Source organism: Dermacentor silvarum, chromosome 9 (genome assembly GCF_013339745.2).
Source record: "Dermacentor silvarum isolate Dsil-2018 chromosome 9, BIME_Dsil_1.4, whole genome shotgun sequence".
Taxonomy (NCBI): domain Eukaryota; kingdom Metazoa; phylum Arthropoda; class Arachnida; order Ixodida; family Ixodidae; genus Dermacentor; species Dermacentor silvarum.
Genome location: NC_051162.1, coordinates 75,830,724 through 75,955,946, shown reverse-complemented (window position 1 = coordinate 75,955,946; position 125,223 = coordinate 75,830,724). Strand labels below are relative to the sequence as shown.

General features: G+C 46.4%; 2 protein-coding genes and 1 long non-coding RNA gene across 3 annotated transcripts in view; 1 reads left to right on the top strand and 2 right to left on the bottom strand.

Annotated features, from left to right (window-relative positions):
• Positions 1–11,364: 11,364 nt before the first annotated feature.
• On the bottom strand, positions 11,365–100,933 carry LOC119464796 (luciferin 4-monooxygenase-like). Its single transcript, XM_037725723.2, has 11 exons — positions 100,797–100,933; positions 90,242–90,363; positions 63,038–63,166; positions 56,673–56,874; positions 48,292–48,383; positions 45,796–46,010; positions 36,861–37,029; positions 21,176–21,448; positions 19,107–19,251; positions 16,539–16,799; positions 11,365–11,589 (listed from the first exon to the last, which is right to left on the bottom strand). Exons 2-11 carry the CDS (start codon positions 90,335–90,337, stop codon positions 11,456–11,458), a joined length of 1,716 nt encoding a protein of 571 aa, XP_037581651.2. The 5' UTR covers positions 90,338–90,363; positions 100,797–100,933; the 3' UTR covers positions 11,365–11,455.
• On the top strand, positions 70,528–73,531 carry LOC125940163 (uncharacterized). The gene is made up of 3 exons (XR_007463401.1): positions 70,528–70,611; positions 72,902–72,943; positions 73,402–73,531. It is a non-coding gene; the product is annotated as an uncharacterized LOC125940163 (long non-coding RNA).
• Positions 100,934–118,706: 17,773 nt separating the features above from the next.
• LOC125939846 (endothelin-converting enzyme 2-like) overlaps positions 118,707–125,223 on the bottom strand; it is a 13,526-nt gene continuing 7,009 nt past the window's right edge. Inside the window, exons 3-4 of the mRNA XM_049655326.1 lie at positions 119,797–120,284; positions 118,707–118,988 (exon numbers count right to left, since the gene is read on the bottom strand). Coding sequence (XP_049511283.1) covers positions 118,707–118,988; positions 119,797–120,284 — 770 coding nt within the window. The remainder of the gene's footprint in view (positions 118,989–119,796; positions 120,285–125,223) is intronic.

Sequence of the window (125,223 nt, the reverse complement as noted above, 5' to 3'; positions counted from 1 at the left end):
ACAGAATGGATACCAAGAGAAGGGAAGCGCAGTCGAGGTCGGCAGAAAACCAGATGGGTTGATGAAGTTAGGAAATTTGCAGGCGCAAGTTGGAATAAGCTTAGCGCAAGACAGGGGTAATTGGAGATCCGAGGGAGAGGCCGTCGTCCTGCAGTGGGCATAAATATAGGCTGATGCTGATGATTGCCCCTGCTGGCACATGCGCCCGTGGTCTAAGGTAGAACATCGGGCTGCTTTGCCAGGAGATCGGCTAATGTGATATTCACCCCCTTCGTTCGTCCATTTTTATTGTCGAAGGCGCTGAATTTTTTTTGACACCCTACATGTGGCCTGGACAGTGAACGAATGAAACGTGGATCGGCTCACACGTCACCTGGACCTCGCTGCTTATTTTTTGGTTTCATGTACTATACCAACTGTAACATCTGACAAACGTTTAAGGAAAATTGTTCGTTGTATGTTTTTACATTGTTTTACCGGACGTAGGCTGCATAAGCCTATATTAAAATTAACTCAATCTTCTGCTAGATGTTCAAAAATGCCACAGTCGCAGCTGCCACTGTCGATGCATACGAACGGCAATGCTTAGTTGCGAAAGTTTCGAAGGGAATGCGTTTCTGAAATCGCGGCGGAAATTGGCATTACAGATACCACAGCCAGGACGATGAATGATGGTAAATATGTGCTGATACAGCCTTGCAAGTGCATATACGCAAAAATTTGCGGTGGCCTAACTCAGTTATGCCTGGGTGTGCGTAGCGAGATGTACGGTTATGCCAGTCTTTCGCAAACGTCACACGCAAATACAAAGGGATTGTTTGAAAGTCCGTTTGAAACATGCGCGTCGCACTTGAACTTTCAGCCAGCCGAATCACATGGTCCGTCACACGGCCAGCCTTCACGTCCTCCAACTGCGTTGTATCGGCGGCTAGGCTCGGCGCTCTCCGAGCTGGATCGCTCCGCCGTCTCTGTTCGACACGCCGAGCACGTTCTTCTTCTGTCCCCGCCGCTCGTTGACTACTCCTGGTTTCATTCCGTCGTTGATCCGTGGCCCTGGCACCAGATGCCAAACTAGACGACGAATCATCCTCATCTGAATGCGCTCGCCTGGCCGCTTCGTACTTACGACGCTTCTCGAGGCGTGCGGCTCGTTCTTCCTCCGTCTCCTCGGCTCGCTGCCTCCTCTTGGATTCATTCTGATGACGAAGCCTGGCTTCTTTCAGTCTCTCCGACTCACTTTCCATATCTGCCGACGAATCCCACCGAGTCGCCCCTTCTATATATACGATGCAACGCCAGCTCTCCCGGCGATGCAACGCCGATGGTTGCTAGGCAACGGCTCAGCTCACGGTGCGGCCCCCGACCACAGCGAAACGGCGAGAATACGGTTAATGTAGCTCTCGCTACAAAAATCACTCCTTTTATAGTGTGTTGCCCTTAACATAACTTAGATGTAGAGTATACATGTCATGTATTCCCCACACTGTCTGTAGGATAACGGTAGCGACTAGTTAAAGCGAATATAGAATGCATCGACCGCACAACTCTACACGAACTGAGCAGCGCAGTAGTCCTGTTTTAAAATTACGCGATTGATGATCATAATGAAAACAACTAAAGACTCTCGGGATAGCAGAGACAAAACGCGGTGAGCTGGTCTCCCAGGCTGTACCGTCTCCTGAATAGAAGCTTGGATTTCGCGGTGTGAACGCTATCGCTGTTAGTGTGTGTGTGTGTGTTTTCAATTGCCACTCAAAGCTGGGACATGGCGCCGACGACGCGAATGTGAATGTGGAGTCCGTGTAGCTGGTATTACTAAAAGAGTTAGGGCCGTACAGTTACTGAGGAAGTATGGTAACCGCAGAAGCTGGTGCTTACTAGCACTGCAGGAAAAATTAAATTTGTCAAGAAGAGCACTCATCTTGTGCAATCACGTGCATGGCAGCCAATGGGGTGCGTCAATCGGTAACCACCCTGCCTTGCATTGTTTGTGTGAGTGTCTTTTTCTCTGTTGAAGGCACTGGTCGTGGCGCTTCCTATGGCCAGTGTTGCCCAATTTGGGTCTTTGCTCTTACCGCCGTTGATGCAGCGCATTTTCAAGAAATGCACATGGCGGGCTTCCTAGAAGCAATGCTAATCCACGTGCCTCTTTCTGGCTCCGACATCAAATTAAAATCGTTCGGTTTCACTAGCCGCCGCGTGATTAGGGCTTATTATCGAGGGTGCTAGGAGTAAAAAGTATGTAAAATACCACGCTCAGATGGTGGTGCGTTTGTGAATGTGGAAAGACGAGTTGGTGTACATCTTTAAAGTGTAAAGTGACGAGAAATGAGTAAGCATCATTCTGATCTGATAAAGCTAAGTGCTTTCACGTGTGCTTGCATTTGAGCACCACAATGAGTGTTTTATTTGTTTCAATGCACTGGCTGCCGCGAACGATGAATTTCGCATGCTACCGAAAGTCACGGCAATCCAAGTCTATGTCATGGCGATCCGGCTATTGGTTGCCATAATCTAGGCCTTCGTGCACCGATATTGAGAACTAATCTCAAAAAGACTGCTGATATAACGATGATGTTCGAATGTAGAGTTAAGATAAAGATTATAAGATGTCCATAACTTCATTCTCTTCCCGTGAAGGGGCAAATGCTCAAAATAACTACCTCTTCTGACTGACGCTGTCATGTTCGACGCTACTTGTCGTGTGATGACGCAGTCTTTATTGCTATTTTACAAGTAACACCGGAGTAGACCTGCTTATAAAGCAATTTGTTTAGTAAAGAAATATTCCAGCTGAACCCATCTCACGGTGACCGTAGAAAATAATGAAATTGGCATTCAAGCACTGCTTCGATACGCCGTATCTAATTTTTTTTAAAAGCACGTCACATGGCCCAGCCACCTGCTCTCGTAGCACCAAGTGTATGAAACGCAGCGACGTAGTTGCAAGCCATATAGTAGACTCGTTTACAGAGGCTTGCGATCGGCTGGTGACACGCTTCCGAGCATTCTCTCGCTTATGCTAAAAAAAACGCGCAAATATACAAAAGACATATATGCTCTTAACAGTACGTTCGTTACACCCAAATAGCTTTTTGTCGCTGGAAGTGGGCACCCTGAGTTTGATAAATCGAAATTGTTCCGAGTCTGTTATGCTGGAGATATTTTACTTGCGTGTCGGTCAATTGGTGTGGCGTGCTCAATATGAGGATTGCTCACTTTGCTTAGGTTGTGTACGGACGTTCACGTATCCCAGCCACCTGCTTTCGCAGCAGCAAGTTGCATACCATATACTAAAATCTTGTTTACACAGGCTTCCGACAGGATGCTGACACGCTTCCGAGGATTCTGTCGCACATGCTGAAAAAAAGAAAGCGTGGCAAAAATACGACACCCACAGCTGTTGCCAGTACGTTCGTGACACGCAAGTGGCTTCCTGTGGCTGGAAGCGCGCATCCAGAGTTTGAGTTAACAAAAATATTTCCCAGTTTGTTCTGGTGGATATATTTTACTTGCTTGTCAGTTAATTGGTTTGGCGTGCTCAGTATGAGAATTGTTCATTATATAAATGCGTGAGTATGAGAAATGTTCACTAGGTTCGCTATATTTGGCGTACTCCCGTAACTGTACTTCCGGAAAGCACACTGAACTGCGCAGTTTTTCTAGCGTTTAGATCAGTACGTATGCAAAATTCTACTCGGCCTTTTTTCGCAACGTTGAAATCAGATTTAGCTAGGGCATTTTAGATTTACCGGTAAAGAACGAAGCTAGAATGGTATTGTGAGTTGCTGCATTTAGGCATCAGTTAGAATGCTGACACGTCACTTCGACCCTTCTAATCCAACAGAGGTCCGTACAGATGCTAGTGGCTATGGAATCGGTACTGTTTTAGCTCAATGTCAACGTGGGCATGACAGAGTTATTGCGTATACGCAATTCGCCTGCTTTCACACGCTGTACACACTTAATCCGTTACAGAGCGCGAGTGCTTCGAACTCCTATGGGCAGTGAGCAAATTCCGGCCGTACTTATACGCCGGTCTTTCACTGTTACCACGGGCCATCACGCTCTCTGTTGGCTCTCAACACTTAAAGATACAACGGGTCGTCTAGGTCGCTGGGCACTACGTCTTCAAGAATTCACCTACAAAGTGGTGTACAAGTCCGGTAAGCTACACCAGGATGCAGATCGCTTGTCTCGGCAACCCGTCGACGCTCCAGACTGCAATGATGCACCTGCTGCAATATTCACGCTCTCCGCCTTCCACCACATCGGCGAGAAGCAAAAACGTGATACATCCTTGCGTGACCTCCTCAGCCGCCTCCATTCTGGCAGATCACACCCCTCGCTTAGCATGTTGCTCATTTCGGATGGCATCTTATACCGCCGAAATATGCGCATAGACAAACACGAACTAATGACAGTCGTTCCCTCTCATCTCCGGGCCACTGTACTAGCGCAACTCCATGAGGTACCCACTGCGGGCCACCTGGGGGTTTCCAGGACGTACGACCGTGCCATGCGACAATTTTTCTGGCCTGCGAACCGTGCCGACGTCGTAAGAAGCCTGCTTTGATTCTGGATGGAACCCTCCAGCCAAATATATACCCACCTAACCATTTTATCATGTTGGCCTCGACCTGTTGGACCCTTTCCCTACTTGCAGAGCTGGAAATAAGTATATTGCCTTTGCAACGGATTATTCAACCGGCTACGCTGTCTCATGAACCATCCAGACCAGTTGCGCTACCAACGCCGTAGACGTCCTGCTCTAAGACATCATCTTTAACCCAGGCCCGAACCCAGGGCTTTGAACCCAGGCCTGAAAGTGCCAATTGACCACGAAGTGATGTTTCGCGGTGGCTCCATTGGCACAGATGCGCTTTGATATTACAGCGTGAGCAAGCGGATGACCCAGCACTCTGGTGGCAAAGCGCATGTGGACTCTGAGAAACTTTTGCTGCAGAAGCGCTGAAACCGATAGGTGCCTGCTTTCTGCAAGGGTTCCTACACGTGATGTGTTTCATTGCGCTAGCAATTATATGGACACTCCGGCGAGTTTCGGCCGTCGCCGTTGTCGTGAGGTTCCGTATAAAGTACAAGGGCGATAACACCGTCGCCGCACGCCCTATACTATATGTACGAGTGAAAGCCTGCGCGGGGAGCCGACCATCGCGTCTCAATCTCGCCAGTGCGAAAGGGAGGAATACGGGCAGGAAGTGGGCCGTCTGTCGCAGCGCGCGAGGCAACCTTCGTTGCGAGGCATCGGGGCATGAGGGGAGGGGGGGGGGGAATTTTATCAGGCTGCAGCGGCGTATGTTGCGGCTGCGCGCGATCGCGCGGCCGTACCTTGAGAGCGATCTGCATTGGGAGCACAGTCTAGGTGCGTCGGCAGCTCGTAGCTTTGTACGTGCTGTGTGTTCTCGGCGTTCCATAGCAGTGCATTTACGGAGCAGTCTCCAGTGTTGCTTGATACAATACGGAAGATGCTGGCGTATGACCCAATTTTTTTCTTTAATATTCGAACGTGGGGTGTCCACATCATCTGTCTGCCGATTATCACGCCCAGAAACTTCTGACTTGACACATACCGAATGGGAGAGTGCGCAACCTTTAACGTGTAGCGCGAGACATCACGCCTAGTGAAAGTAATGGCAATACACTTCTCGGGTGACATCGTTAGACCTCGTGCGAGTGGGTGCACAAAGGGCGGTGGGAAACCTGGTAATGACAACAGGTTGCACCAATATTGTAAAACATCGTACTTGACAGCAACCTCGGCGAAGTACAGGAGATCGTTTCTCAAGGTAACCAACTCTCTATTGTTTTCCACTCAAAAGTGTGCGTGGAAGATTAACATTACTTGTCCAACATTTCCGATGCAAAATATTATGATTGAGGAAAGGGCAGAACTTTGACGATGGGATGAAACAGCGGGAGATGTTGGTACATTTTGACCTTAAGGATAATCACGAAGAAACGAGAATCATGCATCGAAAACTAGGCCTAAACCACTTCGTATGGTGGGGTGATTTGCAGGTGAGAGCCAGGTGAAGAAATTTGCGACTGGTCGGCGTGTTATTACGTGAACCATTTGTAAAATCGCATGCATTCAGGCTTTAGCAACTGGATAAAGCACAGGAGTCCACGTTGGACGGCTCCGTAATTTTCTCCGCTCAAACTGAGCATGGCCGCTGGGTAGAAGAAAACCTCAAAGTGAGAATGCGCAAATTTCAAATAATCCAAAACATGTTAACGCCGAGAATTTCAGTGTCTCCAAAAGACCAGTGTGTCATAGGTAACAGTGATAGCAGACGGTTCGCTGAAGCAAACGTATACTGTGACCAGACATAGCCCGTACTTATCCCACGAAGCAACTTCCGGTGCCGTCATCTCTTCATGACTGCGATTAACCTACACAGGATGCTGAAGCGGAGTAAAAAATCAACGTTACGCACAGTTCACGAGTAGATATATTTCCACTGTCACCCTTCTTTTTTTTGGCTAGAAACGTCGACATGATAATTTACGCCGGCGGAGGTTGAAGCAACGCGTGAAACATATTTATTCCCGTCCACAACACATGCCACAAGAATTTCTGTCTTTGAACGGAAGTACAAACGACAAGCCGAAAAATTCCACTGTAGTCGTGAAAAACATAAGGGTTATGAACTGAAACTCCACATGCATGAATAACCGAAAAAAGAATGCTGCCCTTTTTCAGACAAGTATGATTTGCATACATTATTCAAAGCTGCTACGAAGCTTGAAACAGGACGCAGAAAAGCAGAATTTTGTATAAAACGTGCGCATAAATGTCTATTCTAACTGTACCTTCTTATTTTTAGGGAGTTTCTTTCCATCTGCGTAGCGTAGAAAAAATTTCTCGTCAGGGGCAGCCCCGTTTGCATGAACTTTGTACGAAGATTAGGTGTATCCCTCACCTGTGCGTGTTATTTTCTGCGTGTTATTCGCAGAAAGAGCACGAGGTACATCCGAACATTGACTATTCTGATTTCAGCTGGAGTTCCCACGTCTCCTACATAAAGAAAAAACTCATTTGTATTGAGAATATGATTCAATTCGTAGCTGCAAAGTCATGGGGACCATCCGTGCGCTCCATGTTGCAGCTAGACATGACACTTTGCCTCGGATTTTTTGCGATACAGTCTCTCTGTCTTGTTCATCACATGCAAGACTAATATCCGAGCACTACAGAGCGTACAAGCCCAAGATCTTTGGACATGTCTTGGCCTCCCGAGATGTTCCTCGACAGCTGCAGCGATAGGCACTACACATGAGCACCCGATCACCACTCATATCGTCAGTGAGACGATATGAGTGGTGATGAGCTTGAAGGTCACATTTACGGAACCAGGCGTTTTCTGTGTACCTGGAGTAGTAGAGCTATCGCTATAAAACGCACTGGTTTTGCATTGGAAGACGCTGGATTTTGCAATTGAGTTACCTTCCTTTTGGCCCCGACGAGTGGAAATGCTGCACAAAAGGGCAACGAGACGGCTAGCGGTATGTTGCCGGGGGTCCTTGCTGGACGAGCGACACATATTGGAATTATTGGTTGTCAGCGGCGGGTGCCTATCGCACTGTACGGTGCCGAGATGAGACAGGCGCCCGGCTCATGACACTGGACGATTCTACCCGCCACGAGGAGTAGTGATCGCAGCCAGTTATACACACAGCCCAGAGGCTCTTTCAGGTGGGGTTGAGTGGCACGCACGGGATTGCTGGCAACTAGATGCACCCGTAAGCCGACTGGTGCCGTGCCAACGCGGGGGGGGGGGGGGGGGCGTGGCAACTTGAACGGCCCCGGGACGAGTGACTCTGCCCATTACAGAACGAAGGTGGCCTGCACGCGCCACGTTTATCTTTCGTGCGGTCGTTTGGCCGCGAAAAGCAGAAAGGAAGTTTCATGACAGACACACATGTCACTTGTTTTCCGGGCTCACGAGGGTTTCGACGAGAATTCAGGGCGCAGGCTCCTTTCCCAAGCTTATCACCCCAGAAGAAAGCCGAACGCCAGGCCGTGGCACGCTTGTACCCATTTGAACCAGTGAGTGCCCGGCGGCGGTGGGAATCGGACCCACAACCCCCGCAGCCGAGGCGGGCGCTCTACCACTAGGCCACGGCTGCGAAAGGCAGATTCAGCTAAGAAGCTAAGTCAGCCTATGGCTCCATGACCGCGCGGTCAGTGCGTCTCATCAGCACACAACACATTTACGCCGTAGCAGCTGTTCACTGCGCGCGCCCTGCACGTGTCAGTTTTGACCATCCAAAGAAGCTATTTTACAGCGAAGCTGTGAATTTTAACAGCGGAGCTCTATAAGCCGACCGTAAGTTGTGCCGCGAGCCGCAAAACATCGCTGAGCGATGAGTCACCTAGGTTGCCTAGCAACCACCTCGCGGAGCGGCGTGTGCTGCGCCTCCTCTCCGTGCCGTGCACACGTTGCCTTGACATGGGACGTTAAGGAGAGGGAAGGAATAAATGAGAGCGAGAGAGATATATCCAAATATAAAAATAAAACTTGCACTCGGCCGCGCAACGCTTGAAACAGCGAAGCTGGGCGATCGTAGCCCAACGTTTTCTGTAAGTGCGCGCGAACTTTTCATCTTATTACTCAGAATGATGATAATTTCTTTTCGCGCGTCTCTCACTTTCGGCCGTCACTGCGCATTGCATAACACAGCTTGCAATACCGACACCGCGTTCCAATGCCAACACCGCGTTCCAGGAGACCCACTCCGTGAATGCGTCTCTCTCTCTCTCTCTCCCTCTCATAGCGCGCGAAACCTCTTCACCTCGCAGAGCGCGAGCGCACGAATGTGCCAGCTGTGGACAAAGAGGACGACACTCGAACGCAATCATATGGTTCGCATAAATGCATGTTCTGCAAGCGTGGTTGTATAGCCTAGTATGCAGAACAGGCATTTATGCGAACCATATGATTGCGTTCGAGCGTCGTCGTCTTCGTCCACAGCTGGCACATTGTACGAAAACGACGACGCTCGAACGCAATCATATGACATGTTCTGCAAGCGTGGCTGTATAGCCTAGTGTTCTTCTGGGACATTCTCCAGAGAACACTTAAAAAAAGATTTAGACATTACGCCATACACAATTCGTTTCTTACCTTTTAAAGATCCCTGTTACCCACCATATGACATGTTCATAGTACTTGGTCTACATAGTCTCTGACACCGTAGAATGGCACGCTGAACCACCGCGAAGCACTCGGTCGTTTTTTCGGGAATCTGCTACCTACGTTCGTAGTGCATGTGTACGCTGCTCAAGAAACAGCGCCGGACTCGATGTCTTTATTGGACGCGTGCACATGCTTGCCTCACTTTTGAATATGTACCTGTAGCGCCTTGTTTCTTGTGTTGCTGAAGATTCTGCTCCCATGTAATTAAAAAAAAGTGGCTGTATAGCCTAGTGGCTGCGACGCTTGCTTTGGGACTGGGGGTACGTGGGCTCGAATCCCGCCTCGGCAAGAAAGTTTAATTTATTTTATTTTTGGTAGTTTCTTGATAGGCACCACAAATTACAGCTGGTTTAAACAGCTTCGCTGTTAAATAAAATGTCACAGTTTCGCCCGAAATGCGAAGCATGAATTGCGATAGCAAATAAGTAGACAGCTATTCGGAGTAGGGATAGTAGTTTTATCGGCTGCATAAACTTGGACACATTCGCTTACTAACGGAATTAACAAGTGTGGTGTCAGCGCGCACAAACAAACATGAATAGATCACACTGAGTGACCGCAGACAACGACTGTCAAAATGCTGGCAGCAAGCGCAGCCGCTGCAGCGTGCGAAGGCTCGTGCGGTCTATCGCTTCAACGGAAACTGAGCAGGGAATGCACATCGCATACAAAGGTCAGAGCCGTGTGAAGGTAACAGACGGTGCGGGCGACCGCCACAGCGACGGGCAAAGTACGAGCTCAGTTGTTTTGGGAGTAGAAGCTGCACGCCCCCCCCCCCCTTCCTCCCACGCTGCCTTTCCGCTTTCTTGATTTCGCGTGGGAGATTGAGCGGCAAGTTCCCCTTACGCCGGGTTGCAAGATGGTGCCGGAACACACCGTCGCCCCGCTTCCCTCCCTCCCATACCCCCACGGCCTTTCGCGCGACGGGCGCGTTTGCATTACGCCGTGCGCTAGCTCTCCGTGATAGCACGCGTCCCCCGCGGGCTTTCGCTCGCGCATACGGCGCGCGGCGACGATTTTATCGCCCTTGGACTTTATACGGAACCTCACGCCGACGGCGACACTGACGGCAGAAATCCGGTTGAAGTGTCCATATAATTGCTAGCGCAATAAAACGTAGCGGCACCAACAAGGCAACGCGCAGAGCTACAGCCGACGCCGCCCGCGTCTCCCCGTGTCCCCGCGTGCGTGCCGAACGCGCGCGGTGTCCGTGACCGCATCAGGCGCCTGTGGCTACGGCTCGGCAGGTTTCAACCAGCCACGCCGCGGCAAGTGTGGAGGCGCAGCTTGGTCGTGACGTCACCAGGGAGACAACGCTCGTAGCCGCCACGACGGCGTGAGAACTCTCATTTACTCTGTGGCGAGTACATGAACCCTTGACATGGGACGACCATAGAAGATCCGGACACCCGAAGAAGAAGCCGGTCATCTCGAAGCGCGACGCGCTGCAAAGCGAAAATCTGCGCGCCGGCGTCGAGACGATTCGGAATACCGTGCCTAGCAGCACTTAGCATTTCCTAGCAAAACTTCGCCAATCATAGTAAAACCTGGAAGCAAAGCTAGCTCGATTACCAGCTTCGCTGTTTGCTCCAGCCTTGCACCACTAGTGGAAGCTGCCCACGTTTTTTTTTTTTTTTTTTTTTTTTTTGCGGTCCCTGCTCACCCCCCCCCCCCCCCAAAAAAAAAAAAAGGCAGCTAGAAAATGGATTCTTTGAGTTCACGCGTAACACATATTTTCTCAGAGATGAGAGTTACAATGCGGTGCTTTCATGTGTGCAGGTTGTGTGTATATTGTACTTTATGAATTTTGTGCCGCACTTTACTTTGAGAAATGACGCACTATTCAATAACGCACTTGCGCAAGGCGGAGACACTACAAGAATGGGGATGTATGCTTCACTTCCACACACGTGCGGGCGCGCTTAACGTACGTCATTTGTGTTGGCGGTGTTTCTGTAACGTGCACCACAGCCCCTCGCATTCATTTCCGAGTCTGCATGTGCAGGTCTCTGTCTAATTTTCGTGCTATTATATATATGCAAAATAGCAATCACTGATAAAAGCAATAAAATCTTGTAACAGAATACAAATCCACGTCAAGGTGAACATAGCGAGGAGATGTACAACTCATTTGGTACTCAGCATAATCGTTTAATCAGCAAAAACGAGGGATTCGTGGTTTTCAATGGCGGCCCTTTAAGACTTTCGATCGATACATTGTGTTCAGTTCTTCTTCAATTCTTCGCATCGTGTGTAGATGGTTTCAAGAGCCGCAACTTCTTTACGTTTGTTTTACAGTTCACTGTTCTGGGCAACTCGTCTAGAAACACGACTCCACCGTGTAGGTGTTTGTAGAACATTGTCTGGCCTGCAAGAAATTGCCAGAATAAATCAAATGCGTTCGGTTTGTCTGCTCATGAATAAAACACGCACTAACAACGCACTAACGTTACCACTACACAATAGCGCTATGTTATATTGCTACACAAGTACAGAATAATGACTGCTCGAGAAAGTACAAACGTCATAAGAAAGAGCAGAAAATATTGAGCATAAGAATATAGCATAGCGAATAGACAACAGTGAAACCAAAAACCTCCCCCCCCCCTCTCCTAAGAATAAACAGGACAAAAGCAAAAACATTTTCGTGCAGCTGCCGAAGAGCTTAAGGAATGCAGAGAAATTTGAACCAATATAGACTTGTAAGAAATGCCGGAATCGTTTTCCTGTACAACATGTATACACTTGCCCACAAAATATAGTGGGACACACAAGCCAGGGACCGCGCACTACAGCTGCCACTACGGCGCATCGAAGCAAACATGCGAATTTGCAGTAGCCGCGTTTACATGAATGCGACAGCAGCGCATCGCATTTCAAAGCGCACTTGGGAAGGGCGATGCGACGCCGTTTACATGAAGCTCAGTAGCCTTGTTTAAATGAATGCGGCAGAAACGTGTCGTATTATTTTTCGAGCGTACCGCACTTCATGTAAACGCTGCAATTCGCTAGGAACGTGTATCGCATGCAATGCGACAAACGAGGTGGTTTGAGATTAAAGATGCACATTTCAAAATAGCATGTAAACAGAATGGTATCCAATTTGAAATTATGGGCAGGTGGTTACTGCGGGACTGCCGTTGTGCGGCTGCGGTACTGCAGGACTGGAGAGTAGCCGAAACAAAAATGGCGTATGCAAGTGCCAGTTGCGCGGGAGTTGCTCGCGGAGAAAGGTCTTGTCGTGTTTCTTTCACCCGCGAGGGAACGACAGAATGTGAATATATGTCCACGCTGACAAATACAAAAGGACATGAAAGCGATAACGGACCCTCATCCTAAAGCTTGACAGACGCCGTGCACTTTATTTACCATTTACCCGCGCTTTGCCCCCGCCAACGGAAGTTGGCTTCTATTTTCCAAATTTGACACTGCATGGTGCTAGTGTCGCAGGCTGCTAGATGCGCATACATGTAAACCGCGGCACGTTCGCAAAATGCGATGTGCTAAGTTAATTCGATACGCTTCTCTCGCATTCATGTAAACAAGGCTCGAAACTCTGGCGTGAAAGTAGCGCCACACGCTTGAGTCGACTTGATAGCAATTTAGCGTGGAAGCTTGGACGTGTTGGTGGTTCAATGAAAAAAAAATAACACAGTACAAAACAGACAGAGACACGAAATGATCGAAATGATCGTCTCAAGGAGCACCGTAACAACGTGTACAACACGGTAAAAGGCCATCCGGGTATTTGTTTCCGTGATCAGGGGTGTAAGCCCTAATTTGAACAAAAAAAGCGAAGCGCTGGCTAACCATAGCTCACAGCTGATACGTGAAATCATTCAGGCAGAGTTAATCAGGTAGTTTGATGTCTTGTGCGTCAGGTCTTCTTCCATTGCACTTTCATCTCGGGAAATGGCATTTATTAACAAGTTCTGAATGACACACATTCCGTGTAGATTGTGAGCATGTGGTTATCGTTACCAGCATTGGAAATGAGGCTCCATGTTTGGCTGAATATTCACATTTTGCTCAAGGTACTGCCATATATATTTATTCCGTCATGTTTTCATGAATAAACTGTTGAAAGTCAGTGCTGTGTGCGTGTTGCTCGTACGTGTCCCTGTCTATTTTGGGCTGTATTCTTTTTTCCACTGTATCCATGCGATGCGCCCTCCTGTGGCACCTTAGCGCCGTTTACATGAAATGCGCTGCGCTGGAAACCCAATGCGATGCGCTGCCGTCGTATTCATGCAAACGCGGCTACGCATGGCTGTAGGTGTGGTTTCAAGTCGTTTGCTACAACGTTTGTGCGTGCCGACTGAAATAATCATTAGAGTTAATAACACTGTGTACTTTCCTGCAGGTTATGAAACCGCCGTCATTTCACGTGATATACACCAAAACCAGCGCATATGCCTTTGTTAAATATTAGAGGAAGAGGACGACGACGGCGACTAGCGTGCTCAGCGCGATCGGCTCGCTCGTGATCTAGCGCTTCTGAACTGATTCAAACGGCCACTGTGGACGCGTTGTTACCGTCCTTCGGGCAATAAACTTCCCATTCCCGCCCTTCTACTGCGAAGACGCCTGTGTTTTACACCCTTCTTATAGACTGCCCGCATCACGGCTCACCATAAGGATGACATGCATCATTTTTAATGGCTTGAAACCGTACAAACCAATCACGTGAATAAAAAGAAACACGGAAGAAAACATTGGCACCCCGGCCGATAATAGTCATGCAAAAGTGCGCTTTATGAGTATTAAATTTTTTTTCAGAACCGTGGCGTTACTGATAACTCGTAAAGCACAAAAACGTGTTCTTTCTTCTTTTTTTTTTGAAGGGATACCTACCTTATTTTAAGTGTCGGTCTGTATATGCAATATTATGGTGGTTAATATTGTCACTGGAGTGTTGCTTTCAAATGCCACTGTCCAGTGTGATATTATTCGTATTAATCTTTAAGAACGTCTTTGTAATGTCCTGACGTTATTATGCTGGTATTTTATAACTTTATGTTGTATATCCCCGCTAGGCAAAAGCCCTAAAATAGCCAGCGCCGTATTTTTACTCGTTATATCATTGCAATAAAAGAAAAAGAAAGCCTAGTCTGCTGCGACGGTTATAGGCTACGAAAGCATCGTTGGCTGTTCCGCAAGAACGCGTGGTCGTGACGGGCTCAAACAACGCAGCTGACGACAAGAAGTCGTGCCCATAGGCGTCACTCTGCCTGTTCATATTTGTTTAAATGCGCTTCTGCGCTAGCCGCACTAGCGCTCCCGAGAGCGTGGGAACGTATTATATTGTCACGTAGTAGTGACGGGGAAGAAAACAGTCGTAAAGCTGCGTACGACGAAACTGATTCTTTTTAGGGCGAAACTGTGCCCACAAAAGCAAGCTACACTCGAAGCACAACGATAGCCGCGAACACAGTCGGCGATCGTCGAAATCTGATCAGCGGCGAAACGCGTCGGCTTTTATACAAGAGTAATCGAAGGATACAGAGTAATCCCTGGTGCCCGCGTGTCTCCCAGAAAGTATTAGACAATTCCCGTCGCTCATACAATCAGATTACGTAACCGTCGCTGACAACAGACAACGGATAGAAGCATCGATAACGTTCGAGAAACTTGCGATACATGCAAGCGCATCCTGCGCCTACCGATAACGTTTAACATTTGTTAGCCGGTGAAAAGCGGTCACCGGTGAAAGATAAACAAGTAAACGTGTGGGGAGAGTTGAGACCCTATGTGACTCCCGCCATTGCACAAATTGTACGCGCGCACAATATATATTGGTGGTGAACCGTAGTTCTGGAGAAATGGAATAGCTTCTCCCTCGTATGCGAGAGGTGCTGGGTTCGACTCCCGGTGCCGCCGAACAGTCAACGTTTTGTTTATAATGACCAGATATATGAACTAAAGCCTGGAGCGCTCGGATGGTTCTATGGGTTCTCATCTCGTAAAGTGGCGCTTAAAGATAAAGGCTTGCGTTGGGGCTAGATGGAAAATCATACTTGTATTTATAAAGCAGCGCTGCAAAGTTAAACATGTACACATGGACGAAAATTCGTTCCTGTGTAATGTTTAACTTCGCAGCGCTGCCCCATAACGATTTCCCGAAGGTCTCTGAGTGACCCTTCTCCCACCACAGCTCTGGTGAAATAGTAGAACATCAGGTTCTGCTGTAGGAGGCGGAAGAGTAGTGCTGCCGGATATCTAACAGCAAAATATGCACACGATCGCCCCCGGCCCGGTACATGGCTACTGCATGATTTTCAGACGTTTCGAAAGACATCCACCTGATGGCACGTTGGCGACATGATGCCTTTGAGAGAGTTGTGTGTTTGGTTTGTCTTGATTATTGCACAGTTGTGTGTGCAAGCCTTTCCCGAGCAACACACCCCGCAAAATACGGTGGCTGCTAGTACCCGTCTTATAAACCGGTGGGTGCCCAGCGGTGGGGATCGAACCACGCAACTCCCACAGCTTAGCTGGGCATCCTGCCCACTGTGCCAGGACTGTGGCCACGACACTGAACCCGTACCTCCCACCCCCTGAATTGACGGTGTTAGTATGCAACTTGCCCTCCCTCCCTCAGCCCGCAGTCCACGGTCAAGTGCGTGCTCCTCCCGTAAAAAAATTCTGGATACGTTATTGCGTTCTGCTATGACATGATTGGTGCGTTACCTTATTGTTCCACGGTAATGCGAGATGTGCTACTGCTATTGACTTTCCTTTTCACCATAATTTTTGTTTCATCAGCGTGCAAGAACTATAGCGAAGTGTAATGATGAGCATTCACTAACTACCAGCCAATTCATCCTTGCAGCGACGTAAGGACAAACGCATATAATATATGTGGCACATGAGAAACAATTATTTTAGCCCTATGATAGAAATAATGGTTTCGCAGAAATATGTAATGTTGTAAGGTGATGGCAATAGACTTTGAATTGCGGGGCTACAAAACTCCAACTTCCCCTCTGTTTTGTGCCAGACAACAAAACAGCAGATTTTTCCGCAGTTTCCCTATCTGAATAATGGAACCTGATTTTTACCCCCGGAATTTCAAAAACAAATATACGACAAGAGAACGAAGGACACAATTTACAATGTTCTGCTGCCTGCCTTACACTTTAAGCGCTGTCAATTGCTGTAGTTTAGTATTGCGCAAAACTTGCTTGACTAATCAAGTCATCTTCTGTCTCACAGTATTGACAGTTCCTATGAAAGGGTTTTATTAAGTTCATCTCAGCACCTGTGTCGTTAATATGGCACAATCGTTTTATGTTCAAGAAATTACGTCAAACTTACTCGCCACAAGATCCACCAGTTCATCTTCCGTGACAAGTGGATCACCAAGCGCGCTTTTCCTGCTCACAACAAACGCTGTAGGTGCTTCGCAAACTTTTTCGTCCGGGATGCCTACGACGCACGCTTCAAGAACTGCTGGATGCCTGAGAATAATAGCTTCCAGTTCTCGTGGAGCCACCTTAAAGTCTTGGCATTTGATAATGTTCTTGAGCCGATCAATCACGAAAAATCGTCCGTCTTGGCTGTAGTATCCAACGTCACCTGAAGAGAATGAATCGCACAGGCCTAGTTACGAAACTGGCGTTTTGACAAGCTAGATTAAATATTTGTTAAGATTTGGCGAGTAAAAACTTGCAAAAGTTCATTGTAGTAGAGGCTGCGAATTTTTTTTTGTCAATGAGAGATGACAATTGAGATTGTGAGCCACCCGAGCTAAATTCGCCAGCGCCACAAATTCAAAACTTGATTGCTTTAGATTAAGGTGTGCGTCGAAAATCGAGACAGGTGCAATATCTACAAAAGTCTATGAGGAGAGCCATCGTTTTACCAGAATAAACCAAGCATTTAAACATTTTTTTTCGTATCAGGCAGGGAGGCGTTCACGACTACCTATGTATGGAATAGCATTTGAATCTCTGAAATAATAAGAACGGCTGACAAGCACCATAGCAGCCTGTAAGTTAGGCAGTCTCTCAGCTTTATTTATGTTCAGAGGGTTCGGCTGCACCTACCACTGATGGATGGTTGCTCCGCTTGAAGCCATTCGTACTCGTGTTGTGAATGAATGAACGACGACAAAAGGAACAAAAAATCGCTCTTTGTATTCAGCGTCGGAAAGAGCTCTGACTGGCTCTAAGTACAGTGATTAGACGTCTCTGGGCTCGTAGTGTGATCGAAGACTGCCCTTGCGCGCATGCATAATTAAATAACGCGTGCTAGGCACGTTACAGCATTATATACGGGGCAGTTAACGTGGCAAAATAAGAGCTCAAATTACCATAACGACGTCAGAATTATCTGTAAATGGCTACCATGACAGCTATTAAGACGTCTCGGAGCTGCTTCTGTGACCGGAGATGGCGTGTGCACGCGTGTATATTAAAGGAACGCATGCTGTGTCGGGTGACAGTAGCCACTTTGCACACTTGACAGATTTCCCCGCATAACATGGCTATACTGGAAGCAGAATTAACTGAACAGGCCATTATGCGTGTTATATAAGACCTTTCCTCATGCGCTCTGATCAATGCACGTCTCGATCTGAAATTAACTCAGAGCTACACTTCGTAGACGCAAAAGTATCGTAATCTGGAGGAAGCTTTAATTATGTCAGGGGTTCCATCTAAATATATGAGAAAGGATAAATAATTTTTTGTCTGCAACCCAGCTGCACGAAACTTGATGATGTTTATTGCATTTAAAACAAAATGTCAAATCTAGTCACATTCAAACGGAGTCAATTAACCTATTCAGTTTAATAATTATTATTTATTTTAAAGAAAGGTTGAAAATCGCAAATATTCAGAAAACAATACTATGAAGTTTACAGCAAATTGTTTCACAATTCTGTGAATACCGCTTAGTAGTTGGTAAATCTATAGTGGACAAAAGTAATGTAAGATACATGGCTCTCAAATACACCACTAATATGTGAGCAGAACCCTCGCAATATCCTTTTATACATTGTAGCAAATTGACGTAAGATATAACATAATATTCACTATTTCTTCAATGTGAATCTGCTATCCGATGCAGTTTACAGAACTGCAATATCTGTTCTTGGTGAAGAGTTACGAATTTGTATACATTGTGGTTATATATATTTTTAAACATGCCAATTTGTGGAACTTTTTGTCAAAAATATTCAGGCCCGAAATCAAAATTCTGCATCCAACTGTTCCTAGAATATACATTGCTCACTCAGATATACTAAATTCAAACACAATTGTCCCAAGGTTTATCACAGTATACCATTTCTGCATTTTACATGTATTTTAATCGGCAGCATTGGAGTCGGGTCCGAGTTGAAAATTCCTCATAATTGCGACTTAAGCTAGCTACCTTGCGCATAATTGCAATTACGAAATGGCTGTTATATTTGACGCCTTTTCTTTCGTTGCCAATTTCCCCCGATTTGCCCTGACAAATCGGGAGAATTAGTAGATATTCGGTAATATTCCTTCCAGCAAAAGACTCGTTATAAGAGCCTGTGTACCTAAAACGAATATAAACAGCATCGATGCATCACCGTCGTTGCCAGCTGAGTGCGATGCTCGCGCGGTATTGTTTATAATTATTGCAAAAGCATTGACTAGTTCGTTGTTAGTATTCAGGAACGAACAACGCTTAGGACAGTGACGAAGAAAAATGCTCATAAAAACGCGTCAACGCAACGTGTCGTCTTTTATGTGCTTTATATGTTCGCTTCAGCAGTTTATGAGTACTCTTGCTATACTGTAATGTTATCGCTCGCGCTACCAAGCAGTCTGCAAAGAGTTGGATAGAGAGATAGCGCTCTGATCGCCGGACTGTTTAGAGCAGTAAACAATCTCAACAATGTCCACTCACCGGTGTGTAGCCAACCATGCTGATCCACTACGCACTCAAGCTGGTCGTCTTGGTTCAAGTAACCAGGTGTGACACTGGGTGTTTTTACCCAAATCTCACCTTGTTCCCCAGGTCCCAGCGCTACACTTGTGCTAGGGTCAGCGACCTAGGCGTCGAACAAGAGCAATTCGTCACAGTTCTTAGGCCATGTTGTTCGAAAACTACGACCGAAAAGAGAGGCGTTTTTCCAAACTGCCCAATGTCGAAAAATTTCACTAAGAAACGTGGCACTGGAGAAGCTAAAATATGAATAACAATGATACAAATGTTTAAGATACTTCACATTTTCTCTAGAGACATTGTCCTAAACAAATAAAAAATATTATACAGAGTTACAAATATATAAACATCATGTGTAATGTAGGGGCGGAACATGCCCTCTGGCAAAAGCGTGGACCCTTAACTTTGCTCAAATGGGTTACATCACAGCAATCCGCACCAATTGTCATGGACCCAAGAAATGACATGATGGCGTTAAATTGAGAAAAACTCTCATCATACCTAAGCGCTCCTATTTTTAATGACAAGGAAGTGTCATCGTGACGGCCTACTCGAAGCAAGGACGCTAATAACTTTCGTGTTTTCTTTCGGCAGCAGTTTGCATGATACCTACTGTGAGCTTGAATGAGTTTTACATTATGCGATACGTTCAAACGAAGAGTTTACTATAATTCAAAGCGTTATATATCCATTACGTGAAGATCCGTCGACTTTACTGAAAGATGATACTAAAAATGGCCGAGGCAGGAAAGAGTAATTCAAATGTGAGAAAATGGTCGGATTGCCGTCAAGTTTTACAGGGGGGGGGGGGGGGGAGTTTCTGCAACCGAAGTAAATAATTATCTTGGAGAAACAAATTTGCATTTTTCCGTCTGGGTGGGATTCGAATCCGGTCCTCCAGGGTGCGAGATGACCACGCGTGCCTGACGCCACGGCGGAAACACGCTTATGGTGGACTAAAGGTGTGCCTGGTGCTTGCGTCACAGCACACGTGTCGTCGCTGCCATCTGGATTAATAAAAGTGTGGCCTATTTCACCAAACGGACTGTTACATTTTCGCATTGCCACACGCAAGTAGTTTTAAGTGTCCTTGCCGAATTTCTTTACCTCAGCCTGGATACTTGCCGACATGACAAAACGTACAGTCGCTCAAGGTGGTGCATTCAGTTCAGCAGCTGTAGCTCGTGCAGAAACCACCAAATAATTGCAAATATAGTTTCGGCGGTCGCAATGGGGAGCTGTCAAAATGACTGCCCCATTTATCCATCCTGCATTAATTCCGTTCCATTGCTTCCCGCAGCCTTCTAAACACGCAGGAAATTGGAAATCGGCACAGAAACCTAATGCCACCTGAACGCAACACCGCAAAGCTGGATCCGGTAGCTTCGGCTGTCAAGGAGAGCGCTCCAAGGTGCATCAGCCAATCGCTGACCTAGTACAGTCTGGGGTGACCCGCGGGAAGTTCTGCTGCTTAATGTTATGCGCAGTCTTATTTAGGATGTTGATGTTCATCGACAATTTTATCATGCTTTTAAAATTCGTTTTTATTGTTTGCGGCCGCGTTCAGTGTGTATTAGGATCTAAAACTACGTACTTCCTGCGAGAGGCTTACGCTTGGGCCAAATGCAACCTTTTAAGACGCACGGTAAATATGAACCTGAATATAAATTCGTGGGAATACGAAGAGTTTGCCAGATAATAAATACGACAATAACTTTGCTGAGGCGAACCTCGTTGATGTGACACGAGCTGCTCACATTGAAAGGCAAGCATAAATATTTGCCGTTGGCCATCAACATATAATTTTCAGCATTAGTACACCTACAAAAATACTTTATGCAGTGTATTACAATGTATCTCTCAGCAAAAGCGAGGAAAATAATTCGAAATCAAATGTATGTGTCGTGTGCCACGTCCGCCGCGATTCTTGCGTCTAATCTCATCTTTCGCGTTTGTTTGGCATGGCTGTTATGCTGTGGAAGTGCGTTAAAGCCGTAAGAGCCTGTGAAGCTGTCACGGTGATTACGTACCATTATCTGGACGTTGGGTGATGGAAAGCCCACGCTTTCGTATTTGGTTTCACCCGGTGGTGGAACGCAGTATGACGACAGTCCCTCCGAACAACCGAGGAAGTTCTTGAAGTCTGTTAGGTTTAGATGGCTGAGAAACCGCTCACCAACGTTTCGTGGGATGGGCGCTCCCGTGCAGAGCACCTTTCTCACCGACATCAGTCGACGCCCCATGGCGTCCAGGTCGCGGGATATCCGCGATAGCGCCGTCGGAAAACAGCAAATAACTTGGACCTGTTAGGAGACGATTCAGATTATCAAGTGCAATCGAGAATCTTTCTTGCTCATGAAGAACCTTTCTCAATCGCTCATCTATCTGTCAAAAAACCACAACCGCCATATACAATAAAACTTTACAAATGTATTGAGGCCTCTTCTAACAAATTAAGCCAGTTCCACGGTTGTGGGAGAGAAAGAGAGAGAGAGAAATAGAAGAGAGGGAAGGCAAGGAGGTTAACAAGACGCACGTCCGGTTTGCTACCCTGCACTGGGGAAAGGGGGTATAGGGGTGAAAAGAGAGAGAAAGGAAATAGAGAGAGCACAGTTTCGCGCACATTTGAAACTTCGCACGAAGTCTACAGACGGTCGCCAAGACCTCTCGACTTGAGGCAGTGCAACAAGGCTTTTATGGCTTTCTGTGCCATCTACGCATACGGCCATTGTCCAAGGATCTTCATTTCCAAAAATGGTCGAGAGCCCAGCTGGTTCAGTGCTGTCCGGAGAGCTTCACGCTCGACGTCGAACTGGGTACAGAGACATAAGACATGTTGAATTGTTTCTCTGGTTCCACAAGAGTCGCAAATGGGCGTATCCCTCATTCCAATGCGGAACGAGTAGGCCTTTGTAACTGCCACCACGAGCCAGAGGCGGCACAATACTGTCGCCTCAGAGCGGGAAATGTTTGATGGCAAGGATGGGTAATGTGGAGATGGCACTTCGGGTTAAGAGAAGACCAATATTTGTGTGTCATAGCTTTAGCCACGATATGAAGTTTTTCTGCAGCATCGGTCCTAGACAAGGGGATTGGGACTGGTTGGCCTTCCAGATGAGCAGACCGGGCGGCTTCGTCGGCGAGGTCATTACCAGCAATGCAGGTATGTCCCGGTAGCCACTGAAATATAATTTCATGTCCTTTAGCGATAGCTTGATGGTGATCTGCTCTTACCTCATATTGACACGTATACATGTTTATCTTTCATCGGTGGCCGCTTTCCACCGGCTAACAAATGTTAAACGTTCTCGCTCGGTGCAGGACGCGCCTGTATCGGAAGTTTCTAGAACGTTATCGATGCTTCTTTCCGTTGCCTGTTTTCACCGACGCTTATGCTATCTGATTGTATGACCGACGCGAATTGTCTAGAACTTTCTGGAAGACCCGCGGGCATCAGGGATTAATCTGGAACCTTCGATGACTCAGGTATAAAAGCCGACGCGTCTCGCCGCTGATCAGATTTTCGACGATCGCCGACTGTGTTCGCCGCTATCGTTGTGTTTTGAGTGTAGCTTGCTTTCTGGGCATATAGGTTCGCCCAATAAACAACCAGTTTCGTCATACACAGTTTTACGACTGTTTACTTCAGCGTCACTAGTACGTGCCATCATACCACCTGCTCATGAGCCCTGTGATAAATGGCAAAATTCAGATTCTGAAGTGCTGCCTTAGAATCACAAAATATGACCCATTTCTCAGGTGTCTCTTGCAGGAGGTTTGTACAGCAGCACGTAGGCAGCAAGCTCTGCTGCCGTTGTTGTTGTGTCGTGTGACAGTTTGAACTTCAGTGTGGTTTTCGTAGCCGGAATGACAACGGCACCTGAAGAACTGGTGGATGAGACGGAACAATCGGTAAAGATGTGTATTTGGTCCCAGTAGGTCTCATTCATTTATAGCAGCGTCATCTGTTGCAGAGCTATTCTTTGGTGATTGGCCTTCTTCTTTACGCCCGGAATACTTAGGCGCACCTGAGGCTGTTACAGGCACCACAAGGGGAATGAAGGCCTTGCTGCTGGGGTGTATCCTGATGGAAGGCAATCTCGATTGGTGACGATAACTTTAAAAAACGTGGAACGAGGTCTCTGCGAAGGCAAAAACGCCAAGTGATGATCGGGGACGCGGAAAATATGACGGATATGTGCCCTGAGACAATCCACTGCAACGTATGTTTGGATCGGGTTATCTTCTGCGAGGACGATTGTTGAAGGTGTTGACGCGCCGTGAGGAAGTCCTAAGCAAGTGCGCAGTGCTCGGCCCTGTAAGCTCTCCAATGAGCGAACATTTGAATTGCACGTATTGGACAACACTGGAAGGCTGTAACGTAGGTATCCTAGAAATAGAGCTGTGTACAACTGAAGCAGGGAGCGTACAGATGTGCGGCATGTTTTCCCGCACATGAATCCCAGTACCTGGGCAATCGACGACAGTTTTATCTTCAGGAACGTGCAATGAGGGCTCCAGGAAAGGTTGTGGTCGATTATTACACCTAAAAATCGATGAGTCTTTCCATAGGCAATAGTCTGTTCATTAATAGAAACTGGGTATGGCGTCATAAGATTTCGAGTGAATGCAACCAATGCACATTTCTCGGTTGATACAGTCAAGTGTTGTGCTTCAAGATATGCTGATGTCAAGGTTGCTGCCCGTTGCAAACACGCGCACCTGAAGCCGAATACCTGCAGAAGTCCTAAGGCAGATGTCATCTGCATATATCGAGAGGCAGATTGTCTTTGGTAAAACGTCAGCTAGTCCAATGAGTGTCACATTGAACAACGTTGGACTCAATACTCCTCCCTGAGTCACGCCGCAGTACGTGTAATGTTCAGCTGTGGGGCCGTATTCTGTTTGCACAAAAAACGACCGGCGAGTTATGTAGTCGGATAACCAACGAAGCATGCGGCCGCCGATTCCAATAGTCTCCAGGGAGGCGACGGTGGCATCATGTGCAACGGTGTCATACACGCCTTTCACGTCGAGAAAGAGCACAACTGATATGCGCTTACGGCTTTTCTCCTGCTGCACAAACGTCGTGAGGTCAATGACGATGTCCATTGAAGAACGACCCCTACGAAAGCCTGCCATGGAAGCGGGGTAGATATTGTAACGCTTGAGATACCATTCTAGACGTGCAAGGGCCATCCTTTCCATAACCTTGCCGATGCAGCTGGCAAGAGCAATATGGCAATATGCCGTCAAGTCCAACGGAGATTTTCCCGGCTTTAGTAATCGTACCAGCCGACTTAACTTCCATTGCCGAGGAACTGTACCTCTATGCAATGAGTTGTTAGAGGTGTTCAGAAGCGCTCTTGTTGCCTCTTGTCCAAGGTGTCCCAGGGCAGAATAGGTGACGCTGTCAGGGCCTGGAGAGGATGATCGTTTAGATACTGCCAGGGCAGCTTGTGAAATCTGATGAAACACCGGAGCTCTGCAAGCGTGGGTGTATACAGCAGTGAGTATGACGCTCGCCTCCGGACCGTTCTTCTTTATGGGGTTTTACGTGCCAAAGTTGGAATACGCTAGCGCAAGACAGGGGTAATTGGAGATCGCAGGGAGAGGCCTTCGTCTTGCAGTGGCCATAAATATAGGCTGATGATGACGATGATGATGATGACGCGCCGAAACCAGTACTCATTATGAGGCACGCTGTAGTGGAAGGCTCCGGAATAATTTTGACCACCTGGCTTTCTTCCACGTGCAATACAATGGCGTTCTTGCATTTCGCCTCCATCAAAATGCGGTCGCCCCGGCCGTGATTCGATCCCGCGATTTCGCCTTTGGACCGTGTTTTCCCAGGTTGAAATCCCGCCTCGTCAGAAAAGTTTATATTGTTTTTTTTTCTTTCTCCCTCTTTCTTTCTCTCTTTCTTTATTTTCTTCTTTTCTTTTCTCCCTTTCTCTCTCTTTCTCTCTTTCCGTTTTATTCTCTCTCTGCTTCTTTCTCTCTTTCATTTCTTTCTCTCGCCCATAGCAAGTTGCGTTGCAATCATCGGTACAATGCAACCATATTGTTCCCATAGATGCATGTTCTGCAAGCGTGGGTGTATAGCGCAGTGGTTATGACGCTCACCTTCGGACCGTGGGTACCCGGGCTCGAATGCCGACTCACTAAGGAAGTTCATTTTGTTTTATTTATTTTTCTTGCTCTCTGTCTTTCTCTCTCTGCACCTCCTCTCCTCTGATCAACTTTCTGCATGGTTCAACCTGAGCCTTAAGCAGCTCCGCTGTTAAAACCTGTTTGCTCCCATTGTTAAATAATATAGGAAGAGGACAACGCGACTAGCGCGTTTAGCGCAAGCGGCGCGCTGGTGTTCGTGCGCTTAGACTGATTCCAACTGCCAGTATGGACACATAGCTGCTGTTCTCCATGAAATAAGCTCGAACTTGTCATGCTTATTCGCCTAAATAAATACACTGAAGGCAATCAGTTATTCCCGCCAGAGATGATTGGGTTTCGACAGTCACTCTCATGCCAGGAGGCCATGCTAAGGCTCAAGCATGACATCCTTACCCCTACAGGTAGTAAAGACACCCAAGCCATCTTGGGACCCGACTTTCGCGGTGCACTTAACAATATAAATCATGAGCCCATCTTACGTGAATTGAATGTTATTAACTGTGGTAGAAAAATGCATGACTATATCCGCGAATTTCTTACCAGTAGTACCGCTGACTTTACTTGTCGGAGTCATGAGTCATGGAAGAGAGCGGTGTGGATCAGAGAACAACGGGGATAGCCGATGTTCTAGTTGACATTAAGCGGAAGAAATGGAGCTGGGCAGGCCATGTAATGAGTAGGATGGATAACCGGTGGACCATTAGGGTTACAGAATGGATACCAAGAGAAGGGAAGCGCAGTCGAGGTCGGCAGAAAACCAGATGGGATGATGAAGTTAGGAAATTTGCGGGCGCAAGTTGGAATATGCTAGCGCAAGACAGGGGTAATTGAGGATCGCAGGGAGAGGCCTTCGTCCTGCAGTGGACATAAAATATAGGCTGATGATGATGATGATGATGATGATGATGAGTACCGCTGACATTACTTTCAATGATAAAACTGCTCCCCCAAGCACCTTAGGTAGCTTTGGCACTCTTCAGGGATCTGTGCTCTCGCCGTTTCTATTTAACCTAGCTATGAGGTCTACTGCAGGGGCGCTGGCACAAATACCGGGTCTCCAATATTCTTTATATGCAGACGACATTACCCTATGGATTAAAGGTGGTTCGGATGGCTACATTCAAGATACCTTCCAAGCGGCTTCAGATACAGTGGCTACGAGAGCCGGGTTCATGAACCTCGAGTGCTCGCCCGCTAAATCTGGGCTGTTACTTCTATCCGCAAATAAGCGCGATACGCCCAACATTCAGATTATTATTAACAGGAAGCAAGTTCACGTCACCGACAAAATCCTTGTACTTGGCATGCACATTCAATCTGACAAACTCAATACTTATAGACTGCAAACGGTTACTGCCAGCGTAGACCACACCATACGGCTTATAGGAAGGGTGTCTAATAAGCCTGGAGGTCTCCGTGAAGCGGAACTGCTAAGACTGGTACAGGCGTTTTCCGTTAGTAAAATCCCAAGCTTCCTTCCTTATCTACACTTAACTAGTGCTGAGGAAGATAAAGTTAACGCACTGATACACAGACTCTACAAATTTGCCCTTGGAGTGCCGAGTACAGCCTCCACTGAGAGACTTTTGGCTACAGGTATTTTGAATACATTTAGTGAGCTCGAAGAAGCTCACCTGACAGCTCAATTTCAGGGCTTATCAAACACCCACAATGGTAGGCACATCCTAAACACCGTAAATATTACCCCGGCACCCATGACTAATGGGAAATTTATTATTCCCCACCCGATTCATGGGCACTTTCATATACCTTCTCTCCCTAAGAATATGTACCCTGTTCATCACGAACATAGAAGGCAACAACGAGCTAAAGCCTTACAGAAAAAGTTATCAAACTACAAAGACGTGGTCTATGTCGATGCCGCAGAGTATCGGAGTGGACACAAATTTGCCATATCAGCCGTTAACTCCTCTGGCAGTGTTGCGACGGCCGCATCTATTCTAGCCTCTTCTTCGGAGGAGGCGGCGGTGGCACTCGCCGCAACAATACCCAATTACTCTTTCATAGTAAGTGACTCAAAAACTGCCATATACAACATTGGAGTGGGTAGGGTTTGGAGGACCGCCCTAGCCATCCTATCCCATAATCCGCCATCCCAACTTCTGAGTTTATTCCGTACACCGGCTCACACAGTCCTAATCGACAATGAAACGGCCCACGCAAGTGCTAGAGCTTTCACGAACGGAGCGCAGGCTAGCATACGGGACGGTTCATACGCCAACAATCTCCCTCCAGCATTTACCTCCAAAGGCAGGTTACTTTCATACCACGACATTTACGGGCATAGGTCGCCGAACCCTCCCACCTTTAATGCGTCGGTTGTCACGCATACACGAGGTGCTATGGCGTAAACTAGACTCGGACTTTTCTATGCCTAGCCTTACGTCACGAAATTCACCCTGGAATATACCCTACTTCAGCCAGCAAGTTTTGTGCAGCTAGCAGAGCGGACTTAAACCACATTATGTGGCTCCTCACCCCTTAACCTTTGTACAGTTTTAAGTAGTCGGGAGCTGTGGGAGGATGTCATGCGCAGCTACAACCCCGAGCTTCAGGAAGCTATCGTGAGGTGGGCTGAGGTGGGCTCAAGTGGTAGAGGCGGCCTACCGCGAGTAGGACAACCTCTCTCGCCTTCTCGTAGCCTCTTTCCCTTTAGGATGTGATAAAGTTGTTTCTCTCTCTCTTCCCTTTTTCCGCCCGTCTAGTGCGCAGACTCCTTTGGTACACATTTTTCTGATGCCGAAACCAAGGACTCTCTCGTTCAAGCGACCGGAACATGAAACCCGGCGGGCTTCGAAGAATGGGGCGGATCAAGGGCAAGCGAGCGACCCAACCTGTCTCCGAAACGAGGCAAGTCAACTCATAGAAACGGCTGAATTTAGCGCTTCGGCACTCTGAGTGCTGCATGGCACAATGAAGAACAGCACCGATGGGCTACGGGTGCTCAAAGAAAAAATGGAGGGATGCGTCATGGACGAACAAGCATCTGAAGACTACATCTCGGTTGCGGAATATGAAGCCAACGTGGTAGCAACGTTGTTCATTCTCTGTAACCACATCGAACAGCTTCGGCCTCAAATGACCGCGGACTGAGACCTGCCGGCACCCAACAGAGCCTCAGCTTCAGGTACGACCTCCAAATATCATGTGCTCGGTGATACCTCAAGACCGGTTGTCGGTGCTTCTAGACTTCCGAAGGTCGACTTGGTTCACTTCAACGGAGTACTGCAAGAGAGGCAGCCTTTCAGGACGTGTTTAGGCATGCCGTCTGCAAGAATACCAGTTTCGCAAAAATTTACCATTTCCACTACTTTAAAACCCTTTTGACAGGACCAGCGGTCAAATCGATAGAACTCAAGTAACGGGCGCATCATATGAAGATGCCATCGAAATTCTAACAAACCACTTTGGCAACATGAGGGTCAACGAGCAGAAATACTTGAAGAGTCTTCGAACGCTGAGATCAGTGAGGATTTCTACTGGTGTGACCGCTATGAGGACTCTCCTGGATACAGCACACATTAACGTGAGTGGTGTCAAGGCTCGTGGATGATCGGAGCTTTCACACGTTGCGATACTCGCCGAGATTCTAACCAGGGTGATCCCCAATGACATCGTGGTGGAACACTACAAGCAACAAAACTTACTATAGAGGCCTGAGGAGACGAAGTCATTAGAGAGGGAGCTAGGGCAGATATTGGAATACATACAACTGGAGGTCGAAGCCCGTGTGAAAAGCGGGCAACAGGAGTCCTGTGTTTGCAACACGCAAGATATAAGGCGGGACTTGAGGCCCGATGCGACGCCTACCCCCTCCGTTTTGCACAATGAATCTAGGAAGACGAAAGATACTTTCTTGTTCTCCCTTTCGCCGACACATGCTATGGAAACATGCACGCCTGCACTAAGTCTTTATGAGAAGAAGAGCCATCTGGCGAAATCAGGTAAAAGTTTCAAGTTTACATTGTGAGTCCACCGCTCGAAAGATTGCCGACACAACATCCGTTGGGCTAACAGTAAAAACAAGCACGCAACACCTCTGTGTGACCCCAACTACGCTAGCACGAAGAAACCGGTTGTACGCTAAACCTGAGCTTGTATTGCCGCACAGGCACCTATTGGCAATTTGCTTGTAAATGACGTATAACTGCAGACGTTCCCAGTATAGGCTCTACGTAACTTCAGTTCTTCTTACATAAGAAGGGTCCTGCACAACGAGAGATAGAGGACGTTTATCAGATAATATATATTCAGAAAACTAAGCCTGCCAACGTGGAAGAAAGTAGATTGTGAAGTTAAAGCGTTTGGTGGTTCGAGCGGCACACCAAAAAGCAGCTCGCTCAGCCGGGTTAAGGTTACTTTAATTATCCAGTTTGACAGCTCCAAGCCCGAAATGAAGGATTTGGAGGTTCCCTTTATTTGCAACCACATGATTGAGCCTCCAGACGCACAGACATTTGTGCACAATCTGGCCACTGCAAAGAAGTTTATTGCTGACTTTGTATCGCTTGCTGGCCTACAGACAGAAGTTGGCATAAAATTGCCCATTGGATCCGACCATGCAGATGTGGAAGTCGTGCTAAACGACGTTTGGTCACACGACGAAGTGACAGGATTAGCTGCGATCAGCACTAAGCTTGGCTGGATGTTTGAAGGACATGTACCATGCGACATGCGCATTTTCAAAGAAGCCTGCACGCACGTTTGTGTACACCGCCTGAGTTTCACAGAGGCCGACATGTCTCAAGTCCTACAGAACTTCTGGGATCTATAGACAGCATAGGCATTTCTGGCCCTTCGTCTAACGAAGAGCATGGAATTGAAGTGGTCCGACAATTCACGGCGGCAATAACGTTCAAGAATGGGAGGTACGAATTAGCACTTCGGTGGAAGCCCGTCATCACAAATATAGCAGACAACCGAAGTGTTGCGGTTAGACGCCGTCAACCTTTATTGAGGCGATTGGACAGTTACGAGGAGCTCCTTCAGCAGTACGACAAAGCAGCGAGACATTGTGAACTGGATGAGCACGCAGAAAAAATTTACGGACAAGGCGTGGCAGAGAGATGGTATTGCCTACCACACCATGCCGTTATCACAGAATCGTCCTCGTCGACACGGCTGAGGGTGGTCGTCGATGCTTTGTCACACAGACTTCGTGGAACGTCTCGAAATAAACTATTAGAAAAAGGACCCAATATCAGTAACGACATGATTAAAACGCTTGTGAATTTCAGACTAGACAAGATTGGAATTATTGCCCATGTACGAAAGGCGTTTCTTCAAATCGGCATTCAAGAGCTTGATCGCGACGCCTTGCGGTTTTTATGGTTTGACGGTACACCAAATACAAGTGAGCCTGCGCCTAAAGTAGTAGAGTATATCAAGGCACGAGTGCCATTTGGAACTACAGCAAGTAAATTCCTCTTGACAGCGATGTTCCAGTATCATTTAAAGCACGTCGATTCTGAGCTGCGATCTACTGCAATGCAACTTGCTGTGAACTTATAGGTTCACAACCTCGTCAAAGGAGTTCCTTCTTCAGAAGAAGCTTTCCACTTTTTTAAAGAAGTGAAACTCATCACGAGCAAAGCGGGTATGAAGCTGCAAAAATGGTTCACCAATGATGATAAGCTAACAGGGCACATTGCTTATGAATTGGACTCCGTTCCAGCAGTGGCTCCTTTGAAGGTTCTAGGCTTGCTATGGGACACAGCTGCTGACAAGCTTATTCTAAACATGGTACCACTGTTGCAGCTGCTCGCAAAAAAGACGACAAAATAGATGTGTCCTTGAGACGACCGCATGGTCTTTCGATCCATTCCGTTGGCTATCAACGTTCGTATTTAGGATGAAAGCCCTCTTTCAAAGATTGTGGTAGCACGGCACAGCATGGAAAGAAGTTATGCCTGAGCCACTTAGACACAAATAGAAAAGTCGGTTCCATGAGCTGAAAAGCTCTGAGGTGTTTTCACTCTGCATGTGTGAGCTGAAATTATTGACAAACCTACAAGCTACTAGCCTTACGTATTTGCGGATTCCAGCTCTAGTGCCTACGGTGCAGTAGTTTATATGAGACTTGAAAGCCAGTGCGGTAACGTCGACGTTCAGCTTCCGTTTTGGAAGTGTAGAGTAGCTCGAATCAGACGGATCACGTTACCATATTTCGAATTCGTAGCAGCGGTTCTGGCTTCTAGAATCATAAAGCCTTTGCAGGAAGCTCTAGAGTTTAGGCACTGGAAAATAGAAGAGCTCCTGGGGACGGACTCAACTGTAACTCTTTGTTGGATACAAAGCTTGGTAATCAAGTGGAATCAATTCGTTTATAGCAGAGTTGACTAGATACGTCAAGTAGCAGGTTCATACTCGTTGCATCAATGTCAGGGAACCCGAAACCCGGCTGATCTGTTGACGCGTGGGCTTTCACTTACAGACCTTCGAAACAGCCAGCTGTCGTGGAAAGGATCAAACGGGCTTCTACCAACAGCAAATAGTTGGCCGATGAAATCTGACATTCAATACTCTGGACTGGCAGGCAAACAAGTGTTCCAGTACTGGTGAGCGTTATAATAGAACCACTTTTCAGTGCAGAAAGATTTAGTTCTTGGTTACGGAGCGCCAGAATGCTAACATGGGTAAAACGCTTCTTTGACAACTGTCGATCGCCACCGTCACATAGAAAAGGAGCACTTACCGCTACTAAACTTCAAGAAGTTTAGAACATCTAGTTCAAGCAAACACAGAGGGACACCTATGCCAAACCGAACTTTAAGTTGGGCAACGCCTCGAAAAGAGGTCATCAATAAGAGACGTGCATCCCTTCATCGTCGAAAATGGCCTCATGAGTATTAGAACTCGCATTCTGAACGCCGATGCCAGGTACAACTACCCGGTCAAGTACCTGGTCATTTTGCAAGCACGTAGAAGTGTGCTCCATGGTGGTGTCGGTGACACCTTAACTGAACTTCGCGCCCGGTGCTGGATGCACAGAATGTGACAAGCAATGAAGGCGGTGCTGCGAAAATTTGTGATCTGTGCTCGGTTCCGCCTCAAGGTTGCGAGTTCACCGACAGCGCCCTTTTGCCCATGAGTGTGTGTTGAATTCGGTCCCTTTTGAGGTTACGGGAGTTAACTTTGCAGGACAAGTTTTAAATGCGAAGCATTTCTTGCCGGCGGCTCTGTCCGTCTTTCCCACGTCCCACATCCCCAAAGCACATCCCCTCCCGCTCTCTCTCCTCTCCTACGCTCCCCCATTTCTCTTCTCTAGGAATAATGTACGGAGCGGCGCCCGCGTCCCACACCCCCACAGTGCATGCGCGTCCCCTCCCCTCTCTCCCCTCTCCTGCGATCCCCACTTTCTCTCCTGTAGGAATCCTCTACGGCGCGGCGCCCACGTGCCACACCCCCACAGCTCATGCGCGTCCCCTCCCTCTCTCTCTTCTCCTACGCTCCCCCTTTCTCTCCTCTAGGAATCCGGAGCGGCGCGCACGACAGGTAGTGCGACAGCTGTATACTCCGCTGGGGGCGCCACGGTAGTTCCGCGGTATGAAAATGACGGAGCGCGCGCACCTCATTCTCTCTCCTGTGCAGCGCCGCGATGAGCGCTCGGGCCGCTGCCGCGAAACCATCTCCTGCTCAAGCTGCATACTCCGCTGGGGGCGCCACGGTAGTTCCGCGGTATGAAAATGACGGAATGCGCGCGCCTCATTCTTCTGTGCAGCGCCGCGATGAGCGCTCGGGCCGCTGCCGCAAAACCATCTCCCGCTGCTTCGCATCCACACATGGACCCCTTTAGCGAGAGATGGAGTAATGTTATTGCGATAGCAATTATATGGACTCTTCAACCGGATTTCTGCCGTCGGCGTCGCCGTCGCCGTGAGGTTCCCTATAGATAATATCTTCGCCGCGCGCCGTATGCCCGAGCGGAAGCGTGCGGGGACGCGCGCTATCACGGAGAGCGACCGCACTCAATCTCCCACGCGCAAGCAAGCAAGCAGGAAGCCAGCGCCGGAGAGAGTGGGGGGGGGGGGGGGAGGCGCACTTCTACTCGGCCAACAACCGCGCTCGCCGCTCGTCGGCACCGTCTCTTATCTCCACACGGCTCTGACCTTTATGCGCCGTGCATTCGCCGCTCAGTTTCCGTTGTAGCGATATACCGCACGCACCTTCGCCCGCTGCGGCGTATGCTTGCTGCCAGCGTTTTGACAGTCGTTGTCTGCAGTCATTCAGTGGGATCTATTCGTGTTTGTTTGTGCGCGCTCACACCACGCTTGTTAATTCAGTTAGTAATAGTCGGGTCACATTTTCCAACGCACCCTACACATGCAATGCTGCCAGGATCGGCAGTGCAGCGCTACAGGTGTGTCCCTTCGCACGCGCTGCCCACGGGAAGCGCTTCTCATCAACACCACCGTTTCACACGCGCCTTCTTGTGGTCATCGAGTCTCTCTTCATGTCGATCTACTTACGCCGCAGCACACCTGCTTACTTAATCAGCTCATGTTTACTACAATTCATATTGCTACCAAAGCCGCTCACCTTACTTCGTATGACATTGCTGTGTTGCTATCGCATTCATTGCTTCGCCCTTAGGGCGAAACTGACATTTTTGTAGCGTTAGCTACACTGGCCTAGCCAAGCCCGTTTCGCGCGGCACATCAAGAGCCGTGCTGCGCATGCGCAAGGATCAGTGATGTCACACGGCTTGCGCACCGGAGCCACCGGAGCCGGCACCTCTCGCGCACTCCGCCGCCGCCGGTCTGCGCATTCCAGAGGAGTGACGTCGTAGCCGTGGTAGACGCACTGGCGCCGGCACGCGCTCGCTGGGCAGTTGCCGTCTGACACTGCGCTGGAGCCGCTGCGCTTCTGACTGGCGTTTGCCAGTGTGGTATAGCCATGGAGAAGGAGAGCGCAAATGCTGCTCAACAGCGCAGAAGAACGGAGAAGCTTGACTCATCGGATCCCGAAGTAGTTGCATGTCAATTAGCGGTTGAGCGTAGGAGGAATGAACAGAAGAAGGCTATATACATGTGCCACATAATACGTATACCGCGTGTGTGTCATTGGAGCAGCAGTAAGCATGACAATCAAGCTAGTCCTTGACAATCTAGACAACCAGGAAAGCTAAGAATAATCAGCTGAACTTTTGCTAACGCTACGTATATCCTGGCATAGCCGAGCTAAGCCACTGCAACATTTTTTTGATGAAACACTGCAGTCGCGTCAAGATACACGTAGTGCTCTTCAAGTGTGCAGTAGTTAGAGCAATTCATCTAGAACATGTTGTTAAACTTACTGCAAATGCTTTCCACGTGGCTTCAAAAGATTTTCTGAAAGAGGTAGAACACCGCGCATTCTACATTTAGGAAGCTGCACGTGAGTTAGCCTCCATGGACCAGTTGTTGAGGAAAGACGAAGTCAGGTAGTATTGCTCTATTCACGACATGATTTGGAAATTTACAGTAGAGATAGCTGCTTAGTGGGCTGGGTTTGGGGAACGGTTAGTTAGGATTGCTAAGATGTGCCTTCGCAAGTCATTGGAAAAGGGTTCGTTCACGTACAGCACCTGAGCACTTTGCCGGCCGAAACGGAAACTTGTTAATTCCGTACCCATAACTTTCATTTACTGTTCTCCTAAAGAGCCAGGCATTCTATCCCCGTCTCATTTTTTGTTAGGCAGCCGTCTTCTGTATAGTCACAAAACTTGAAATGAGTGGGGAGACACGGATACTGAGCTGTCTGTTTGTGAGTCCATAGGCAGCAAATAATGAAACAACTGTGGAAGAGATGGCTTCGTGAATATGCCCTGACACTGTAAATACGTTCACTCGAGAAAATCGTCACAAATGTATAACATAAATAATGGTGACGTTGTGATTATTCATGAGCACAACGCTACTGGAATGTTCTGGAAAACTGTTTGTAGTGAGCCACTGTACCCAAAGTTAAGATAGCATCTTTCGTGCACGTTAAGTTGAAATACCCAATGGCTCACAGCTGGCCCGACCTGTGCAGAAACTGTAGCCTTTAGAACTTGCCTATTCCCGCCCCGGAGTACGGTGAATATTAGAGGAAGAGGACGACAACGGGGACTAGCGCGTTCAGCGCAAGCTGCGCACTCGTGTGTCTGACTGTGCGTCCAGCCACATCAGACCTGCGCATCGGTATCATGGTGCCAGTGGTTGCTTCATCGAAAAGAAACAAGCGTCTTCAGAATGTGAAATTGTTCTTGTGAGAAGTGGCATTTGAATCAATACGATGTGCACTGTTTGAAATCTGAGGCACTTGAAGTTGGATTATTTCACCGCAAAACGTAGTCATCGCAAAAGCTCAATGCACGTTCAGTAAGTATGCTAGTGCTAGCTTCATTCAGGCGGGTAAAGACGGGAACCCAAGACCAGCAAGGTGAATGATGGCTCGGCTATTGGCTTGTGCGTATCTTCACATTAAAGCAACGCATCGCCCATACATGAGGCGTCTACAATATTGTGCACATTAGGATTCAGCACTTATTTTTGTGGAGTTTTTTCCTAGAATGAACTGGAGTCAAGGCGCTATAAACAGCCACGAGGGACCTCCGAACTGGTGTCATGGTGCCAGTGGCTGCATTATCCAAAAGGAACAAGTTTCTTCAGAATGTGAAATCCTTCGTGTAAGATAACACCAGAAACATGCCAGGTGATGCTCGAAAGGAAAGTTTGGCTTCCCAGCTGATTTAGTTAAGGTTTTAGGGCCACTATGAATGCAACACACGCCTGTATTATTAAAACGACTCATTTCACTTGATTCTAATATTTTGGTATCATTCACCATACTCGACCAGCCCATATAAACCTGAGGTATCTTAGACCACATACTGCTTGTACCACTCTCGTATGAAGCTTGACAAGAAAACAGTTGGAAAAGAATCACTACATTGTCTCCAGCAGAGTCTGACCTACTATTTTCGCGGATAGTCACAGTCGTAGCAGTTGTGCGAAGGCATGTGAGCGAGCGAGTACTTTTATACGCACAAAGGCAATGCCAATGAAGCAATCCAAAATAACTGCATTACTACATTGCTACATAGGCAACCATGGGTCATACATAATTTTTCTTGTGGTATATGATAATGTATTCCACCTAAATACGAAAATATTCTGCAGGATGTCTTCTCTATGAAAACTGCACAACCTGATAAGATACATTTTGAAGCAAGAATAAATCGTATAAACTTGTGAAGAACCAAACGTTTAATCAAAAGCCGCACTGTCTAAACGCGAAATGTTGCTTAGCACGCTTACAGTAACCTCTGCATGGGCTGCCTGGTGACATAGTGAAGTGCTCTAGATTACATTAGGCACACGGGCTTTCGTAACATGCACTGGCAGTGGATATAAGCACACCTTGGATATAAGCATAAATATTGACCCTTCCAAAATCAATACCATCGCGACAAGATTGTTTATTCCCGACATTACGCGCGTGGTAGATCAGACAGGAAAACAACGCCTGTCAACATGGGACGAACGAAAGTAGTACCTTGTGTTTGTCGACCAAGTCAGCCAAATCTTCAGATTCTGGGGTCATCGGTGTCACGACAATCGTCGCTCCAAGACACACAGCATACATGTTGAAGTAAAAGCCGAATGCATGTGCCATGGACTCCAAGATTACGTATCGGTCTCCAGACTGTAGCAGATGAGAAGACCTGCGGAATTGTGATAGATATCATTTTCAGTGCCATTATACCAGCTTCATCATCTCGAGAGGAAGACCACTACCAACGGGCTGCAGGTGCCCGTTAAGTCAGAAGCAGTCTTTCTCCTATGGCCCCAAAAATTCATGTTCCTGTCATACCAATTATTTCTGGCCATCGATGCCGTTTCCCTTCAATTTGCAGCCACTTCCTTCCTGTAATAATAATCCGGTTATCTGCTATAATGTTAGCGCGTGTTGTGCAAGTTCACCTCTTTTCATAAGTCTCAACTAGAATGTCAGGTACGCGTGCTTGCTCTTAAGTTCATAGAGCTGTATTCCTTACTAATAACGTCGTGCCTAGAATTTCAAACTCTAATATTTACCTGAACAATTAATCTGAAAAGAAAGGAAGCCGCCGCGTACAGTTCTGCTGCACCCACGCCTAGCAGCCTGTCCTAGTAGAAATACCGTAACCGCTCAATGGAGACCTTCCTACGTAACACTTACGGGCGGCTTTTAATTGTGAGATAAAATATGCGCTTGCCGGATGTAAAACACAACGCTAATTTTGAAATTTTGAAATATAACTGAGGAGGCGCAGAAAAAAGAGAGCGAACGCAGGGATGCTAATCAGATATGCGTTTGGTTGGGTACGCTATTCTGGCGGACGAAAAAGAGGGAACAGAAAGATGAGATAGCGAGAGGTGTGGGGGAAATATGAGGTGAGCTCGCGCTCAGTAATAACGGAAATCTTAAATTTCCAGCATACGCTTCAGGTCTTCAAAACGCCTCTAAACTAGAAAATTCCAATCTGCGCTTTACCAATGACCTGTCTTCAAATGTGACATCTGTTTGCAAAAAGCTCTGGGAGGCCTCCGGTTCATTTCGCGACAAAGGTTTTGTTTTAAAAATGCGCTATGATCATGTCTTTATTAATAAGATACGCTATCACTGGGAGTACGCGCCTAACTACAAAGGTTAAACGATTTTTTACACTAGAGTTGCATTATAGCACAGCAGCAACATGGCTTTCACAGAGGTAAATCTGTGGAAACAGCTCTTATTGAAATCAAAGAAAGACTAATAACAGGTATTGAGAATAGGTTCTTTTCTATTGGCATCTTTTTAGATTTCAGGAAAGTGTTCGATTCTATCAAGCATGGCGTTCTTCTTCATAAATTTAACAAGTACGGTATACGCGCCAATGCACTTAAATTGAGTAGAAGTTACTTGCATAATCGCTATCAGTTTGCAAGCGTTGATGATAATTATTCCAGTTTAGAATGAATACAATACGGTGTTCCTCAGGGCTAAATCCTAGGCCCCTTCTTGTTTCTTCTCTATATAAATGACATTGTACTCATACCTGATACACCTGACTTTGTGCTATACGCTGGCGACACTAATGTATTTTTTCACGGTGGTAACATAAACAGTATTTACAGTCAGGCTTGGTTTCAACAGCTGCCGTTCTGGTTACTGAACAATCAGTTGGCTCTTAACACTGAGAAAACCAACTATAATAATTTCAGAGCTAATAATAAAGCAATCATCAGTAATTTAAAGCTCACTTTTAATGGCAAAAAATTAAGTGACACACATGAGTTCCTAGGCGTCCACTTCCATGAACATCTAAGTCGGACACAACATGTCCCCTATCTTCACGCTGATGTGTCCAGAACAATAGGTATGCTACATAGGTTACGTTTCATGCTACCATCATGGTTTAAACGACAGCTTTACTACTCTATAGTATTCTCGCATTTGCACTATTGTATTTTGGTCTCGGGAACCACCACTCAGGGTAATAATAATCACCTTCAAGTATTACAGAAGAAGTGTATTCGATTCATTGAAAATTTATCATGGCAACAACACTCAGTACCTTTCTTAAAAAAAAACGGTATCTTGACTATTTCTAATATTTTTCGCCAGCGCCTTGCGCTCAAGATTTTCCTCAATTTAAAGGCACCATATAAGTGACCCGAATCTAATCATGCACTTTGGCAGAATATTTATGCAAAGAAAAAAATTAGAACATGTTACGGGACGCAGTTGTTAGGTTACCAGATACCAGGGTTATTAAATTTCTACCCGGAACTAGTTGCTATCGCGCAACAATCAAAGTCCATTTTTATCAATTAAAACAAGAGTGAATGTCCTATTTGTGCGATTAGTCCCATGTACCTAAATGTATGTAATGGAGAAAATGTATGAAAGTACCGAATTGTTTCCTGTTGCAATATTCTACCAAAGTGCCACATTGTCATTGCTTTGTTGCTCTGTAAGATACACAATGTCTTTTAATTATTATTACCTAGAGCATTTTGAACTTAAAATGCCTGTCTCCATATGCTGGGCTTCCAGACCAAATCCCCCCGCCCCCGTGCACTTTTTATTCGTGTCCTATAATGTATGCAGTATATACTTGCACATATTTTTCATGTACTACTACAAATTGGTATTTTTTTGCGACAGCGCTGATCGCTGTCTGCTGCACGTCGGAGAAACGAGGCCTTGGCAGGCACCAAATAGGCGCCTTTTGCCTCGTTGACTCTGGTAGGAAGGTTGTATTTTTGAATGTTTCCTGCCAAATTACGATTATTGTTATTATTATTATAATTATTGTTATTATTATTATTACTATTATTAAAGGAATGGTGAAATTTTCCAGTAAATCTTTTCGCTTCTCATCTGTGCCTTCAGTTACCAACCGTGCCGATGTCAGCAGCCATACTGTATCACCATCATCGCATCTTTGAGCAGCTTCCACATTGCTTGAATAACTTCGTTTACTCAATGTTAATGCACAAAATATCGCAAATAAATTTCCTGCCATCTTGTCTCTTATTCACTCGTACTGTCCTCACGTTGTTGCCATCACGGAAACGTGGCTACACAGTGGGATTTTTGATTCGGAATTCACTCCACCGGACTATATCGCAATTCGGACGGACAGACAAAACAGCCAAATTGACGGCATCGCCCTTTTGCTTCTGTCAGACCTTAAGTTCTCCGTTTTTCCAGATCATCTAGATACGCAATCGGGCTGGTGCAAGCTTTACTTGGAAAAAATGCATTTTGTAATCAGCGCTTTCGATACCGTACTTCACTCAAAACTACTGCCTTTGGCGAAGATAGGTCCTCCTATCGAAACGTTGGCCAGCCTTTCTGAGGCACCTTATCCCTGTTTATAATCCTTATTCCTCGTGTGCTACTCCATTAGTCAGCCATCTTTTTTTGATTTTGGATGTCCAAACTAAATGCCATTCTTACCAACCCCCAGTTAGTGAACTGGATAGAGAGTTTTTTTTTTTGTCTCACCGCTCTTAATTCGTAAGCTTTAACTCGATCAATTCCTTGGTGGTTGACGTGTCATCAGGCGTTTCTCAAAGATTGGTCCTCGGTGCTCTTCTTTTCTTAATATATAATAATAATTTACCATGTAAGATATCATCTAAAACCCGAATACATGCAGACGACTGCGTATTATATGACATCATTCCATCTCCATTTGATCATGTTCGCCTTAATGCCGTGGTGTGAAACATAGCAAACCATTATTAACTTCCGTAAGACTGTCGTTATGTCCTTCTCTAATAAAGCTAGCCCGTTCTTTTTCAGCTACGAATCTAATGGTAATTTAATTAAACGCGTTTCTGAATATAAATATCTTGGTCTCACATTCACCACTAACCGGTCCTTGTCAAAGCAAATTGATTCCATTACGGCTAAAGCTCTACAAAAACTCGGTTATTTACGTCGTACGCTGCCTAATCCTCCGCACGACACTGAATTACTGTTATATAAAACTTTTATTTGCCATATACTTGAGTATGGTAGTATCATCTGCAATCCATACAAGCAGTTCGAAATAGACAGAGTTGAGACCATCCAAAAGAAATCCATTAGAGTTACCTACCGACGTTATGACCACCAGTTCTCAACATCGTCAGTCATGCCTTCACTCAACCTAACATCTCTCGCCGAACAGCGACACGTTAATTTTTAAAAACTTTTTCTCGGCATTATTCACTCGTCTTGTCGCCTCTCCAGTAATGAATATCTTCGCAGCCTTTGCTAAATTGTCTTCTACTAGCAGACAGCACGTTGTTAACATTACACCCTTTTTTGTGTGCACCAATGCTTTTAAGTATAGCTTTTTTCCTGAAACAATTGAAAGTTGGAATTCGCTACCAGTAACGAACCGTTCTCTCCGATTAAGCGAATTCTTGTTTGTGCTCCCTCAACATTTCGCTTAACTTTCTTTCTTTGTTGCCTGTTGCATTTGTTGTTTGTATTATCCACTCCTGACATAGCCCCACTAGTCGCTGCCGTATGTGAAAGTAAAAAAAAATATAAAAAATAAGTAAATAGAAAGATAAGACAGAGAGAGGAGTGGGGAAAGACGAGGTGAGCTCGCACCCACATGACGAGGGCCTGAGCAAGTCAAAGGCGTTCACATAGGCCAGGCGCCCTCAAGAAAGACAAAAGGCCTTCACAGCTGTGAGTGCCGACGACGAGCGATGAGGATGGTCTTCGTGTAGCACCTATACGGACAACGACCGATTTTCCAGTCGTCGCATTGCGATAGATAATGTTTGTCTTTCCGAGTGAAACTGATGAAAGTGGCACAATAAATTTTTGATGTTGCCTTCGCCGCCGCAGACATAGCAAGCAGAACTACATACGGTATAGAAGCGATGTATCACGTCGGTAATTCCCGGGTGGAGGTCGCAGTTGGAGCGAAGGGTTCAGTTCGTTTAACCTGGTACGCCTTATTGTTGTAGCCAAGAGGAAAGAACGACACACCTAGACGAGAAGTCACATAACCACACGTTTATTAATCTCAGACGTGCTTTAAATAAAGAGAAGCACGCGCTGCCAGATCAGCGACAACTCGCCGTTATAAAGAACACTCTCGATCTACTTTCACTAGGTGGCAGCCTCTACAAAATCTCGCGAATAGAGCAAGCGAAGTTCGCAGCAGCAGGTGGATTCACGCACCTCCCACTAATAGTATGCATGTGGGAAGTGTCTTGGCAACACGAACGCCCGTCTGCAACGCCTTCACTGATACTGGCACTTTCTGCGATGATGTTAGCAGGGGGATATCGCACTAGCTGGGTCCTGTTGCTGCGTACAGCACCAGCATCGGCTGGGGCTTGCACAGTCGCTTCGCGCTTGAGTTCTGTCAACCAGACGCCGTCTCCATAGAAAAGCTCCGGTAGACCGTGGACTCCGTGACGACTGTCGAAGACTCCTTTGACGTTTCCGGTATTGTTTTTTTAATCTCGGAAGGGTCTCTTGAACTGGCAGTTGGGGTGTCAGCTTTGTGGAACTAAGAGCAAGCTTGGTTCTTAGCCGAAGACCCATGAGTAGTTCCGCAGGGCTACACCCTTTCTTCAAAGGAGTCCACCTGCAAGCTAGAAGCGTCAGGTAGAGGTCGTCCGTCTTTGTCATGAAAGTCTTGATAATTTTTACCGCAGTCTTAGCAAGTCCATTACTATGACAATAGTGAAGACTAGATGTATTGTGCTTGATGCCGTAGTCTTGAGCGAAGAGCGAAAGCTAAGTCGACGAAAACTGTCGGCCATTGTAGAAAACCACGTCCACAGGAATTCTGTGGCGTGCAAAAAACACTTGCAGTGTTTGACTGCAGCTGTGTACGTGAGCTTCTCCAGCCGAACCAGTTCAGGTGGCGCAAATAATAATTTGTAGCTATCAGCCACTACTGGCTCTTAAAGTGAAATAAGTCCATTCCAGTGCGTTGCCAGGGTCTTTTGCAAATTCCGAGCTTATCATTGGCATTTTCCTGTTAACTCTTGTTTCGACACATTGCTGACATTGCTTCACTATGTACGTGACGTCAGCTCCTATAGTAGGCCATCAGACATAACCTCTGGCTAGAGAAAGTATCTTTATGAGAAAGTATCCTTCGTGTAAGAGTCATAGAACTTCCTTTTGGCAAGAGGCAGGGACAACTCGAACAGCTTAGAGGTGCAATTTGTCTGTAATAAACAGGGTCTGTTTATTGAGATGCCTTTAACCACTAAAGGCAGTGCTCCTTTATGGGAATAGAGGTTTTCAAAGAGCACACAAAAGCTGCTACGTTTTTGTCGAGATCTTTCTCTTCCGTTTTTCGTAGAGGCTTTCATGTAAGAGTGTCTGCTCCCAGAAGGTCTCGGCCTGGAACGTATCTAATCTCGTACTGGTATCCAATCATTCTCATCTTTAGCATATGCAATCTGGGCGTCAGGTCGTCAAGGCTCTTCGAAGTGAAGATCGGAACCAACGGGTTATGATTCGTCTCCAACTTGAACAGGTTGCCGACTAGGTAATCACTGAACTTGTCACATGCCCCGAGTAAAGCAAGAGACTCTTTCCCGATTTGAACGTAACGCTTCTCGGCCTCTGAGAGTAAGCTTGAGGCATAAGCGATAACAGAAATTTACCATTCGTCTGCTTCTACCCGATTTTATGCCCTAAGTACAAAGGACGATGCATATCCAGTGACGATTGTATCCCTTCGTGGATCGGAAACTCCCAGTACAAAGCGAGACGAGAGCACCGACTTCCTTCTGTGAAAGACCCGCTCTTGTGGAGCATCCCAAGCAAACTCTGGCTTCTTTGAAAACAAAAGAGTATGGGGTTGCAGAGCCTCAGAGACATTGGCAACGAATCTGGAGATGTATGTTGCCATTCCGAGTTTCCCTCCGGTTTGGTGCTGTTCCTTGGGCTCCTATTTTCAAAATCGCTTCGACCTTCCTTTCGTCGGATCGTATGCCTTCTTCGTCTAGCCAGTGTCGAAGGAACGTGAGGAGTTGGATATTAAACAAGCATTTGCTTTCGTTCATTGTCACTCTAGCCATGACGAGTACCTGAATCAGATTTCTGAATGTCTCATTGTGCTCATGCTCGTTGGAACCCCAGATAAGAATATCACCCTTGTAACAGCCAACCCTGTTGATGGCTTGTAAAATGCATGACATCTGTTTCTGGAAGTGCTCAGGAGCGGACGCAATTCCAAACCGTAACCAGTTGAAGAAGAAGTGTCCAAAATATGCGATGAATGTGGCGAGCTTTTTAGAATCTTCACTAAGCGAGATTAGCGAAAATCCAGAGTTAGCGTCCTATTTATTTATTTATTTATTTATTTATTTGTTTATTTACTCATTTATTTATATTTGAGTTATTTATCCATTTATTTATTTTATTTAGGCCCTGGGGCATTACAGGAATGAGTGGTAAATAACAATTGCTCACAGAGAAAGAGAGAAAAATATACAGTTATAATAAGTAAAGAAAACATGTTAACAAAAGGCTCTATGAAAGTCAGTCTGGAAGCTGTTGGTGTGAGTGACGGCTGTGATGGAAGCGGAAAGGTGGTTCCATATTTTTCTAGTCTTCAGAATGAAAGATTAGCTTGATGTGTCCATCCTATCAGTCCAGCCTATTACCTATCAAGAAAGGGGTCAGGCAAGGAGACAATCTCTCCAATGCTATTCACTGCATGTTTAGAAGAATTATTCAAGCTCTTAGGCTGGGAATGCTTCGGAGTGAGTATCAGCGGAGAATATCTCAGCAACCTTCAGTTTGCAGATGATTGTCCTATTCAGCAACAATGGGGACGAATTACAGAAAATTATTGAGGACCTTAACCGAGAAAGCGTAAGAGTGGGGTTGAAGATGAATATGCAGAAGACAAATATAATGTTCAATAGCCTGGCAAGGAAACAAGAATTCAGGATCGCCAGTCAGCCTCTAGAGTCTGTCAAGGGACACGTTTATGTGGTCAATTATCACAGGGCACCCGGATCATGAGAAGGAAATTTACAAAACAATAAAATTGGGTTGGAGTGCATACGGCAGGCATTACAAATCCTGACTGGGAGATTACTGCTGTCGTTGCAAAGAAAATTGTCCAATCATTGCATTCCACCACTGTTGTGCTAACATATTGGGCAGACACCTGGAGGTTAACAAAGAACCTCGAGAACAAGTTAAGAACCGCACAAAGAGCAATGGAACAAAAAATGTGAGGTCTAGCATTAAGAGACAGGAAGAGAGCGGTGTGGATCAGAGAATAATCTGGGATAGCTGATATTGTAGTTGACATTAAGAGAAAAAAATGAAGTTGGGCAGGCCATGCAATGCTTAGGATGGTTAACCGGTGAACCATTAGAGTTACAGAATGGATACCAAGAGAAGAGAAGCGCAGTCGAGGACGGCAGAAAACTGGGTTGGGTAATGAAATTAGGAAATTTGCTAGTCCAAGGCAGGGGTAATTTGAGATCGCAGGGCGAGGCCTTCATCCTGCAGTGGACATAAATATAGACGGTTTATGATGACGATGATTATTAGTCCGGCAAGATGGTACACCAACTTTGTAGTTACGGTCTAAAAGGCGATGATACGTAGATGGGAGTGGAAAAAAAGAACGTCTATTATAATTGGATTATAATGACTATAATGGATGATAAATTTTGGAGAATACTTTAGCCCCATGAAGAAGTCCGAGTGTGCGCTCCACGGAAGGGATACGATGCTATTCTGTCAGAACGTGGTGGTTTAGTTCTGTGAAGTCCACGCAGATTCTCACGTCTCTGGAGGACCTTGGGACGACTACCATTGGCACACACCACTCAGTAAGCTCAAAAACAGCTGATATTACGCCAATTTTCAGCATTCTTTGTAGTTCGAACTTTTTCCTTTCGTACAAAGGAATTGGAATGCGACTCGGAGACCTCAAACTCGCCGCTTATTGAGTACTCACCTCAAAGTGGTAATACTGGATACAAACGTGTAGTGCGTAATCAGTATTTTCTTGGGAGTTGCCGTTGTGCCTGAAGTAAAAGAAATGGCAGCAGGCCACATTTCGGTTGCTCCCATGTAGTGAATGTCTTGCGAGGTGCTCTCTTTCATAGCTTGAAGCTTGGAGACTGACTGGAATCCCGGAATATCGCTGCCTATGAGAAAGCACCTCTTGAGCTGCGGCAGTATTATGAGGAGAGAAGGACACTTATTATTTCGCATACATGTTTAGGCACCGTCAAAAGTAGCTATGAGCCATAACTGGTGCTCGTGCAAATTAATGGCCACGTGCAAAGTCAGGCAATGCGTTTTGCAGTAGTAATAATGTCAATGAACCGTTTAAAAAATTGTATGTGAATGCTTAGCACAGGAACAGGAAACATCAACATCCGCTTTATTAGGAAGATCAACTAAATCTGGGTAATCTATTCTGGTCTGTGTAAGGAATCTCCTATTCAATAGTTAAAATGTTCTGAGCCCGTTTAAGAGCCATGCAACCACGAAGAACAATGTTTACCTCTTTACACACTCAGCCAACCGAATCACAATTTTTCGCCAGTTTAACATAAAAGTCGTAGAGAAAAATAGGTCAAAACTTGGTTCTTTTTTTCTCGTAATCATGCTTATACTAGAAATACGTGGCGAAAAGTCGAGCTTCCCACCTCACGAAATATAACTCTTAGTCACACTTGCAAACTGGCCTTGCAGAATCTTCGGTGCTTTCTGTATCTGCCTGTAAGATTATTATTTACGTTCAAAAAGTTATTTCGATCCGAACGAATATCCCAGCACGTTACCAACACTGCAAATTCCGTTAACTGCCTGTTCGGTGGAAGAGCTTACCACCGCCACATCTACGAGGTGCATTCAAGATGAAAAAGGTCGAGATCGTGACGGACTTATGCCCGTCGATACAAGAGAATTTCGAATAGAGGCACCGATTTACTGAATTGCAATCGACTCTCGCCGTCCAACTTTGTGATCGCCAGTAACCGTGCTTCTTTTTAATTAGAGTAATGAGATTATTTCCAAGAGTTTCTCCTATGCCCTGAACGCTTCGCCACACATAGCAAAGCGATTTAATCTCTCATCTTAAGCATTTGCCAACTTTCCAATATGTTGTGATAGAGACCAGGTTTCCCTGTCATCTGACATTCTTGTCGACATCACGAATTCTTACTGGTTCCAAAGCTGTCTTAGTGTGTGCCTGAACTCAGAAAACATAAATTAGCAAAAAATCTATGAAAACGCGAAAAAGGTTATTGCTCTACGGGTGAAGTAACGTCTCTGTCATAGCCATTTTGCCTACAGGGTGAACTTGAGCCAATGTTGGGGGCAGTTCGCGCTTATTTACCTTGCGTCTCTTAGCGTTCATGTTCTTTTGTCCTGAACGTATGCATTGGAAACACCACGACTGTCCTATCAAGGAACGTAAGCTTTCGACGGAACAGTCTGTAAGGGACCTCTGATACATGTAGGGAATTATGAGGCCACTGGTATTCGTACATAAAATCAAATACCGCATTTAAGCGGACGAATATATCGTGTTTAATGCGATATAAAGACACCCGAAAGAGGTTTTGCGCAATACCGCAACTCATGAGTGGAAAAATCTAATATCCGGCTTAATCGAGAAGTTCACCGTCCGGCGTTAGGACACCAAAGTTGATGGGAGTCTTTGGCGGGAGTCCAACCCTTGACCTTGCGTGAGACCAAAATTCAATGGCACCAAAATTGATGGTGCCACCATTGATGGTAGAACCCCCTACCATTGGCGGACGTCTAACCCACGACCTTTGATGTAAATTAAGCCGAAGTTTATAAAGGCACAGTTGATTAAGATAAATTAGCGCACTGGAACCTATGACCTTTGGTGGGATAAAACAAGTAATACCAAGTAAAATCGCATTCGCATTAGAATGTCACGTAAATAACTTAATGAATGTCCCGTGAGCGTGCAGGCTTTCGCTTTCACCCATTTTAGCGTATGATAAAGTGCTAAATCATGCTTAGGTCAGGGAGGTTAGTGCTCTACGGGTGAATTACCGTCTGTGTCATAGCGATTTCGCCTACAGGGTGTACTTGAGCTAATGTTTGGTGCAGTTTGCGCTTATATGTCTTGCGTCTCTTAGCATTCATGTGTCTTTTGTACTGAACGTACGCGTAGGGAACACAGCACACGTCTGTCCTGTGAACCAAGGTAAGGTTTCGAGGGAACAGTCTGTAAGGGAGCTCTGATACAGGGAATTGTGAGGCCGGTGCTGTGCGAACGCAAAAGGAAATACCTGCTCTAAACAGACAAATCGAGCGTGTTGTATTCGATATAAGGACACTCGAAAAGTTCTTGCGCAATGCCACAGTTATTCATGACAGTGAAGAGCAATAGTTGCATCTCAGGTGATGGTAATGGCGGCTGTTTTAGACACGCGTTAACCAGGTAATGAATTAAAGAACTCACGGTTTGCCGGATATCCTCGAACTTCTCAGCGTTTCTTTTGTCAGTGAGAACATATTCAGCCTTGACATCCTTTACGTAAAAGAGCACTTCATCTGAAATATAAAATTGTACAAAGTAATGAAAAGGCGTGATTTGCTTCACCAAATTTGTAAGAAATCCTTCATTTTATCGACAAATGCAAACCTTGAAAAATTCATCAGCAAATATTTAAACAAGGCGGTATTTTAGCTATGTATTGCAAATAACTTTTTGGCATCATATTGTTACGTAAAACGACACAAGGCGGGACTATTTACACTGTATTTACACTAGACAGACACAGTAGCCAAGATGGTGGACAGCCACCAGCACCCGACAGAACCGTCTTCTTTGTCGTCTGCCCCTGGCAGAATGTGTCTCTCGTAGCATGTGTCTCTCGTAGCATTACCCCCGGCGGTGGAAGCGCCGTCTCGGCGCACTTCAAACATTGTCGTCAGAAGGAGGGTGGTATGCTTTCAGCCTGCTGACGTGAACAATGTCACTGGGAGCGATCGCAGGCGGCAAAGTCGGAGAGACGGGAACAATCTCGTAGGTGACGTCCGTGACCTGGCGGATGATTCGGTAAGGACCCGTGTACCGAGATAACAACTTCTCGGATAGGCCCACACGACGGAATGGACACCACAGGAGAACTAAGGCACCGGGTGAGAAGCGAACGTCATGATGCCGGCTGTCATAGAGGCGCTTTTGGGTCGCTTGCGAGGCCGACAGCCTAGAGCGGGCGATCTGACGCGCATGATCGGCACGAGCGATGGCATCACGTGCATATTCGCTAGGCGGCGCGGCAGCAGCCGGAAGTAGGGTGTCCATTGGCAACGTCGGTTCACGGCCAAAGAGCATGTAAAAGGGTGAATAACCGGCGGTATCGTGACGCGATGAATTGTAGGCGAAGGTCACGTAAGGCAGCGCCAGGTCCCAGTCACGGTGGTAGGAGGAAACATACATTGAGAGCATGTCCGTGAGGGTGCGATTTAGGCGCTCGGTGAGGCCATTTGTTTGAGGATGGTAGGCGGTGGTCAACTTGTGCTGCGTTGAGGAGGAGCGCAAAAGATCGCCGATTACTCGGGATAAAAATGCACGGCCTCGATCTGTGAGCAATTGGCTAGGGGCGCCATGGTGTAGAATAACATCGTGGAGCAAAAAATCGGCAACGTCAGTAGCAGTGCTGGTGAGGAGCGCTCGAGTGATTGCATACCTGGTCGCATAATCGATAGCAACGGCGACCCACTTGTTGCCGGATCTTGACTCAGGAAAGGGGCCGAGAAGGTCTAAACCAACACGGAAGAATGGTGCGGTCGGGATGGAGAGTGGTTGAAGTAGACCAGCAGGGGGTGCAGCAGGACGTTTCCGACGTTGGCATTTATCGCAGGAGGTCACGTAACGTCGAACAGACCGGGCGAGACCACGCCAAAAGAAGCGGCGCCGGACACGGTCGTACGTGCGGGATACTCCAAGGTGACCAGCAGTTGGTTCGTCGTGAAGCTCATGCAGGACCGTTGAACGCAGATGTTTAGGCACAACGAGAAGCAGCTCAAGGCCATCGGACTGGACGTTACGACGGTAAAGTGTGCCATTCACGAGGACGAACATGCGCAGTGAGGCGTCGTTAGGTGCCGATTCCAGCCGGTCAATGAGCGATCGCAAAGAATCATCACGGCGTTGTTCGTCACCAATCTGGAGAAACTGATACATGGACATAACGCAGGGGCTATGTTCGATTTCCGATCCGTCTGGTTGGTCAACAGGGTAGCGGGACAAGCAGTCCGCGTCCAGATGGAGGCGGCCAGACTTGTAGGTAACTGAGTAAGAGTACTCCTGAAGGCGCAGCGCCCAACGACCAAGTCGTCCAGTGGGGTCCTTCAGTGAGGCAAGCCAACAGAGAGCGTGGTGATCTGTGACAACACGAAAAGGGCGGCCATACAAGTAAGGACGGAATTGCAAAACCGCCCAGACAAGGGCAAGACATTCCCGTTCCGTAATCGAGTAATTGCGTTCAGATTTCGAAAGGAGACGACTTGCGTACGCAATAACACGATCAATGCCGCGTTGGTTTTGGGCTAAAACTGCACCGATGCCGTGGCCACTAGCGTCTGTGCGTACTTCTGTGGGAGCAGCTGGGTCAAAATGGGCAAGAATAGGTGGAGTCGTTAGGGCGGCGATGAGCTCAGAGAAGGCGTTAGCTTGTAGAGGACCCCAACAAAACGGGACGTCTTGCTTGAGAAGGTCAGTGAGTGGACGTGCGAGCGCCGCAAAGTTTTTCACGAAACGGTGAAAGTAGGAGCACAGCCCCACGAAACTACGAACGTCATGGACAGATCGAGGAACGGGGAAATTCGTGACAGCGCGTACCTTCGCTGGGTCTGGTCGGACACCGGAAGCGTCAACGAGGTGGCCCAGCACAGTAATTTGACGAAGAGCGAAGTGGCACTTCGAGAAATTGAGCTGAAGGCCAGCTCGTCGGAAAATTGCTAGAATGGTCGAAAGCCGCTCAAGGTGTGTTGCGAAAGTGGGAGAGAAAATTATCACGTCGTCCAGGTAACATAAACACGTCGACCATTTAAATCCTTGAAGCAGCGTGTCCATCATTCTCTCAAAGGTGGCTGGTGCGTTGCAGAGACAGAAAGGCATGACCTTGAATTGGTAAAGGCCGTCAGGGGTCACGAAGGCGGTCTTCTCGCGATCCAGGTCGTCTACAGCGATTTGCCAGTAGCCAGATCGAAGGTCCAGGGAGGAAAAGAAGGTGGCACCATGGAGGCAGTCGAGGGCGTCGTCGATACGTGGAAGAGGGTACACGTCCTTCTTGGTGATTTTGTTGAGGTGCCAATAATCAATGCAGAAACGCCAGGAGCCGTCTTTCTTCTTTACTAATACGACGGGGGAGGCCCAAGGACTAGATGATGGTTCGATGATGTCCTTCGCAAGCATTTTTGCCACTTCTTTTTGAATAACATCGCGCTCTGATGCGGACACACGGTAAGGTCGACGGTGAATGGGCAAAGAGTCGCCAGTGTTGATTCGGTGGGTGACAATCTTAGTCTGACCCAGGGGTCGATCACGAATGTCAAAAATGTCGCTGTATGAGGCCAAAACCCGACAGAGAGCGTCGGCCTGGTCAGGAGAAAGGTCTGATGCAATCATTTTGCGAAAAATGCTGTCGTCAGAAATTGGTGACCGGGAAACTTCAGCTTCTTCAGGCGCAGTTATTGCGACAACCTTGACGTCATGGTCTGTTATAGCGGTGAGGTGGGCAAGTGACATCTTGTGGGGCAACACTTGAGGGGTCAGACCAAAGTTTAGTAGCGGGAGGAACACACAGTTATCTGATAATGTCGCGATGGTATGTGGCACAGTAACATTGCGCGTCAGGCGTACGTCAGTAATCGGAGTGACGATATAGTCGCCGTCAGGAACGGGTGGGGTCGATGACAAACACACGTACGTAACGGCTCGAGGCGGTAGGCGAACAAAAGCGGCGGGGCTTAAGCGGCTGACGGTCGTTTCGCAGGCATCTGATAGAAGAGGAAGATCGAGACAGAGTGTTTCAGAGGAACAATCAATTAAGGCCGAGTGTGCCGAAAGAAAGTCAAGGCCAAGGATAAGGTCATGGGGGCAGTGAGCAAGGACGGCAAAAAGTACGACAGTGTGACGACCGGCAATGCTAACACGGGCGGTGCACATTCCGATCACTTGAACAGCACCACCATCGGCAACACGTATTGTCTGTGTCGTAGACGGAGTCATAATCTTCTTCAGGCGGCGGCGTAAAGGGGCACTCATAATAGACAACTGTGCACCAGTGTCGATGAGGGCGGTCACAGGAACATTGTCGACTTTGACTTCTAGAAGGCTATGGTGAGTGGGCAGAGTCAGCAGAGGATTTGCAGGGGACAACGGCATTGCAGCTTCACCTCCATAAGCTGCACTATCTAGTTTTCCGGCGGCGAGCGTCCAGAGAAGGACGGCGAGGAAAAGCGGCGAGGCTGCGGAGAGCGGGACTGGCGGCGTTGTGGCGACGGGGAGCGGGAGAAGCGGCGAACAGGAGCAGTGGCGTCAGAGGGAAGAGGCTCGTGGGAGGACGACGAGTAGTAAGTGGGGGAACCAGCGGCTGGACGTCTAAAAGGAGTAGAGTGCATGGAGGTCTGGCGAGATGTGTAGGTCCAACGGCGACGGCAATAACGAGCTATGTGCCCGGCTTGATGACAGGAGAAGCAGATGGGCTGGTCGTCGGGCGTTCTCCATTCCGCAGGGTTGCGGAAGGAGACAGGAGAGGTGTAGGATCGTCGAGCAGGTCTAGAGGAATAAGGCTGAGCGTCAGGACGAGTCAGTGGGCACGCCGATGGAAGGCCGAGATTGGCAAACTCCTGCCTTACTACAGCTTGAATGAGGGACACTGATGGCGGCGTTGGGTCACTGGCGTGGGAAGTAAACACGGGTGGTGGAATAGGTGCAGGACAGGCAGCTTCAATCTCGCGACGAACAATACGGGTAATGTGGTCACAGGTTGGCGGCAGGCGAACGGCATCACACGATGAACTTGCAGCCGTATTGGGCAGCCGGGTGAATCTCTGGGTTATACGGCGGCTCTTGGCCGCCGTCGACGTCAACCCCATCCATCCATTGGGGTTGACGTCAACCCCATCCATCCATTGGGGTTGACGTCAACCCCAATGGTCGACGTCAACCCCATCCTGGCCGGAAAAGACTCCAGGATCACGAGCAGGAGGCATAACGATGTAGGTGGGAGCCACGGGAGGGGCAGCGGGTGCAGACGTGGTGCCTGCACCGACTGACATGGTCGGAAGCGTGATGAAGCGGCCGTTGCGGAGCTCCGTGATGGAAACAGGGAACTACCCAGCACCTCCACCACAAAGATGTTACGTAAAACGACACAAGGCGGGACTATTTACACTGTATTTACACTAGACAGACACAGTAGCCAAGATGGTGGACAGCCACCAGCACCCGACAGAACCGTCTTCTTTGTCGTCTGCCCCTGGCAGAATGTGTCTCTCGTAGCATGTGTCTCTCGTAGCAATATTAACGTCCACAGCCAGAAATACACGCAATATCTGATACCTCTACAGCATTTTCAACTTCTAGAACATTTGACGTTATACATTATTGTATGTGCATGCAGCGAAAGCGCAACGATCAGTGATAAACTTGCATCAAACACCGATTCCGGTGCATATGTTTGTATGTCTTATGAATGTTTGTATGAACACGAAAACGCAACTAGGAGTGAAATTTGTTGATTCAAAAGTACTTGTCATATAAGATATTGACACGCGTACTTTTTCTTGTTTAGCCTTTGACCGATTTTCACTGGCTAACAAATGTAAAGCTTCATCGCTCGGCGCAAGACATGACTGCAACTATCGGCAATTTCTTGAATGTTATAGATGGTTCTATCCGTTGTTTGTTGTCACCGAACCTTGTGTAACCTGAGTCTATGCGCCACGCCAATCGTGTGGTACTTTCAGGAAGGCACGCAGCCACCAATGATTACGCTGGAACCTTCGACGTGTCATCTGTAAAAGCCGATGCGCTTGACCCACTGATCACATTTTCGATGGTCACAGGTTTTGCATGCCGTTGTTGTTGCGCACTGGGTATCATTTGTTTTTCTGGGCACAGGTTCACCCATTACAGGGTTACGTTTTATTTTTCAAAGTGTCGGTCTCTTCACCGTCACTACAGCGTGACAGTATGAGACGTGAACATGTGAGTGGAATTTTCTATTTTTGAGGCCTATGTGAAGGGTTCACACAAAGAATTTTTGTTAACATTCCTGACATGATTTGTTACAAGCAAAACAAATTTGCCAAATCTAATATATTTATTTCGCTAAGCTGTTTGCTGAAAATGGCCCACCGAGATTTAAAAAAAACGAACCTATGAATAATAAAACATTATCAATTAGGTTACAATTACCGCAAGGCATAAGGGTGAAACATGATTTTTACCATTGAATTTCCTTTCACAGGAGCAGCAGAAACGCATCACTATAAAATATATTTTGTGGCAAGAATTGCTTTATGTGATTAGGCTGTCATGTACTGTCACTTGGCAGTGGAATTCAGTGTAATGTTTATACGATTCTTACAGTTCAGTTACAAGCATTGAAACAAGCAATAAAAAAACCTGCGGAATCATATTTATTCTTCGAAGTTAATAATAAGCTAGCACAGTTACCAGAACATTATCTTTTAGATTTCCTATTACCTCAAAAGTGTATCTCTGGAAAATTCATATTGTCGGGAAAGGTCGAATCAAAACTAGAGCAAGTACAAATGCGAAGCCATCTTATATTCAAAATTTATCTCATGTTATGAAGTTCATCAAGCATTCACGAGAGGTCGTTTCTTTTTTGCTCCAACATAATTATTACAGCCGAGTGCCACGTCATACCTGTCTGAAAATTTGATTTTCTCTCGTCTCCGAAAAGTAACAGAACGTGCACTGAAACAGTCACTTATTCATAGATATACAGAATAGTCCGTTTGCGAAACTGCATGCTTATTAGTATTAGGAGACTTTATTGTGCCCCTGTCTGCAGTTTTCGAACTAATTATTAACCACATGTTTACTGAACTCATTGAAACGACATAAACGCAGCATAATACCCGTCATGCTTTATAGCTACAAAGCATTTTAGGTGCAATACCCGGGATATTTTAACGATTTAGAAATGAAAAGTCGGTAACTGTTTCTTTTATTTGCAACAGTTTTGCAACATTCATGCAACACTTTTGCCTTTTAATCATAGGATATGATTGTTACAACGACTGTCATATGTTGCATTGCCCGCATCAGTCTTTCAAATATTTTGGCCCACTTGAAGAGGACATGTTTCTACGCTTAAAACTCACAACGTCCTTATGCATATGGTTTCATTTAGGCTGTGCAGTTAAATTCTTACATTGCATTTCACTAAGCTTAATCGTTAGCAAAATCAAACAGCGTCATTGTAACTTCCTAGCAATCACTTTGATATGGTGTAATGAGTTGTCAATCATAATTGCAGAACAAGAACTAGCTGAGTAAAACTATTAGCGCGAAAAAAAAGTCCAGTCGCAGTTTTTCCCCAAAGGCAAAGCACATTTTGCGATAGTAAAGTACTTCACAGCTTCACAAAGCCACCTCTGCCGGATGTGCTTTGCATTAACTTTTTTTTAAGTGCTCGCGTCTATATCTGCTGGAATCATCGCATTATCATGATGCACCAAGTGTCCACAGTTTAGCACATGAACATTCGCTAAGAATTACGCCAGGAAACACTGTCGAACGCGCCCAAGTCATACATGAAGAGATCTCCCTGTGAGACCACGAATATTCGCGGTCACAGCGCTGGCGTGAGGAGGAGCATGGGCAAAGGGCAGCTGACGCTCCTGCTACTTGTCTCTTTAACGCGTTGGTCAAACTTGAGAATACGTGCCCTCAAGCATTAAGTTCTCGGAAAGACCGTGCCCATGCAGCCACCTGTCATCTCGGCTCACCAATCTTTGTTCCCGCTGGAAATCACCTCCATGATAGAGAGCGATGGATTTACGCGCTCAGCCACGTGAACATTCATGGGCAGCTATGGACGGGCTAGCGGAGGGAACGCGCGCTCACGTGCCCCCTCTCCTACCACCTTAGTGCGTGCTTGATCACGTTACCGCGCCCTCATTTACCCAACTTCACCCCTCGGGCTAGAGCACTGCACGGGCTCGGGATTACCCGAAAGCCCGGGCCCGTCCCGGCCCGTGGGCCGGGCCGGGCAGGGTAAAGCAGTTTGTTCACGGGCTCGGGCCGGGCTCGGGCACGGCATGTGCTTTTTGACCCGGGCCCGGGCCGGGCTCCGGTTGTTTGACGTGGGCCGGGCCCGGCTCGGGCTTTCTGCGAGTTATTCTCGGGCTTCTCAACTCTGAAAAACATGTATTTTTCGGCCTCGGGCCGGGTTCGGGCCGGTTTCGAGCCGGGCTCGGGCCGGGCTCGGGCTTAAGGTAAAGGGGTGGCGGGCCGGGCCGGGCGGGTAACGTAGATTATTTCCGGGCCTGGGCCGGGCCCGGGTCTCGCCATAAAAGTTTAGATCGGGCTCGGGCGGGCCGCCCAATGTAAAAACGGGCCCGGGCCGGGCCCGGGCCACAAAAATTGGCCCGTGCAGTGCTCTACCTCGGGCACGATTTATTGCTGAACCTCCAATGTAGGGTGCAAATGAATCCACTATCTTTTTCGATATAATGTTATCGCACTAAGACTTCATACAAAACCTCACAACGACGCCAACGACGAAAATTCGCCGGGAGTGACCTGCTAATAGCTATCGCAATCAAACAATAAAATTTTAGGGTGCTTACTTTTTGTGAGCTCATCATCTGCAAGTACGGCAACCGCTCCTGCGAATATGACACCGTAGAGAGCTGCAAAGGACTCAATGCCGTTGGACAAATGACAGCAAATGCGGTCTCCCGTCTTCACTCCATGTGATCGAAATGTGGCCGCGTAAGCCTCCATTTTCTCAATAAGCTGAGCAGCAGTGATGCTCACGTTTCCGTCTATCTGAAAATAGGACAAACGCGTTGACACTGTATTACTAAATAAAAGGGAAAGAGAAAGACAAGATGGATGATTTACCACATAGTAGACCTCCACTCGTTATGGTTCAAAATGTTTTTCTAAAATTATGACGTTAAAATGTTTACTCTCTGTTTATGTGACTTTCATTGTGAAGCAACTTGCTTCACAACATAATGGACGAGCTCACAGAGGCGCAGTGAACAGCGCAGTACGAACGCCTTTCTAAGACCAAGGCAGGAAGACACATACTAGAATGACTAGGTATTGGGTACCATACTCAACACGGAACCAAAGTGGACATCCCGAATGGTGCCAAGGATACGATAACTGTTCCCCCCTTACCAAAGAATATGCACCCTGTATATCCTAAAGGTAGAAGAGAAAGCAGTAGAATGGACATACAAAAGAAATTTTCTAATAGTAAAGACGCAGTATTTGTAGACGCTGCTAGATACAAGCCCAGGCGCGGCTTTACAGCCGTCGTAGTTGATCAGGAAAAGAAGCGCAAAACATGCGTCACGGCAAGCACAGCAAAAATCGACACTGAGGAGGAGATAGGTAATGCACTAGCAGTATCACAGACCGAAGCGGATGTAATAGTCAGTGACTCTAAGGCGGCAGTACGAAATTTTTCTGACGGCCGAATCTCTCCGGAAGCACTAAGAATCCCGATAGCAGGTAACAAAAGTCAAGAAAGGAATGTTTATTTAATATTGTTCACACCTCTACCTCGCCAGGAGACAGCAATAATAAGACTGCGCATGACGTGGCTCCAGGGCTTATGGAACGAGTGACGGCTGATAATAAGGCTGGCATCTTAGCGTCTCCGGAGAAGGAGGATCGAGAGGAGGGGGAATGGGAAGATTGTATGATCAGATTTAATGACATCACGCAATACTACAAATTGGAAAGGTGAATTTTCCCACCACCTCATGAAAAGCTCCGCAAAAAGCAGTCTGCGAATGCCGGAAGTTACACACCAGAACTTATCCGAACCCGGCGATCTCACACCTCATTTTCCCAGACATGTGCAAGACAGATAAATGCAACAACAGTGGTTCTAGAGCCAATCGGGGACATACGCTAAGGGAATGTCGAGGCATAACAAACAATAATGGGGATGCAGCCTCTCGCGATCGCCTCCGCGTGCGCTTGGAGACTGTGTTGCTCAGCTCTGTGCTTGAAGATCAACTTTGGGCTTTCCAGCAGGCCGAGGAAGCCGCCAGGACTCAAGAACTCCTGGCCGTCGGAAGAAATGCCGAAGAACATGTACCCGGTGCATGACGTGCAAAGACGTAAACGCAGGGCGGTAGCAATCTTCGAGGAGCACGGAAGACGAGAAGGCATCATCTTCGTCTGTGCAGCCAGGTACCCGCGGCCCGCAGGTGACGTTGATGGCGACGCGGGACGACGACCACCACCGCCGCTACAACGGAATGTGCGAGACAAACCAGGGATGCCAACACCACCATCGCTACTACTACTACGACGAAAACGACAGCAGCAATAGCGGGAACATCAACGACACCACCGGCCGACGGCGGCGGTGCCCGCCTTCTCCATGGCGGTCGTAGATACGAAGGGAAGGATCCGAGTCACGGCTTCAGCGAGGCTGCCGTCCGCTGAAGCAGCAGAGTAGATGGCCATAGCTCTCGTGGTACTCCAAGGAGGTACGGAGGATAGCCTGATCATTAGCGACTCAAAATCAGCGATCCCGAACTACACCAAAGGTTGGGTGTCCGCGGATGTGGCGCGCATGCTCAACGCCAGAGCCGGGGACTTCGGGTCCAGCACCATTACGAACAAGTCCCTCAACTCATTCCCCACGCACGTCGGGGAGCTTGGCACTAACAACGACAACAGCCGCGACAACGACAAGAACAATCTAACGGCCAAAAACACACCGACACCCCGCCCAACCACAACGAGCCGCCCACCTCGTCGCGAGGCAGCTTACCCGCCGCGACGCGATCACTCAGAGGGCAGCCGCCGCCGTTGCTGTGCGGGACCCCAGCGGAGGAGTGACAGCCACCGCGTGCAGCGCCGCCGCTGTCGTTACCAACACAACCCAAATCGCGGCGGACATAGCTGGAGACCACGGGGACGCCGACCGCGATGTCGAGGAGTTTCCGGCCACGAACTGAGAGGTTCTTGGTCGCTGCAGGAAGGAACGTTATAAATATACACATCCCCACGGGCGGCTGGACAGGTCCCAGGCAGTTGACCTGCGGTGGTTGAAGACCGGCACTTTCACCAGTCCCTACCACCTGCGCCACCTGTGGCCCACACTGCACCCGTCGCCCGGCTGCCCATGGTGCAAGAAGGAAAGGGCCGATATGCGCCATATGCTTTGGGAATGCCAACGCCATGAGAAAGAAGGACCAAGAGGAAGAGGGAACACAACAGCAGGTCCTGAAGCGGGGCGCCTCGCTGATATATAGCAAGCCGCCCTTCTCAGCTTGGCACCCGAGGACCAGGAGTGGGCCGTCTAGCGGGCCAGGGCCATTGCCGAGGATCTCAGAAGATTTTTCTGCGGCGATGGACCCCTGGCAGCCTAGACCCGGGCACCAACAGTCATAACCAATGGACAAATAAAGTTTATTCCTATCTTATCCTCACCTAGGTGGGACCATTTGCCCGTCCCACAAATTCGCAGGACCTTTCAATAAAGTTATTTGACTCACTGAACTTGCTTTCAACTTCCGATGTACATTTTACACTGATCCGGGTTTTCAGTATGCCCTTCGTGGTTGTATTGAACCGCAGTGCACCTACAGCTTCCCCATGGACCGGGAATGTATGCAGGGGGCGCCATTCATTGATTCAGATTTCGTGTTTTTTATGTCGCTATGTTAGTTTAGGATAGGGCTCTTCCGTTCAACCCTGTGCAACCTTATGATTCTGAGCACGTGCTGTCTCACTGTCGCCGCTATGCCACCGCGCGGTTAGCAGCAAATACTTTACTTGGTACAATCTACAATCTAACAATTTTATGCAAGTGGGTTTGAGGGCACTGGGACAGTAGTGTGGACGCAATCCGTGCCAGGAAGGCAATGCTGTTGCTTTGTAATTAAAGGGAAACTATGGTATGTGCTGAACTGGGATGGTTGGCATATGTTTATAAGAGAATCGCACAGTGCATTTGACGGGCCGTAAAAAATGAATGAGGCAGCGCTGTCTCACAACCGCTGTTTGTTGCATATTAACTCCCATATTTAGGAAAAATATAGCTCGAAAACAATATAAAACCGCCAATTTATCCACAGTCACTACTGTGAGTAGGTTTTCGAGCATTTTGTAAGAGTGTTTTAAAGCAACGTTTCTATGTCACACTCGTTCGTCTGTGAGCCCGGAAACGCACTGCCGGAAAGCCAACTTACACAATAGAACTATCTGCGCATCTGCGCACACAATAGAACAACGGCTTCGCATCCGCACGCACAATAGAACAATGGCTGCGCATCTGCGCACCCAATAGAACAGCGACGCACGGCACTCTTTATCGTATAACACTACAGTTTACATTCGCAGTCGTATAGATAAGAACAATGAGAACTGAAACGAGCTACCCTGACGAACTGTATATATCTGCATTGCCTTACGCGCGTCACGCAATGCAATCCCTGCCGTCACCATGGGTAGGCCACGGGTGCATTGCACGGCAGAAGAGGCTGCCGTACGCGAAAGTAAGCGCGAGCGCGATCGTGCCCGTAACGCCGATCCCGTGTATCAGCAACGGCAGAGCCTCTGACCGTCGACCACAGCGATCACAAGGCAATACTGTGCAAGTGTAGAGTTGTCCGTGAAAGTGCGAGTGTGTGCGTGAACTAAAATAAAGGCTATAGATCCTGTGTGTACAGGATCTAAAATAAAGACTATGCAACTTAACGAACTCTGTTTTCATTCTACTTCAATATTCAAAAACCACAATCCTAAACAAGCAATCAAATCACATATGCATCGCATCGGGTCGCTACCATTTTTTGGGGGGGTTCGTTGCGTGGTCGTTGCCTTGGGAGTTTGATTTTGATTCAGGTTGCATGGGCAGAAAGCTTCGCGTTCATCCATCTTTCTTTAAATAAGTGCCTTTGATTTTTTAAGTAGAATTGTGATCAGTAGACGTAACTACAGTATTTTAATATCAATAACGGTGCATTTAGCGCGGTTAATGTGAGTGTACTGAGACCCTTGAGGTCTTTTAAACATTCCCTAGCCTTTTGTTGGCCGTCTTTCCTTGTTTGTAACATCTCTTGCCTATTACCTTTCATTCCCTCTACCCTCTTTTCCCAGCGCAGGGTAGTCAGCCTGTCTGAGAACTGGCTAGCATACCTGTCTTTCCGTCTATTTCTCCTTCGTTCCATTGACTTAATTACCTTATCTGAAGAAGGAAAGCCAGCTGTTAAAGTGTCTATTAAACTCCTTCTCTGCCTCTCTATACTTGCGAATAACAGTACCCTCCCCCCCTTCTTCATATAAGGCACTTCGCTAAACCAAAAATGGCAAGGAGGCTTGTCTTCAATTTCGCATACCCGTTTATCGAAACGTTCATTCCAGCAATATTCCTTGTCCGAATGCTGTTATTCAAGCCTAGCTCTTCCCATAGCATATCTACCTCGCGTTGTTCTCAATGTGTGCCTTCTTTGGTATTCATTGTGGTTTGCGAGTTCAGTCATGTGGAGCAATGCGAAAATGTGGATCAGTAGAAAGAAGGGGAGCTACAACGTACAACTATTCAAATCTGTTTCTACGCCATTTTCTTCGCTGAACCTCCACGATCGGTCAAAATTTGTGGGGAGGGGTCGCACTTTATTGGCTTGTCTGTCAGTAGACGCTAAAGCACCGTGAAAGATTACCATCTAGAGATGACGTATACATACTCATTACAGATAAGGCTAACAACAGAAAAGCATTTATTTCTGATTTGCTGCCTCAGTCTGCGCCTTTGTTATTAGACTTCTGCAAATGGTCGAAGTGTTTTCCAGCTAAGCCTGTTTCGCCTCTCTGTGACGTGTACACAGTAAAATGCATCCTTTACAAAAAAAAAAACAACACGGAATATAGCCGGTGCATAGCCCCGTTTCAAAAGAATAGAAGATCGCGGTCCACCAATCGATCTGGCACGGGGTAAACGGATCTTGCTACGAGAATTCATCGCTACGGATAAATGACATTTTTTCCGAGGGAGCATAACGTTTTTGAGCTCCTCCAGCACGTATTTTCTTCGTCGTGAATTTGTTTGGACAGCATTTTGAACACCCCGTTGCATGCCGCCGCAATTGTCGACGATAAATCGCAAGCTATAAACAAGGAGGATAGGAATAAACTTCATATGTCCAACGGCTATGGCTGCTGGTGTTCGGGGCTAGGCTGCCAGGGGTCCATCGCCGGAGAAAAATCTTCCGATATCCTCAGCAAAAGCCCTGGCCCGCTGGACGGCGAATCTGACCAATCGGAAAAGCGGTAATCCCTCAGCAACAGATTATCTACTTTTACTGAACTAGCTTGGCCCCAGCGAAGCCCTACCCGGAACCAACCACAAGAGCTGATTATACTTAAACATAATTGCAACTCAGTCTTGTTTATAGGATCAGGTGCTGTCATTATCGCTTGTACTTTTTTTCTGCTGTCGATTGGATGCCACAAGCGCTCAATTTGAACCAGATAAATTTTACTTCTTGCAGCCCTAATGCACAATTCTCGCGGTTGTACTTGGCACCAGCATCTTGTGAGCCCGTGCTTGCGTCGACGGTTACGTAACTTTGACGTGACGAGATGAGAATAAAATCAGAATAGAGTGAATTTGTTTTATAACGCAATGCTTGGCACACTAATGAATTGTTTTTATTTATGACATTTATTTGTGCGGCAGTGTAATGCAGGAAGCTCGGTTACACCATTATGGTCACATGAACTGCACAATCGTGCCCCACAGTGCTTGAAGCATGCATTTGTGCTCTCAATAATTATTTTGCAGAGTTTGTATATACTGATTCAAAGGCAAAGGACGCGAGGACGAGCACACTGCAGTTTCTTCTGTGTACAGCCTAAGATTGTCATCAGGATAGCATCGTTACACTAGGCCAGATAAGAAAAACAGAAAGATCAAGCAACAAAATTCAACTGAAGATAACCCTGCGCAACTTACCATGGCAATCTGTGGGCCTAACTTTTGGAGAGCATCTCTTACTGCGACGTGTATAGGCACACGTGGCACAGGCCTTTCCAGGTAAGGAGAGTATACGATGTTATCGCGTATCGGGGCCTTCCATTTCAGCTGCAAGAACGACAAGTTGAAACAGAAGTCAGGTTTTATCATGCTAGCGGTTAACCACACTTTCGAATGTGGCGTACGTAAATTATATTTCAGTTTCTTGTAGTTTCTTGTAGGCACACCACAAACATACCGGTGTTTAAATGTCTGTCAATCTCTGTGTCTGCCAATCGATTTATCGGTGGGCAGACACAGAGATCATCAAAGATATGACAATCGTGCTAGATCCGGCGCGCCTCGTCAGACGAGGAGACCCTGGAATGAAAAGAAGTTGAGTCACTTGATGCGAGGATTGAAGGAGCAGCTATACGCTGGCCTTGCGCGCAATCCTCCGAAGACTGTCGCCGAATTTTTAGCCGAGGCTGTAAGTATGGAAAAAATGCTTCAGCATCGCTCGAATGTTTACGAGCGGCAAGTGAACGCGACTACAAACATTGTGACAGCCGTCCCAAGCAACAATGGCAACATTCGAGAACTCATCCGCACCGTTGTGCGCGAAGAAATACTGAAGGTTTATGGCAGGCAACAAGCCTCGGTGAGATCTATTGCGAATGTTATAAAAGATGAAGGGCACCAAACACTCCGGCAACTTTCCTTTTGCTAAAACATCGCCGGCACCTTCTGTACACCGCCGTGCAACCTACGCAGAAGTCTTGAGACACCCTGCTTCGTCCCCTCCGCTGTTTGTTTAAGCCGCTCATCCGGTTGCACTTCCACCAGCCCAACCGGTACAGTACATCGAGAAACGACGCACGCCTCCACCGTTTCCCCACGCCGCTCCACCGGTTGTGCTTCCGCAGGAGCTACCGGTACATTACGCCGACGATCGACGCATGTCCCGTCTGAAGTTGGATGTTTACCGCACACCGGATCGCCGTCCTCTGTGCTTCCACTATGGTGAGGCAGATCATTTATACCGCCAGTGCCCAGACCTACACCTCGGGTTGGCGGCTATTCCGCGTACTCGCCGCCACCCCGACTGGGCCAACGATTTTGGGACACTGAAGATTATCTGGCTCAGCAGCGCATGCCACCTCCTACCGCACGGCAGTCGCGCTTGCCATCACCACCCTTATAAAAATGACTATTGAAATGTTGTTGGCATATTGTTGAGGAATTGTTGACACAATGTCCTTTCAATAATGTCTCAATAGTTATTGAACGTACACAACAATTCCTCAACAATAAAGTTGTTGAGCGCTTCACAACAGCTAAGTCATTGACTAATTGTTGTTGACATATTGTTGACATATTGTTGAATAATGTTGAGTACTATTGAGAATTGTTGAGCAATATTAACATTGAATATATATCTGAAACACACACATGTAGACGTGTATGTGTTTTACACATATATATTGCTCTATTGTTCACTTAATTACCACTAAATATATAGAGTGTCACATAACTTCAACCAAAGGCCTATCACTCGAGTCGTAGCTGGGGGAGCTTGTGGCAAGACGACGCTGCCGCAGGCGTTCCGCTTCGTTTGCCCTAAATTCAGGGTCGGCGGCTCTTCGCTGACGGTTCGCCTGGGCTTCGGAAGCCGTCACGCTAGAATCAGCATGCTAGGATCGAACGACAAGTTTCGCTTATTAGAATCGGACGACAAGCTTTGCTTACGTAAGATATGCATTTGCTTACGTAAGATGCTTACGGCGACAAGCTTTGCTTTCAGATATATATTTAATGGCAATATTGCTCAACACTTCTCAATAATACTCAACATTATTCAACAATATGTCAACAACAATTGGTCAATGACTTTACTGTTGTGAAGCGCTCAACAACATTATTGTTGAGGTATTGTTGTGTACGTTCAATAACTATTGAGGCATTATTGAAAGGATATTGTGTTAACAATTCCTCAACAATATACCAACAGCATATCAATAGTGAGTACTCCATTTTCTCGACAGAGGAAGGGCTGTTGATTTTGTCTCTTTGGGTCCCACGTATGACAAGGGCAGTTCAAGGTAGCGTTACAGGTCCCCGTGCCCACAGGGGATATGTGCCATTGAGCTTGGACCCTTTTTGCACTGCCTCCAGGATCGGCCCACATGAAACGGGTGCCATTGATCTTGGACCCTTTCTGCACTGCCTCCAGGATCGGCCCACTTTATCTGCCCCTGTATCTATCTGCCTTTTGAACGTCGCTATTGGATATGACAAATAAAACTTGAGCGTAATAGAAGTTACAGCTTGAGTGATATTGTCGAGAAACATTGGGAAGAACTCGCAAGCAATATTTTTTTTTATTTGTTTGGAGAGTAACTAGCATGCGTAGTAAAGGGTTGGTGCCAGAGACCGCATTTTTTCAAGTTTGACTTGTCGCTCGTATGATCTCGTTTTGTTCTCGCAACTTGTCATAGTGGTTTTTGATGTGTGGCAAAGCCAGTGTCAAGCAGACACCATTTACTATTTTGTTTGCTCATATGTTTTGTTTATATTAAGAACAATGTATTGCATGTACGGTACGCTATATTGCACTCTACGTCCATACCACAGTTGTACTCGTGCCTACGGGTGACTAAATTTCATTTTCAACTTGCCGGCATGTTCTCGTTTTGAGTGCCCGGAAAACAGCTTTGGCTTTTGGCTCAAGGTCACTTGAAGATCCCCGACAACGGGAGCTAAAAGCATTTCATGCTTAAAATAGTAGGCAACCTTAAACTTTGACTTAGGTGTTTCTTTTTGGCACTCGCATCCCGGCGTTGGTGTTCTGTGCTTTGGCAAGCAGTAATAAGTGATTTCTGATCAATCATAATTATTCCAGACACTTCAGCAACTCAACTTGAACTAAGCTTATGCTTTGATATCATGTCTATAAAGAAACCGATGGATTTTGCACTGTAATACTTTCTTTTCTTTTTTTCCTTATTTATTTTTAATCTGGTCCCAGCTAATTAGTTATAATTATCCCAGACACTTCAGCAAGTCAGCTTGCAACAAAACTTATGCTTTGATATCATATCTATAATGAAAGTCATGAATTCTGAATTGAACCATTTTTTTCCCTATTTTTCTGATTTACTTGGATTGCGTCCCCGGTCGTCTCAGCTAATTAATTCTAATTATTCCAGACACTTCAGTAACTCAACTTATAGCTAAATCTATGCTCCGATATCATACCTATAATGAAAGTCGTGAATTTTGTACTGTCCTATTTTTTTCGATTTATTTTCACCTCCTGATCATCTCAGGAGGTGAACCGGAAGTACAGTCCAAAGAACAAATGGCACTCGACGCTCCTGCCACTAAAAACTCCCGATACAGCTTTCTATTGCTCAATACGTGCAACATAAAAGTGTTTTTTTTTTCCTTTTCTTTTTTTCAGAGCGTGAAAGAAGCCCGCGAATACACGCAAAATTGCCGCACAACTAGCCGCTCGAGGCACTATGCGTGTATCCGCGGACTTCTTTCACGCTCGGAAAAACACTTTTATGTACCACGTATTGGGCAACAGAAAGCTGTATCGGGAGTTTTTCCTGTTGCTCCATAATTTTCTGATTGACACTTTTCATGCAAACATAATATCTGAGAAGCTAATTATTTATTATTAATTGATTAATAATGAATAATTATAATGATTATCTAATAATTTATCCAATGCAAAAAATTGAGTATCTGTAAGCGACGGCAAACAACATTACTTTGGTTCTGTGCAGCTACGTGACATTTGCATATATTTAAGTGTCGGTGCAAGAAAGTTGGGACACCCTGTATATACTGGGTGTTCAAAATTATAGGCATTACGAAAAATTTTAAAAATCGCTTGTAGCAGGTAGCATAATTCTTATCGCTTAGCTTGGTTGTTCGAAGAAACGGACATTAGTAACACAAGAAATTGCAACTAATATTCTAATAGTTAACAAAAAAGTGACTAATGAACTTCTTAGTTAATTATTTTACGACACATATTGCAATATATGAATTGTAGCCGGTGAGTTTGCAAGACGCATCCGCCTAAAATGAATTTCCAGGATAACACCAGTTTCGAGATATTATTGCTGAAAGTGTGGGACGAAATACCTGGGCGTTTTAGTTACTTTTGTGCTTCAATGTATAAAACAGCACTTTGGTAACAAAGTAAGTGTAACAACAGTGCATTTTTACGGCGAGTTTCATGGCGCATATCTCCCAACTGGTGTCATTCTGGAAATTCATTCCAAGTGGATACGCCTGACAAGCTCACCGGCTCAAATTCCTAAATCGCAATATGTGTCATAAAGTAATAAAATAAGAAGGTAATTAGTGATTTCTTGTTAATTAGTTGAATCTATGTTTCGATTGCTCGTGCTACAAATGTCCGCCTCATCGATCAACCCAGCTCAATGATAAGAATAATGCTACCTGCCACAGGCTATTTCTAAAAAATGTGGTTGATCCCTCTTATATAGGAATCGGTATAGAACACGAAAGTGAAACGTGTCTTCACAGAAGTAGTGTAATGTTTATTGCACATTGATATATAATGTCTATTGGTGTTTTGTGGCTAAAGCGCCCTTAGGCGTTGATGCACCCACGCTGACGCCTGGTGGCACGTCTCCTCCATCACGACTACCAACGTCGATGACCATGAGCAACCGTCGTGCATATGGAAGCTGCACTACGCTGCACACGCTAGCACAACGCGAAAGACGAAGCACGTAACTGACACACTAATACAACGCGCAAGACAAAGCACGTAACTGAATCGTCACCGAGTCAAATCAGCGCGTACAGCGCGTCGTAATTGCAGCCTCCGCGATCAACTTCAGAAACATTTTCAGAGCTAATTGCGGAGGCCACGCTCCGCTGTGCTGAGTACGGTGAACGCCACCTAAGTGGCGTTGGTAGTGCTTCTTGATGCCAGCGTCCCTTCGAATGCTGGCATCGAGGCGTCGTAGTGCTGAGACCACCGAAGCGTTCACTGTCGGTATAGTGCCTAGAATATACTTACTAGTGTGCCGACCGCGGGCTTTCCGGTGGCACGGAGAATGATGCCTTCCGCCGGCGGCCACCAGACGGCGATAGCCGTACGGACCGTGCTATGCCGAGCGGCCTCTCTAGCCAACGCGCGCGTGTGCGACAGACGCCAATGGACTGTCCCAGCCCGTTTCGTTCTGCGGAACGTTGGTTGAGGTGCAAAGCGTAATCGAAAGAATATGATTTTGTTGCACTTACAAACGATCGTATGCACAGTTATCATTATAACGCTACACGATACGGGGTGTTTCTGCGAAAAATACCAATAAATAAATACGTGGTTTCCGAAGAAGTGTAACTTTTTTCCACAGTAAACTATTATATGCGAGACATGTCCACAAATGCTAAATTCACACCAAGTTGTATCTAATTACCATAAATTAAATTAATTACCATAAATGAAGGTAATTAAACAGGGCACATTTTCATAGGCGACACACCGTCAACTAATTTTGAACGAGCGCTCAATGTAGCAATTATTAAAGTGTTTCTCACAAGCGACAGCCGCCAGAGTTAGCCTTCGATCTGCACTCTTATATTCTTCTCCCACTCGGCAAAACGTTCTGGCCAGTCAGCAGGCGCGCTGAATAATGAGACTTGCTCGTTATTTGAGCGGTATCCAGTTGTACAATATGGGACAAAACAGGTGCTGTGTTTACGCCTCGTTTTCTGCGACGACATGTCGGTTCCGTCCGTGAACAAACACAAGTACGAACCATGCGCACAGAAAAGAACCCCAGCAATGACGTGCGGAGGCACCACACGCTACTTGCTCGAAAGCAACAACGCGCCGCAACCGACTGCGCTTACGAACGCGCATCCGAAGTGCACCCGAAGCGCAAGCGACGCGTGATGCGCCGCTCGGTTAGCACGGTCCCAAACAGTGTCGCCGTCTGGGGGCCTCCGGCGGAAGGCATCACCGGCAGTGCCAGCGTCTCCCATTGGAAACTCCCGGCGGTCGGCACACTAGTAAGTATATTCTAGGCACTATACTGTCGGTGCGCGTTAGTGTCATAATGCAGTACTTCTCTTTTCTGCTCGTAGGCGGCGGCACCGCCCCGAGCAAGAGCGCGGGTACACGGAGGAGTGTTAGATATATAAGGCGCGTCTGTGTAGCTCTCTGCAAATGCGTTTGTGGCGCAATGGGTTAAACGTTCGGCGATCTATCGTCGCGGACCGAGAGGTCGTGGGTTCGATTTCCCAATTTAGCATGTTCGTGGAACTTTTTCTTCTGGTTTCTTTCTTTGTATTATGTTCGTGTATGTTCGTGTGACGTATTTACGTATTTCCGTGACGGAAATACGTCAGTGAAGTCTTGGTGGACCCCGGCATAAAACACTTTCGTGTTAAAATTCCGTAAGACTTAAAAATGACCACCCTGTATATATATATATATATATATATATATATATACAATCACAAAATTGGAGCACAAGACAAATGTCCCAACAAGCAGTGACCAATGACCGGTGATTGGGCACCTCCTGGATTCCCATCGGCTTCTATTCTAAGTGGCCAGTGCCCTGTCTGTGTCAGAAAACGGAATTGCCTCCATGTTAAATATGGGCAAGATGGTGGGAAAAGTAGTATTAAGCATAATAAATAAATATGTTTTTTTAAAGAGTGCGTTTCGTTTTGTTGTTAGCCCTTAGCGAACAATAGAATGAAACAAGTTTGGGTGATGTCTGCGACGTGGTGTCCATATTTTACATGAAAGCCTAGGTCTATTCTGTAACACGTAGAGACTGGGTGCTGGCCAGTGTGCTGGGAAACTGCTTGGCCACCACGCACAATCTACGCTGTTATACTTTGCCGGTGACAAATCGTAGCGCAGAAGCACAGGTACAAATGTTTAATCAATGGGACGGCATGCTGTCTACCGTTTGTCATAATGTCAAACTAACAAGCACGAAAAGCGACAATTGTGTACGTTGCTGATCCGTAGTTCATTTCGCGCCGGTTGCTTCACGTATTAAAATAAATAGTTCTTTTTAATACAAACGCTTAAAGCTGTGCGCGCACACAGGGCGCGACATTTGCGCCGTTTGAATTTTGCACTATTTCCCGCGCGCTCCGTACGTGACCGGCCGGCGCACTGCGTTATCGCGATAAAGAAAATAGTTCCTCAAGGAACCTAAGCAGAAAACTTTCATACTCTTGAAAACCACAAAAATTGTTAAGAAATACCATTATATTACAATATTTGTTAATAAATATTGCAATTCATGTCTATAAAAGCGTGGATTTGTATGCGCGTTTTTGTGTGAATGCGCGCTTGCGCTCTTGACTCTTTGGCGCATTCCGGAACTTTGTGCGTGCGGCGTATGTGTGCGGGTTGCGTGATGAGTTTGCTGCGTTTGTTTTCTGTGCCATTTGCCTCGCTGTGACATCGTTGGTATTCCAACTTGTTGCTCGCTCTTTATGGGCTACACGTTGCCTCGAAGATCACCATGATCGCCTCCGACTCAGCCACATCGAAGGTGAGTGTTTCGAATTCCACTTGCTCGTTCGTTGCGACGCTTTCAGCAAAAGTGCGTACAGAGCCCGTGCGTGTCTTCCACGCGCCTCTGTGCTCGTTTTCATTACTAGTACTATCCTTCCGTTGTGAGAATTGGTTGTGCAGCACTAGATTTGTGATATTGAGCATGAAGTTTTGTCCTGATTTAACTTCACAGCGCGCTTGCGGCGACGTAAAGCAGCTATGTGGAGCCAGCTAAAACAGGGCATGTTGTGTCACGGCCGGGCTCGACTGTCGCGCGCGCTCGCTTCTTGCGAACGCGCGCGCCAGTCGACCCCGGCCGTGGTTGTGCGCGCCACGATTTTTGGTACGGTGTTCCAGCACCGATTGAAATTAGCCTTATTAATGAGCGCTCGTGCTCTGCCGTTTTGGTGGGCAGCTATGTGGAGCCAGCCAAACAGGGCATGTTGTGCGCGCCACGATTTTTGGTGCGGTGTTCCAGCACCGATTGAAATTAGCCTTATTAATGAGCGCTCGTGCTCTGCCGTTTTGGTGGGCAGCTATGTGGAGCCAGCTAAAACAGGGCATGTTGTGCGCGCCACGATGTTTGGTACGGTGTTCCAGCACCGATTGAAATTAGCCTTATTAATGAGCGCTCGTGCTCTGCCGTTTTGGTGGGCAGCTATGTGGAGCCAGCTAAAACAGGGCATGTTGTGCGCGCCACGATGTTTGGTACGGTGTTCCAGCACCGATTGAAATTAGCCGTATTAATGAGCGCTCGTGCTTTGCCGTTTTGGTGGGCAGCTATGTGGAGCCAGCTAAAACAGGGCATGTTGTGCGCGCCACGATGTTTGGTACGGTGTTCCAGCACCGATTGAAATTAGCCTTATTAATGAGCGCTCGGTGCTTTGCCGTTTTGGTGGGCAGCTATGTGGAGCCAGCTAAAACAGGGCATGTTGTGCGCGCCACGATGTTTGGTACGGTGTTCCAGCACCGATTGAAATTAGCCGTATTGATGAGCGCTCGTGCTCTGCCGTTTTGGTGGGCAGCTATGTGGAGCCAGCTAAAACAGGGCATGTTGTGCGCGCCACGATGTTTGGTACGGTGTTCCAGCACCGATTGAAATTAGCCTTATTAATGAGCGCTCGGTGCTTTGCCGTTTTCGTGGAAACAATTCGACGTGAAATAATCCGAACTGTACTGTAATCAAGTATATTTCGTTCGCGCAACGCCGTCCGTTGATGTGCATCTACTACATGGCGTGTCGGGATCGGCGAAAATATGCGCGGGGCGTTTTGCCGTTCTAATGTATTCTGCTGCGCTGTTCGCTTCAGGATCGAGTGCCCAGAGTCCGCTCACACGCCGGGCGGTAGACACGCGCTGTGGCGCGATAATAATAAAGAATTGCAATGGCGTATATGTGATTCTATGTGATAGGTGAGATAAAAAAGTGCTGATGCCAGCGAATGCTGTGAAATCATCAGATTATGTGTGGTTTGTTTTCCGCCGGTACGCGCGCGGAACTTTTTTTTTAACCATTATCTCCCTTCGACGCCATCGAGTACTTCGCGGTAACGCCTTCGCGTAGGCGCTCTATATTCACGGAAAAGGCAGATTCTGTGGGATTCTATGTTCTGCTTTAGTGGGATGAAACATTCAAAATAATGTCAACGTGTGAACTTTCAGCCTTTGACCCTTCAGTAACTGATTGATTTAACTAAGTTCGAAAATCAGTAAAGGAACAAGATGCTTGGGCATATTTGCCGTGTCGTCCCACTGTGCTTCCAGTGGCATATAGGCGTTATCGACAAATGTCAAAAAATTAGCAAGGCTTTTTTTTTTATGAGATAGAAGTAGACAGCTATGTCAGTAAGTTATTTTTGCTTTGAAGTCGCACACTAAAGAGGAGAGAGAGTTAAAGGGGAGCGTATCCTTGTGATCTAAATGACGCTTTGCCATAAGCTTGGAACAATGGTTTGTTGGTGGAGCAGTTCTGTGGAATACTGCAGTAGCAGCACTTAGACGGAGAGTAAAAAATGCAACACTGGTTTTATATGAACGAGCTACCTTTAAGATGTGGCCGCAACAGTTCAGTAGATGAGCAAAAATAATTTTGAAATTTAGGAGAGAAATTAAAAACAAATTATTTGCCCACCTCACACTGCCAGTTGCAAGAGCAGCCATGCTTTAATGTTTTCAATCAGTCATTTATATCCATCCATTTATGTCGGCCTAATCGTCCTTGTAGATGTTTTGATTGTTGCTTTTGAGTTATCGTGGCGTCATATTTTAATGCTGACATCTGTTTTCAGAATCAAAATGAGCCTGGAGACGCCACTGCCGGAATGCAAAAGGTGAATTCTTTGGCCATTCATCGTCTAGCGTCACCATGATCAAATGCACTGTTGCCAGGAGAATGTATTGCCGGGAGGTATTCTTAAGATTTAGTAAAAATGGTAGCATTGTCTCCTTTGCGATTTTGCATAGCCTTTGATTTGCGAGTCGATTCACCCGAAAGTATGTGAAGTATCCTAAAAATGATACTTGCATTAAAGTTTTCGATGCTTTGGTTTACTTACTATTTTATTTTGTACTGGGTGAATCCTTGTTTTTGTGAAGCACATGGCATCCTAACAGCATAAGAAGCTATGACATTAGTTTTAGTTGTTTTTATTAGTGACATTAGTTGACAATTTAGGTCTAGAGCAGGCAGTATTTCTGTGATTTATTCGGAGTGTTGTTGTTGTGTAAATGTGCTTAAAATCCTTAAACTACCTCACTAATATTTACCTAAACGTTCCGTTTCACATAGGTTGGAGAAGTGCTCATTCAGATGATCCTGGCACAGCTTGCCATGGTGGACCAGGCAAGTTTGCAAGGGCCTTGATTCATCATGTGGTCACGGAGAAGAACCTCATGGGCCACTCACTTCTCGGAAACAACACCACCAATAGGCAAAAAGAGGCTCTTGGCCTTATCAGGGTCAACGCTGTTATAGGATAGTACCGTACATCCTTTTTCCCATAGCATTTTTGCATTCACATTTTGTACTTGGAATTACCAGCTTGCTATTAGCACAACAAATGACTTTCAAGTAGCCTGTGTCTGCAACTACGTGCTACAATAGCTTACTATTTGGAATGAATGTTCATTTGATCTCAAGTCTCTAATGCCTCCATACTAAATTGATAAATTTTAAAAGCAGCCTTAACTGCCAGAAGTGATTGGTGGCTCCAACTGACAAAGTTAGGTGTATTTGCACATTAGTTGCACTACTTGATTGTCATTGCAATGAATAGTTGCAATGAAGCAACTACCAATCTGTAGCACCAATCTGTGAAGCATGCTACCAATCTGGTGGTATAGTGGGTGTGCTTAAGTAGCCTGAATGTGTTGTTATAATATAGGAATTGTGGAGAAGCTATGCTCAAGGGCAGTTACTGCTCAACTCGAGGGACAGCACTTCCACAAAATTTCAGCAATCAAATTGGCCCTCCAAATTCTGTAACGCAAAACATAGTGGTTTCACCTATTTCAACAGACCACATTGAATTAAAGTTGCTCCTGTCTTGAAGGAGGTCCATGTGGTGGCAGAGAGTAGCCTTTCAACAGAGGGAGCTTAAGTTACGGGGCATAATTGTTTGGTTGTTTCGATCAAAGCAACAATAGGAACAGTTGCCAACTTCGTTGTCAACATTGCTATGTTTAGCAATGTCCACTCATTCTAGGCACTCAACCTATTAAGATCCAATTTATCACATTGTATTCTAGGATGTGGAAAAAACAAAGGTATTTAGTTGACTTTTCCTCACGTTCCCATAAAATGATCAGTACTCAATAGGCCCTTGGCAGCTACTATATAAAGCTTCTTACAGAACATGAGGCATGTCCACAGCTCCCACTCTGAAATTGTTGGAAGTGTCTCCTGCTTTCTTACTTCAAAGACGCACTTGCCTGTTTTCAGCATTATTATAAACCAGTGCTCAAGTACTATGGGTTTAGATTTATCAAAGATTGAATGAGCTTTGTAGGTGTTCATGTTTAACCCTTTGAGGATCACATATTTTCTGGAAATACGTCCCCCAATTTAAGCGTTATATTTTTATTCTGGATTGTTCTTCAGAATGACCTTTCGAGAAAAAAAATGGGGAAATAATTTTTTAGGTCACAAAGTGACAACGGTTTCTTCGTGTCCGCTGTTTTACATCATGTTTATTGTAGCATGCAGGGCAAACTAGCATAATCACATTTTTTAAATGTAATGACACTCACAAAACATTAAACTAGGTGAATACTCCCAAACTACTGCAGTGATGGGCACCATAGAGTAAAGAGAAAGATCAGTTTTGGAACAAGCCAAGGGGCAACAGCACAATCAGGATTTTTGTAGAAGCCGCAGAAGGTTACAGAATCTGTAATGTGATGCTTGAGGACACTTCATTCTTAAAAGGTATGCTTATTTATATGTTCTTTCGCCGCCTCATAGTTATGGTCGTGACCACACGTTTTGTTTCCGCCACTCTACATGCACGGCAGTGACCCTCAAAGGATTAGCAGAGCCAGTCCACTTGCATATTTCTCTTGTAAGACTGAGCATTTCGTATTTCTTCTTCGCATTTATTTGTGTTAGTGTAACCAGGTTGGCGTGCAACTGCAGTAAATCCTCATTATAAGCAGTATTTTGTTTTAAGTAGAGAGGTACAAGAATGGCCATCACGATGCGAGAAGTGCACTTCAGTAGCATATGAGCTCGTAAAACAAATTCAGATATACCATACTCAATTCTGGCCGCATAACCGTATTTGGAGCAACTCCTGCAAGGAAAAGTGCAATAAAGGGCTGCACATTTTGATTATGATTGTTGAGAGAACTAATTTTAGTTGCCAGTAGTCTATGTTTAAGTTTTTTCACCAACAGTATGAAGTCTTTTTTCCACCATTTTGTTCCTAAGCAGGCAACGTTCACATTTTTCACACCAAGGATATTCATGAAGTTATTCTGCCACAGTGGGCTTTTCGTGTTTGCCTTCTGCATATTGTACTAAGTGGAGTCCTCCGGCGCCACTCCACTTTAAAAGCTGGTCATTCTCTAGAATTCAACTCGTGAAAACTTTGAATAAACAAAACAAATTAAATAGTTTCATTATAACAGGGCGTACTGTATGTTGCACTTTTGCATGTGGAACATTGATCTTAAACCTCATGCTGTTTTTCCTTTTTTTACAGGCTTTACCTGTCACAAGTTTCCTGGGACAAACATGGCCTACATTAAGAACACTCTGGCCTCACTTCTCGCAAGGGACCTGAAGTGTCCAGAAGAGCTCAAGTCTGTGGACAGTTCAAGTGTTGTGCACTTGCAGCCCTCAACATTTTTTATTATTATGATGTTTCTAATCACCTGAAAAGCCCAGGTTGGATGGTTCAGACACAAGTACTGTGTTGTGATTAATAATTAATTGCACAAGTGTTGCGCTTTGTATTTTAGTACATTTTTACGTAAATTTTTAATATATTTCTACAAAAGATAGTGTTTCTTGAGTATTTTATTTCATAGGTATCTCGGGTCATTTCATACCAAGACTGTTCCATGACGGCACACCATTTCAAGTTTGTTTGATAAAGTAAAAGTAGGCACAGTGATTACAGAAAATTAGGTTTCGTACGTATACCAGAAAGTGGAATCTGTGCTATTTATTGTCAGTGGTTCTCTTTAAGAAAAACTACATATTAACATATGTTTGTAGTAATGGTTTATTTTGCTATTTGAAAACAGTAAGAATTAAGTGGCAAAAGTGTGCTTAAATTCAGAGTGCTACAACAGTTCTCGGGCGAGGCAGCGATGTGCTTTCTTTCATGTACGCATGAAATCTGATTTCCTGCAAATTCTTTCATTAACTTGTTTTGCGGCACTCAAAAATTAAAAAAAAATTTCCTCATGCCTGTTCCATTTAAGTCTTCCAGCAGGTAACTAATGGCCACTGTCTACCAGATAAAAATCTAAAGTAGTCAAAGTGAATAAATCGCTTGGTATGTAATGACCTGCCTAGGAACCTAGTAATTATGGCAGAAAATGCAACTGGATCGTGCCACAAGCAATGCAGCACAATAAACTGCTGCCATGGCACAACTTATTGTAATTACCATGTCGTTTCAGAGGTAGATAACGTTTTGTAAAATGGGCACACACCATTTCACCAATAAATAAGAGTCTCAGTGGGCTCATGCAAATTGTGCCATGATTATTAAGTTAATGGCTACCAAAGAGAAAACAAGTACATTTTACATTGTATTTACTGTAATGCTTGTATAACATTTATTTTCTATTTATTTCAATTTTGAGAAATGTTTTACTTTAGGGCCACGCAAACTTTACATCTCTCAATATTCAATTTCGTTATTGTATCAAGCTGCTGGCAGTTTGTAGATTGCGTTAGGAATTTTTTGATCTTCAGGCACCATTGGCTGTACAGTTAACAAATGTTTGGCTTCAATAAACAATTCATCTAGAAAAAAATGCTTTTTGTCCACATCAATTTTGAGCTGTTGATTTCTTGAAGGAGTATTGATTTTGTGTGTTAAGGGAATTCAAAAACTGGCATAATGGTTCTGCTAGCAGCTCTATAATATGTTTTATTACAGGCTATATCTAAAAGTGGTTTTGATCACTGGGTCAACCAGGTCTGCAATACAGAAGTGCCTGCATTTTAGTTTGCCCCGGTGCAATAGTATGCAGGGCCACATCAATATGGCATCAATGGTAATGCTATGAGACTCAACGTAGCTCAGCGGTAATTAAAGAAAAGTCTAGTGCACTTTTCAACACTACTCACGAAACAGCATATTTCAGTGGGCTCTCAAGTGATTTCAATAGTGACGTTCAACACTGCTCCAATAATATTTAAATGGTGTTGCACTATTGACTAACATTGCACGTTGGGCTTGTTGGTATAATATAATGGAGGCAAAAGGCCTAGTGCATCAGAAACAGGACACAAGAGGAAGAACACAGAGCACACGTTTGGCACCTAACGTGTGTGTTGCCTGTGTTCTTCCTCTTGTGTCCTGTTTCTGATATGTAGCACCATTTGACTCCATCAAGCAATATTGACATTTAATGCTCATCCAATAATACTTCAATAGTGTTTCAATATTGAGGTTCAACAATGCTTCAATAATATCTCAATGGGGTTTCAATATTGATGTTCAATACTGCTCCAATAATATTTCAATGGGGTTTCAACATTGACATTCAACACAGTTCCAACATTATGTCAATGGGGTTTCAATATTGGCATTCAACATTTTCAACAATGTCTCAACAGGTTTTCAATATTGACATTCAACACATCTTCAACAGTTCTTCAATGGGCTTTCAACATTGGAATTCAACATGGTTTCAACAATCCATCAATGACTTCTCAAATTGAAACGACCCAATGATGTTTCAACAAAATGTCGCGGGCCAATTTTCAACACCTGTCAACAATTTTCTCAATAATGCTTCAACAAAGCCTCAATGTGATTTCAATGCTATTTGTTGACATTGACCAACGACGTTTCAACAACTTTTCAACAATTTTTTTTGTAAGGGCAAGGCTATTTCACCATTGCCCCAGCGGTATTGGAGCGGACGGTCGCCAAGTCCCCGCCTAGAAAACTAACTACTGCGACCTTTGGGGGCGAGGCCGCTGGCAGTCGACGCGCTGTAGACCTCCGATCGACGAGAATAATGAAGGGTACCGATCCGACATCAACTGCTGCTGAGCGCAATAACCGGCTTTCACTCGACATACCGGTTGTGTCGGCGGTTACGCGGTTAGCGCTGTAGGGGATACCGGAGCGGATTATTCTATAATAAGCGGGAAGATGGCGACGTTTTAAATAAAGGTATAACACCTTGGAATGACTCGCAAATTCGAACGGCTGGTGGTCACGTCATTGCTCCACTGGGACCCTGCATGACAAGAATTAGGATTCGAGGATCGACATTTGTGGCAAGCTCCCGCGAATGCTCCCACGACTTCATTCTCGGAGTTGACTTTCTGAAAGAATGCGGCGCTGATTTTGACGTACGGGGAGGTGTAGTCACCTTCTTAGCCGACTAAGCAATCGACGAAGACGACTACAAACAGCGTGATGACGTGCCTCGTGTTTCCGCCGAAAGTGTTACGCTTCCTCCACGAGCAAGTGTTTTAGTCGAAGTGATATAAGGTGGAATGCGCGAAGCTGAAGTGGTCGCAGAGAGTAATTTAGCACATGTACTGACGCAAGGTGCTTGTGCGGTCAGGAGTGTGCTACAGTTTCGTTATGACCGATCTAAGTTTCTATGACCGATCTAAGATCGAGCGTCGACACCTCTTCCGCGGCACTTCGATAGCGTTTGTCGATGAAATAGAAGACGCGTCTGAATGTTTTGCCCCTGAACCAGTATCTCAAAGAACCAAAAAAGCATCTACAAACCTAAAAAACGTTTTCCACGAAAAACAGAAGGAGTTTGGAAAGTGCACAGCCGTGAGTGGCTAGCAAAATGTCACTCATCATGGGCGCTATGCATGAATCGATGCAAACCCCGCCCTTTTGTAGATATGTCTTCCCGCCGTGCGCTTTCGAAACGCCTTCCGTCTTTCGTGGAAAAAGTTTTTAGGTTTGTAGATGATTTTTTAGTTCATTTAGATACCGATGCCGACACTGTCGAAACTAGCTGCCGTGATGCTTTATCGCTGTCTGAAGAATGTCTTCATCCATTTGTCTTAACCCATGAGCTGCCAGTTGCAGACTCGATTAGGTTTTTAGACCTCAGACTCATTTTTAGGAACAACCAGCTGTGCTGGATGTATGAACCCAGAGCTTGCAAAGCTCTTTTACCTTCAGCGGCGAACGTCGCCACCCCTGAAGCCCGCCGGGTTATTGCAACCCATCGAACCACCTGATAAGCTATTCGACCAAGTCGGCTTGGACATTCTTGGGCCTTTTCTTCTGTCAACCAACAACGTTCAGAATAAGTGGGTTATTGTCGCCACTGATTATTTAACCCGCTATGCCAACACAGAAGCGCTTCCACGAGCCACGGCTTCTGAGGTAGCGCAGTTCTTCATATGTCACATTGAATTGCGTCAGGGTGCCCCATCCACTGTAATCACAGACAGAGTAATCGCGTTCACAGCACAGCTCATGGACGAACTTTTTCAACTAAGCAACACCAGGCATCGAAAGACGACTGCGTACCATCCGCAGTTCAATGGACTTACGGAGCGAATAAACAAGACCACAGCAGATCTCTGTGTACATCGACGTCCAGCACAAAACATAGGGTCGTATCCTGCCTCATGTGAAGTTCGCATACAATACCGCCGTACAGGAAACAATGCGCTTCACACCATTTCACCTGGTTTACGGCCGCAAAGTACAGATGATGCTGGACGCTATGCTTCTGTGTCAAGACGCCGAGCACCTAACTACTGACGCCGAGGAATTTGCTCAGCGTGCTGAGGTGCCTCGCCAGCTCGCGCGGCAACACATTGCTGAGCGGCAAGACGCAGATTCACGGCGTCATATCATCCGTCACAGGCAAGTGCGCTACCGTCACAGAGACCAAGTGTGGGTATGGACCCCTGTTCGCCGCCGTGGCGTTTGTGAAAAGTTACTCAGCCGGTATTTTGGTCCATACAAAGTTCTGCGCCGCATTAGTGACGTGAACTATGAAGTCGTTCCGGACAGTGCGGCGCAAACACGGCGTAGACAACCAGCTAGCCCTGGCATAGTTCACGTCGTACGCATGAAGCCCTAAGTTGCGCGTTCGTGATTTTTACGCTCCCATTCTCAGCTAATGCTGCCACCTTTCTGTTTCTAGATAACTATGCATCTCATGCTTCACCGCTGCTGTAGTTCTCACTGTGTTCTTTGCGCGAGCATTTGCCTTTAACATGTTTTCTTTTTGGTTTTCGTTTTGTTTTTGTTTTCTTTCTCACACGAATTCCTGAGCTTAGAGCCGATGCTCTTTACGAGGAAGGGGGGAAATGTCACCTGTAGTAGTGGGGACAGTGCAGGAGTAGAGGAACAAGAACAAAGAAGTGTGCGTACTAGCTGGCCCCGCTCGATATATAGCCCTCGCCGCCGTTTTCTCCAGGAGCCATCTGCTCTCGTTAAACGTCGTCAGACCCCTTGGAAGACAGGTTGCATTATGCTGTGTCATGTTTGATTTATTACCTATGAAAGCACCTTTACCTTCCCTGTGATGTCTTAGAATGAGACGGCAGTAGACGTAAAAAAGAAAAAAAAGAACTTAAACACTTTAGCCAGTTCCACGCTTGTGAAACCTGATGAAACAGAGGAGCCCTGCAAGCGCGGGTGTATAATGTTGTGGGTATGACGTTCGCCTGCGGGCCGTGAGATAAGTAACCGGGTTCAAAGCCCGCCTCGCCAAGACAGTTTATTTTACTTTTTTCTTCCCTCTCTTTCTCGCCTTCTTTCTCACTCTTTCTTCCTCTCTCTTTGGGTCTCTCTTTCTTTCTATCTCTCTCGCTCTCATTTTCTCTTTATCTCCTCACTAGCAAGTTGTGTTACAGTCGTCGATACAATGCAACAATATGGTTCCCACAAAGGGGTGGTCTACAAGCGTGGGTGTACAGCACAGTGGTTATGACGCTCGCCTTCGGACCGTGCGTACCCAGGCTCGAATGCCGCATCGCCAAGAAAGTTCATTTTGTTTTATTCACTTCTTTATTTCTGTCGCTATCTGTCAGTCTCTCTTTCTTTCTCTCCCTACACCTCCTCTCCTGCTATGCTCTGCTTTCACTCTCTCCCAGCCCACGCTCTCCCAGCTCGGCAATGCTGCGCAGTACAACTGAGACCAACCTAGCGAGCATCTAACAGCGCCGCTGTAAAAAGAAACTCGGGCCACTGGGCTAGACTGCAGTTGTTATGGGCCGCTGTTCAATGAAACTATTATTTGATTAAAACTTGGAGCACAGAGCATGTGGCACTTGGTCTGTGCAACTCTTCAATCAACCTCTTTGAAAGTAACTTGCGTCAGTGGGTATGTCTCACTAGGTCCGCCCATGAGTGACGAAAAATGTGCTTTGAAGTTTATCCGGTGATCGGCATCATTGAACGCGCGCCGCGCGCGCACTTCGCGGGGTTGCTGGACGGTCCAGTATGTGGAGTGGGAAGCACGAGATAGGAGCCCAGTTGTGTATACGCAGCGACCGTGATACACGTTTTGGTGTTGGCAAAACATCGTATTACGACATTGCTTCAACGTCGACGCTCATCGTGCGATGGATTCTGGCATATTTTTTAGATAACTGTAGGGTTAATACTGCTAAATAAGCCAGGAGTACAAAAGGCCAGAGAAATACAAAAGCATACATTGGAAGCGCCAGAGCAAGGTATGAACAAATAGGAAATAAAAAATAAAACTGCGATGTACAAGATGCCCATAAAGGATTTGCACTACGTGAAAGTAGTAAAGATAATTTTTTTTGAAACCGGATAATTCATGGAGAGGAGAGCTAGATATAGCAGCAAAAAATACCACCGAGCGAGGAGAAGAAAGGTGGCGGTTTATTATTTGTTTTCGATATAAGTGTTCGTAGGGCGGCGGTGGCGAGTGTTTTTATTGCGCTGCGCAAAACTGGCATGGTGGAACGTCGAAAATACAAGAAAAATTAGCATCAGTTGTACTGTTTATGAACTCATTCACCGCGTTTAACATACAGTTCTGTTAATGAAACAAAGAATCTTGCGATCGCGATAAGTTATTCCGTCTTTCAGTAAGAGAGAGAGAGAGAGAGAAAGAAACAGTGAGCAAAAGAGACAGTAAGAAAGAGCGAGAAAGAGAATAAAAAAAATAAACTGTCTTGGCGAGGCGGGATTAGAACCCGGTTACTCATCTCACGGTCCGCAGGCGAGCGTCATACCCACTACGCTATACACCCACGCTTTCAGAGCTCCTCTGTTTCATCAGGTTGCACAAGCAGGGAACTGGCTAAAGTTTTTAAGTAATTTTTTTTTTCTTTTTTACGTCTACTGCCGTCTCATTCACATCCGCCACGTGGTGGATGTGGAACATCCTTTTTTTGCCTGATTACGTCACGTAAAACGTCAATCTAAAACAGCAGGCACGTGGCTAATAAACCTTCGTACGGTGCCTAATCAGATCGAGGGTGCCTGATTCGATACCCTCGCTATGAATGAACGAGAGGAATACCGATAGAAACTGAGGGGTTCGCTTTTTTTTATCATGACCATATAAATGCAATCGACAATGAATCCAACGCGCTAGTTTGCCCGTGAAGACTGCTTAACTCAAATGACCGCTCAGTGGCGTTCAATTGGACATTAATGCTTTCGCTTTCACAACTCATAAGAAGTGCTAAAGGGTCTCCTTGGATATTTAAGTTAAGCACGTTAGGGGCCCGTGCTGTCGGCGTCTACCACGTGATAACGGTCAAAAAGGGCTGAATATAGGCTCAGAACAAGTGCACAATTGGTCAAAAGTGGTTCATAATAAACTAAAATGATTCGGACTTAAAAGACAGTAACAATGAAGGAATAAGCGCATTAATTAACGGAGAGGGGTAAAATCGTTTGTATCATCAGCAAAGGCTTTGGCTCCATGTGCGTGGCGGTTTCCCACCAGCTGTGCGTTAGCAGAGGTGTCAAAACGGATGATGGATTGCTAAACACAAGATAAAACAAGATAAACACAAGGGAAACACTGGCGTATCACTGCTCCGCAGTTCCCCAGCTTTCACGTTGAGTGGAACTATATTACGACCGAGTTTATTTTTAACAGCGGAGCTGTTTCAGCTCTTGATTAGGCCACGTAGTGCAAAAAAAATGGCGGCCACCTCGTCCTGCGAACGTGAATCTCCAGCGAAGCTGCATCAAACACCACACTTGGGCGAGCATTGTATTCGCGCTGCTCTTCTGGTGTCTTGAATCTCTGTGGTCTATACCAATGGCAGTCTTCGAATGCACTGAATGAGTTGCTAGATGGGTCCCCCTTTTATACTTTTTGGTATATGAAAGCGCGGTGCGTCACTAAGCATATATATATATATATATATATATATATATATATATATATATATATATATATATATTGTTACGCCAGCGAAAGGCGTTTATTTAACAGCCAGCCAGGCAGAGTTAGTCGCGACGGCCTTAATCAGCTGAGTGCCTGTCGAGATTCAGCTAGCCAGCCGCGCGTCGTCATTCTCTTCACCCGTCTTTGATGCCAAACATTCTCTTAAAGCGTAAACCTCGAACGCACGTAAGAGTGTCACAATATATATATATATATATATATATATATATATATATATATACATACATACAGCATACATAGATGCTGTATGCCTGATTGCAAAGAAAGATATGCCGTTTGCCTACAATTGTTAAGCTGGCGTTTGGCGTTTTGTGTTTACGCCACGAAATTTACCGACCAACGAGAGGTATACAGCTTCGCTGCAAAAATTATGCGTGGCTCTGCTACAGCAAAGACTGCGATCAGGGCACATGCGGTGCATTCTTGGACCTACACTTTCCCACAATCAAATACATTGAAATTCAGTAAATAAAATAACAAACATTTTATTTCTTAAAGTATCGGTTTTTCGTTTTGAATGCTGTAAATTTGTGATGACAAACGGACATCGAGTGAAGTATTAAATTTTGCACTTTTTTGCCGCGAGTGGCGACAGTGAGGCGACAGCTTACAAGCGGATACATTCTAGAGGGTCGCACGCACGAGGGAGTTCATACGGTGAGCAGTCGCCAGGGGCGCTGCAGTGCTTTTCTCGATAAAATCGATGTGATGATGACGTATAATGTCAGTCATGACAATGATCTGTCCATTCTCTGTCTATTAGGGGAATGACAACGCAGCGCTGCGGCGTGGCTGTTCACCGCAGGTGCTTTCACTGAGGCGGCTATTAAGGCCTCCGCTTTACCAACTGAAACGACACTCTAGCCACTCTAGACGGGGGCAACGGCCGTCGCTGCGAAATTGCTGTGCGGTATTGTAGGGTCCGTAGTGACGCAGCACAGTGAAAATGCACCAGTTTACTTGCGTGCGCAAAGCCTCCGCGATGCATTGCGAAGAAGAGCGGGGTATCCAGCGACACAATTGATCGTTTGTCCTCGCTTGCCAAGTGAAGGTGCCTCCGTGCGCATGTACGCAGAATTTGAGTGTGTTGTTCACTCCAATGTGCTTTCCGATTGCCTCTGCGGCTGAGCTAACAAGCGATTGTAGATGGATATCGTAACGACAGCACAGCAATCGCATTTTGACGGGTGAGGGCTCTCAATTGTGTACAGTTAGGATATTAGACTTCGAACGCAGGAAGGTGTTGCAATTAATTGTTTAGTGTGCCGTGCTTGCGATGAAGAAATGCCATCGCACTGGGCGTGTTTGCGCTGACCGCTGACCGTGTTTGCGACACTGCGGCTCCGACACATCACCGATGACAGAGCAGCCATCTGAAATGACAGCTGCGATCCGTTGTAGTTGGAAAACAGTACGCACTGCTCAGGATCGTCGTCCACCACGGCGCATCGACGCCTTGCAAGCAGCTACAGTGACGGGCCGATAATTATTTGCTGTGTGCTACATCGCCACAACGCAGGCAATGAACCGTGTTGTGGGGCCATCACAGCCCAAGAAGATATATGCATAAGCCAGCGAAAGTCAACGCTTTTTTTATAGTGGTGCTCAGTACATCACCGATGACAGTGCGTTATGCGTGCTCTATTTCGCCGGTCAAGATTGTTAATGCCTCTCAGTTCCGCACCACGTCGCTGTGGCCGAAAAATAAGTTGGGCGTGGCCCAACCGTGGTGGGTGCGCACAAGAGTTACATGCCTCGCGCGGGGCGTGACCTATGGTTTTGATTGACAAGCGAACTCATGCCAAACTCGTACATCGCAAAACCCCCCTCGAGTTGAACTCGTGAACATTGTGGCGGCAGCAGCGGCCTGTGTTATCGCATCCAGCGGCAGTAAGCGTCAACATAACCGTCTGGAACCGTTCACCTAGATGACCGACATAGAGTTCCGCGTCACTTTTTCCTTTCAAAAACGTCAGTGCGCTGGCTCTGTGTAGAGTTAGGCGAAAGCCGTCGTCTGCGGAGACAGCGTGGCGGTCAAATTATGTTTTCTGAGCACAGAGTTGTGTGACTAGGCTGCGGAAGAAAAGTTCGTGCGATCGCTTCGGCTCTCTCTAGTTTCAAGCGCTGCTCGTCCACCGCGCCCCAGCCCCAGGCCCAGTCCGGCGTCATCATCAGAGTACTGGGGCACCTGCGACCACCAGGGGTTCAACCAGGACCAACCAACCTGCGCAGGCGAAGTGGTCACATTATATTGGAAGGCTCGATCAGAATGGACGCAGGGCTGCCTTCCGGTGCAACAGCTGCCGAAATTAGTTTTCGCAGTTACATGGTACCGCTGCACTGCACCGGCAGAGAGGCGAAGGAAGTTACTTCGGCAACACGGACGCCTCGGCTGTAAGAACGACCACCTGTCCAGGCGGCAAATGATTCGGCTCACGTACTTCATGAGCCAAAGTGTAGACATGTGACTGGTGAAGGAGATGACCGGCGACTTGTTTCCTTTATCGGAGCACGCCATCACCGACTGAAAGAACTACCCCCGTAAGTTCGCGAGGGACGAGCTGCTGGTGCGACCTCCACTCGGTAGATAGCACAAATTGACGAGTGCCGTCTTCGCGGCGAGCAAAAGTTCAATCTAGGCCGCCTAATGTCGGGCGACAACTTTCCGCCGAGCCGCCAAAATTACGTCGGTGTTAAAGATGGTGGACCATGGGTCTTCGGCGTGTTCTACATGACCAGAGGGGTGCAGCTACTTTCAAGGTCGACCGACGAAAGGCGGCGACGCTAGGTGCCATTATTACAGCCAATGTTCAACCGGGGACCATTATTCATAGTGACGAATTAGCCGCATACCAATATATCCCAAATTTAGTGGATGCTAACGGCGCTATGCCTCAATCTGCATTGGGAGATAGTCAACCTCATAGTCAACCACAGCGTGAGCTTTGTGGACCCCAACACGGGCGTTCACACGCAAAAAAAAGAAAGTTATTGTCAAAAAGTGAAGCGCCACCTCGTCAGCGATGGGTACAGGGTAACTGCACCGATGCTGGAGTCTCACCTGTGATGGATGTGGTGGCACTCAACGGCCACGTGCGCTGCAAAGAACCTCTCTTGCGTTTGTTAGAAACCACGGATCGCTCGGGCTGCCCAGCATAAAGAGTCTTTCCTGCGGTTGTTAGAAGCCATCGCTCGACGCTTGCCAGTATGAAGGTGCATCGCAAAGTAAAAGTAAATAAAGCTTAGTTTTCTGAACCTTGCATGAGTACTTTCCGGCATACCTGAGTGCTTACACGGTAAGCGCGCGGCAAACCACTTCAGCGCTAGTCGACTCTCACTTCCTGAGCGTCGGCTCGGAAGTGAGATGTCTCGCAGCCTTACTTTATCGCGAGCAACGACCGATCTGTTAAAAGCCCAGTGAGAAACCCAGGAGCACACCAATTTGTGCTCGGAAATGGGAGCACAAGTACGTAGCGAGCCACACCAATCCAATCCAGAGGAAAGAGAAGAGCAACGAGCGATCTGTTAAAACCCCAGTGGGAAAACCAAGCGCACACGAATCGGTGCTCGGAAATGCTAGCGCAAGTACGTAGCGAGCCGTGCCAATCCAATCCAGAGAAAAAAAGAGGAGAATGAGCGTCCCCTTATGGTATAACGCGAAACGTATTATACTACAAATTAGTCTAATAAACATTCAGTGTACATCTTGTAAACTTTAAAATGCTTATAACCCACATTAATGTCATTAATATTATTGTACTATAGCATTTATTTTATAACTTGCTTGTGCCTGTAATGCACTCGGTGGAACGACAAACAAGTGAAAGAAGGCTCAACCATGCACCGACCATATGATCACGTGAGCCCCAGTTTGTCGACCGCCCATATGGCAATGCCCAAGGGATGATAGCCACCCAGAGTGAATCTACATAATCCAATGAAACTGGAGGCGTGCCGACGGACAAACTTTGTTTTGTTACCATTAGTTCTTTCATCTTGGGGCGTCGCCAGAGCTCGTGAAGATCCCGAGTTTCTTCAAACTCGGTGCTTCCTACATTGCACCCCAGCTGAGCTGAGGAAAGCCTGGTAAAGTAGTGGAAAACCACACACGTATTTTCCTGGCGCTCAGGATTTCTTCGCGATGTTCTGCGTAGTATATCGATGAATGCATCCGACCACGTTCACAAGCCTCCGGATCTTCATTTCTTCGCCTACGCGAACTCTCGGCTTCCCTCAATCTAAACTCCGGATGTTCTCTTCTGCGACGCTTATTTTCAGCTTCCTTAGCTCTCGCTTCAGTCTTTCGGAATCAACTAGTGTCCAGTTCTCTGGTCGAAACCTGCCGAGTCACCGCCAGAGGCATCGGCTGCAGTCACGGGCACCAGGCGCGTTCGGCGCGAACGCGAGGAAACGCGATTGGCGTTGGCAGCAGCTCTACGCATCCCACTACCACATTCCTCACTGCTCCTCTCTACCTCGCACCCGCTATGCGGGCGATGCTATTTTTATACCCTGATTTCACTTTTTCTCTCAGCTCTCTCTCCCCCAGCTAGGCGAAGCTATCGTACGGCTGGTATGTGGTATGGCGTTTTGTGTTTACGCCACTACTACGGGCTACCCCCACCAGCTCAGTAGCAGCTGCTTCTGGACCGCCACGTGTTACACCGACAGGAGGCAAAACCTACGCTGCAGCACTCGGTGCTCCTGACAAGGAGGCCACGACCTCTATCAACCACCCCCAATCCCGCTTGCAGCAACATGTACAACAGGCAGGCGCAAAGAAGCGGGGCAGCATCAAGCTAGGGCCGTCCCCGAAGGAGGCTCCTAAGTCAACCAGCGATGAGGAGAACAAGAACCTGCGACTCCTCCTCAGGGCGATCGCCGACCTGCTGCCTCCAGAGAACCAACAGCTGCGTTCTATCTGCCTCAAGGCAGATGGCGCGCCCTCACCCAGTAGTCAACATGGCTAGTCCCCTCCCGCCTGCAGCAGGACATTGCCGCCGCCGCCCGAGCGTGCTCCAGTGGAACGCAAACTCGTTGCGGCGGCGGCAGGCAGACCTCTCCAAGCACCTATTGCGGAGCGAGTACGATGTGCTTGCTCTGCAGGAGGTCTACGCTGCTGCAGCCAACCTGCGCCTTCCAGGAGGACCGCTCAAGGGTCATCACTGCCTACAGAAAACAGGGTCTACCTGCTGAGACAACCAGCGACCTCCTGTTCCCGTCGCCTCCCCACCTCCGAGCTCTCCATAGCCTTTTGGAGTTTGTGGAACTGAACGGAATCTCCGCCCATCGCTAAGCGCTCGTCCCTAGCAGGGCACCGCCTCCATCACCAGCCTCCTTCATGATCGGATGAGACTTTTGCTGCTTCTTCTTCTCTTCCCTTCGTTTCAACATCTTTATCTCCTTTTTCCCCTTCCCCTGACGCTGCGCCGTGCTCCCTATTGGGCAGCAGAAATAAGCGTCACTTTCTTCTTCAATAAAATCACTACTACTTTACGCCACTAAATTTTCCGACCAATGAGAGGTAGACAGCTTCGCTATAAAAACTGCGCCTGGCGATGACGTCGCCGCGCGTTTCTTAGCAACCACCTCGCGGTGCGGTGTGTCCTTCGCCTCCTCAGCGTGCCATGCACATGTTACTTTGACATTGGACGTCAAGGAGAGGGTAGGAGTGCATGCGCGTGGCGCACGCTAAGCTCGGTAGAGAGAAAGAGAAACTGAGAGCGAGAGAAATAGAGAGAAAGAAATTCTAGCAGTCCCAACGAGGCAATGCGCAGAGCTGCTGCCGTCGCCGTCCGCATTTCCCCGTATTAGCGCCGAACGCGCGCGGTGTCCGTGACTGCAGCCGGCGCCTCTGGCGGCGGCTCGGCAGGTTTCGATCAGCCATGCCCCGGCAAGAGTGTAGGTGCATCTTAGCCGTGACGTCAACAGGGAGATAAAGCTCGGAGCCACCGCGACGGCGGCAGAACTCTCGTTGACTGCGTGGCGAGTACATGGAGCCTAGATATGGGACGATCAAAAAAGATCCGGACATCTGAAGAAGAAACCGCTCATCTTGAATCGCGTCGCGCGGCCAAGCGAGAATATGCGCGCCGGCGGCGAGCCGATTTCCCGGAATATCGTGCCTAGCAGCACTTAGCATTTCCTAGCCAAACTTGCCCAAGCCTAATAACACCTGCAAGAAGCTTGGCCGACCACCAGCTCTGCTGTTTACTCCAGCCTTTCACCACTAGTGCAAGCTGCCCACATTTTTTAAAGGTTTTTCGCTTGTTTCTTTTTCCTTTTTTTTATTTTACCCCTGCATGTATGATATCAGGTCTGCTTTTTATGCGGTTTGACGTGAACTCCTCATCAAGCATTCTGACAAATATGAATAACGCTTCGCACTAGAAATATCTGCACGAAAACTACACCGGACGAAAAGAAGACACGAGACAAAAAGCATTGCAATATCAACTACTTTACTGAAGCTTCATTTCACCTCTGTATAATGATAATGATGTTACATGTTTTATGATTACTAAAAAGGCTATTCCTCTTACAGTTTCGATGTTTTGATCATCTTGTAGGGGTGTTTGGATGCCTGTTCTTTGTTCTCGGCTAGTTAGAAGGTCACCGCTTGTCGAAGTGCTCTGCATGGTCGTTTCTTCTTAGGGCCTGGAATCTGCAAGACAGAATGCTTTGTTGAAAAATTTTAGGAACAGGTCGTTCTCCTATTTGTGCACGATGAGTTTTTCCCATGTCGCCAAAGTCAATTGCATCAACCTAATTTTGAACGAACATGAGTTGGGACTCGCCTAATGCTATGGTTACAGCAGTGGTTCATCAAAAGTATAACTTTTTTGTCATTAATTTGGAGGTCCTAGTTAAGAACACTACAAAAGTGCTTATGCTTCACGCGTTCTGGTCAAAATTTCAGTATGGGGTGACACACGACTATAAAAGGATAAACACGCGTATTTCGGTCATTCTTTATTCGCATACCCTAAAGGCCCTTTTCGGGTCTTACGTAAGGGGGAAGGTGTTAAGTAAACATAGGGAGTTACAGTGAAGCAGGTGTACAGTCATTAACAGCAACATCAATGAAGCAGACAATATATGACACTCGCGTATACAAAAAGTATTACAGAGTTGTAGACATAAGTATTCAGACACAATTATAAATGTGATGCCAAGCGAACTATTCAGCTTATGTACAAATCTGTCGTGGTATGCCACAGGTTCAGTGTTCGTTCAGCACAGCCGTCAAAATAAGCACACTGAAATAACATTGAAATACTATTATCACAAGGCCATTCTAATTGTTTCCTGCTGTTGCAATAAGCATGTTGAGAAACCTCCGCAGTAATTCCATGGGACAGATAACGCCATTCTAAAATCTGCCTTCAGGAATTCCCACGAGAGAAAAGTACATAAATCGTTCCTCATTTACTACATGAATCAGTATTTGCCGGAAGCATTTATAGCCTTGGCACGGTTACTTGTACATTTAATTCCTTCAATTACATTGAAATTCAGTTCAATTCGGGTTATATTTGAATACAGACATGTCCAGAAACTCTAGGACCAATGCAAAAGCACCTCTGCGAGAATATACGGCCTTTGCAGCCGTCAGCGTTGTACCCCTAAAAGAAAGCTAATTAGAGTGATCTCAGACGTCATAAGAGTTTAGTTGCATATTGAACACCACCAAAGCAATCCTCCAAAAATAATTTGAAGTGAATGTTTACATGCGTGCTGCCATGTAAAACATTATATCCGGTTTTAAACCCTATATCTCGTTTTGAGTCTATTGACTGAGTATATCTCAAAGGAAAAATTATTCGAAATGCCGCTCTACCATACCCACGCCCATAAGTGCCGTAGAATCTTTTAGTTCTAGCAGTTGTGAATTTGCAAATCTTTCAAGCTATAGGCAGTACACCTCGCAATTAGGGTGGTAAAGGAGCGAAGGTCCGATCAATTTATTGATATACTCAGCTAGCGTTCCTTGAAGTCGTTCAAATAAAAGAAATACGACACTTTATTACATTGTGGTAATAGACGCTTATGTCTAGGCAAATCGAATATTTCCCGAACAGATCGGTTTCGCAATGTGTATAAGGCTATAAGACTAGGTTAGATATCTGCTGTTGTTGCAACTGATTGCGCTTCTTCCACAATAAAATTTCTTGCTTGTTTGTTTGCTGCGTACAATCCACGTATTTATACATACGCGTATGAGTTCTAATACTAATATGTCAGGATTTTATGTAATTTACACCGAAGATGTGCCGGTGCGCTGAAGGTTGCCACCACAGTAGCACATTTCTTTGGAAATTGCGCAACTACAATTTTCTTCTTCTTCGCTATAGTTCGTTTATTACTATATCCACAAATTTTTATTCTAAGCTTAAACTGTACTTTTGTAAAACATAAAAAATGTACAATGAGGAAGGCGCAGGGCACAAGATGTTGTGGCCAGTTTTCATGAAATTGGCTGATATTATAATTGATACCGAACTCTGATGAATTTATACACATTTAGAAGAAATTATGGGCTCGACACTATTTGCGACGTATGTGTGCTGAAAATATGTAGCGAAATTCGTCGACGGTTCACTTGAGTAATGAGAACGAGTGCTCAAGCTTTCTATGGTGCTAATAATAGTTCAGTGAAACAGCAGTGTAGGGCAACGAATTTATTAATGTTTCGCCGAAAAATGGGCTATGCGCCAGATGCCTGGTAAAGAAAGACAATTTAATTTATGCCCAGCTTCAATTTAGCACATGCGACCTAAATTGAATAGATAGAATAGTAATCATCATCATCAGCCTATATTTATGTCCACTGCAGGACGAAGGCCTCTCCCTGTGATCTCCAATTCACCCTGTCTTGCGCTAGCCGATTCCAACTTGCACCTGCAAATTACCCAACTCCATCACCCCACCTAGTTTTCTGCAATTCTAGACTGCACTTCCCTTCTCTTCGTATCCATTCTGTTACTCTAATGGTCCACCAGTTATCCATCCTACGCATAACATGGCCTGCCCAGCTCCATTTTTTCCGCTTAGTGTCAACTAGAAAATCGGCTATCCCCGTTCGTTCTCTGATCCACACCACTCTCTTCCTGTCTCTTATGGTTAGTCTTAGGAATTTTCGTTCCGTCGCTCTTTGTGCTGTCCTTAACTTGTTCTCGAGCTTCTTTGTTAACCTCCAAGTTTCTGCCCCATATGTTAGCACCGGTAGAATGCAATAATTGTACACTTTTCTTTTCAACGACAGTGGTAAGCTCCCAGACAGGATTTCGCAATGCCTGCCGTGTATGCACACCAATCCAATTGTATTCTGCTGTAAATTTATTTCTCATAATCAGCGCGCCTGTGAGCAATTGACCTAGAAAAACGTACTCCTGTACATACTATAGAGGTTGACTGGCGATACTGAATTCTTGTTCCCTTTCCAGGCTATTGAACATTATCTGTCTTCTGCATATTAATCTTCAACCCCACTCTTACACTTCCTCGGTTAAGGTCCTCAATCATTTGTGGTAATTCGTCCCCATTGTTGCTGAATAGGACAATGCAATCTGCAAACCGAAGGTTGCTGAGATATTCGCCATTGATCCTCACTCCTAAGTCTTCCCAGTCTAAGAGCTTGAATACTTCTTATAAGCATGCAGTGGATAGCATTGAAGAGATGGTGTCTCCTTGCCTGGCCTCTTTCTTGATAGGTAGCTTTCTACTTTTCGTGTGCAGAACCAAGGTCTCTGTGCAACCCAGGCGCGTAGCCAGGGGGGGGGCTGATGGGGCTTCAGCCCCCCCCCCCCCCCGAAATTTTTTAGTGCCGGCATGCACCGCCGACCAAAACCACCACCGACGCCGGGAATAATAATAATAATAATAATAATAATAATAATAATAATAATAATAATAATAATTTACTTCCCATGAAAAGAATGACATGGTGGGGTTCTGGATAAAAAGTTGCACGCAGGCAACTTGACCAGCCCAAAAACCCATCAAAGGCAACAGAGGGCGTCGGGCGCTCATATGTGAGTAAACAGATGGGAAGGTGTCAATTTTAAAAAAATGTGTATAGGAGACAGGTAGTAATACACTTTAACAATTAGAAAAACAAGTAGTCTGCATTAACACGGAAATATTGAATTTACACATGAGCATTATAGATTACATAAAGAAAGTCTTAAAAACAGGAAAAAAATTAGGGAAAAAGAACATAACATAGCACTATATTCAGTGCAGCATAAACTAAAGCAAATAAAGGGGGGGAAAGTCATACAGTATTGCATATGAACAAACTCATTAAACAACAAGGATTAGTTTGACTGAAAGTAGTTGTGCAGGCTGCATAAGGACAGAAGTTCTATTTCTCGTAAGGCGAGGACTGAGTAAAGTCGGAAGTGTATGTCGAAGCATTTGTTGACCATAATTCGTTCTTGAGTGCAGAATGCTCCATTGTTCAGGTGTCCTAGTGTCATAGGCTGCGACATGTTCGAGCAGGCGAGCTATGTTCAATCATTCTGAATTCTGTCTACAATGTCTTTTTCACACTCGAAAGACATTTCGGCACGAACATTGTGAACTCGGGCTGGATTTCGTGGCACCTTTGGTGGATTTCGTGGCACCTGGGGTCACGTAACGCAAGAATCCCCATCCGAGCACAAAATTTCAAGGGCTTTTCGATAGCGAGCGCGCGCGTTGCAGCATGGACACGCTCTGCGCGTTAAGGAGCGCATGGATTTCAATTCCGAAATTTTATGGGTGTAAAGTTCTCATAAACGTTTGACGCGAAAAGTGCACTGACATTTCCAAAGGCGTGCTTCAAAAGATTTTCAATTCTGGAACTTTATGGGGTTAATGCTGTTATAAACTTGGACCAACATGCGTGCACTGGAGCCCTCGTGTCCAAGCCGTTCCAGAAATGAAAGCACGCGCTCGCAATCTTCCACACACACGAAAATACTAAATATTACCGTGACTGAGCTAGCAGCTGATAATTTTCTCCAAACATTTTCAGGACGCGTGCCCAATGTGAACGATCAGCTGGACCAAGGCAGGCAAAGTAAAATTTGAGAAAACAGGAGGAAGGAAATGGCCTATTATTGAGGAAATTCTTTTTGCGGGCTACAAGGTCTGGCTCTCGTTGGCCACAGGGACAGTGGCCCTATGGATTCAAGCATAGGCCCCCCTAAAAATACAGGTATTTTCAGAGCGCTTCTTCGCATGCGAGCTGATTGTGGAGATACATATCTGAAGAACCATTTGGAAAGTTGCCCCAGTAATGCCTCGTAATTAAGCCCAGATGCACAAAACCAAATTATAGAAATTTGTGGCGAAATTATCAAAGAAAGCCTAGTTGCATAAGCAGGCTGCTTCGCCGTACTTGCTGACGAAACGACAGACATCGCCGCAATCGAACAGCCTACTGTTTGTGCAAAGTACCTAAACAAGGATGCCAACGACATCGAGGGAGTGTTTTAGGTTTTAGCACCGGAATAGATGCCCATCTCTCATTGCGACTGCAGGTTCTATGTAAATGTGTACAAACTGTTCCAGATTCTAGTCACCCTTCCAGTGACCACTGCCAGCGCAGAGAGAATATTTTTTTACAAGAGTTTACTAAAAAACTACTTGCGCTCCACAATGTCTGTGGAACGCATGGTTAGACTGGTGCTTCTATACACCCACAGAGACGTCGGCATCAACGTGTCCGAAGTCATTGACCGCTTCGCTCAACTTCCCCGCCGAGAGAAGTTTGTCCTTTAGATAGCGAAGCAGCAAAAATCAATGCAACTAAAATGCTCTATTCCTTCAGGCCCATAAGCTCGTAATTGTGAAAACGTATGACTGTTCGTTAGCTTTTAAAACCGCAGAAATTTTAGCCGTTTATTCTAGCAGTTAGCATCATGATCAAAATTATCATGCGAATACGAAAATTACGAGGACATCAATAACCAATTTTGACCGACCTTGCTCATTGAAAGCCCGGCCCACGATGCGTTTGCCAAAAATACACTCGGATATTGGGTAGTAACTTGCCGCATCATCTGTGTCTTTCGCTTGTCCTTTTCTTTCCTTTTAGCTACCTGCTTTTATTTCTTTTTTGAAACGAAGTAAAACCCTCCTTTAATTTTGGGTGCAGAATAATTGTTGTCGCTGTGCAGGCAGTTAAATTACACATTTTCGTACTGATTTCTGCATTATTCCTCTATTATTCTACCTGTATGGTGCTGTCGCGACCGCTGCATGGCCCGAGTACATATCATGATGTCTGCGATCATAGTTTTGTTCTTGCCTAGATCATCTGTCTTTCTGTGCGCAAAGTTTACTATCTCTGACTCCGCAACGTGTTTATTTGTCTTGTTTGACGCATAATATACAGTGACGTTTGCTTAAATACGTAGATTTATTGGAGACTTAGACGTACATTTAAATATCTTGTTGCGAGGTGTTGTGTATACAAGCAGTGAACTTTGTTTCCAGCGACTCTTTTTTGCCCTTAGCGAGTTGTATCTCCGTATTTGTATATTCCATTCTATCTTCGCATTTCTAATGTATATTTTGCAGAACTCCTACTTTTATGTGACTGCCACAGATACGAAGATGAGAGGATTGCCCTTCGGACGGCTTTGGGGCACTTAGACGACAGGTTTTTTACGGAGGAAAATATCTTGGGTGCGTCGCCTCGTGCGTCTGCTATGTGCAGGGCTACAAAGGCGCTGCTGTGTTTTTTGAAGTGAACAAGTCTGTATGACCGCCTGTGACGAAACTCAGCGATGAACGCTTAACTGTAAATGTGCAACGTGTGAACTGTGAAATTCTCTCTTCCTTCTCTTTCAATCCCTTCTACCCCTTCCCCAGTGCAGTGTAGCCTACCGGGCTCAGCATGTTTAACCTCCCTGCATTTCCCTTACGACTTCTCTCTCTCTCTCTCCTACTTTTTATTTGTACTCACTGTTGCGAGTATAATCTCGGTGTAATTACAATACACGACCGGTAACAGCTGCTCCTGCGCAATCTATTGCAACCAGGGACAGCGTCATTGAGGTTTTTTCCTGGCCGTTGCATATGTGCAAAAATGTAAACAAGGTTCTTGAATGACGAAGATTCATCAAAATATTTGTCCTCAACTTATTCATTAGATGGCCTTTACGTTCTTCATATCAGCTGTATACATTGCTTTGCTGGTTTCGAACTCATATAGTTCTAATGTCCGTGTGATATTTTCTTTCCTTATGAAATAGACGAAAAAGAACGCGGCCGCATTGACATCAGTTATTTCTGCCAGAATTTTTTGGACATACGAATATATTCTTTATGAAAAATACATATTTTACTTGACAGTGCGTAGCGTTCAATAATTCGTTTGCAGCATCTAATATACAATGGCATTGGCAATGCAGTTATTATTCATGTATTTGATCCCTCGACAAATTCTATAAGGAGGAGGCCGCGCTGCAACCTCAGCCCCCCCCGAACAAAATTTCTGGCTACGCCACTGGTGCAACCCTTGTATATATTTGCCGTGACATTCACGAATGCCTCCTGTACTCCTTGCTTACGCAATGCCTCTATGACTGCTGATATCTCTACTCCATCAAATGCTTTTTTTTTTCATAATCTACGAAATCCATATAGAGAGGTTGATTGTACTCCGCAGATTTCTCTATTACCTGATTGATGACATGGATATCATCCATCGTAGAATATCCCTGTCTGAAGCCAGCCTGTTCTCTTGGATGGCCGAAGTCAAGTGTTGCCCTGATTTTATTGGAAATTATGTTGGCGAATATTTTATACAATACTGAAAGCAAGGTAATGGGTCTCTAATTCTCCAATTATTTAACATCTCCCTTTTTATGGATGAGTATAATGTTGGCGTTCTCCAGCTTTCTGATACGCTTGAAGTCGTGAGGCATCGCGTATAAATGGCTGCCAGTTTTTCAACCATGATATCTCCTCCATCTTTGATTAAGTCGACTGTTCTTCCAAATTATCCAGCAGCTTCATCCCGGGTCATGTCTTTCAAGGCGCTTCTAACTTAATCGCTAGTTATAGAAGGAGCCTCTGTATCCTGTTCATGATTACTTCGAATGAAAGTAGCTTGACTGCTCTGGGAACTGTACAGGTCAGTATAGAATTCTTCCGCTGCTTTTACTATGTCATCGAAATTGCTGATAATATTACCCTGCTTATCTTTCAGTGCATACCTTTTGCCTTGTCCTATGACAAGTTTTTTTCTCACTGATTTCATGCTGCGTCCATATTTCACTGCTTGCTCAATCTTTTTCACGTTGTAATTTTGGATATCCCTTGCTTTATTTTGTTGATCAGCTTCGACAGTTCAGCGAATTCTATGTGATCTCTTGAGTTTTACACTTTTACGCTTTGCCGTTTCTGTATTAGGTCCTTATTCCTTGAGAGAGTTTAACTGCTGGTTGCCTAGGTGCCTGTCCTGCCACTTCAGTTGCTACTTCTGAGATCGGCGTGCTTACAGTTTCATTCATTACCTCTATGTTGTCTTCCTCTTCCTGTTCTGTAGCTGCATATTTGTTTGCGAGCACCAGCCTGAATTGGTCTGCTTTTACCCTTACTGCATCTAGGTTGGCCTATTTATTCTTGACTAATTTTATTATTTCTCTCTTCAAATTGAGAGAAATCATAGACCTCACTAACCCATGGTCCCTGCACTTTACCCCTCCTAACACTTCTACATCCTGCACTATGCTTGGATCGGCAGAGAGTATGAAATCTATTTCATTCCTTGTTTCTCCATTAGGGCTTTTCCAGGTCTCTTCCTGTTGCAGCGCTTCCTGAAGAAGGTATTCATTATTCGCAGCCTATTCCTTTCCACGAATTCTACCAACATCTCTCCTCTAGTGTTCCTAGAATCGATGCCGTAGTTGCCAATTGCTTGCTCACCAGCATGCTTTTTCCCCACTTTTGCATTGAAGTCGCCTATGACTACAGTATACTGAGTTCGCACTATTCTCATTGCTAATTCAACATCTTCATAAAACTGTTCCATTTTTTCATCATAGTGACTATTTCTTCATCATCGTCACCTTCATTGCATAGCTCCTCTTCAGCTTTATTACGACGACTGCTACCCTCTCGTTAATGCTGTAGAGTTCATTAATGTTGCCCGCTATGCCCTTATGGACTAGAAATCCCACTCCAAATTATCTTATCTGGAAGACCTCCGTAGCAGAGGACGTGGCCGTTAGTCAGCACTGTATAAGACTCGCCAGTTCTTCTAACCTCACTAATGACAATCATATCCCAGGCAATACCTTATAATTCCTCATATAGCCCTGCTAAGCTAGCCTCACTCGATAGGGTGCATGTGTTGAACATTTCCAGGTTCAGTTTCCAGTGGCGGCCTGTCCAGAGATTCTTAACACCCTCTTCCGCATCGCAGGTCTGACCGCCGCCTTGGTCAGGTGCTTTGCAGCCGCTGGTGACTGAGGGCCGTGCGGTAATTGCAGGAGTCATGAGGGAAGTAGTAGTCGAATACTGCATCAGGGAAGCCAATTCCTGTTCTGGTGACGAAATGACTTTATTGAAGCTTAGTAGACCTTCCTAATTTGGTTGCACCTGGACTTGTATAGAGCCAGTAGCTCTCGGCGATATTTTTTTTTCTGCGGGTGTCAGTTGCCACTCTATACCTGAAGGTGTAGTGGACTGGAGGAAGATTCGAACTTACGACCTTCAGATTAGAAGCCGGGTTTTCTACCTATGCTCCACGCCACCAAAGAGAATGGTAATTTATTTATATTGCACTGCCTACCAAGCGTAATGCATAATAAGTACACTTACAGGAAAAAACGTCCCCTCGCGCGTTTACATGTACATATTTATGTGTTCTAGATGCTTGCGCTCTTATTCTCCGATTGCCAACATATACACAGGAGCCACGAATACTAGCCTCTTTTGTACGTGGTAGCTATAAACACCAGGCCGTTCTCAAAGAGCTTTATTCTGAGTAGTTGGCCTCAGCCTAAATGTGCTACACTAACATGGGTAATGATGCAGTTTATGTGCCGCAGAAGAATGCGCCCATAATTTACTCGGCTATGCTGCCATGTTAACGACCAGTATTCGTTACGCACATATTCTCGTAGTTTATACAATCGTCTCTCCCTCATTCGCTCCATTTTTTCTTCTTCCCCACCATAGGGTAGCAGTTCTAAGAACATAAAGTGAAACCTTCCTTCTTTCTGCAACTAAATTCGCTCTCTCTCCATGTATATTACCACCTAGCGTTTTGGGCAGAAAACACACGGAGAAGACAAGAAAGTAGAGGATCTGACAGGACGGTCTGAGCCAGGGCTAAACCACCTTGTCATCGTGTCTCCTTGTCGTCAAACCGCCTGACAAAACAATCGTCCGGGTCAGACAAAACAATCTTCCGTCGAACAATCAGTCCGGGTCCGATAAAAGAAAATAAATGTTTTTATCTGTTTCTTCGATAATTTGCTCTCGCAATTCTTTTGATTATTAATGAAGTTCGCTATTTTCATCCGCATTTTGCTGGGTGAATTAAGGGTGGTCGGAAACCTGGTAATGACAACTGGTTGCACCAATATTGTGTAACATGGTACTTCAAAGCAACCTGTAAATTCCTCGGCGATGTATAGGAGATCGTTTCACAAGGTAACCAACTGTCTATTATCTTCCGCGCACAAGGGTGCGTGTACGCTTAACATTACTTGTCCAACATTTTCAATGCAAAATTTTGTGGTTGAGGAAAGGGCAGAAATATTACTATCGGATCGCGCAGCGAGAGATGTTTGTACATGTTGCCCTTAATGATAATCACGAAGAAACGAGAAGCGTGCATCGAAATCTAGGCCTAAACGACTTCGTAAGGCGGGGTGATTTACAGGTGAAGAAATTTTCGACCGGTAGGCGTGTTATTATGTGAACCCTTTGTAATATCGCATGCATTCAGGCTTTAGTTCATGTTGATCACAGGCATGCACGTTGAACGGCTCCATAATTCGCTTCACTCAATGTGAGCAAGGAAGCTGGGTAGAAGAAAACCTCAAAGTGAGAATGCAGAAATTTCAAATGAAACAAAAAAATATTTACCCCGAGAATGTCAGTGTCTCCTGAAGAGACCAGTGTGTCATAGGTAGCAATGCTATGAGACCGTCCGCTGAAGCAAACGTATGATAAGACCAGATGTAACCCGCATTTATCCCACGAAGCAACTTCTGGTGCCGTCGTCTCTTCGTCAATGCGGTTAACCTACACAGGATGCTGAAGTGGAGTAAAAAACCAACGTTACGGACAGTTCACGAGCAGCTGTAATCCCAATGTCACCCTTCTTTTTTTTACAATCAACGTCAACATGATTATACTTTTTTCCCGTGCGGAACATCTGCCAGAAGGATTGCTGTTTTTGAACGGAAGTGCAAACGCCAAGCCAAAAGATTCCACTGTAGTCCTAAAAAAACCTTGTTATCTTGTTTACGAACTGAAACTCCACTTGCGTGCCTAATACACACACATGAAAAAAAAATGCTCCACTTTACCATTTTTAGACAAGTATGATTTGCGTGCACACAAAGCTGCTGTTGCTGCTACGAAGCTTGAAACAGCACGCAGAAAGCAGAAGTTCGCATAAAATGTGCGCGGAAATGTACATTATAACTGTACCTTCACATTTCGAGGAGATTATTTCCATCTGCGTAGCGTAGATTGATTTTGTCGTCCGGGTCAGCCTTTGCATGAAGTTTGCATGAAGATTCGGTGTATCCCTCACCTGTGCGTGTGATTCGCTGAGAGATAGACTACAAGGAGCACCAAGTACATCCGAACATTGACCATTCTGACCTCAGCTGGAGTTCCCACGTCTCCTACATGAAGAAAAAACTCATTTGTATTGAGAATATCTTTGAATTCGTAGCTGCAAAATCCTGGGGACCATTCGGGCGTTCCATGCTACAGCTATACATGACACTTTTCCCCGAATTTTTGCTATACAGTGCCTCTGCCTTGTCCAACACATGCAAGACTAATATCCTCACACTACAGAGCATACAAGCCCAAGCACTTCGGACATGTCTTGGCCTCCTGAGACGTTCATCGACAGCTGCAACGATTGGCATTGCACACGAGCACCCGATCACCACTCATATCGTCGGTAAAACGCTAAGAGCGCACATTCGACACCTTTCACGGCGACCATCCCGTGATTTAGTCGATTTGCCAGTGCGAATACTACAGTCTACATTCTGTAGTATCGTGATGAGACATCATGCATCAATACCATCTGGCTTCAAGCCTGCAAAATGGACAACATCGTTATTGAGGTGTCTCCGGCAAGTTCACGTGTGCCTCTCAGTTCCTGGGATAACAAAAAAGGCAGACTTGTCACTACTAGCCCCGAAGCAGTTGTGTCTGCTTCTCCTCAACAAGTCTTATTTTGACCGCATACACATTTACACAGACGTTTCCACCCAATTTCAGCTGACCTGCCGGAGCAGTTCTCGTTCCAACGGACGCGTCTCCTTGCAAATGAAATATTCGCACAATACCATGTCTACAGCAGCAGAATTTGCTGCTCTTCAAGGTGCACTCAAATATGTGGTCCAACAGCCACCAAATCGTTGGGCCATTTTCTGCGATTCCAAAGCAGCCCTACCAAATCAGCAGTTTGCCCTACGTCGTGAGATACAGGAGCAGCTAGTGCGCGAAATAAGGCACGCTCATCATCACGCGCTCGGGAAAGGACACGACATTGTATTTCAGCGGTTGCCGAGCCATTGCGGAATTGTCGGCAACGACAGCGCAGATGAAGGTGCGCGCTCGGCTCATCAAAAACATCAGCGTGTTCCTATACCACTCTCAAGAACAGGTGCTGCGCTGGTTCTTCAATCGGTTGCTCGCCACATCCCAGTTTTACGATGGAAAACACCGGGTTTCATCAACTCACGCTTGCACTCTCTCGACCCTACTTTGCGACTTCGCCAACCACCTGGACTCTTTCGTCGCGAAACAACTTTAATGTGTCGCATGTGGTTCGGCATTGCCTTTACTAACGCTATTTGTTGTTGATAGGAATGGCCAATAGTGTGGCGTGCAATTTGTGCCGGTGTGACTAGACTCTAGGGGACCTTCTGTGTCGCTGCCCATCTCTGACACTGAACGATGTACTCTCCAAGCTAAACTCAACCTGTTAGATAGCAGAGCGCTCTCGGAAGAACCTTGCATCATGGTCTATGCACTCTTGCATGCAAAAGGCCACAAAAGCCTTTCTGCAGTTCGTGAAGGATACTGGATTATGCGAACGCTTGTGACAGCGGAGATTCCTCTGTGACTAATTCTGCGAATGACTGACTATTCTTTTTATTTTCTCTCCTTATCTATTTTCCCCCTTCCTCCTCCCCTATTGTAGGGTAGCCAACCGGGCACGTCCTTGGTTACCTTCGACACATTTCTCTCTTCGTTTCTCTCTCTCTGGTAAAACAGCTCCCAGATGCAGTGATCTGCAGTGCTCCCAAATGTTCCGCATACATAAGAACATAGTATTTAACAGGGTGTGTTGCCGCTTAAAAGGCGGCAGACCAGCGACGCAGGTGTTGGCTGCGCGATTTACGCCAGCAACCGTTATCGCCTGCACTGCGATAACGCTTGCCCTGTCGCCTTTTACGCAGCAGCACACCCTGCTAAATGTTATGTTCGTTTGTACGGGGAACATTTGGGAGCACTGCAATCACGGCGCGCAAGCGAGCATGCCACGTCGTATGTTCTTTTTTTTTGCATTTCGCAGGCATCTGGAGTGCGGAAAGAAAACCAATACTTACTAAATAGAAAGTTCGAAACTGTTTAAGCGGACGTTTCGCAGACCGCTCTACAAATTTATAATTTGAATTTTGTTTGCCTAAATTCGTTGCATGAGAAGTCGGTTATTTATTCTTGACTAATTATGCAATTGAGCCGAATACAAAAGATAGTGTGATTTACTGCAAACAATAGTCAGCAACGTGCATTTGTTCGCGTCGTCTTAGTGTGCAGCGGCATAATTTTAACTCTGGATAAAGTTAGCTGGGACACCCTGTATATGCGAGCGGTGGTATGTGGGCAGGTCTTTCTGGTGAAGCCACTGCATCTGCATTCAAAACATTTCAATTACCAGCGTTGTGCAGGATACGTGTCCACTTGGACAAGACGGAGCACCAGTGCAAATATCAGGGTGTACTTGTCCAGGGCAGCAAGTGTATCTACATTAAAAACATTTCAAGTACCAGCATGTACGACAGTTCCAGTGCCAGAGGGACTGCATAATGATAAGTGGTGTGCTCCCCAGTTGTTCATGAATGGAATACTGCCTGAACTGTGTGCCAAGTATTTTTGTATGTGAAAGTGGGAATTCTAGCTGCCATCGTCATCTTCCTCGGCTGCCTTTTATATATGGAGCGCTCCGGCATGTGTGTCCCCTGCCCTGTGCTGCGAGCTGCGAGGTTATAAATGAAGGGAGAAAAATAAAAGAGCTTCTTCTGCACCTGGCATCGGTCCGAATGGTTCTCAGATCTCCCGCTCGCTGACACATATTGTTGTAGTGGACCTATAACATTGGTCGCTGGTGACCGAAGGTTGGTCGCCAGTGACCCAGGAACGTGGTGACCCGGACGTGATTGTACGGCGAGCACCACGTCATGGACGATGCCACCAACGAGAGACCCACGACCAGCGCAGAGGGCCTCGCCAGGTTGCAGATTCACCTGCCGTCCTTTTGGCCACAAAAGCCTGCACTTCGGTGCATAACCCCACAGCGCGCGTGGTTTCTCCTTGCTGTCTCGGTACTCTCTAGAGACAGAGATGGTTGAGGAGTTATAAGAAGTTGTGGGCTCACCCCACGACACCACACCCTATGACCACTTCGCATCGACGGTGGAGGATCGCAAGTCCGTGTCTGCGCGCAGGTGGCTTCAGCAGATTCTCAACAAAGAGGAGCTCATGGACCATCGGAACTTCTACGTCGTATGCGGCGGCTTCTTATTGACTGTAGGCTGGACGTAAACAGCCCACTGCTGCGTGAACTGTTCCTTCAGCACCTGCCGCAGAATCTGGTGGTCGCCTTGGCTACCGCACAAGAATACATATCCCTCGACAATCATGCTGAGCTGCACCAACCGCGTCGCTCACAATTGAGCAAGATGTGCTGTAGCAACAACGACTGTTGCGCTGTAGCATCTCGAAGATCGGCAGTCTCGCGTTGAGTTAAAGACCTGAGAACCATTCGGACCAATGGCACAAGCACAAACTCTCTTATGCCTTTTTGCAGCACGAGACAGGCGCCGGAGTGCGCCGTATACAGTCATCTGGACAGGTGAACAGCGTGAAAAGACGAAGGACAAGAAGGGAAACACACATCAGCGCTGGTGTGTATTCCTGTTTTTGTCCTTCGTCTTTTCGTGCGGTTCCTTAGTTGAGTATGTGCCGACTAGCCCAAGCCTCTAGTTTCAGTTAACTTGGGCCAAACTTCAAAAATGTGCTAATGCTAAGTAGCTGGACAGAACCATGGTAATGTTTGCCGTCGCTTGGAGATACTCAGATTATATTTTGCGTTCCGCCACATTACATAATTATTCATCGTTACTTAATCAACTTCGCAGTTACTATAATTAGATAAGTATCAATGAGATAAGCGTCAAAAGACACGCAAACTGTCTCGAGCGGCCAGTCGCGCGGCAGTTTTGAGTGTGTTCGGGGGATTCTTTCACACTCGGTAGAACGCTTTTATGTAGCACGCATCGAGCAACAGAAATCTGTATCGGGAGTTGTTAACGTTGCTCTACAATTTCCTCATTGAACCTTATCTAATTTTAATAACTGAGAAGTTGAATATTTAATGAAGACTAATTATCTAATTAGGCGGAATGCAAAAGAAAAAATAATCTGAGTATCTCCAAGTGACGACAAACAACATAGCTTGGTTCTGTCCAGCTACGCGGCATTTGCATATTTCAAAGTTTGGCCCAAGGTACGTGAAACAGCGTGTGTAAAAAGCGGCCGAGGAAGATGACGAAGGCTGTTTGGTAAAGTTGGTAAAGCGTTTGCTCGGGGTTACATGTGTGAATGCTTTTTGTCATTCAGAGTGCTTTTTTTTACTTTAGGAAACAAAATGTGTGCAATGTGCAACATGGCAGTGTACAAACGTATTCACTGGTTGGCAGATGATTCATTGTGACCTTATGCCTGTTTAATTCCTGGGTGGTACATACGTGCGTCTTGTACAGTGCTTTTCAGATAAACCGAGAATTACTTCCTTGGTTACTTAAATGTAGCTTCCAGTGCATCACAGTGCATTTCCAGGTTTATATAATTCCAGCATTCCAGCAGCATCTGGAATGCGCCGTCCACTATGCCCTTGAGGATATGTTTGATCTTGTCATCCTCTGACATGGTGGGCTTTACCCGCTTGCACAAATCGAGAACATCCTCGATGTAGCTGGTGAATGTCTCTCGAGGCTGCTGGGAGCGCTGGCGCAGACGCTGTTCAGCTATTAGCTTACGCACAGCGGGGCGATCAAAGACTTCGGCAAAAAGTATCTTAAATGCTGACCAGCTTGAAAAGTGTGGTTCTTGGTTAAACAAACACAGTTTGGCTACGTCGGCGAGGTAGAAAGACACGTAGGAGAGCTTAGACTGGTCGTGCCATTTGTTATGGGCACTTATACGTTCGTACGATGAGAGCCTGTCTTCCACATCGTGTTCGGCAGTCCCACTGAAAATGGGTGGGTCGCGATGAAGAGGGACACCAGCGCAGACGACAGTGGCAGCCGGTGGGGCAGGCAACGAAGTGGCTGAATCAGGCGTGGTGCCGGGCGACAGTGTTGGTGTTGGCAGGGTTCGAGTGCGGAGCTCCAGGATGAGGCGAAGGATCTCAGCAACCTCCACCAAATGCGACGAGGTTTATTGTCGTCGATAACGTTGCAAGAACGCTACGTAAAGGTAGGCACTGCAAGGGCTTTTCGTAGCACGGGGCTCACTCGCGATCACGGCACGGTACTTCGTCTTCCTCTTCAGTCGGCACATATATACACAGGGGCGGCCTCTGCTTCATTACAATAAGTTTCTTATGTGAGGATTCTACATCGATTTTTCGTGTACTAGACTGCTAAGATTATTATATTTATGTAGCGTTAATGAGGCTCATCGTACACTGCATTACAGTGTTGCTCACTTGTGACACTGATTTCCCCGTTCGAATATTCCATACTATGTTCACTTAAGTTTTGCTTTTTGGTTTTATGGTTATTTTAATTCTCACACCATTACATTATTTGATGTATCCTAAAGGCAATAGTTGTGATTTTGCCATGTTTTCAGTGCTTGTTTTTATGGTATGCGGCGTTATTGCCTCTTGTGTTCTTTTCAAGCTTCTAAATAATTGTTAACATTGCTTGTAGCAGCTACCATGCGATTAAATCTCGCATTTCTCAGTCTGCTTCTTGCAGTTGCTGCGATACTAATTTCCAAATAATTCTAGTCTGTTCATTTGACAGCATGGGCTCTTTACTTTGCTAAATAAGAAACTTTACGAATTTTGTTTGTATGTTCTAGTCATTGTTTATCAGTTTCTAGTTTATTAAGAATGGTTTCTGCGAGCTGTAGTTATTCTCGGGTACTTTTAATTCGATTTTCCATGTACTTATTATACATTTTGCTCAAATATTGCACAAGTATTACTTTGTGAATATTGCTTTGCTTTGTCATACTGTCCTCATTTCATGTGCACTTGGCGCAAAAGCCCTGACCTAGACGCTCGTCCAGACGCGCCCAGTTTTTCTTAGCGGGATGTCATTCCCATTTTGGTTGTCAATATAGTTGCTGCATACGAAAGGTGGTATTTCAGATTCATTTTCGTGGACATGTTAATTTTCATGTGACTTGGTAGAGGATACGTCGGTATCAATAGGCAACAGTGCTTGGCACAGCAGCAGGAGCTCTGTTGCACTCGTCACCGACGCTTCGACTCATCTGGGACCCGCAAAAATTAGCTTCAGATTATTGTAAACAATTTAAGACCATTTCTTTTTTATAACGTCTTAAAAACGTTTAGAAGTTGGATATGAATAGCTTTGGCAAGGGAGATTATTTGTGGCTTTCGCAATCATATTTCCAGACGAGCTTTTCGAATATGTCTTTAAGACCTGTTATGGATCGTCTCAGAAAAGTAATTAAACCGGACATTAGCAGACATACTCGTATACGACATTTTACCAACGAAGTGGTCTCACTGGTGTCTTCTTTAAACCGTTTTTGTCGTCTTCGCTAAAAGCTACGAAAACGTTATGCATCTCTTTTGTGCTACATACTGGGTACCAACACGCGTACAATCGCTGGCGTCCACAATGGAGAAGGGGGAGGTCGGGGGTGGGGAAGAGCGTAATAAATCGAAAGACGCAGCCAATGCAATGCAAGGAAGAGTGGTCACATGTCAGCATAGAGCAGGCAAGGGGTCGCAGCTGCCAGATGAGCTTTTCTCTTGTTCTTTGGTTGGAAGTTCAACTTTTGTCAGACGACGAACACGGTCAATACACCCCCACCTAGTTATATGACACCCACACTGTGACCTCCGCTAACCTATGAGTTCCACGAGCGGCATTCCTTGCACAGGTGGTATCTTCTGTGTGTGTGGGCAAACTGTGTAAAAAAATGCTGAAAAAGGGATGGGGGACCCTACAAGCGCGTGGTAGTGTGTATGTGTGCGTATATACAGGGTCTCTCACGCAACTTATGCCAAAATTTACAAATATGCAAGTGCCACGTAGCTGGCCAGAACCGAGGTAGTGTTGTTTGCCGTCGCTTGGAGCAAGGTAAACTATATTTTGACTTTTGCGTAATGGCGTAATTAGTTATTTTAAAGTAGATTAACTTCTCAAATATTATACCGAGCGGCAAATTGTCATCAGAAAACCGTATGTCATCATGAAAAAAATCTATATCCATCTTTTGCTAAAGAATACGTCCTGCATAAAAGTTTGTTTTCAATCCTTAAAAAGCCCGCAATACGCAAAGGCAAAATCAGGGCAGAGGAGAAGAGCGGCATAATACGGACAGAATGACTAAAGGATCAATGTGGTGTAATCACAAAAAAAAGGAATCAATTCGATCGGAACGACAAACCGGTATGAGCCCGATGACATGAAGACGGTGCGATGACGTTTTTAAAATACAAAAAATATGGGGGATTTACACGCTAAAACCGTATGCTTCAATGGGTCCAGTGCCAATTATCGCAAAATATTGTTAAAATAAATCTATATCCTTAATTGAACGCCCGAAAATGCCACTGCAGGGGTGTTTCGAGTGCTTATTAAACAGCTCTCACCAACCCCATAAAAACACCTGAAACTATAGCCACACATGTGCACACTGTGCCACAACTAATTGATTGTACAGTCACAGCGTAGTTTAACCTGAAACACATCTTCTTATAATGTGTTCTACGCACGCTATGAGGCACGCCGTAGTGGGGACTCCGGAATAATTTGGACCACCGGGGGTTAAAATTATGACGATAATATGACGAGAGTAGGACGACGATGGCATGACAACGACTTTATAATAAAGATGGTATGATGACTGGCATGATGAGCGTCGGTTAACGAAGCTGGAATGACAAAGATGGAACGACCACAAAGGCATCACGACCCCGAGCACATGCCTAGTGACCCATATACCAGAATATATGGTCCATCGGGTCAGCCTAATAATATATATATATATATATATATATATGCATTCCGATAAAGAGAGAGAGAGAAATAGAAGAGAGTAAAGGCAGGGAGGTTAGCGACATGCCGACAGAAAGACAGAACGATTCGGCATGCCTGAGGTGGGCATGGATTGCTCGTATGAATAAGTGAATGCGTAGCATACAAGAGACATCAACCACGCTACTGGGGCGGTAATATCGGGTGATCACTTTTGGAGACAGCTTCGCTTTCACGAGATATTGTGGGACTCGGCACCGGACGCGTTCGCCTTTACGGCCGACAGTGCTTCGGCCGCTGTGCCACGGTAGTCATCTTTCCACAGTGCCAAGAGCGCTGTCAGCCGTATGCTTCAATAGGTCCAGTGCCAATTATCGCAAAATATCGTTAAAATAAATCTATATCCGTAATTGAACGCCCGAAAATGCCGCTGCAGGGATGTTTCGAGTGCTTATTAAACAGCTCTCACCAACCCCATAAAAACACCTCAAACTATAGCCACACATGTGCACACTGTGCCACAACTAATTGATTGTACAGTCACAGCTTAGTTTAACCTGAAACACATCTTCTTATAATGCGTTCTACGCACTCTTCACGAAGCACAGGTATTGACGCGTAGTAGCGAGGGTGACGAACACATCAACAAAATTGAATCATGAAACTAAGTCTCAGGGCACAGGTTTTAGGCGCCCGGAACTGTGGCAAGCGTCGGCGGCGTCCCTCGCCGATAACCCAGCGCACGAGCACAGCGAAGGATGAAGGCGAATGCGGAGCGCAGCGGGGACATCAAAGACGGCGATAGCGAAGAGAGCGCGTGCAGGGAAGCGGAGGAGGAGGCTACAGCGGAACCACGAGGCGGCAATTGGAGGAGGGCATAGAGAAAGAGTGAGAAAAAGAGCGTGTTGCCGCACAAGGTGGGCTTTTCGGTAACGATAGTTACGAGATGGCGTTAGAGTGGCACGCGTACCCTGCATGGAAACAAAGCACTGCATGAGTGGAGGTCTGTCTGCGGCGGCTGCTGCGAATCGCGCCCACGCGTCAGCTACGCGCTGCCTCTCGCGATGTCCCGATTAGCGACGCAGTCACGCCCCACTTCGCTTTTGTTCGCAACGTGCGGCACGATACAGATCGTCCGCGCCAGCCAATATATCGCGAATATACCAGTGCGCGAACTCTTAGAAGCAGATGATGAGCAGTCGGTTACAGCACGTAGCTGATGGGAGAAGGGAAATGTTTTAGTCGGATGACTGAGTCGTGATCAGCGCTTAACTAGAGAACATTTATCCCAGTGCAGTTCGCTGACTGGTGTTATGATCGGCTTGGAACTGCACCTGTCAAATGTGGGAATCAAGCTCAAGCGCCTTTCCCGTGACGAGATAATCCCCTTCATCCCCGAGAGAGCGTCTCACCTCTACGGAGCAGACGAAAACGGCGAGCTACCAAGAAGGAGGACCCGAGGGAGAGGAGGTCGTCAACTTGACCACCGGAGAGAGGACTTCCCCGAAGGAAACATCGGCCACCACGAGGGGATTTAAGGCCGTCCTGGCCCCCGTGTTAATCAGAACCGCTCGAGACTCGGATAGAGTCAAAACCATGTACCAATGAAGTGAATACAATCTTTTTTCTATTTTTCATCATCACGATGCCCGCCTTCATCGTCGTCTCCTGATTCCTGCAGTGACGACCCACCTCACCCAGTCGAGATTATATCAGCTGGTTGGCAGCAATGGGATACTCCACCCTTCGTCCTGGCTTCAGCAGAATGGTGAGCGCTTGACTTTCTTTGAGAATTTGCCAGGTTTTAGCTCGTGTGTTTTCTAAAACGGCGAATTAGTTTTGTACGTGCAGGCTCCTATTGAAAGCTTCCTCACGTCACAGCAGAGTAAGAAAGTCCTCGTTCGGGATTGACCATGGATTTGGGCAAACGGAAAAAGCCAGAGTTGTTATTACTTTGTGAAGAGCTGGGAATTGAGGTCGGGAAAAGTCAGAGAAAGCCACAGCTTATTGAGGCGATTGAGAAGTGCGGGGCTCCTGAGGACGAAATTTCAGAAGCATGGGAAGAGATAGAGAAACGAGCTGAGAAAGCTGAGCAAAACGCTGCAGAAGAGAAGGAAAGGCAAAGAGCTGAGAAAGCTGAGCAAAACGCTGCAGAGGAGAGGGAAAGGCAAAGAGCTGAGAAAGCTGAACAAAACGCTGCAGAAGAAAGAGAACGAGAAAGGCAGAGAGCTGATCAAAAGGAAGCTGCAGAAAGAAAGTAACGCGAGGAACAAAGAGCTCACGAACTAAGGCTAAAAGAACTAGACGTGCAGCGGGATCTGGCCAGGCAATCAGCAAACAACCTCTTAATAGATGAAAGGCGTTCAGGTGAAGCAAGAGTGAAAATAAGGGATCTCATGCCGTCGTACAAGGTGAAAGATGACATGGGATTGTTTCTCGTTATTTTTGAACGAACTTGCGAGAGAAACGGGTTGGCACTAGAGAGTTGGCCGCAACAGATTCTGACCGTTCTTCCTGGCGAAGCAACCGAAATAATTGCAAGGCTAACGAAGGACGAGTCAGAGGATTATCAGAAAGTAAAAGCTGCGTTGCTAAGGAAATATCGGCTCTCAGCGGAGGCTTTCCGCCGCCTTTTTCGGGAGGCAGTTAGGACACCGGGCGAGTCTTTTCAGGATTTCAGTTACAAACTGAAAGCCAATTTAATTGAGTGGCTAAAAGAAGATGCGTTCAGTTGTCACGACAAGGTTGTTGAGCTAATCTGCATGGAGCAGTTCTATGGGTCCTTGAGCGAAGAGATGCGCCTGTGGATTCAAGATAGGTCGAGCGAGAAGGGCTTGGAACGTGCTGCAGTGCTAGCAGATGAATTCGACGCACGTCGCGAATCCGAGAAAACGCGCGTCAGGCCGTTGACTAAATTCGGCAAAGAGGAAAACAGGCGCCCCTTTCACAAAGAGAAAGCTGGAAGTGATTCCAAAGACATGCCGACAGATAATTTAGGCCAGAGTAACAGCGCAGCGAAAGACGAACGAAAAAAAAAGTTGTCGCAGTTTCACCTGAAAGGCGAAGCATCAATTGCGATAGCAAATTTGTAGAGAGCTAAATTAAGTAATGATAGTAGCTTTATCAGCTGTATAAACTTGGACATGCAGCAGCACCGGCAACACGCAGAACTCTTGTCGACGCCATCGGCGTTTTGCCCACGTTCGCACAAAATGCGTGCGGCGTTGGTGACTGTTGCCGGAGCCTCTGATATAAATAGGTACTTGGTGCCGCAGCTAAACGTCGCCTCCCTTCCCTGCCCCCCCCCCCCCCCCCCGACGGCCTTTCGTGCGTCAGAAGAAGGCGCGTTTGCTCTACATATATGGTGATTGTAAAGGAGGAAAGAGACGCCTACTTCTGCAGCCCTTAAGGGAGCACGGCACAGAACGCGCGTTTGTTCTCCGCCGTGCGTTCACTCCCCGTGAAAGCGCGCGTCCCTCGCGCCCTTTCACTCGCACATACAGCGTTCGGCGGCGCGCGGCGACGATTTCATCTCCATTGACGTCATACGGAACCTCACGGCGACGGCGACGGCGACGGCGACGCCGACGGCAGAAATCTGCTTTGGAGTGTCCATATAATTGCTATCGCAATAAAACAGAAAAGCAATTCGAGGCTAGAAAACCGGTCGTCTGTTTCCGTTGCCAGGAACCTGGACACCTTGCGATCGGCTGTCGGAGGCCTAGAATTGTTTTTTTCTTTCGTGAATGACGGCAACTTAGCGCTCCTAGAACTCTACCTTCGCGACCTCAGAGTGAACGGAACGCCATGTAGGGTCCTTAGGGATTCGGCTGCGACAATGGACATCGTCCACCCTGCGTATGTGCAACCTGAGGATTTCACCGGGGAACATGCGTGGATCCGGCAGGTAGTTGAGGAGAATAGTGTTTGCTTAACCCATAGCTAGTGTAAAGATCGAGGGGCCATTCGGAATATTGTTGCTGACTGAAGCCGCAGTATCACAAAATCTGTCCAAGCAACACCCCTACTTATTTTCAAATCGCTCGGAGATGCTGCTAAAGAAAAAGGGCTTGAGTTTTGGCGACCCTACGGTGCAAGCTCTCCCGCGTAACACGGCTCAGGAAATCGCGGTAGAAGAGAATGATTGCGCCACGAAAGTGGAAACAGTGGCTCTTCCGGAGGCCGTTCCTTGTGGAGACAAGGCTAGTTTCAGCAGCCCTAAAAAGTTCAAGGAGGCGCTGAAGAACTCCCTTGTACCTCCGCATTTGAACGACGGTTCGGAATCGTCCAAAGGAGAGGAGACTGACATGGCGGCTAAACAGGGCAGGAACCGGACGATCGGGGATTTCAGAGGAACATTCAGTGGCCGCCTGGCAATGCAAACATTTTTCAGACGGCGCAAACAAGCGAAGTATTTAGCGCAGCGCAAATTCGAGAAAGACGCCACACCGCAGCCCGCAAGCAAAGGGAACAGGCCATCATGCAGAACGTCAAAGGGCTCGTTATGGTGGTTGAGAAAACGGAGACGTCTAAGGCGGATGACATCAGAAAAGGGTGCGTCTCCGCGAGTAGGACTGCGGCTGAAAGGGGCAACATGGCTGAGGTACGCGCGCACGCACAGGGCCAGTCAAACAGTCAATGAGGGGGAATGTGCCGCGAGAGCGAGGACAAAGTAAGAATGGCAATTCTCCTCGCGTTTACGGACTCCATCTCTGAGACGCGAAAGAAAGCTGCGGCCACACGAATTGACAGGTGAAGGGAGGGGGCAGTGTATGTCTGGCACCCTTTATTGCCCATGGCGAGGCCCAATGACTTTCAGATTGCGACCTAGTCGAGCGCGCATTAGGAGGTAGTAATTGTGGAATTGGGCGCCTCCATAAGGTTCCCGTTTGTAAAATTTTAAATAGAGCACGTTGCATTTTCTTTTCATTTGTTAGTTATTAAGACATTATTTCTTTTAATTTCAAAGGTTGCGCGTTAATCTCGGTGATTCGTTGTGATGATTGTTATGCGCGCCAGTTACGCGAATAAAACTGCGAAGCAGGTTTTGCGACGGTGGTGGCTCGTGAACGCGCTGTTTTTGTAGATAGGCATTGACCATTGGAGGTTTGTAGAAACAAACCATTTTGGGTAATTCAATGCTTACAGGGTAGGTGCGTTTATCGGCTGTCATTGCAGATAGAGTATGGCTTTTGGTTTTCTGGCTTTAAATGCCACTTTATGAATAAGCTTAATTAGGAGTTCAAGCGGTCATCAGAGCGCAGTACATTTTGCCTTAGAAGCGCTGGTACAGGCAGATACTATTGACCCAACGAGTAACTAACTCACTGCGCAGCATTTATCCGTCTGATCATTTTCAATGCACTCTCAGTCTCTCAATAAATGTGGCTTTCCCGGGCAGGAGAAACAAAAACGTTAGGTATTAGGTTAATTGAAATATGCACTTAAGTCTAGTTTTTTTTCCTTTTGTTAATTTTCGGGGAAGCTCGAACAAGGGCTGCAGGTTTAATTCTGATAAGGTTTTGTGTGAAGAATGTGTGAACCTGGCAGTTCTCATGGTTAGTTGGGTGCTCTCTGTTTGTTGTGCCTTGGGCTTGGCGTGGTCTATTTCCAGAGGGTGTCACCTGGCCTGCCTTGGAACGAACAGCGAAACAAAGCAGAGCCACGGGGTCTACGGTCTCTTCGAGGTGCTTGGATGCTGCAACCCCTTCGAGACCTCCTGTGGCCGTGGACGGGCTGTTATGATCGGCTTGGAACTGCTCCTGTCAAATGTGGGAATCAAGCTCGAGCGCCTTTCCCGTGACGAGATAATCCCCTTCATCCCCGAGAGAGCGTCTCACCTCTATGGAGCAGACGAAAACGGCGAGCTACCAAGAAGGAGGACCCGAGGGAGAGGAGGTCGTCAACTTGACCACCGGAGGGAGGACTTCCCCGAAGGAAACATCGGCCACCACGAGGGGATTTAAGGCCGTCCAGGCCCCCCTGTTAGTCAGAACCGCTCGAGACTCGGATAGAGTCAAAACCATGTACCAATGAAGTGAATACAATCTTTTTTCTATTTTTCATCATCACGATGCCCGCCTTCATCGTCGTCTCCTGATTCCTGCGGTGACGACCCACCTCACCCGGTCGAGATTATATCACTGGTCACTGGTCCGTCTTTATAATGGCGGACATTCGGCTTCTAACAATATTTTTGCTTTTTGCGCAATTGAGAGGAGCAGCACCATAATAGCGGGTTTGCTCGCGTTCACATTTTTGGTGTGCGTTCACCTTACTACTACTTAATTAGGCAGGCTGTGCTTGCATCTCATCTCTACGAACCCATGAATGCTATATTTGGGGTGAGAGCACTGCACGGAACACCCTTTCAAAAAACGGCAGAACTGATCTCATGATGGCTGTCGATGATAATGTGATTAGAACTCGAGCAATGTAGTGATACATCGCATTTCTGGAATCCCGTTTATTTAATGATCTGTAGGGGTCTTTCTGAACTTCCGTCGCTTCGGCTATATGACATACTTCGGTATCCTCCCACTTTACTATGGTACACGCTTGCCAAGGTCGACCATGAGCATGGCGTCATGACTGTGAATGTATGACGTGCACACAGGGACAGCGTTGGAATGACGGGAAATTATGTCAATGGAACGATAAAGGCGGTATGACGTCAAAAAGGTGATGACTCCTAAATGATGATAGTGTCATAACGACTACGTGAGGACAATCGCATGGCGACGATGTGAGAGTACCGACGGTGAAATCACGAAAACTAGATGACGAAGCTGCAGTGGCGGCGATGGCACGATCGCAACGCCATGACGACAACGGTATGACAACGTATGCGTAATAGTGACTATGACGCAATGACTATGATGACATGACAATGGCTGCATAATCGTGTTTGAAAATTGACAGCATGATTGCCGTAGAATGACAAAGAAGAAAGGAAGTGTACGGATCGATAAAGGCAGTATGACGACAAAGGCATGACAACAAAGCGATGTTTACGCTTGGGATGAGCGAAGGGACGACGATGCTAAAACGGCAGCGCTGCGACAGCATGGCGACAATGGTAAAACGATGACTGTGTGGCGACGAAGGCATGACGAGAGTCGGATTACAAAATTAGAATGACGACCATTGAATGGCGTAAGAGGATAGACAGATAATCAGATAGGCTCAAAACGCATCAAGTAAGCAAAGAATGCAAATAGCATAAATCTCTCTAGACGGAACTTGTTCATTGGTTAGTCATCTTGCCAATCACACCAGGATCTCCGTATAAACTTATGGGTCGATTAAATGACAGCCCAGTCACAAAAGATAGCAGCAACGATTCAACCGCAAGTGTTTCGGATGAAGCACTTCGGCAAAAGTAGCGGCTCCAGCGTTACGACTACCCCTGCGGAACCAGACTTCAGGTCGCCGTTGGCGCTGTCAAGATAGGCCTGCGCTTTCTTGTCCGAATGCACTTCTTGAATGTCACCGATGCAACGTCTCTACTGCAACCTTGCAACCCTGCTTTGCAAATATCGTCGTCAATACAAGTTCCCTTGGTCCACACGTCACCGCCTCGTTCCTGCAAACCGGAGTCACCGACAATCCCACCAGTGAAAACCGTCAATGACGCTGTGCACCGGAAACTCGAAAGTGACATTTCGTCGCGGGCGTTGAGAACAACCATTTCTGAGGCTCCTCGCAAAATAACGTGGTGAGTGTTTCTCAGCCTCCATGGGAACTGGCTGTGCACGTAGGGAAAACGGTAGTCGGGCGGAACAAAATAATCACCGAAATAATGAATGATGCTAGAGGAAACTGCTAACAAAGTTACCGCGTCAGGCCTTCATTATGTGGTCTTCTGGCGGTGTATGCATCAATTTATTTTGGCTGGGAAAAGGTGACTTACACTGGCAGCACTAATTGTCACAGAGTACTGTGGGAAGGCCACCTCGCTAAAAGAGAAGAATCGTATTTTCCTGCATGATTAAGCATCCGTCTTTTGCTGCCCTGTGAGGAATTGGCAACATTTTACTTCTCTTGATTATTATTTTTATTGAAGATACTTTTGTTGGTTTTGTTCACGCGTATGCAGGTTACCGTTCACGGCAGATCCTGGTCTGCGGATTCGCGGCGGCTTTTTGAAAGAAAACTATACAACACGTTTTGCAGTAGATGCTTTGTAAATTTCCATACCAGCTACACTGAATCGCAGCTATTGCTGAAAAAGTATCACCTCACTATGCGATTTGAACCAGCTTAAAATCTGTATCCGTGAACTAAAAAATGTCTTTAATGCTTATTACCGTCCGGCAGAAAGGCATGCTGAACGAGGACTGCTTTTCTAGTCGCTTTTTATTGCACTTCCCTAATAAATAGGGAAACGCATAACCATTATGGGAAATTACTATTGACAAGAACTAATCCTATACGGACACTCGGTACATTATTGACAGCAGTTCATGCGTCCAGGTAAATATATGTGCTTGAAATTAATGGGGGAAGTATGGTTTTTTTAAATGTGCAATACAACGATAGAAACTGTACCTGGAATTAGCGAGACGCCGTACCAGTAGCGGCAGCTTGTAATGATCAAGTGTCAGAGAATTAACTGGACGTGTAACATCAAGATAAATCTTTCATTTACCGCAGGAGAACTTTCGCTGAAACAATGAAGCAAATTACCGCTACATTCAATCTATCATAATTAACCTTCGGTGAATATGATACACCATGGAATGCTGTGTTCACTTTTTAGCGGTCGTTATTCAAGGGCACGTTTCAGAAGCAAAACACCATTATCTGAAGGATCTTAGATTTGGGCATAGACTGTTCTTTCATCACCCACAACACTAAGTAACGGTTGCATTGCCAATGTACTGATAAAATGGCGGAGTGGTCTAAACGCAAGATTAAGGTCGATATATAGTGTCAAAGTAAAGCTAACTAGCAAGAAAAATAAGACATGAGATGTGAATGAGAAAGGCAGCAATTCATTAAAGTGTTATACCGGAATATATACAGTCAAATGTCTCTGCAGGGAAACGGGAAGCGCATGGAACTAGCTTCCCCGCACTGGAAACTTTCGCTGAAAGGCGGAAACATGCTAAGAGGGAAATTGCATGAAGCATCTGCGTTGAAGCCAGCTGAACTAAGTACTCCTCGGCGACACGTCATGAAACACCAAGCAATGAAGAAGAGTTGCTCAGGCGTGTAGTGACGAAAGCCTATACTCGACTCAGGGTAGCCCGGGCTAAAGTGTAGCGCATCAAAAAGCGGCTGCAGGCTGGCCCACATAACGTACATCGCAGACGCGTCTTGCATGTTCGCTGACGCCGGGAAATTGTATCCGCACATTGAACGCTTCGACGAGACATTCCATGGTGCCATTTTGCCTGGCCTCTTCGGCGGCGGTGAGCCAATGCCGATCGAGGTCGTTGGCGTCAATTGTTCGTCCCTTCAAATCCCAAGCTGTGACGAGCTGTCCTGCGATTAGCGACCCGATGGAGGCGTAATTCACACTTTCGTAGGCGCCATCCGGAAATACACGCTGAACCATATAGAGTATCAGGAATGAGCACGTGGTACGGCACATACGAGATGTTCCCTTTTAGCCAAGGTTTATCAACTCAAGATTAGCAAGTGGCTGCTGGAGTTGGGCATGGAATTTGACCCAATAGTCTTCGGGTAAATGCCTCAGGTTTTCTAAGTACAAGCTTGTCATCTGTGCATGTATCGATGTCTTGGAAGCCTTTTCGTCGTTTATGCCTTTCTAGTACTAAATGTCCACGCGATATTTTATGCCTCATAACACTTTTGGATGCTTGGCTCAGCCTGTCGGACTGGCGCACTTGATTAATCACAGAGGACATAACGACTTTGTAGATCTCGTTAACCTTTTGAATGCGGTGCTCTTTAAAAAGTTGAGCATGTTGGGATGTGCTCAATACCCCAGGAAAGGCGACGTCCGTTGCTTGGTAGCAATAAATCGCGTGTCGTTTCCGCTCGGCGGCAGATCTGTGGGCATGGAGAAGAGCACTTAGGTTGCGACTTACAAATCGTCCTACGACTTCCACAAAAGTGAGACCTACAAAGCTCAGCACATCTATCCTTGGAGTTTCCGTTAGAATTCTAAAGACGGCTCGAATATAATCCGGGGCATCCACTTCCACTGGAGTGGAAGTCGTCAACTGCTTATTTTCATGAGAGTACCGGTTATTAAGATGCACCCAAACGTCTGCAGAGATGCCTGGCGTGGAGTTCGCAGCGAAGTCGTAAAGACTCGTGTAGTCTTCCTGATGATTTCTTTCATAAAGGCGTAATTTACTCATTATAGCGGATTGTAAATGGCCCATTGCCTCGCAGGAAGGCGTAGAATTTGCGTATTGGTTTCGCGTTCTCTGCCCAAGTGTTTCACTAAAGATTGCGTGTAGCCTGCAGACATAACGTACGTTGTCGTCTCGAGATAGGTGTTCGTGGAGGAGCACATTGAAGTCAATGCCCATAAAGGTGCGGAATATGATGAGCTTTCTTCTGGGCTGGTTGTCACTGGATACATGGGCCGCGAAAAATATAGGGCATCGCCAATCAAAAGCTAGAGAAAAGAGAGCTTCCAGAGGGTCGATGCTGTCGTTCACTGTGGGCCACGGAATACCCACGTCTTTGAGGACTGCCAGGAGCGGATCTACTCCGTAGTAAGGTCTTCTCTTGCAACTCTGGTAAAACATCACCGCTTTTTGAAATGGGTTTTGATTTTCTGTTGGCACCAAGGAGGTATCTGCAGCTGCCATTACGGAGTCCCTGAAGGCCAGCTTTGCGTCATCCATGAAAGAACGACCTCCAGTCACTGAGAGGAAGAAAGTGCAGGGAACATACAAATTATGATTTGCTTTTGTGATTGCTGTTTCATTCACTACAGAGATAATTTACGAGCTACGTTTTTCTAAAACATTTATTGTCTCATTGCGCAGGTTATTGATAAAGTAACTTAGGTTCGAAATAGAATCAGTTTGTTTTCTACTGAGGCTGGTGTACAATAAAAACAATGTGGCAAAAGTCATCCCAGGTATTTGTCAAAGTCAGCGATAGCTGTTTTGTGCAGCCTGCTATATATTCCCATCGTGAACCTCGTGAATCACGAAACATTGCGGGCAAATCAGCAGACAGCAGAAGCGTGAATTGCTTTCCCAAGCACAATGTCGAATGATACCACAACCCAGCATAACTTGTCGTAATCACTGCACCCTAGTTGAGACTGCGTAGCAAGCCCGCTATTCCTACTATCTTAGCTGCAACTATGGTGGAATGGCTATCCATCAAGACGCCACGCTGGACACGGCGGTGTCTATTTATGATGGGGCGCTACCGCTTTAACATATTTAAGCATATGTAGTCCTTGTCACCCGCCGTGATTGCTTAGTGGCTATGGTGTTGGGCCGCTAAGTACGAGGTCGCGGGATCAAATTCCGGCCTCCGCGGCCGCATTTCGATGGGGGCGAAATGCGATAACACCCATTCATTTAGATTTAGGTGCATGTTAAAGAACCCTAGGTGGTTCAAACTATTGCGGAGTCCCCCACTATGGTGTCCTCATAATCATATCGTAATGGTCGCACGTCCAACCATATAATTTATTTTCTTAGTACTCCTTGTGTCCCCTCGGCGCAACTAACCTAGGGGGACTGGCTAAGAACGGGCCAATGGTAATGTCACAAGCGCCGTGACGCAGTTGTCTGTTGTGGCACATACCTAATGACACATGTCTGCTCTGCAAGACAGCAGCCAGTAGATAACAAATAGCCCGAGATAGTAGTCAACAATGGCTATGTGTCAGTGTTTATTGCGTGAGGTTGTCCTATTACTCCAAGTGGTCGAAGTAGCTAAAAATCTGTTTAATATTCTCTTAATTTCTTTCACGGCTTGATTGATTTCGCTGAAACGAACCAAGGCTATGATTAGGCTAAATTATACTTGGCGCGTGCAGAAATGTACCCCACGAAAGAAATATAGCACATGCCATTACTTTGCTGTAGGTCAGGGTTTCACATGCATCGTCTTAAAGCATTCATTATCTCTTACTTCATTCGGTGCTCGGCGATAGCTGTCTTGCTAAACATGCCTACTTCCCAAGCTTAACCAATATGTGCTTGGTTATTAATGGTCAAGCATATTGACGCAGTTATTCAAACGTAGAGATTCCAGGTTCCACAAACTAAATATGCTCTGTAGTTGTTATGGTAAGAAAAAGGTATTCGAGAGTGGGAAATTCTGTGCCTCAATTTGAAAATAAAGTTTTCAAACTGCACTAGTGGCTCTTGTGAGATTTCTTTAACAGCACCGCAGAGTATGGTACACACTTATACATATGCAGGTTGTCCTAGCTTTCTTGCACAGACTCCTAAAAGAAACGAATCTGCCTGCGTGAATAGAAGAAGGTGCATGCTGTTTGCAGTCTTGTTGAGAAACCACCAGTAGTGTTTTACTTCCTGACATGGAATTATTTATTTAAAAGTCATTGTGTAACTTTTTATGGTTGTTTTAATTATCAAGCTGTCAATTAGGCAGTTGTATACAATTGTAAGACGTGTAAAAAATGTGTTTCCCTAAAGGTGTGCATTGCGACTGCGTACCTGTGCGAGCGCACTAGCAGCACCATAAAATACCGTCAGAGGAAAAGCAAAACGAGGAAAACAAGCACACGTTTACGACGGCTTTTTGAATGCGTAAGCATTCTACGGCAACTTCGTCCGGAAATCTGTCTAACGGTTTGTCCGTCCGTATGTCTGTAACTTCTTACACGATGAGCTCCATAGGTATAGATAGGACCCTATGGGCGATATATGAGAATGTCTTACGACAACGTATGCCAACTGACACTTATGGTTATGGCTATATACAGGGTGTCCCAACTATCATGCACGAATATTTAAAAGTATGTTATTGCCACGTAGCTGAACAGAACTAAGCTAATGTTGTTTCCCGTCGCTTGGAGATACTCAAATTATCTTTTTCGTTTCGCATAATTACATCATCATCATTATCAGCCTATATTTATGTCAACAGCAGGACATAATTACATAATTAGTCTTAATTAATTATTTAACTTCTCAATTAATATAATTAGATGAAAAGTGTCAATGACAAAATAGTAGAGCAACATGAAAAAAATTACACCATCCGTACACCTCGTACAGATGGTAAACCAGCGAATCTGATAAGTGCGGCCCCGGTGTTAATCGCTGGATTATTCCCAACTGTTCATTAAAGTCTTTCTCAATTATTGGTTACGTCTTTATCTACCTCGGCCGCACGAGCCGCCGGACTGGCCCGACATTGGCGCTTGCGCTCCGCATCGCGGGCCCGATCTCCTTACCGAGGCGTTGGCGTGACGCCAACGCTTCCCACTCCTGCTCTCGGCAGCACATGCCCAGATATCCGATGCGGGTATAAGCCAGATGTGATTTCTTCCTTTCCTTCTTGGTGTCTTTCTATTTTTTCTTTCTTTCTTTCTTGTTCCTGGCTCTACACGCATACCCCTGACTCATACCCTCATAACCAATACGAGTATGCGTCACACGTGATTTTATTATCGTTAATCGCGACGTAACTGACGGTGGTATTGATGTCATGACCTACCAGTCATGTTATCCATGCATTGGTACCCTTCCATGCCCCGGGAGTGTTTCGCCTAGGAATATATAGCTTCGCTGTAAAGCTCCCGATACAGCTTTCTGCGGCTCAATACGTGCTACATAAAAGTGTTTTTCGGAGCATTAAAGAAGCCCGCAAAGTGCCTTGAGCAGGCAGTCGCGCGGCAATTTTGCATGTATTCGCGGGCTTCTTTCACGTTCGGAAAACACACATACTTATAGTACATATTGAGCAACAGAAAGCTGTTTCGGGCGTTCCAAAAGCAGAGCTTTGATGACTTCGGAGAGGAAGGCGTGACCTCTATCACTGAGAAGTTCTCGCGGTGCACCATGTTGAAGGATAAAGTGATATAGGACGGAAGAGGCTATATCCCGCCCTGTAGCATTAAGTAAAGCAGCAGTTGCGGCGTAGTGTGTCAAATGGTCCACAGCAACTATGATCCACCGATTGCCATCCGGTGTCATGAGAAGCGGGCCGTAGAGGTCAATGCCGACACGATCTAAGGGTTTGGCAGGGCACGGAAGCGGGTGCAAGGCGCCAGACGCGCGTAAAGGTCGTAATTTGCGACGTTGCCAGTCAGGGCAGCAATGAACAAACTTTCTTACGAAAGTGTACATTTCCCGCCAGTAGTAGCGATGGCGAATACGTTCGTAAGTATTAAATACTCTGGCGTGGCCACATTGCGGATCGTCGTGAAAAGAGGCACAGATTTGGGATCTTAAGCTGCGGGGAAAGACTAGTAGCCATCTACGGCCTTCGTGAGTGTAGTTGCGTCGGTGGAGCAGCTGATCACGAATGGCGAAATGAACAGCTTGGCCTCGGAGGGATCGGCATACAGGGGTGGTCGATAATCCAGAATGACAGGTGAAAAGAGAAGCTATCCACGGGTCACGGCGTTGTTCGGTGCCAATCGAGTCAAGGTCGAGGATGACCAGGGGTGAGCGCAGTTGGTTCCGCAGGCCGATTCTGGAGGTAAAGGTGAACGGGACAGGGCGTATGCGTCAGTGTGCTTGCGTCCGCAGCGGCAGACGACTTGAATATCGTACTCCTGGACTCGGTGTGCCCAGCGTGCTAAGCGGCCAGATGGATCTTTCAACTTGGCGAGCCAACAAAGCGCGTGATGATCCGTTACTAGATCAAATGGGCGGCCGTATAAGTATGGGCGCAACTTGCCAAGCACCCATACTAGAGCCAAGCACTCTTTTTCATTCCCGTTGTAATTGGCCTCTGCTTTTGTCAATGTACCACTCGCATAGGCGACCACGTATTTCGAGTAGCCGAGCTTGCGTTGCGCGAGGACTGGCGCCAAGACCGACCCCGCTGGCGTCTGTATGTACCTCAGTTGCAGCTGTCGAGTCGAAATGGCGAAGAGTAGGTGGAGAGGTAAGAAGACGACGCAGGGTAGCAAATGCGGCGTCGCATGCAGGGACGAGGAGGAGAGGCCCGCGCCACCGCGTAGGAGCTGGGTCAAGGGCGACATGATCGATATGAAATTGCGGACAAAGTGCCGGAAATATGAGCACAGGCCCACAAAACTGCGCAGTTCTTTGACGTTAGTAGGCTTCAGGAACTCAGCAACTGCACTAAGTTTCCCAGAGTCTGGTAGAACGCCGTGTTTGGACACGGTGTGGCCTAAGATGGTCAGCTCCCGCGCGGCGAGAGTCAGTTGCATGCTAGCGCTGGTGAGACGCGTCAAAACATGTCTAAGGCATAGTAGGTGGGTCGGAACGTCAGGCGAGAAAACCACGACATCGTCGAGGTAACAAAGACACATGTACCACTTGAGGCAACGCAGCGTATTGTCCTTCAGTCGTTCAAACGTTGCAGGAGCGTTGCAAAGTCCAAAGGACATCACGTTGAACTCGTATAGGCGTATAGTAAATGCCGTTTTATGGCGATCGGCTTCAGCCATTGGAACCTGCCAGTAGCCAGAACGCAACACTAGGGACGAAAATAATTCCGCGCCCTGAAGGCGGTCAAGGGCGTCGTCGATGTGCGCCAAAGGACAGACGTCCTTACGCGTGACTTTATTTAATCGACGGTAGTCAAAGCAAAAGCGAATAGACCCGTCCTTCTTGCGAACGAGAACTACGGGAGGTGCCCAGGGACTGTGGGATGGTTGGATAACGCCACGG

Coding starts and splice junctions, on each gene's coding strand:
- LOC119464796 (XM_037725723.2), bottom strand. CDS start 90,337: ATGCAGAGCACTTCGACAAGCGGTGACCTTCTAACTAGCCGAGAACAA. Junction 56,875..63,037: donor TAGGCCCACAGATTGCCATG/GTAAGTTGCGCA, acceptor TCCTATTTTCAG/ATAGACGGAAACGTGAGCAT. Junction 19,252..21,175: donor CACCCAACGTCCAGATAATG/GTACGTAATCAC, acceptor TTCGACGCCTAG/GTCGCTGACCCTAGCACAAG.